Genomic DNA, 144,179 nt, shown 5'->3' with positions numbered 1-144,179 from the left:
TTTATAGTGGTCTTTTGTTTTACTTGTGGAGGAATATAGATTTTGGGGTATTTTACAGAGTGACTTTGGAATTCTTTTTATCAGGGATTTTTCAGTTTTCCAGTATGGAACACCAGAATTCCACCTGGGACCCAGCTGGCTATGGCTGACCTTCTGTCCAAATGGGGCCAGGAGGACATGTTTTGACAGTTCAAAGCAGGCCACCACACCCAGAACATCTTCCAGGTGATAGCTTCCCAGATGGCCAGGCAGGGACCACATGTGACAGTAATGCCGCACAGAGGCCTACTCTGCAGCCACAGCCCACTGGCAGCTGGCCCAGAGGGGCAGATGCCTCTACTGGCTCTGCAGTCCCCATCCGGGTCTGGCAGGTGCACAACAGGTCACAGCCAGGCAGCAGCCCCTACTGCAAGACTGCTGCAGTGGGTAAAGGGTGCAGGGAACAATCAGGGCTGCTTCAGCAGTCCATCTGGCACAAGGGGTAGTGTCCCCAGGAACCAATTGGTTGGGCTCCAGAAGCTTCTGAGAGCTAGTAGCTATGAGCTACTTGCCAGGGTGGCTTTTTATACTGCTGCGGACAGCACAGGTGCTGGCCCTGGGCTCTAGCTCCCCCTGACTGCAGATTTGGGAGTAGCCAGGCAGGGTTATTTTGTCCCAAGTGGCATAATTTGCTCCTCAACAAAGTGCATGTCCAAGCATGTGCACTGACGCAAAAAGCCCTGCCTCAAATTTGCACCACTTCTATTTAAGCTGCTGCAAGCGCACGTTTGCATGTATGGACGCACCCCTGAAATCTTTCCTAGTCTTATTTTACTATGATTTTATGAAGATTATTCATAGAAGCAATAGTTCCATGAGAACGGTATTTACTATGTAATTAAACATATCAGGATTATTAGGAGCCCGATACTCTAGTTGTCATACAACACTAAGCACATTATCAAAGCTTTAAGTAAAAAAAAACAAAAAAAAATCCAAAAAAAGCTAACTCCCCCCCCCAAAAACCAAACAACCCAATTATGCATTTTAAGATTTTAAGAAAATCTTAAAACAGTGACCTAATTAAATTTATTCTGCTTTTGTATTCACTCACATATGTAACCAATGATTGTCATGTATATGCTTTTGATTGAATTCTTTGCATTGTAGGTGGCAATGTCTGTCAGTACTTTCTTCTTGCTAAATACATGCACTTATCGTTGTTAATCATTATTTTTGCATAAATAACTGTATTTGTGACTTGACTAGTAAAACTCTATAAGAGCTGGGCCATCTGGAGACCCATACTAAAATTGGATTCCAGAGTTATTATGCTCCCAGGAGTTCATTCCAGATGGGGTGCATAAAATCAGACTGCTGCAGGGAACACTATAGGGAAGCAGACAACTTGAGACACACAACATTTGGTAGAAATGTCTATATAATTTGCAATTTTTGGAGTACTATATTTTAATTGCATAAAGAGCTATGAGTGGAGATCTGAAGTCTGGGTTCTGCTATTAAAAGCCTGTGATGTACAACAAAAATTAATGTGAAGTGGACTAATTTGGTTTAGTTTAATTATAGGCAGCTTTTAGGAAAGCAATCTGAGTGAAATGATTTTCAGCTCTTCCTTTCTTTTCTTTCTAGATATTTAAAACAGTTGTCATTTTATACATATGGAAATGGACCTGAGTAAGATAAGTTATATACACAGAGCTATAGCAAAAATTCTGTCATTATCTTCCTTCTTTTCCACTATACTTAATATTCATTCTCTGGTCTAAGATGAGGTGCACATGTCTTTACGAAGACACATTTTACATAAGCTAAGTAATGTGTTTAGTTCATGTTCCAAAGTTGATTCCTTGTTCTTGAGTTGAATTTTTAGAGTTAAGGGGAGTTCCAAAGAAACACAGTCAGTGCACTACCCCATAGAACACTTGGATACTGAAAAGAGTACACTAATTTGTTAAAAAAAAAAATAGACTGATTACTAAAGGTACTGGTGAGTGCCTACAAACTCTACTTAAACGAACCTGAGTTTGCGCAACTCAGAAATTGAGTAAAAATAAAGAAAGGAAGACACTTTGAATTCAGCTCTTTTTAAAAGAAGTAGCTAAGCAAACACATCATTTAAAGTTGCATTGAGGTTAACATTTATTACAATAGTTCTTTAAAGGACACATATTTTCCACATCACATATCAAAGAATTTGACAAATATTGTCAAATAAAGACATAAAAAATGATCACTGGTTGCATGAAATGTTCTAAACTTCTCTCAGGGTATTTAACATGCTACCTTAAATATGTGTTAAGGACTCTTAAAAGAGTAGTGTTCACACATTAGTGCAGGAAAACACAAGCTAGGTGTTCTCTTGGGGGGGGGGGGATGGCAGGGGATACGATCTGGGCTGGTGGGGGCTCAGGGGACAGCAGGCATGAACCAAGCTGGTGGGGTAAGGGAGGGATAGTGGCAGGGTGCAGTGGGCTATTAGGAGACAGTGGCAGGGGACAGTGAACCCAATCCAAGTCAGTAGGGGAAGTGGGGATGGTAACAAGGGATAGCACTCTGATGGAGGACAACGGAGGGGGATAGTGGGCCCAATCTGGGCCAATGGAGGGTGAATAAGGCTGCTGGCAGGGGACAATGGACTAGAGAAAGACAGTGGCTGGGGACAGTGGACTCGATCTAGGGCAGCAGGGGGTGCGGGGAGAAGAGGAGCAGATGTCAGGCCCAATTTGGGCTGTTGAGGGAGGACGATCGGGGATGGCAAGCCCAATCCAGGCTGGTGGGGGCAGGCAGCAGGCCCAATCAGGCTAGATTGGGGGGCTGTTTGTTAAATCTGGGCAGTGGAGACCAGTGGGAACCCAACCAGGGCAGGCAGGGCTGGCAGGCCTGATGTAGGGTGGTGAGGTCCCTATCGGGGCCACCTACCCTGTCTTTAAAATCAAGTGAGCTGGGCAGGCACAAAGCCGACTTGGTTCTTAGGCATGTCCGTGCTCACTAGCCCTCTGAGGGCAAGTCAGATCAGTACACATTGCAGAAGCATTGCAAAGTGCAACTGTTCAAATCACGTGCTAACTGTAACACTAACTAACATGCCTTAAAGTTAGCACATGCTAATCAGAAGGTGTTACTATACCCTTGCTATCATATATACCACACCCCCACCCACATACTTTCTTATAACTTCCTAAAGTTATGCTTTTAGTTATAGATGTTGATCTTAAACTTAAGAACAGTTATTTCTCTTATTTAACACAACTTCATCTACTTCTTCAAAGACAAAGTGGCAGAACTGATGCCATTAAGTAATGCAAGTATAAGAGAAAATGGCCATTTAGCTGCGATTCCCTTGGATGGACAGGAGTAAAAGTGAGCAAGTCTATCTGAAAGTTAACAATGGCTATTAATAATTTGAAATATATGGTAAATGACACTGTTGCTTTTAAAACCTGTTTCTTTTATGGATAAAAGGAACATGTCAGGATTATGGTATAGAATATTGAAAGCATATTTTTAAGCAGACAAGCAATCCTAAAATTATTAAATATGCAGCTACAGAAATACTGAAATCTTGTTACTACCCACCCTACCTGATACCCTACAAAACCTGCACTTCGTTGCTGTAGTTTAATTCCTCTGACATGGCCTTTCTACCTTTAAGGCAGGAGAAAGAACAAGGTAAAAATCTAAGTGCTGTTAATGCTCATCTAAACAGAGACTGTCTCATCTAAATCTGAATTATTCTCTTCTATGAAGTCTGGCATTACTAGTAACACAAATAATAAAAGAATAGATTATATTTTGTTTCCTGAGCATGAGCAATGTTTAGACTTTCTTACAGGGCATCCCTATTTCTGCCCTCATACATACCATGTGGCCAGTGTTTCCAGTAACTTCAGTGAAAGTCAGACTGCACTCCCTTAAAACCAGTTGAAGTTAGCAAACTGCCATTACATCAGGAATTTACTTAGCATCCTTGTAAAGGCTCCTAATTCCTGTTCAAAGAGTGGCCCAGTGGTAGAGTCTTTCTACCTTATTGTTCATAAATGTTCATATAATAGCAGAAATAATGGTGACATCTCTAATTCAAACCAATTTCCATAATATATAGTTTTCTATTTCCAGCTCTTTTTGGTTCAGCTAAGTATTAAATTATATGGTACCAGAAGTATTAGAAGATGAAAGTGGCATTTCCAGCTACTTGACTTACTCAAAATGAAAAAAAAGGGTTGTAAGAAGAATGTAGATACTTAGAGGCAATAGTTCAGGAGTACCCACATTATTTCTAATCCATTTAGTATGTCTCCACTTACAGTATATACTTAAGTACATATACCTGTCTCCCTTGAAAAACTGTAGCTGACCTATTAACTGAATCTGAGGTCTATTTAAATGAAACTCAGAAAAAGCATGAATTATATATCACTTAATTCTCAAGTCTGCCTTATAACTGGAGTAGAATAGTTGATTGTGCAAGATTCCTTGACAGCCTTCTCATTAAACTTCTGTATTGTCAAAATAGAGTAAAAGTAGATGTAAAACTACTAATTATACACTCACTGTAACAGAACCATACAACTGACACAGTTGTTATCTGGGATAGGTTGCTGCAATGACAACATCTGCTCCCAACAGGAAAATGCACTGAATGTCAAGGAGAGATAACGACTTACAGAACAGTTAAATATAACTCTCCTTTTTTGTCTTCACAAACTATAATCCACATGAAGGAGTCATAGAAATAAGACTCATCTGCAAGAGTCATTATATATAACTCCTTTATAAGATATACCTAACCATACCACACAAATCCTCTGGCTTCCAGGAACAGCTTACTGAATGGATGAATTGTATATGACTTTCAGAGGCAATTTCTATGATTGCTAGCCTGTAACATAATCATATACCAGAACCACTGGGGCCTGAGACTATTTCCTATCTATTACCTCTGCACTCTAGCAATCCTATATCACAGACTGTCTTAACTGTGTACAGGATGCATGGGATGAGAATGAGAATATGCTTAATCAACCTATTTTCATCTTCTGCACAAAGCATTTAGTCTCAAATAATCACGATAGAACTAACAGACTGGTTTACTAAAGCTTTCTGAAAAGATGAATATTCTCTAGGTCATCACTTTTCTTTCCCATTGCTCTTTCCTGTCTTAGTTTTCTCAGACAACACTTTTTTCTCTTTTGGCTTGGTGGAAAAAAAAACAAAACAGCTCTATTCCTTCTTGAAAGCACTGATAGCCTTAATGGGCTTTGTTTTCAAGGACATGTTTGTCTTTCTCTTTATTTATAAAGCAAAAGTTTTATTATAGCAACCATGTTTGCTGTTAATTACCTGTAAATGTATTTTTTTAAGTGTTTGGATTAAAATAGTGGTGAACAGAGAAAATATTTTTAAATGTAAATAATGTAAAGAATGAAAGAGAAAAAACAGAAGAAACAAATGAAATTAAATATACCATTATAATACATGAGATAATTCTTCAACCAATTACCATATGTTTTTGAATACTGCCCCATTTACAAATAAGATGCATACCTTGGTCTTGAAATGCAGATTAAATAAAAAAAGTTCTGTCTTTGAAAATAATCTAAGTAGTGGTAGCTTCTGCAGCAGGAGCCTCTGCTAAGGGGAATTGAGGTGGGGAAAAGATAAAGTATTAACAGCAAGCAGCTAGGGAGCCCCGCATGCAGTACTGTGCATTTTGCTTTCTGCCAGCAGCCAGAAATTGCTATTACCATGTTTCCTTACCTATAATGTGCACCCCAATGTCTAGCAACTGAATAGGAACAGGAGTATGTTGTATGCAAGAAAATATGTCCCTGATTCAGGACAGCATCCCAATTCACACCAGCACTTACACATATGTCTAACTTTAGACATGTTTTTAAATCTCTGGGGATTGATAGGTCTTAATAATAAAAAGATACTTTATGTGTGTACTTAGGTATTTATATGAATTGGATCCTGTATTTGTAGGTGACATGTGAGAAGATGAAAATACTTAAATCTCACCAAGTTTGGTACCAGCAACTGTGTATGTATGTATGTATGTACGTATATGTATGCATATGTACATATACATACATATACATACATACATACATATACTGTAAGCTCAATCAAATTATATATATATACACATACATATATATAAACACACACATTATATATATATATAATTACAGTTCAGCATAGGAATGTCTGATTTGTGGACATCCATCAGCTGATCCACCAAGTCCAGTATCCAACCTTCTGCAATGGGCAGTACATGATATGTCAGAGGAAGCCAACTACCTCTTCTTACACAATGCATTGCTTATATAAATGTCTGAAGGTCACAGAAATATGGGAATGGGAAGGATCTTTGGGATCATCCACTTCTATTGCCCAGTTTGTAGGCAAACCTATATAATATCTTTCATAAACTTTCAAGCACCTCTCAATATTAGTCTTTTTAGTCCCAGAACTCCTGCTGGTAGGCTCTTCCAAAAATCTCACTCCCCTGATGGTTAGAACCATTTTTTTCTAATGTCCAGCCTAACTGCTGTGACCAATCATGAACAACACTAGGGACAAGAAAACAAAGGCTTGAAAAAAATTGTGGAACCTTCAAAGGAGCAATACTCATTCAGTGCCAAGACAGTATAATAAATACACTTAATAATTGGCTGTTTAATTTTATTAGTAATAAGGAATACTAGAAATAACGTTCAATACTCTCTACCAAAAATATCCTTCTATGGGCACCAGAATTTTAGTACCAGGCATTTCCATTGCTTTTCTTTTTTTTCTTGCTTTTTCTTCGTGGTTGCATTACTTGGCAGATGTTTTACTCATTCATTTGTACTTCTCTTTCCATTGGTACTATTTCTCCTTTACAAAAAGATTTTCTGATGTTACTGTGTCAAGACTAAACAAGGAAAGCATCCTTCAGTCAAATATAGAAAGGAAAACACTGTTCAGAAAGATCTTTTCTACAAGGTAACCCAGGATGTATTGTGTACAGCCAGATCATCAATGCAAAAAGTGATTTAATCAAACACAAATACCCATTGAATTATGTACACAGAACTCAGTACTGAACATATTGCCATACTGTTTGCTTCCTTTTTCTGTCCTTCTTACTGCATTGAGGGTTATACAGATAAAACATACATATTAACAACTTAATATGGATTGTTGCATTGTCTGAAGGGGTCCCTTTTTGGAGGAAATTCTTAAAGGAGTCAAAACTCTTCCATTGGGTTTGATAGATGTTATGGCTTGGATAGCTATATTAGTAAATTGTGCAAAATTACGAGTTTAGGATTTCTCTCTTTCTCCCCAGTCCCTCCAACATGAAAAGAAAAGCTGTCTACAGCACAGCATTCCCAGTTATTGCTTTCCCAGTTTAACCACCTTTCAGTTCAACATTTTAATTTTCGTCTCATCTCCTGATTCCACACCTTTGAAGTTAACTTCTGATACAAAACACAGATAAGTACCTTCCTTTAAAAAAAAAAAATCCAGTCTCTTTATACAATATTTAATGTGCCTGCTATTGCAATAGTATCTTCAAAAAACATCAATGTGTATAAAGTATGATCTCTACTTCTAAAAGCACATATTGGCTGTTGCTCAAGCTGTGTTTTTCCAAGGGTTCCTCAACTGAAGTCTTAAAATGGTTGCTAAGATTTCTTTTATGATTCATGTCAAACTGATTGAGCTATAACCATACCCAGGTGCTTTGGCTGAGTGGATGAACATACTGCATTTCTGCTACAAAAATCTAGCTCGCAGAAACAAAGTCTTCAGTTTGTTTTCGATCAGAGGTCTCTTTTCATGTTACAAATTAACTTTATAAAAACCTGTTATTATTAATTAAAACTTAAATGGTAACACTGTTCAAAAATTTTAAGGATTCATGTTATGAGAAACAAACACTGCCGATCTTTTGTCTTTGGTTAATATTTTGAAGTGATCAATTCATGCTAATATTTAGAAGAGTACTTTCTTATCTTTTCATTATTTTTTTGCTAACTTTGTGAGAGAAATGACTCTTTATAAATGAAATCTAAACTTAAAAATTTTAAATTCCATATGGTAGATCTACTAGAGCTAGGGAATATTAATCAGCTCAGTTAGCACTGTACCAAGAGCAACCTGGGTACTCTTATCAGGAAACTAGTCTCAGAACAAAGTTTCCCTAAAACTAGTAGATCCCATCCACAAACATGCTCCCTTGAAGATGGGAGCTGTCACACTTGCTCCTCTGTATCCCACTTGTCAGCCCCTAGTGCAGGGTGTGAGCATCTCTACAAATGCTTGCTGCTTTTGGGTTCTTTTGGCAAAGAGCAGCCTCTTCCAAATATGATGGATTCCAAGACTGGGGAAATGCTGTGTAAAAAAACAACTAATTTTGTGCCCTTACAACTGTGCAGTCCTTCCCCAGAGCAGATGAGAATCTAGTCCTTTAATTCTAATTTCTGTCTTTTTTATGATGCTGAGAAATTGTGCTTATAAATATATTTTTTTTCTCATTGATCCATGGGAAACTGACAACTTTTGAAAAAAAAAAAAAAAGAATGGTTGATGATTTTGGCTAGCTAGAGCACATCCTGCCAAATCTTGCGGTGGTCCCTGTAGGGAACGAGAAGCATGAAGTTTTATCAGTGAGAGTGTTATGAAAAGCAGGTACTGGCAGAAGTCTATTAAAGATCAATTCAGACTGACAAATGCACTTTAAAGAACAGAAAAGAATAAAGAAAATAGAAAAGAAAAACTATGTATAAGGTGCAGAATCTGCTTAGCTTTGATCATTTCTTGCCCTCAGCTGAATAGCAGCATGAGTACTATACATGAGGATTTAAATATCCTCCTTCTAGTAGCTGGGTTCAAAATTTGTATATATTTTATATGGACTCCTGCTGTTGAAAACTATATGCGCTCAGATCAAAATGTGACCCTGAGAAATGGAAGTATTTCTGCTAGAAAAGAACAGTATGAAATATTTATAGGTCTATTGTAACAACCCATAAAAATTATGATACAAACATGATTACGCTGTATAAATTGGATAAAACCTACCCATTTTGTTTTTTGGAAAAATTCTTAAACTATTTTTTTTCTGAGCTATACATCAAAAGTGTTTCAATAATATTATATTTTCTGACTTTATTGTTAGGGGATACGTGGAAAGCTTTTTCCACTGTTGTAATATTTTCTTTATAAAAGCATTATGTCAAACAAAGTAAGCTTAGCTCATTTAAAGTCCCCACTTGGGACTGATACATTTTGAATGATATTTTGAATGTTTCTGATTACCTGAAGGGATGATATCTCAGTTTATGAGATCCCAATATGGTTTTATTTTTTGGACAACTCAGTTACTTTCTGATCCTCTGACCTTATTATGATACTGCTATTGCTTTTATTCACTTTTGTTGTTCAATAAGAAAACTCCATATACAACAATGATACAAATCTAGTTCATGTACAGTATTTGTAGCCAACTGAACTTCACAAAACATCAAAAACCTGATTTATTTTATTTTTATATCTCAATCACCTTAGAGTTCTTATTTTTGTACAATATTACTTCCAAATATTCATGCACTATAGATTCTCCTATAGTGAACTAAAATAAATTAAAATCCATTATATCAATATCAATGATAGGACAAAATATTACATCCCCTGTTGCGTTTGTATTTTCTTTCATAATGTATCAATTTAAATGCAGATGGCCCAGGACAAAGAAAATTTCTTCTTGCTATGTGGTTCATATATATACGTGTGTGTGTGTGTGTGTGTGTGTGTGTGTGTGTGGTGTAAGGTGATAATGGGATGATTAAGACACTGTAATTTGGGGCTCTTATTGGTCAGGTAAATATGAATGTATTCAGATACGCAATGTGTTTCTTTTCATACTATGCTCACTCTAAAATCAGAAGTTCTAAGGATTTCATATGACTTACAGTATAACAGAGGCCAGGATAACAGCATAGTAAGTTTTCAGATAGCTAGCAGGCAAATGAAACAATATGTGGTGAAAAGAACTGGTTAGATTTGGGTGAGTTACTGCATGATACTACCTAGATTGAGGCTTGGACTGCAGCAACACGTGAAAAAACAAGAAAAAAAGAACAACCTTACACTCTTACATAAGTTTCCTTGATCTTGAGCATAAACAGGTAAGAATAGGTACGTCTATTTGGCAAAGGGAATAAGAATAGTTGGGTGCCTATATACAAGCATGGAAGTTGCTCCAATGTCCTATAATTACAGTGCATCAGAGCAGACTTGATTAATCGATTCTGCTAGTGTGTGGCGATTACTGAGCTCTGGCCAGCCTCCGTGTCTTGTGTATCAGCATGTCCGCACTTCAAAATGGCGGTGGGGGCAATTTATCTAAAGCTCATTGAATAAGCTTCAAATAAAGTACCCCGTCTGCCATTTTGAAATGTGGAAACAATGATACATGAGATGCACTAAGCATTTTAATTGGAGCACTGCTCTAATTAAAGTAACCCCACCCTCAGAGCACATGTATAGAAGACACCCATTAGGTCTATTTGGGGTGAGCAGAAACTTTTCTTCACCTCTTCCCCCTTGCTAACAAGAGCAGTGGATCCAGTGCTAGGTGAGTTTAGGCTAGGAGTAAATTACTACATCCCTGGTGTGAGGAAGTATTCAATAGGGCTGTGCGAAATTTCACCGGCTGTTTCGTTTCGATGCTGTTTTGACTCATTTTGAACTTGAAATAGAGAAATTGAAATGAAGCAAAATGAAGGGCTTCAAACAACCTTGAAACAAAATGATGGCAGTTGAATTGTTTTGAAAGTTTCAAAACATTCCAGGTTTCAAAGCTGAAGCTGGGTTTGCCTGCAGGGAAACAGAAAGTAAGGAGAGGGAGGGGGAAAAGGGGGGAAGGACTGCTCAGACATTGACTGTGTAGCTGGCCAGTGACTGTGATCCTTCCCTGAGATCCCAGTGCTCTGGTGGAGGGATGGAAAAGAGCATAAAAAGCAGCATTGTTTGAAGTGAGCTGCTTTCTGCCTTGGGGTCAGTTACTGAGCTGTGTTCCAGAAGCTCAGCAGTGTTAGACAACAAAAGCTACCATTCATTTCCTACTTACTAGTGTAGCAGGTGGGATTCAGCAATGCCTTTTGCTTTAATTCCTATATCCTACTTATTTTATTATTATATTCATTGATTGATTCCTTTCAATTTATTCAATTTAGTCTATTTTGATTCTTTTCAAATCTGTGCTTTTTCTCACAGTGTGCATTCCATTTGCTGTGCAGGGAAGCATAGCATAATTTTATTGCATATCATAATATAGAATTTATATAAGAAAATGCACACATACATTTATATATTTTTATTTTACTTATTACGTAAATACATTCATACAAACATACATACATTATATAAATACACATACATACGATTATCTTATCTACATATATTAGATAAATCAAATAGATAACATTACAGAAGAAGAGAGATTTTGCAGCACACCAAGGCAAAAACAAGACACTATGAAACACACCATGAAGCATGCTGGAAAGACAGCTGGCAAGCCCTCAGGGAGGGGTGGAAGAGGAGTAGAGGGAGAGCTGTAAGTCCCATCCCTTCCCCCGCCCCTTCCCAAAGTGAGATGCATCCTCTTTTCTACAATAAGCAGCTATGAGGCTTCTACTGGTTGTACAGGCAGCAGGGAGAGGAGATCAGTGTCAGTGCTACTGCCTGTGCCTGCATCCCCTCCAAGAGCACAAGCCATAATCCCCCTCCCCCCCACCACCATGACAAGAAGCAGCAGTACCAGCAAGACAGTCTCCTCCACCCACATTTACCTTCCCATGCTGAGCCTTCCAGTGCCAGAGGAAGAGCTGGAGTTTGAGGTGCAGTTTCCCCCAACCCCCTACACCTATATCCTTGAAAATTGGCAGGCTTTGTGCAAGGGTTAGCATGCCTCCAGTTTTGACCCCGCTGTGGCTTAACATATACACATGACATGAGTTTTGCTTTCAAGAGTTTGGGGTGCAGCTTCCCCCAAATCCCTGCACCTATATCCTTGAAACTTGGCAGGCTTCATGCCCTTAGAAGGGGCTACCGTTCCTACATGTTTCATCCAAATCAAGCCAGAAATGACAAAGTTATAGGCTGTTTTGTCCTTCCCCATTATATCCTATGGGCAAAACATTGAAACAGTTTTGGCATTTTGACCCTGTTTCGATGAAACAAAATGGAACAGCTGTTTCAAATTGAAACAAAATTTGAAATGAAATGCTGTTCCATCAAAATGTCGAAACACTGATTGAAACAAAATGCTACCGTTTCAAACATCCCTGCTAGGAGGTTGATGAAGTGCAGTTCATAGGCTTGTCTGTGAAAAGTGGTTTGTAAATTCCCTTTGAGGATCAGGCCTGAGAGACTGGAGACAGGTGGTGTTCTGTTTTTGTCTTTGATAGATTTTTGGTGTGCGCTTATTCTGGTGTGCAGTTGTTTCTTGGTATCTCCATGTATTTTCCTTCAGAGCACTGCCTTGATGGAGATATGTATTGTATTTTGAAGATATCTTCATACTGGAGATATTGTTGGCAGGTTTTGCGTGTCTTGTCATGGCATGGCCTGGATCCATTCATGTGCTTTGGGCTTTAGGAAGTTGGCTTTTGGTGATGTGCTTAGCGAGGTTCAGTGCTTGTTTCTATTTACAAACCACTGTTCATAGATGAGCCCATTAACTGCACTTCATCAGCTTCCTTATCAGCAGGGCTTGTCTGAGACCTATCAGGGACCTTTCCATGAAGAAAGCCCTCCTGTGATAAATTCCTCTGTCACCTTTTCCTGCTGATACCTGGCATAGCAGAAAAACTAGCCCTTTTTAGGGATGTCTGGAGTATCATATGCTAAAACACTTAATAATATACATTTACTAGGCAAGAGAGCTATTTAAAAATCCTTCATTTACTTCCTTGCATCTCTTGCACGCTAATATATCCTTCAGTTCAAGAGAAATTCCTAACTTTTTTGTCATATACTGAATACATTGATTAAGAAATTGAAAGGACATTTTTTTTAGAGGCATTCAATATTTAGGCTGACAAGTCTCCTATTCTTTGAAAAATAAGCTCTCTTTTGTAATACCAAAACTCAGCATGAAGAAGAGTACAGACAATAATGCTCTGTTGTGTGTCAGAATTTGGAATATAAATTATTTTAAGAATAGTTTAAGAATCTTTCATCTCAGCCTTTCAATTATGGCATAATGTATCTTCAACAGGAGGAACTTGTTCAACAATGTTAGTGGATTGTCAATTTGCAAGATTTATTCATTTAAACTTTTCCAAAGATATCCAGTTAGTGTTATAAAATAAAGATGGTAGACTACAGAGACAGCATGATTTAGGAGTCCACAGGTGAAAAAAAACTGAAAGATTTTGTTGGATAGGTCTTATAGAGCCATGTTTAAAGAAGGAAGCTGGTAAACTATGGAAGCTTAATGTGGAATTCACAAAGGATGGGAAATCTATTGTGTCTGACATCATAGTAAGAGGAGAATATAACACCCTTAGATCCACTGACTGAAGTTAGAATATTATTCATAGCTGAATGAATGAGAGCACCTTGGGTGTAACTTTATTTCCCTTCACGGTTTTGTGATTTGGAACATATGAGAATGAAGTAAGGTTAAAAACAAAATACTCACCTTCTTGGGAATTAAGAGAGTGATATATCTTTAAAGACCATTCTATTTTCCCTGGAAAACAATATGGCTATTTTTAGTGGTATACAGCCAAACTAGGTATTTGTTGCTTGCACAACACCAACTCTAATTTTCTCAATTGCATTCATTAGTTACAATTATGTTACTTCATTTTATTTTCTAGTTTTAGTTAACAATACTCATCATTGCTCAGTATAGTATTATTTTATGTAATTTTATTATTTAAAAGTTTCTTTCAATTGAGTCTAATTTATTATTTTTTCTCCTTTATTTAATACCATTTGATACAAGTCACCAAAAAATGGTAGATTATTGTGCTTCTACAGAAAAGGCTCACCTAGATGATGATGTAGATAAATTAAAATACTGGAAAGTAAGACAATTCAAGAGGTTACATGAATCCTGATGTGTCAGCTATGGCACATATAAAAAATTACATATGGTAAAGACAAGATGAAGTTTTGTTTGGTTGTTTTTTTCCAGCCTTCCATTTTCTATCTTGTTTAGAGAATTAGATTTGTTCAGACAAGAGAAGTAACTTTGGTCTACCCAGGTTTAATCTCATGGGGCGTGTCCACACATGAAAGCATGTGGACTTGTAGCAGCTCAAATAGAAGCGGTGTAAATTTAAGCCAGGGCTTTTTGCCTCAGTGCACGTGCTCAGACATGCACTTTGTTGTAGAGCAAATTGTGCCACTTGGAGCAAAATAACCCTGCCTGGTGTGCGCGTCGGGAGCAGTCCAAGGCCATTTTTTTGCACGGCGGGCTGTGGCCAGCAGCCCAGACACACCGGGTCGGGGAAGGCAGGCGGCACGCTAGAATTAGGCACGGACGCTTAGCGGTTGATTTAAGATTATTTTACTTACACCAAAGATGGTCGCAGAGCAGGCAGGAAAACTTGCTTGAGTTGTGGTTACAAAACAAAACAAAAAACTCGAACCTGCAGAACGTATGGGTACGTCGCAATGGGGTTTCGGTGACGGGAGATGAACAGAAACCTCAGGAGTACGTCGCAATGGGGTTTCGGCGGCGGGAAGAAAAAAAACTGCAGGACTTGAACCCTGGGTAGAGCTCTGGATTCACTCACACAAAGTTTGCTAGGCTCCGTGGAACTTTGCGCGCAGGGAAGGGTACGTTGAGGGATCAGGCAGCAACGGGGAGAGGCAAGAGGCTGATCAGACCCCTATAGCCTTCTTGAAATACACGTTGGGTCCGATAAGCTCCGCAGCGCTTAGAGATCTTCACGAGACATGAAGTCTCCTCCTCCTGGTGTTCGTGGAGTCCTCCAACTTGGGTGGAAACCACTCAAGCCTCTTATATGGCTAGCAAGCCAATCGCTAGCCGCCACGTAGGAATAATTTAGAACTGACCAATAGTGGGGCACGAATTTGAATACGAATGGTGGGAACTCCTTGCAACGTGCATTTCTCTGTTGCAACAAAGAAATGCACCCTGCAAAGAAAGCTCCAAAGGCGGGAAATAATTCAGCAGTACCAAAGCACACACAAACAAAAATCACACCCTTGGGTTGTGACATCCCCCCTTGCTGAAAGCATAGCTGAATTATGCTGCACGCTCGTCACTCGAGTAATCAAGAGGTCTTATCATGGGTCGTCGAACAAAACGGGTAAACACAAAATCCACTAACATAAGAAATTCGTCCTCTAGGGATCAAATCAAATAATAACCAACACAAATACATATACATATAATTAGATTCATAACAAAAAACTGCACGATCAGGGCTTCAGTGGGCATCATGGCCAAGTTGTGCATCAGAACCTCACTTCTTTCGATGGTGTTATCCCTCTTGGGACTTCTCTTTACCACGCACTCTGAATTCCGGATCTGTAAACAGAACTCTCAAAAAATAAGTTAACGTATAACAAAACATTTACAAAATTTCCATGGAACTACATTATCATTTCTAAAACATAACAACTCTCTTTTGTACACCCAACTAGATGAAATCGTCGAGGAGCCGTCGTCTAATTCTTCTAGATAACGGAAACCTAACTCATAGGCCAGTTGCCATTGGCCTGCGTCCCCTAAAATCCGAAGTTGCCGCTTATTGAGTCCAGAACACTGTAGGAGAAATTCAAACATGTATCGCTCCTCTGGTGTTCTCTGTGGCAATGATGGAAGGTCGGATTCGCAGTATCTTGTGCCTTGAATCTCGGTCGGGTGTCGACGTTCCCAATCACCGGATATTCTTGGCTTCATCAGGATACGCAGTCGGGACAACTGAAGAAGGAGGTTACTCACGGGTTGGTTCACCATTGGGTTAAGCAGAATCCAGAGGACGACGATGTTCTTTCACCCATAAACCTCAAGACAACTATCTATGCTGTGAACGATCACTGGAACGGTTCCAGGATCTCGTAGATGACGATGAGGCCATGGTCTTATTCACTGGAGTGATGTCAGTCCCAGCGCACATGCTCTGGGGTTCCAGGCACAGTACGAGACTCCGATGATTACTAGCATGAGATGCTCTGCGCCGGTATGTTCTGGCCGTCCGTCATGCCATGCGTGGGCTTTCTGACCGATCAGTCCTGCAACAAGCGCTGGCAGTGGAATAGGCCAGTGAACATTAACCGCTACCATGTCGATGTCAGTGACATGTCCTCTACTCCACAAAGCTTGTCTGACCAAGAAGCTTGCTTCTTCCTGGTTTAGCAGATCAGATCCAAGTTCCACGACTAAATGTCACAACCACACAGCTAGAGTTTCTTCAGGTTGGATTCTTGATTATCTGCATAAATCCTGTAGTTCAGTTCTGGTGCGAGCATAATAGGCAGTAGCAACTCGGTTAGTTGTTGTTACAGGCTGGACTACTGCTGTGGGAGTCATTGCTGCTGTTATTGCTTCAGGCAGGAGGGGCGGATGCACTCCTCCGCTCGATTCTCCCCTCCGTCGGCATGAAGGCGTGGTCGCCAAAAGTGACGCTGCGTCAGTGGGCGGGGTCGCTGGAAACAACACTGCGTCAGTGGGTGGAGTCGCTGACCGAACTCTCGCGGGTTCCTCTGAAGCTCCACCCTTCTCTTCCGGTTCTTCCACGCGGTCTCCCTCTTGCTCGGTGCCATCTTGTCATGGCGTTTCAGGATTCTCTTTCGCAGCCGCTTCTTTGACCGCTCGAACGGCCATACACAGCTGGGCTTTCAAACTTAAATTCTTTTGCATTAGATCATTTACAGTACGAAAAGTTGCAGTTAACACTCCCCCCTTGTCGTATTGTGGGGCCACCCTCTCATCCGCGGTGCGTTCCTCCATCTCCAGATCTTCATGGAGCTCGGATGGAAGCTCGCGACCCCTTAATCTAGACGCCAGCATAAAGGGGGCGAACCAGTTGATCGGCACCGGTTCTTCACTCTCCTGAGCACATCTTAGGCAATGGGCACACTCACGGGTGAAGGACGGGTTCTCTTTGTCCACCGGGCTGACTCTGGCGAGGGACACAGTGTCGAGGGGCCTAAACAGGACCCGCTCATCACCCGTTATACACCCGAATGCCGCGGGGTGCAAATACACTTCCCTCTCTTTCAGGCCTCCGTCTTCGGAAGCTCCCTCTTCTCCCTTCAGCAAAAGACGTCCGCTGATAAATCTCTCACCCGTTCCGCCCACCTGGTGGTAAGCGATATGCACCTCCAGTTCCATAAGGTTTTCTACTTGGCATTTTCCACTGCACCAAGGGCAGTTCTTAACTAATTCTAGCTCCAGCGTGCTTTCCCCTGATTCGATCCTTGTCGCCATCTGTGGGCCGGGAGCAGTCCGAGGCCTTTTTCGCGTGGCGGGCTGTGGCCAGCAGCCCAGACACACTGGGTCGGGGAAGGCAGGCGGCACGCTAGAATTAGGCACGGACGCTTAGCGGTTGATTTAAGATTATTTTACTTACACCGAAGATGGTTGCGGTGCAGGCAGGAAAACTTGCTTGAGTTGCGGTTACAAAACAAAACAAAAAACTCGAACCTGCAGAACGTATGGGTACGTCGCAATGGGGTTTCGGCGACGGGAGATGAACAGAAACCTCAGGAGTATGTCGCAATGGGGTTTCGGCGGCGGGAAGAAAAAAAACTGCAGGACTCGAACCCCGGGTAGAGCTCTGGATTCACTCACACAAAGTTTGCTAGGCTCCGTGGAACTTTGCGCACAGGGAAGGGTACGTCAAGGGATCAGGCGGCGATGGGGAGAGGCAAGAGGTTGATCAGACCCCTATAGCCTTCTTGAAATGCACGCTGGGTCCGATAGGCTCCGCAGCGCTTAGAGATCTTCATGAGATGTGAAGTCTCCTCCTCCTGGTGTTCGTGGAGTCCTCCAACTTGGGTGGAAACCACTCAAGCCTCTTATACAGCTAGCAAGCCAATCACTAGCCGCCACGTAGGAATAATTTAGAACTGACCAATAGTGGGGCACGAATTTGAATACGAATGGTGGGAACTCCTTGCAACGTGCATTTCTCTGTTGCAACGAAGAAATGCACCCTGCAAAGAAAGCTCCGAGTGTTGGGAAATAATTCAGCAGTGCCAAAGCACACACAAACAAAAATCACACCCTTAGGTTGTGACACCTGGCTCCTTCCGGATCTACAGCCAGGGGAAGCTAGAGCCTGTGGCCAGCAGCTGTGCTGTCCCCAGAAGCTGCCCTGCCCTGGTCCCATCCATAAAAAAAAGCTGCCCTGGCAAGCAGCTCAGGGATACTCACTCTCAGGAGCTTCTGGGGGAGGAGCCTCTGGGAGGAAGTTCACCACACCCTTTTCTGTCCCAGGATGCTGCTGCTGTGGCTGGTTGCTGCAAGCTTGGTCTCAGGAGCTTCTGGGGAGAAGATGGCCAGGCCCTTTCCTGCCTCTGTTTACTATTATCTGCTGGCTTGGTCTCAGAGCTTTTGGAGTAAGTTGGCCACACTCCTTCCTGACTTGGGCTGCTGCTGCCCACCCCAGGAGGGGCCCACTGCACTGCACCATACCTCAGTACCACACCCCAGCTTCTTTACCCCTGCTGCCAAGCCACGGTCAGGGACCAAGGGCAAGGGCAGTGGGAAGGGCTCCTCTTCAGCCTCCTCCAGAGCTGGGAGTGGGAAGGGCAAGGGCCCTGCCCCAAAGTCTAGACCACCAGCGCCTGAGGGGACCAGGTGTACTACAACAGCCAGCACACCCACTCAGCCTGTCCCTGGCCCTAGCTCAGGCCCCACCAACATGGCTCCCCGGGGGGGAAACTGGAGCTATTCACAGGCAGCTGTGGAGAGACCTGAAGCCAGGGGCCTTTGACCCTCCACAGCCGGCCTTTCCAGTTTGGGCAGTGGGGACCCATTTCCAGCATTCACCCACAGGCATGGTGTGAAGTGCCAACTGCCGAAGCGGGAGAACCTGTAAATTGAGACCTGGGTGCAGGCCCTAGCTCTTGTAGTGGGGGCCCCCAAGATCATGGGGCCTCCCACCTTAATGGCAAGGGAGTCTTTTTCTGGGCCTCAGAGGCTGCTGCATAAAAGGTGGTGGAGAGGGGGCTCATGGTGGAGGGTGAGTATGTCCCCCTTGAACATCTAGAAGAGTTGGGGACCAGGGTGGTCCTCAGCTCCATCCCTCCCTATATCCCCAGTTGGGCCCCACTCCCCCAGCTCCAAACCCTGGGGAGAGTTATCTCCCCAGTGGTGGCCCTCTGACTGAGGTGCCGAGACCCTAGCCTCCGCCACATACACTCTTTCCGTCACCAGGTCATGATCCAGCTGGTGGCAGGAGTGCAGCTGGCGGCTGAGGGGTACCTGGTAATTCCTTATGAGGAGGCCCTGGTGAGGATTTTCTATACAGTGGGGGACCTGCGGTGCTTCCAGTGCCATGCCCCGGAGCACTTGTATTATAAGTGCCCCATGGGCAAGCGGGGAGGGCATCTGTGGGTCTCACTGGAAAAAGGAGTGCCCCTACCACTGGTGCCTCACCCCCCTCAGGTCCCCCTGGCACCCCAGCCACAACTACGAGCCCACCCATGAGCTCAAGGGACCCCGCCCCCCAACCAAGTCCAGTGGAGTCCCAGGCTGGGCCCAAGGAACTGGGGGCGGAGGGGGGGGAAGGGAGAGCTGCCCCTAGTCATATTCCTGTTGTGGTTGCCCCCACCCCCAAGCCTCACCCTCTCTTGCTGGAGTCGGTCCACCTGAGGACCACCCCATGGCTGAGTGGGTGCAGGTCCCCTCCAGCCATAAAAGCAAGAGGAAGGCCTGGGCACAGCTGGATCCCTCTAACATGGAGGACTCCTCTCCCCATCTTAAGACCAACACGTGGAGGGAAGGAGCAGCCCAGCCTCCAGGGCCCTTCCCAGATGTGCCTAACACCCCACCCCTGTTAACGATAAAATGGGTGATCCCCATGGATAAGGTTTTGTGGCTGCTGGATAGTCCTGAACAGAAGCCCATGGGGGAAGCCCTTCATTCTACTGACCGAGGCCTACCCCCTGAAACCACGGGTGCCAAGGCTGAGGCCTGCCCAAATGAAGGCCTGGCAGCAGAGCCTCCTCCCTTTGATCTAAGTGACACGTAGGCCCTGGTACTCACCCTGGTAAGTTCTGAGGGAGGAAGTACCCTTTCCCAGGAACATGCCGGAGCCAACCCAGTTCCTGGTGGGTCTCTTCCCTCCCTCTCCCAGGAAAACCTCATCTCCAGCCTGCCCCATAGTCCCGCACCACAGAGTGTCACAGTCGGGTCCCCAAATCAATGGTCCTATCTCACTGGGGACCCTGAACAGAACCCCCAGGGCTCCAGCTCTACTCCACAATCTTGTGAAGGACGCCCACCATTACCCCCACCCTTCTCCCAGGGGGCTGCAGAGCTCTTTCAATCTCAATTAGAGTTCAGGGTCTTAGCAGACTGAGGGGTTCAAATGGTGCTTAAAGAGCCCTCTGACCCCAGGACCAGGATAAGGACACCCAAGTACCAGCAGGCTCCATGGAGCCTACAGAACTCTCGGTCCCAGTGGTCCACAGAGATGAGCTACTTGCATTTCTTGACTGTGACTACACCTGCCAGTCTGCCAGAAAGGTACAGCTAGCCTTGGACTGCTGGAGAGATTTTGACAGTGTCCTCAGCACTGCCAGGGCACTGGTGGGGGAAGGAAAGGGGCCCAAAAGCTGCAATGCCCGTATCTATAAGTGGGCCTGCAGTTTCATAGATGCCTCTATACATATGGGAGGGTGCCACGTAAACTAGCAGGCACCTCAACCGGGTGTTGGGATGCACAAGGCCCCTGCTGAACCATCTACTCCACCCCTCCAGCCATGAGATAATTTAAGATCATGACCCTCAACATCCACAGCTGCAGAAAGGGTCTCTGGAGGTGCCGGGTCCTGTCCTTCCTTCAGGAGGGTGTGTATCCCATGGTATTCTTGCAGGAGACCCTGATAACTCCAGGTGATGAACCAAATTGGCAGCTGGAGTGGGGAGGCAGGGTCTTTTTTAGTTACCTCTCTGCCACTTCATCTGTGGTGGCTACCCTGTTCTCCCCAGGCCTGCAGCTGGAGGTTCTCCAAGATGGTGAGGTGGTTCTGGGCCATCTGCTGCACCTCCAGGTCCAGGTGCAGGGGCTGGTCCTGAACCTTCTGAATATGCATGCCTCTGCTAAGGACCCAGAGTTGGTGGATTTCTTCCACCACAAAGCCACATATATTGGCACCCTCAACCCTCGCAAGTCTCTGGTCCTTTCCAGGGATTTTAACGTCACCCTAGATGTGCAAGACTGGTCAGGCAAGGAGTGGAACCAGGATGCTGTGGGCATCCTTGGGGAGATTCTGATGGACTACTCCCTGGTGGACGTCTGGTGTGCCTGTCACCCTAGTGAACCCCCTGCCTTCACTTATGTGAGGGTGTGGAAAGAACAGACATGCCACTCCCAGTTAGACCTGGTTTATATCTCTTTGCCACACTTTCCCTGGGCATCTGGCCGACCGCTTTCAGCGACCACCACCTTATCAGCGTCCAGGGTCAGCCTACTGGCATTTCAATGCCAGCCTGCTGGAGGATGTGGGCTTCAGGGTGGCATTGCGGGAGTTCTGGCTATTGTGATGGGAGCAACGGACAGCTTTCCCCTTGCCTCAGAGATGGTGGGATGTGGGCAAGGTGTGCATCAGGCATTTTTGCTGTGGCTACACTCAGGGGCACACCCAACAGAGGAAGGCAGTCCAGGAGCAGCTTGAGAGGGAAGTTCTAGAGCTGGAGAAGCACCTGGCCACCGACCAAATTGACCTGTCCTTCTGCAGAGAGTGTTGGAAAGGTGGGAAGAGTTTTGTGCTCTGGACAACCACCGCACCTACGGTGCATTTGTCTGCTCATGCATCCAGCTCCTTCAGGAGATGGACCACGGCTCCCACTTATTCTGTGCCATGGAGAGGATACAGGGGGCCAAGAAGTATATCATCTGTCTTCTGGTGGGTGATGGCATCCCCCTCATGGATCCAAACGAGATACACCAGTGCACATGGGCCTTCTATGAAGAGCTGTTCTCCCTAGACCCGACCAATGCTGATGCCTGTCAGACCCTGAGGGAGGGACTCCTGCAGGTCAGCATGGATAACTAGGACTGGCTGGAAGCTCCTCTCACTCTAGCTGAGTTTTCGACCACCCTCCACCTGACGCCTGGCAACGGGGCTCCGGGCATTGACGGGCTGACCTTGGAGTTCTACCAGGCTTTCTGGGACGTCCTCAGTCTGGACCTTGCTGCAGTCTGGGCTGAGTCCAACGGAAGTGGGGAGCTCCCCCTATCATGCTGGAGTGCCGTGCTGACCCTGCTGCTGAACAAGGGAGATCCCCATGACCTAAGGAATTGGCGTTCCTTTTCCCTCCTCTGCATGGACTACAAGGTGGTAGCAAAGGCCATCTTACTATGCCTGCAGTCTGTGCTGATAGACATGATCCACTCCGACCAGACGTACATGGTGCCCAGATATTCCATTTTCGACAACCTGTACTTGGTTCAGGACCTCCTGGATCTAGCACACTGGGAGGGCCTGTCTTTTGCCCTCCGATCCCTGGACCAGGAGGCGGCGTTTGACAGAGTGGATCATGGGTACCTCACAGGCATGCTGTGGGCCTTTGGCTTTGGGCTCTGCTTTATGCAGGCTCTCCAGGTGCTGTACACTTTTGCAGAATGTTTGGTTAAGCTCAACTGGACCCTGATGGATCCCATCCCATTCAGGAGAGGGGTGCATCAAGGCTGCCCACTATCAGGCCAGCTGTAAGCCTTGGCCCTGGAGACCTTCCTTGTTCTCCTGTAGAAGTGGGTGGCAGGGTTGGTGCTGTGGGAGCCGGTGGTGCAGATGGTCCTATCAGCGTATGCTGACAACATACTCCTCATGGTCCAGGACTCAGGTGACCTGGCAGGGGTGGTGGCCTGCCAGGCATTGTACTTGGCAGCCACCTCAGCCCAGGTCAACTGGGTCAAGAGCTTTGGCCTGGCAGTTGGTGATAGGTGGTAGGTGGGTTCACACCCACCTGTGCTCAATGGGATCCTCTGGGGTGTGGGCTCGCTGCTCTACTTAGGCATCTACCTGTCCCCCACAGACCCCTCCCTGCCAGAGAACTGGCACCAGCTGGACACAAGGGTGGTGGAGCAGATCCGGGCATGGGCAGGGCTCCTGCAACATCTCTCCCTGCATGGGAGAGTGCTGGTGCTAAACCAGTTGGTCCTGTCCATGCTCTGGCAACACTTGAACACCCTTCCTGTGCCCCCTGAGGTCCTAGCGGGACTCCAGAGATGGGCACTGGGTCACTGCAGAGGTCCTGAGCCTCCCCTTGTGGGATGGGATCCAAAGCCTGGTTTGCCTGCACAGCCAGATCTTGGCATTTCACCTTCAGACCCTGCAGTGACTGCTATACCATGTTGGGAGCAACACAGCATGAGGCCACTTGGGGCCCGCTTTCCTCCACCACTTCCAGGGACTCCAATACAACTGACAGCTCCTCAGGTTGCGGGGCTTTTCCCTGAAGGACCTGTGAGGGCTGCAAGATTTCTACCAGGACCTCCTCCAGACCTGGAGTCTGGTCTTCACCTCCAGATCCCCCACAAGAGTCACCCAGAATGCAATCTGCTCATCGAGCCACTCCTGTGGAACCCCCAGCTGGAGGTGCCGATGGCAGAGGTGCCCCGGTTGTGACAGAGGTTTATCCTGGCTGGTGTCACCCTTATTGGAGACCTCCTGGACTATGATAGGCAAGAGTGGGCAGACCCCTCTGTGCTGGCCCAGAGCATGGGTCTACCCACAACACATGCAACCTGCCATCTGGTCCAGGAAGTGAATTCTTCCCTACCTCCCTATGCCCTTGCCTTTGTTGATGAGGCCCTGTGCAGTGGTGGCCCCCACCCCCCTGTCTCCTCCAGCCAACCGGAATTTGTCGTGGGCACCCAGGGTGCCTTGCCCGTCTTCATGGCGCTCCCCACTTCACCACCTGAGCCGGCTGGAGGACACCAGACCGGTCCACTTTTCCACCGTCCATTGCTGTCACCTCTACATGCTCGTGCTCTGCACTGTCCATCATGCCGCCCTCGCATCCTGCCCAGACACCAAGTGGCATGACCTGCTTGGAGAGGGCATGGCTGGGGCACCCCAGTGGCTGAGTCTGTACTCCACCCTCATCCCATGAGCCACTAGGGACCTTAGCTGGTGGCTCTTCCTTGCAGCTGTTGCCCTGGGCGTGTATGTGGTGAGCTTCACAGACACCCCAGTCTTCTGCCTCTTCTGTGGACAGAGTGACACCCTGGCACACCCATGAGTGCACCAGGCTGAAGCCCCTCCACCTCCCTAACCTCCTCTTGAGGTTCTGGTTGAATTTCACCCCCCACCTTTTTGTTATTGGTCATCCCATCTGTGGCACCACCAAGTCCTGGGACCTCGTGGTCAACCTCCTCCTGACCCTGGCCAAGTAGGCCCTGTATTTGACCAGGAAGGAGGTTCTGGCTGGGAAGATACCTGGAGACTGGGAGGCAACTTTATTCTCAATTTTCCATGCACATCTCCAGGCGGAGCACCAGTGGGCAGTGTCCACTGGCTCCTTGGATGCCTTTGAGGACTGGTGGGTGTGGCCCAGGGGGAGTCTGCTCGGTGTCCCTGTCAGGCGCTTATTTTTATGTTTTGACTCTGACCCACACAACACTTCTATCCTGTTTTTTGCCTTTTTTTGTCCCAAGAATTCTGTTGTATCTTTCACCCATTGACCCCACACAGTAGGAGCTATTAGTTAGCCAGGTGAGCCTTACAGCCCACAACACTTGAAGGATACAAATAGACAGGAGCTTCTGGGGCCAAGCCAATTGGCACCTGGGGACACTACCCCTTGTGTCACACATGCCATACACACACACACACACACACGAGAGAGAGAGAGCGCACAATCAGTTGGGTAATGCTTTATTGGTATATTTAAAATGTTAAAGCAATTTGGAAGCCTACCAATGTCTCTATCATCATGAAAAAATACATTCTAAATACCTATATCTGTTGATGTGTGATTTTAGTTTTCTGCACACGATGGGTGTGTGATGGGGTGATTTGCAGGAAGAGGGTAAGAAGGGGTGTAGGGGAAGGCAGGTGTGTGTGTGGGTGCATGTGGAGGAATAAGGGTTGGTCCATGGGTAGGTGTGGAGCAATTGCTGGGGGGACTGTGGTGTGGGGGACCTTGTGGGGAGGCTTCTCAGGAGGGGTGGGTCCCCTGGCCCCCACACTGTGCAGCTCCCCCCCCCCCCCCCACAGCACATGGAATGCTCCCCCTACAGGGCCCCAGCTCCCCCCTGGAAGGCCACAGCCCCTATCCCCCCACAGGGCCACAGCACCCCTGCCCAGGGTCCCAGGCACCCTGGAGGCCACCTCACCAGAGTTCCAGCTCCAACCTGGAGGGCCCCAACCCCCCCCTACCCAGGGTCTCAGCTCACTCCTGGTGTGCCCCAGCCCCCCTTCCCTGGGTCCCAGGCACCCTGTAGGGCCTCACTCTGACCCCAGATGGAACCAGCCCCCCCATCCAGGTCCCATAACTGATCTTTTGCAGCAGCAGTGGGGGTACCATGCGCCAAGCCTAGCCCGGTCCTGCCAGCCCTGGAGCTGCTCCTGCTGCCCAGCTGGGTCAGTCTCGTGGTGGTAGGACCCAGAACAGTACATGGGGACTGTGGGCTGGGCCCAGCCAAGTCCTGCCACCCTTGGGGCTGCTCTGCTGCCCAGTGGGGCTAGGCCCATGGTGGCAGGACCCAGCGCGGCACGTGGGGACCACACGGAGCTGAATTGGGTCCTTCCAGCCCTTGGGCTTCTCATGCCGCCTGGCCAAGCTAGACAGCATGAGGAACCCCAGGGTTGGCAGGACCTGGCTTGGCTCCGCGCAGTCCCTGCCTGCCAGGCTGGATAGCACAAGCAGCCCCAGGGCTGGCAAGACCCAGCTCAGCTCCATGCAGTCCCTGCCACTATAGGAACAGCCCAGCTGGGCAGCAGAGCGACCCCAAGGGTGGTAGGACCCGGCTGGGCCCAGCACTTGGTGACCACATGCTGTGCTGGGTCCTGTCACCATGGGCCAAGCCTGGTCCAGCTGGGCAGCAGACGGGCCCCAGGGCTGGCCACGCACCACATTCCGCCTCTGCCCCGTTGTGCCTGCTGGGGGGTGAGGACCTGGCTCAGCCCCATGTGGCTCTCTAGTCTGTGTTTGCACTGCAGTGGGTCACACGGTTCTGGGAGGCATGGCTCCTGTGCGCACCTCCCAGAGCTGTGCGACCCACTCCAGTGTAAAGCTGGACTAGTGAGCCACACTGATCTGAGCCAGGTCCTCACCCCCCGCAGCCCCGGGGACATCCCCCCTGCCACTCCCCAACCCCCCCCCCCCCACATCTCCCTGCCACCCAGCACCCACCCACACCCATGAACCCCCCACACTTACCTTGGACAGTGCCGGAGGCAGCAGGAGCACCAAAGAGATGCTCTGGGCAAAACCAGAGCATCTCTTCTGGAGGACCAGCTCTCTGCTGGCTCTGGGCATGGTCTGGGAGTGCTCTATTGTGGAGCAGTTTTTTTAGACCCCTGGATATCCAGGGGTCTAATTTTCTCCTCGCACTGCAAACTTTCAGTGTGGGGAATATTTTTTCATTCCACCACGTGCCTCTTGCCCTGCCTCAAAGGGGTTTGAGGCAGGGCAAGAGGCACGTGCATGCTCATTTGGACGTGCCCATGAGGTTCAACAAGGACAAGTGCAGAGTCCTGCATTCAGGGTGGAATAATACCATGTATCAGTACAGGCTGGGGGATGACTAGCTGGGCAGCAGCTCTGCAGAAAAGGACCTGGGTATTACAGTGGACAATAATCTGAATATGAGCCAGCAGCGTGCTCTTGTTGCCAAGAAGGCTAATAGCATACTAGGTTGTATTAGTAGGTGTGTTGCCAGCAGGTCAAGGGAAGTGATTATTCCCCTCTATTCAGCACTGGTAAGGCCACATCTGGAGTACTGTGTTCAGTTTTGGGCCCCACACCACAGAAAGGGTGTGGACCAATTGGAGACGGTCCAGCAGAGAGTAACAAAAATGGTGAGGGGCTGGTAGACATGACTTATGAGGAGAGGCTGAGGGAACTGGGCTTATTTAGTCTGGAGAAGATATTTAGTCTAGAGAAGAGGAGACAGGGAGGATTTAATAACAGCCTTCAACTACCTGAAGGGGAGTGGAAAGAGGATGGAGCTAAACTGTTTTCATCAGTGACAGATGATAGAACAAGGAGCAATGGTTTCAAGTTGCAGCAAAGGAAGTTTAGGTTAGATATTAGGAAACATTTTCTTACTAGGAGGGTAATAAAACACTCAAACAGGTTACTCAGAGAGGTGGTGGAATTTCCGTCCTTGGAATTTTTCAAGACCCAGCTAGACAAAGCTTTGGCTGGGATGATCCTGCTTTGAACAGGGGCTTGGACAAGATGACTTCCTAAGGTCCCTTCCAACCCTAATTTTCTATGATTCTAAGACATTACTGCCCATTTATTTAGTACTTGTATGAGCAAGTACTAAATAAATGCACAGTAACCAGACTTACTGTGTAGTAGTGCCAGCAAATATCCTAATAACACTGTGCAGCAGAGTATTAGCAGAGTCAGTGCTGAGATGCGCTGCTGTGCAGTATTTTTTGGCTACTGCACAGTCAGTGTCTCGTATAGATGCACCCACTGTGTAATTCATGTCATGTAGATGCACCCACAATGAATTTCTGATTCTTGAGATTATAACAGTAGTACACAGGCCTCACATTTATATATAAAAAAAAAGTCTTAATCCAAAGCACTTCAAGAGCTACACTTAGAGGTCAGTCCTTTAGTCATGAAAACAGAGCTACCTCTGTAATAAAACACACATGCTGTAATGTAGTTTGGAATAAAAAGGGAAGATGGCTGTCTTCATCTGACATGGAAGGAAAAGTATTAGGTAGGCAGGATGTATTTAAACTGGTATTGGGCCAGCGTATCAGGGTTAACGTACCTGCTCATATGAGAAGTACCATTGCAATTTTAATGCCAAATTGTCAGAACTTTAGTTTTAGATTTCATCTGAGAAATGGCACCTTGCAATAGTACACATTTCCCTAATGCCAGTCCAGTTCATTGGTTCAAACACCGATTCAGGGGAAAGAGTGACATCTAATGAATCACCACTGCCACTTTCCACAACACCAGGGTTTTCCCGGGAGGTCTGATATGCAACTATTGACCTGACCCAATCTTGCTTATTGTATGAAATCTGACAAGATTATACCCAAGGTAACACGTCTGCCACCCATGCCAGCAAATCTCATTTCAGCTACAATTTTAATGAGGAAAAAAACAGTTCTACCTATAGATATTATTCCTGGTTATATGTAGGGAAAGCATAGTCTCATAATTCTTCATAAAGTATTTTGCCCTCTCTCCCCCATATATGTCATGTATCAAAAACATACATCTTTCAAAGATGTTTTTTCCTTTTTGATTTTATTCTTTGATTTTTCAACATTTTTTCAAATATTTTCCATCTCCAATATGTAGACTCAATTGTGTACTATTCCAGTTACATAGAGTCTAATTCCCCTGTAACACCACAACTTTATATCATGGAATTCATGTAGGCATTCCTGTAATTCAACCAAAGAGAATCAGGGCCACACCTGATTTATGGTTCATTAAATCATCTCTTAACTATCCTACCTGCTGTTTAACTCATCTGTTTCATCCTTTGGCCTCAGAGGCACATCTCTGCCACAGACAACTCTAGTATAGTTTCATATTTATCCCAAATGTAAATAGAAGAAAAAGAAACCCAAGTCTTTCATTACACTGCAGAAACTTTTACTATAGATGGGGAATTAAATCTTGAATTACACTGCTGAAAATTACCCCTAATATATTGAGAAAAGTATAAGCTAACACAAACTGCAGTATATTATATGAATAAATGAATAATATTCCTACTAATTCTTCAGAAACAACTATTTCCTTTCATGAGAAGTTTTATGCTTAAAGTTAGCTTCTCAGAGTGAAAAACAATAAATATGTTAGAGAAAACATGGTGTTTGAAATTCAGTTTCATATAAGGTCATAATATAATTACTTCTATACTGTCTATTAATTGTTTACTTTCTTATCTACTTTCTCACTCCCAGCTTGGCAAACTGTGTTGTTTTGCAAATCCAGAAAGAGAGAGAGATACAGACCAACCAAATCTAATGCTATTCAATCTTGCAATTCTCTCCTTCAAAGAAAAGCTCAAATCATGTAGTTTTTTGGACTCCATAGCTATAAAGATGATAATACCTAATGAAATGTAACCACTGTCAGTTAGCCAAGAATACATTTTCTCATTTTTCCGTCACTTTGTATAGGCAGATATTAAAATCACTAGCTGAATCTCTCAGACAGTGCATAGAATCTCTTACAGAATACTTGTTCCATAGCCCGGACATGGCTAAAGGAGATACTATATTGCAGATAGAAAGTTAACACTATTGAACAGACCAATAAATGAGTAAACCTATAACAGACTCTTCAGGGAGATTTCTTCCCTGCAAACTTTCTCTTGCTGGACCTACTGCAGAGAGAGGTTATCTCATTTAGGCAAATGCTTGCAGAGCAAAGTTTCCATAGAAGGCACATCTATACGTTCATTAATGCACTTTTTCTAATGCACATTAAATTTAGTACCTCTAATGTGAGGTACTAAATAAATGCACATTAGGCTGCCCTACTGCACAGTAGTAAAAGCACATTTTTTTAATGGATGCCTAATGCACAGTAGCCTATTTTTACTGTGCATTAGTATATTAGCATGGTTTTTTTATAAAATGCTCTATGGCACAGTAAAATAGGCTACTGTGCATTAAAGCACACGTGTGGACACACCCAATAGGAACAAGGATGACACAAGGAGGACCTCCATGAGCATCATCACTATTTTCAGCACAGCCATAATCACAAGGAAAAGGATCACTGCTTAGAACAGGGGGGCTCAACCTCTAGCTTACAAGCTGCATCCACGGCATCTGTCGCATGGAGATCCCCATGGGTCAGGAAATTTGGCAGCAGCAGCAGAGCAGTGGCAATTAATACAGTCACCCTCCCCTGCTGCCAAATTCCCAAACCCCAAGCCCCATGAGGCAGGTCAGAACTGGGCTACGCCTCCCTTCCCTCTGTACAACTGGGCAGGAGCCAGGCCTCTTTTCCCCCATAGGACTGGGCCATGACTCCTTCCCCACCACAGGTCATGTTTGGGCCATATAAAGCCCCTTTCTCCCACTGTGGGGGCTGCTGAGTTAAGAATCCTACTCCAATGGGTCTGGGTTGTGGGGTATGTCAACCCCCCTTCTGTCCTTGCAGGGCCAACATGGCCCTTTTCTCCCATGCAGATGGATCAGAGCCAGACCATAATCCCCCGGCTCCCCCCTATGGAGCCGAGTTAGAGCTGACTTGTCTCCCACCTCCATCTGTGTAGCCAGATCGGGCCCTGGTGTGCCTGCCTCAGGTGCTGGATTGGGACTACCAGCCAGATCTAGCCTGCAGGTGGACTAGGCACTGTCCATCCAGCCCCCCAGGCAAAAAGTTTGAGCACCTCTGGCTTAGAAAACACTGAACGATTCACACAATGAAGTTGAGACATGTAATGCACTACATGACCAAGCAAAGACAAAAATGTTCAGCATGGTGAAAACAACAGTTACTGCACTGGGATTAAACGCTTCACAGACGGAATTAGTTTGTGTGTTGACTGTCATCTTAATTCTGACTTTTCAGAGCTTACCGAATGATTGTTATCTGTGAACTGTCTTAATAGCCTCCAGGGATTTGGTAGAATGGCTAGTGCATAAAACTGAAAAATAATTGAAATAAATAAAATGGTACCTGGCACTACCTGTGTTTAGTTTGTGCATCAAATATTAACATTCTGATGACTCGTGCTCATAACACAAAATAAGAAAAAATGTCATAAAAATCAATACCTTCTAACGACAGAGGAAAATGTCACAAATTATTCCATTCTCGTTATAGTTTTGAGACAGTAATTTCACAAGCCTCCAAGGGATTAGAAATGCTGTAGGTTTTTTGCTTTTTTCTCAGATGTCAGTTTTATTGCACATAATCTATGCACTGAGGGCTCTCTGATCATGCTGGAGAAAAACAAGGAATCAGTAATTTGGCTATGAGATTTTTTTTGCCTTATTAGATAACTTTAGACACAAAAAAAATCATATTCAGTGATCCCGCCTGCAAAACTAGCATAGAACACCCAGTCATTCTCTCTTTCTATATACATGTATGCTATATATGTGTATATGCATCCTCCCACACAAACACTTGGACATGCATGTGCACACACAAATATCCTAGAGTATTAATGTCATAGTAATCAGTAGGATTTTTAATGAATAAAGTAAACTATGAATGAGATACAGATAAGTGAATTGAAAAACTGGCACAGAGGATCATCGTTAAGGGGACAAACATATATTCTCATTTGGAATCAGACTGTAGCTAGACGTGCACAGATGAGTAAAGGAAGGGATTTCAATAGGGGTTTGCCATAATCCTAGTAGAGAGTACAGTCTTTCCCAGTGTAGTGCCAAGATAATGGCACTAGAGTGTTATAGTAGGATCAAGTAAATGCAAGCTCATGTTCTTACTCCCTTCACATGGTGTGGAGGGTGAGAAATCATGATGTGACTGCCCCTTCATCCACCAAAGAAAGAATGTCTCTGAACATCTACAATATACCCTTTTTCACACAGACTCTCTCCAAGCAACTTGCAAGGTGCTAGATTACAAATCATGTTCTCTAGCCATTTAGAAAGACTTTGCAAGTTTTAATGGTCTGAACCTCTAGCAGGGTTTGGAAATCCAGTGGGGGTTGGTCCATAGTGTTGTGAAAGTTAATACCCCTATTACTTATATTTTCAGAGTTTGTCTTTTCTTTATTTCTGCTGGAAAATGTCAATATAGTACTAGATTAGGGAATACATGAAGACCACTTTGCTATATTCATAATACAAGTGGCTCTACTTTAACCTATTCCAGTTGTATAGCTCAGTGGAAATGAAAGGCAGTGAAGTACAGACTCAAGTTTGAGATGTCTAATTCTCTGTCTACAAAGAAAGGGTTCATGTTTTTTATAGGAAGTATGGCATTTTCCTTGATTCAGAGAAAATCTTCCAAAAATTCATATGCTTTAAAAATTAGATTTCAGGTAGAAATAGAATGAGGGGTCCATACTGATTAAAAAATTGACTTTGGAACTGTGCTAATTGTTAATGTATTTTTCAGCCCAGTGGGAGATATTTAACATCTCCTCTTCTTCCTGTTGGCGGAAGAGAATGTCCTTCACTGTTTAATCTCTTAAGGAATGATGAAATGTTCAAAGAGAATATTTATCATGAACCTAAATATTATTTCTGATGTCTCACAATTTATTGAAAATCCAAAAAATGCAATGACAGTTGTGGCTAGTGATGGGCTGCTGGTTCCAGTGTAAGTATACACAGGCACTAATCCTTCAATGCACTTATGTACCTAGTTCACATTTAAATCAGTGGCGCTTAGATGCCTACATGCCTTTAAATATCTAGTTCAGTTTTTTTCAGTTTTTCTTAGACTTTCATATTTTCAAAATTTATATCATTGCATTTTCCTGCAAATAGGCAAAGCACCACACAGCAGCATCCTTGGTTCTCATAGGAATCATTCTGATTTTTTTTTATCAGTTATCAAAACAGATATAAAACATTATGAAGGGTAATGTTTTGTCAAAATGCCTAATTACACAATAATAGGTATACAAATAAAATACCCATCTGTGTTTCAAACATTTCCAATGTAATATTCATTCAAAAAAGTGAGAATGGTGAAACAGAAGCCAAATTCAAGAAACCTACATTTAGCACTACTCTAAAACTGACATCTATTCTCTGGTCATTCTTCAATGGTCAAATGGAACTTCAGGAAAGTTCATAGAGAGATGTTATTAATATATATGTTTAATAATAGCCTACTGTATTTAGCATGACATATCACAAAAACCCCTATATAGCTCCAATTCTTATTTCTTTAACCACAATATGAATTAGGAATAGTTTTACTGGTTAAACTGATTTTCATCTCTGTAGTTAGAATTAAAAAAAAAAAAAATCTAAAAACATAAAATAACTAGTTTACATATTGTTTTTGTGCTACATTATTTTTTTCCCTTAAGATTATTAGAGGAAAGGAAAATGATCAAGATAATCATCCTGGAATTAGTCTATAAGCAAATAGGCCCCCTCTGCAGGTGCAGGTAAATGAGCAGTGGAATCTAATGCATGATCCACAGTGTTGTACCTCCTACCATGTCACATGTGCAGGGCAGGAGGCATGATTGTGGGATTACACATGAGATCTCATCACACCTTATTGCCAGTGCAGAGGGAGTCCACAAGACATTTTACATAAAGCATCATAACCAGGGATCCGGGTTTTCCATTTCCCATCCAAAAACGGAAAAAACCATGGATTCCCTGGTTTTCTTGGAGAAAATGTAGATTTCTCTTTTTAGCAGAGAAATCTGTGGATTCTCCGCTTTTGCAGAGAGCTCTTGCAGGCTGGCACAGCTCCAGCCTGCAAGAGCTGATTGCAAAAAGGGTGGGAAATCCCCAGCCCTGGCCAGAGGGGGAGGGAGAGGGGGGGAGGGCGGGGTCTGAGCCTCTGAGGCAGCCAAGGCCGGGCTCAGGCTCAGACTTGCCCTTCGCTCCCAGAGCATGGAGGTAAGTGGGGCTGTGGGACAGGGCTGGGGAAGATGGTTTGGGGGCTGAGGGAGTGGGGGTGCTGCTGGCCCCAGGTGGCACATTGCAGCTGGGAGCAGGGCCAGGGAATGAGGGCAGGGGTGCCCCTCTGTGGGGGCTTTGTGGGAAAGCGATGCCAGGCGCAGTGTGGTGGTACCTGCCATGTGCGGGCACACACATGCCGCTCAGCTGCCTGCCTGGGGGAGGGAGAGGCTGGCATGCGGCCAGAGCACAGCTCCGTGGCCGGCTCTGCAGCCAGGGTGAGGGATGGGGGCACAAGGGTTTGGGGGTGCAGGCTTGCACATAGCACTGCCACTTATCTGGAGACCTGTTATGGTGGTGATGGTCACTGCCTCCAAAACCTTCCACTGCCACTGTGGAGCCATGCTTGGAGCTCTGTGGCAGCAGCAGCGGCACAGCGTAGTGGTGGGGCTGGGAATAGCTGCATGCTGTCTGGCCACCAGCACCCCACACCATGCTGCACTGCTGCTGCCGGCCTCACAGCTCCAAACACAGCTCCGTGGCAGCAGCAGGAGGTTTTGGAGGCAGTGGCAGTCACCGCTGACACAGATGGCCACTGCCGCTTGCCTGTGGGGCTGCCCATGCCAACAGCGATGGCCGCTGTATACAAAACCTCCTTCCACCATGGAGCCATGCTCAGAGCTATGCGGCTGGTGGCAGTGGTGTGGCGCGGGTGGTGTTGGCCAGGTGGCATGCAGCCATTCCCAGCCCCACCACTGCACTGTGCTGTTGTGGCCGGCCACAGAGCTCCAAGCATGGCTCCGCAGCAGCAGCGGGAGGTTTTCTACACAGCAGCCATCACCACTGGTATGTGCAGGCCCACAGGCAAGTGGCAGCAGCTCCCATGCCAGTGGTGACTGCTGCTGCCTCCACAACCTCCTGCTGCCACCATGGAGCCATTCTCGGAGCTGTGCGGCCAGCAGCATGGCATGGGGTGGTGGTGGGGATGGCTGCGTGCCGCCCAGCCACCACCATGCTTCTGCCCAGTGGCCGGCTGCACAGCTCCGGGCAGAACTTCACGGTGGTAGCGGGAGGTTTTGGAGGCAGAGGCAGTCGCCGCCATAATGGGTCTCCAGGTAAGTGGCAGCAGCTACTGCGTGCAAGGCCCTGCCCCCACTCCATGCCCCTATCCCTCACTGTGGCTGCAGAATTGGCCACAGAGTGGTGCTCCAGGCACATGCCAGCCTCCGTCTCCCCCTGCCCTGGGCAGGTGGCCAGGCGGCATGTGTACGGCCCACACATGGCGGGCACCACCACACTGCACCCCGTATCACCTGCCCACAAAACCCCCCACAGAGGGGCACCCCTGCCCTCACCCCCTGGCCCTGCTCCCAGCTGCAATGTGCACCTGGGGCTGGCAGCACCCCCTGCTTCCTCAGCCCTGAACCATCTTCCCCAGCCGTGCCCCACAGCCCCCAAGCCCCACTTACCCTGCTCCTGGGATTGGGCACAGAGGCACACTCCCCTCTTCTTAATCTACCCCCCAGCACCTTTCCTTTCCCCTGCCCCTTTCCCCCACACACACTTACCTGCTGGGGTGGGTGTCAGTGTCTGCATGTCTGTGGTTCTGGGGGGCTGTTATGAGGGGCATTAGAAGTGCTGTTGAGACTATGGGGGACGGTGTGGGGCACCAGCAGCACTGGGAGGGACTGTGGGGGGCCTTTAATTTTTATCATGGATTTTGGGTTTTTAACCAGAGAATTTGCAATTTTTAATCAGAGAAAACCAGGATCCCTGATCATAAGTTAGAGTACCACTGAACCCAACATGGAAGATGCTGATTTTTAGCCAATATGGGAATTATAAGGTTCATTGCTAAATAACAAAGAAAGATTTCTATTCCTCCCTGCCTTTCTGCCATCTGACACCAACAGGGAAGAAATCCTGTCTTAGCTGAACATCAAAGAGCACCTCACACAAAGTAACACTCATGGACCCAGAGGAACAGACATCTGTTTTCAGCTTCCTTTGTGCAAAATGAAGTTTATTTTTCTACCTATGGGGACTTGTACAATCTTTAATTTCCCTAGGCCAGAGGAAGGGCACATGAGCCTGAAAGCTTGGAAAAAAATATTTTTAATTTTTTTTTTGCAATTTTGTAGTTGGCCTAATAAAAGGTATAATCTATGAACCAAGAGTTTTACATTTCTTATTGAACCCAACAGGCATTTGCCTGCTGTAGTGGGGGCGGGGGGTGGGGGGGGGGGAGGCCCAGAGGCAGGGGCAATGCAGCAACCTGCCAGCATTTCTTATTGAACCCTTTCCTCCTGACAAGCATCTTGATGATGGTAGAGGCTGCCACATTGGGAGCTGGGAAGAAGGGGAGTGGGGAGGGAAGTGGAGCCCCCCTGCCTCATGGGTCCTGACTAGCTGCCCCTGCTGGGATCTTGGGGGGAGCCAGGCCAGGATGGGCTCAGAAGACTGGGGGGGGGGGGAAGGGTTTCCCTGCCCCTTCTCAAGACAAAGCAGCTTCTGCCACTGTCAAGATGCTTGTGCAAGGGATTGGGAGGCAGAAGCCCCTATGCCACATGGGACTAGCTTGGCTCCCCGCCAAACCTTAGAACAGGTAGATGGGTGGGGGACATGTACAGTATGGGGGGTTCCCTTCCTCCTCTTCCTCTCCCCGCTGTATAGGGAGGAAACAGAGGTTTTTGGTTTCCCCTTTGTGACAGCCCTGGGGCCAGGGCAGGGCAGGGCTGGTGCTCACCCACATGAGCACCAGGCCAGCCCCACAAAGATGCATGGGATATGGGTAGAATCACCTGAAAATACCCTGTACATAGGTTCCCTTAGGCATTCTGCCCTAGACCACCCCTACCTGATAGTACATCAGATAAGGGTTATATTTTTGTGCAATCCGCCATGTTAAAAGCACCCTGCAGCCATGAACATTTATTGTTTTACAGCTACAACGTGCTTTTGGGGGCCTCATCATGTGAAATAGGTAACTTCTGTACATACCCAAGGAGAGCAAAATTCAGACTTCACTGAAGTTAATGAAAATGTTGCTATTGACTTCAACAAAGCGGTAATTTAATGTAATGCTCTATGCCATAAAAAGGATGGAAAGTTATTTTTAGGTAATAAAGTGACTAGGAGTGTTTAGAAGCGATGCTATAGGGTGACAAAGCTGCAAACCATCTCACACAGAGCACCCCATCATACAGAGAATGCTGCAAATATGTATTACATTTAGATTCAGGATATTTTGAAATGAGGACTGAAAGCTACATAGAAGTACATACTGGAAAATTTGTTTAGAGAAATTGAAGCATGGTCACGTCAACAAAACCAGTTCAGGTGTACCATTTCCTTCAATTATATTTTACACATTCATTATACATTATAGTCTCCACCCTCTACCTCTGATGACTAAATTATTGAGCTGGTTATGATCCATTCACTCTTATACAAGATACTTCAAAGAATCCTTACTGAATATTGCTTAACTGATCCTTAGCAGTAATTAAAATTGATCTCTACTCTGTAAAACTGTAAACAAGGACCAATAGAAAGAAAAGGCTAGTGCAATATCGGGACATACAAGTACAGTTAAAAATAAGGAAAAGTACTTAAAATAGACACAGCTGGTGGGCTACTCTTCTCTCATGTGGGCAATGGATGCATTTTATTTCTGATTTCTTGCAGCTTTCTTTAAAAGTAGACACTTTTGCTGAATATTTTAAAAAAAGACATAATTACTATGCTTCTTGTCAACATGACCAGCACCTGTAGAGCATGTATTGAAGGTTGTACAATTATGTCAACACTGTGCATTGACCTTGAATTGTGGCAGGACCAGCTGCTAACATAGGGGATCTTTAATTTCATTGACTCATTAAATTAAACTCATTTTAACAGAAATAATCATGAGCGAATCACCATATGCTGCTGCATTTTAGGAGATCTTGGAGAATTGTAGATAATTACAGCTTGGAACAGTTCTTTTGAATTAGAATGCTTCTAGTATTCCTGCTTCAGTCATATTTACTGCAAAATTAAACTTCTTTTTTCAAATATTTGCCCAAATGCACTAAAGATATAAATGATGTGGAGGGTTCTCCATGAATGTATTGGCATGTTGGTTGTCAGTGAATATACATGGTAAAGTAATGCAACTTAACCTAATCAGAACTTAATGGCTGAGCCAAATTAAAAGAAATAGAAAGAGAGTATAATAGAAAAGCAACCAAAGGATAAGTTTATTAAAAAAATAAAGTTGTTAGAAGAGTAATTCGAATGACTACATTGTTGCATACCTGTTGAATTGTATGCTCACCAGTTCTCCAGAGGCATAGTTAATTAAATAGTTAATCAAATAATTTAATAATTCAAGGCAGAAAGATGATAAGTAAGAAGATATGCTGACAACACGTAGAAGAGAAATATATATTTAGGTCATCTGCTCTCTCATAGTTATTCCTATATTTCTATCAAATAACAAGAGCTGACCAAAATTGTAGCTACTCTGCTATCGATACAGGAACCTAACCTATGCAGAATACAAGAAGGCATAAAAAGTCTATCAAGGCATAAAACATCTATCATGTCCCATTGCCTAACATTTCTGGGTCTCTTTCTGGTTCTTCTATTCCTCCATTAGAGAGACCTTATTTGTTATTTGAGGCCTGTGATTTTGCCTGTCATCAGAAATGCATCTATTGAGTTAGAAAATGCATTATTTATTTTGTGAAACAAGCCAGAGCCAAAAACTAACATACAACTCCAAAGAAGAGAGTGATCTAACCGAAATCTGAAACCAAACTGCTTTGCTATCCCATTTCAGCTCTTTCTGAGAGATGTTTTGTTTCAGTTATAAGCAATAACATCAAGATCTGTACGTAGCCCAACAAAGATGACCTCATAAAGGCCTTTCTGTAAGGCAAGGCCTCACTAATGATAGATATTTATGGTAATCAGCACCAAATTCTAGAGGAAATTATTAGTTTTGTTTACTATTCACCCCTGGGTTTTGGGAAAGTTCAGTTTCTGAAGACTTGGTTTATACATCCTTTTTTTCCTTTGAGGCAATAAAGCAACAGCCTGTGGGACTGCTCATTTATCTCTTTGTTATGATCACTGTAAAAGTTTTTCAAAGTGCACTGCAATTCACGTTGCTGTCTGATTTTTTCATAAGACAAAACTGCAGTGAGCTTGATGGTGAAACTTAATAAAGAGAATAAGCGATAAAGAGAATTTTATGTTACATTAGATAGTAAGGAGACATGTCAACTTCAAAGATTAAATCAAAATTATTATGCAAGATTCTTTTGTTAAATAAATGATGTTTTGAAGATATGGAAAGAAAGTCAATTTGATACAAAGAGATAACATGAAAATACAATAAACAGCTATGCAAATGTATATTTTTATTTCTTAAAGAAAAACAAGACTAGGTGAGGTTTGAAGGTGAGCCAGAAATAGCACCTATTAGACTGAAATGTCCAGGTGGATAGGTGTTTTTAAGCTTCCTATTCAAGTTCTTTTGATCTACTGCTATTCTGGGTAATAATATCACTACTTTTACATTTCTTGGAAGCTATGGATTTCAGCAAAAAAAAAAATAATTCTACTTGTGCAAATAAATTGCTGAGCTATTGTATAGTAATTGATCTGTAGGTATTTGCCTATGACCCTGTTAATAGTGTGCTACATTAGGTGAGTTTGACAAACTTCCTTGTTTTGGCAGAGTTAGAAAACTAGTAATGTGCTGTGCTGGAGAGACAGAACATAGTTACCCATAGACCTGAAGGTGGCAAGTGGCAGCTACTACAGTAAAGGAAGACATATGAAGCACATTGACTGTACTGAACACAGTACCTGAAACAGCAAAAATAAAGCATCCTTGAAAGTGAGAACCTAAAGTACCTTATGAATGTTTTAGAACTAGAAAGCCTACTTTTTAAAAAGTATGGTTCTATACTAAAAAACTAAAAATGACATCTTTTACTTAACTATTCTGCTCTCTATTTTTTATTCAAAGCCATTTCTCCTGGTGTCACTGGCACAAGTAGTACATTCCCCTCCTGTCAGTCCTGCAGAGCCAACATTAAAAGACTGATCTGGATCTGTTCTTTCTAATGCACCAGCAAAATCACTTATTAAATATCACAGACAGAACCATTCAGTTTTACGTGTGTAAAATTATTAATGGCAATGGTGCTTTCAGAGGTGTCAGAAGGTCATGAATAAAAGGCAAAGGCAGCCATGGACTAAAAGCAACCAGCACTGGCACTCCCTTTTTCTGCCTAGTACCACTGATGGAACAGTGTCAGCGTTTTGGGGTGGGGGAGTGTACCATCGTTACATACTCCTGTCTATTATGCTGTGTCTTGTAGATGTGTTCGGGATCATCTGTTTGCAAAATTTAACCCCCATGACATCTGGATAAAAATAATTCTTCAGAGTGAGTTCAGATTACATGGGAATTAAAAATATTTGATAGTTTAAATGACAGCTTAACAATAAAACTCAGCCAACAGCTGCAAAGTTTATCTAAATATTAATATGAACAATAATTTAGCAAACACAAGGGACCATATCATTGATGCACCTTTTAGCTAGTTTAATATTATATTGGTTATTAAAACCAGAAACCAAACTATTATGACTGTACGTAGCAACATTTTAAGTGTTCCTATTTATCACTTAGTGCAGCTGTGGTATGTTCTCTGATGTTCCTTAGAGCAAAAAATAATCTCTGTCTTCAGCTTGATGGGTGCTTGATTGTTGATGGTATCAGCCTGAGATATTATTAAAATTGTTTCCTTTGTAAGATTAGTCCTGAAAACCTTGAGCATCTAAACTATCACTCCTGTAGTAAGATTTTTTTTTTTTTCTAACAATTGTCTTGGCTCCATTTGAATTGTAGATTTTCTAACCCTAGCTTGCTGTACATGTTCAGAAATGTGGAGGCCTGCTGAAGCAAAGTTTTGTTTGGAAGCCTCTATATAACATTCTTATGTCATTGCCTATGTTTTTATTTTTATTTTTTCCCTGGGTTTAAAATAAAAATACTACTAGCTGCAAAATAATCCAATAGTTTATTTGTATGATCATTTTGAAAGCAACGCTACATTTTATGAAGCCCTCAAAATGTCTGTTCACCTATTGGGTTTGCTTTGTTTATTTGTTTGGTTTTCTATCTTTTTTTTTATCCCAAGTAGTTTCTCTTTTCTATTTCCTAGAGGTTCCTTTTAATGAACTATGCCCTATTGCCTATGTTATAGAAGTCACACACTCTGGAAAACCCAGTTTGCTCAGAATATAGATGCTGTTCTTGCACTAGTCTTACTTTCCAGAATTTCTGGCAAAAAAAAAATATCCCTGGACTAATGTATTAACATAGCAGGTCCTGGGACACACAAGTATATGGGTATCATCTCCAAGTGAACATTCTGACTGTTAGTTGTGCAACACTTATTCAGTGGGTCTCAAAATGATTCACAAATTGACAATTTACATGTAATCATTTTGCCCTCCACTGAAGTACAGCTAATTCTTAGGTAGAATACAGCTGCAACAAAACCTGAAAACAATTTAGAATGGCAAATAAGAAAAACCTCATACAACTGAAATTATGGAGGGAATATTTTAAAGTTTAACTAATGAAACCGAACAGTGTACCTTTACCTATGGAATTCCAATAGTTAATTATATTCCTTCTTCTGGATTGGCAACAGAAGACGAGACAAAGATAAGATGCAGTGAATAAATGCAGAAATTGCTTCTTTTAAAAAAGTGTCAAATTTCCTAACTCATATATATTTATGTACTTTTAGTAAGTAGATTTTTGAAGCAGCGGATTTGAACGTGGATCTATGGCCACTTAAAATAGTTGTGAAATGCTATATTTTGCATAAACCAAAGATTCAAATCAAGTCACTGCACAGAATGGACTCAGTTCATCCAAGTAATTCTCTCAACAAAACCAAAAATTACTAACCGCTAGAAAAGCAGTCTAAATAAACATGCATGGAAAAGAAATAAATAATTTACAGATAACAAGGAAACACCTGATGATACTGATGCTTTGGCTCTCCAGTTAGGCTGAAAAAGTTATTTTGGTGTTCTCAGCTTATACTTGGGTTTTGGAAGCCAGAAACATTTCTAGCCTGTTAGACAAAAGATAAACTTTGTGATGAGCATTATGCAAGCAAATCAGAGCTGTGGGATCCCAAAAACAATGCAGAGCAGATGTACAATTTATTTATCAGGGTACAATAAAATCTCAGCTGCTGGGCCTTGTTTGTAGCCTTTGCCAGCAGCATAAGTGCATTGGGGTGACTAGGACAGCAGCCCCAGGAGTTGCATTTTGCAAAGCAGGTGGGGAGAGCAGGGGGAAAGCACAAAAATTGCTGCTGCTTCAGCTGGTAGCTGTCCACACTACTGCCACTGGAGATTCAGGAATAAGAAGTACTGCATGTGGAGTTACTGCCCTGCTGCGCCTCTGGCCTTTGGGGTTGCATTCTAATAGTCTCCCAGGTTCATTTACTCATCTGTTAGCCTTCCTTCCCTAATTGAATGTCCCAAGCTATCATTCCAGCTGATTGACTGCTTGATACTCTCTGCTAAAACTCCTAGCAACCATTAGTTGTTCCTAGGGCCTCAAATAACTTAGATCAATCAAGGTAAAACATGACCAAATATTACTGATAATTTATTTTGTATATCATGTCAACAATGTGCTAAGCTCCATGAAAGAGTGCATCATGTTAATATTATTTATGTTTACGGTTTTAATGGGCACAGTATAATCTAACATAAAGGCTTATATGGTAACTTCAAAGAGGGATGCAGCGGTCCATTATTTCTTGTACACAATTCACCATCATTTTAAAACTGCCTTACCTGTATTGATTGGTACTTGGATTTGCTTTAAATATTAGGCCCAAATTCTGTCCTTGGAATGCATCAGAAATGTTAATGTTATTTAAAGGAATATCTTGCAGTGTAGGTTATAACCAACTCAGTTGCTTTTGAAAAAAATGCAAAGGACACTAGCTTACAGTCAGATAAGGTTCAACAGAAGAAAGCTTCATCTAAAAATATTACATGTTTACCTTGAGATCACTTACCTATTTCCTTCTTGCCTGCATTCTATTTCTTACTGAACAAAAGAACTCCAATATCTCCTCTAGTCTTGTCAAGAAAAAAAAAAAAAAAAAATCACTCAAATATGAAAGCTACATTTCCATGCCAACATATTGCTGTCTAGTGATACAGTATACCTATCTGTATGACAACAACATTGCTTTTCAGTATTCTGACATTATTAAAAATGTAATAAAAATAACTTGTAAAATATTTTAATTAGAATAATAGACTGCTGCTAAAATTAGGTGCAGCACATCAGAGCACTTGATAATCAGACATCTGTAAAACAGAGCACAACTGTGCACAGGGATGGCACTAGCAACTGAAAAAGGGAATCACCTCGTCTCACCTTTGCGTTAATTAGTTTCTATTTAATGCTATCTAATCCATTGGAGGATTTAGAGTTGGACTGCATGTTATTTGCAGACAGGTACACATAATTACTGGCATAAATTAAGTTGATTTTCTTATTACATTTATGTTGGTATATCTGTGCTTAGATGTATAGGAAAAACCATTAGCAAACATGGAGATTTTTCTTTTGGGCAATAAAAGCAGCTATTTCATATTCCTCAGGACTGGATTTCTCTTCCATTCAATTGTATTTAACCAAGGCCAAGGACACAGCTTCACTGTAAGTCACTGGAAATGCATTTTTTTTTTTATATAGCTATAAAAAAAAAATGCAGTTTTCAATTAAAGCAAGGGGGAACTTAGAAAATGAAGGAATGTGGATGTAAATCCTCAACTGCTATATCACCCATTATAGCTTCCATTCAGGAATGCTTGAAGGAGCAAATATATAAAATCACTTTAATCAAGTAAGGTACATACTATGCAACAAAGGCAACAAAACCCTGAATCAAACTTTTATTCAGATGCCTCAGGGACTTAATGCAAAATTAGAGCAGAGCAAATAATTTGTAACGGGTAATTTAGTCAACACATTTCTTTCAGTTTGGGAAATATCCATAGAGATCATGATTGTCTGAAATATATTCATCATTAGTCAAAATTATTTGACAAAACTGTCTGCAAATTCTCTTTAGTGTGTGCTTAGATTTTCAAAATGCAGGCTGTGTTGCTCACCTACAAATTGTTACATAATACCAATGCTCAGTTCCTGGCTCCTCCACAGGCTCACGGTGTAATGTTGGGAAAGTCAAATCTACAAAGAAACTTAATGTAGCCACTTGAAATGGGATTTAGGTCAATTTTAGGACCCGAAGTTTACAACCACAATCCTCAAAGCCCAATTAATTGTCACTTAACTCCCATGTGTCAAAAGTTTCATCTGTAAAACTCTAGGCCCCTTATTTTGTAGGACATGCACTTAGAACTTCAAGGAGCATGTAAGTAGATTAGAAAAGGTCCAGCAGATCTTGTGGCTGCCTACAAATTCATTGGGGAGGAGGGCAGGGGGCAACAAGGAAGAGGAGATTCTCTGCTTACCAGGGCACCCCTTGTAGTAACTAGGAACAATGGCCACAAATTGACAGAAAGCAGATTTAGTTTAGACATCAGGAAGAATTTCTTTATGGTAAGGGCTTCCAAGGGAGGTGGTGCTCTCCCCTACCTTAGGGGTCTTCAAGAGGAGTCTAGACATGCACCTGACTGGAGTCTTCTGACCCCAGCACACTTTCCTGCACAAGGCAGGGGGTCAGACTCGATGATCTGCTGAGGTCCCTTCTGACCTAAACATCTATGAATCTATGAAAGAAACAAAGGTCTGGGAAACATGGCTTTTAAGGAAAGTCTGAAAGAAATAGGATTCTTCATTCTGGAGAAAGAGAAAATTGAGAGGAGGGATTTGTTAACAGCCTTCAGATATCTGAAGGGCAACTCTAAGGAGCCTAAGGAGGCTGGAAGTAGCCTTTTCTCTCTGACTGTAAGGAAGCAGGAGTAGGAGCATGACCTCAAACTGTTGGGATGACTCGAGCAGGGGGATGAACTAAATGACCTTGTGAGGTCCCTTCCATCTGTACTTACTTATGATTCAGCTTGGGAAAAATCCAAAAGCCCCAGTCCCTCTGCAACTGGACCTTAAAATATTTCCAAGCCAGTCCCCACACCCCCCTGTCAGCATTGTCCCAATTCCTTCTGAGTTTCAGAATCCTCCAGATCCTCCAGTCTCTACCTGGGACATCTGGCACTTCTGTGGATGAAGAGACATTTCTCTCCCATGCCTTTGCTAGAGAGGTGTTGATTTTCTCATTATAGGCTGATAATGCTTTAAGAACCCAATCCAATAACGTGTCTGGGAGTGGCAATTCCTCTTGTCCTAGTGACAATAGCAGGAGATATTTAACAGTTCTTCCCACTCCACTTTCCTTATATATGCATCCCTTAGTTCCTTGGCTAAACTATGTCCAAAATCATAAAATATTTACAGATGGCATAACATCCAGTAATTCCACAACATAACACCAGCATAAATAGATACAGTAAGTGTGGTCTTGTTGAAAAGTCAATGTATGCTGGACTTTTCAACAAGACCACACATGCAGTGAAATAAACACAAGAAACCTTTCATGACATGCCACCAACCCCAGTATCATAGTGGGGTTCATGACTGTCTCATGAGGGTGGGGGTGGGAAGAAATAAAGAGATACTTGCTAGGAATAAAATTGAAACATTGGAAGTGTTGATAAGGGTGTTAGACAAGATTGAAGCAGAATGAGAGAACAGATACCAGGCTTTACTGAGGGAAAAAAAGTGAAAGGCAAAGATACTTAAGTTGTGAGCAAATAAATCTGGCACCCCATGTAACTTTTGAGATATATGAAGACTAAAATGCAACTTCATAATTTCCTCCACAGGAGAGAGGAAACAGAGTAATTTCTGTGGGCTTTATCTAGCACTGTAACAGACTGAGGACACTGCATACCTAACAGACAGGCTGAAACAGACCACACCCCATAACATCCACAAGACTACTAAGATCTAGGGCACCTTTAGCCATGGTAGAGTCACTGGAAAAGAAACTGGCAAGCCTGCAAAGAGTCATAATTTTACTTGTTAAAACTATTCCACCATAGATCACCAGCCTGAGAGTGGGGCAGAAAATCCTCAAGTAAAGTGAGAAATGGCACTGGTCCAAAACTAACGTATAAAACATTGACAAGAAATCAGTATTTGTTACCACTGACTGAGGACATACTACATAAGCAATTCAGACTTTGTAATGTCTATAATGGGATGTGGTAGAGCCTATGTTTCCTCAAAGTAGCAGCTCATGGTTGGTCTATCCCTACCTGAGTTTCAAAAGGCACATAATTTTCTCCCTGCTACTACCTCATCTAAGGCAGCAATAAACTAAAGTCCATGCTTACCTTCCAGTGCAAGACACTACATCTCATACCCATTCAGTATGTTTGTATGTGGGTGCATAGAGATAGAAATTGCAAATCCCTCTAGTAAAAAATGCTTTAGCATAAAATAGAGTTTTCTTTTCCTATATAGTTTTTGCTAACATAGATGGGCACTCAAATCTGATTTTTTGCTATCATATTATTCTAGAAAATAATAGCGTTCTTATTTTATTTTTATGAGTTTGTATACATTGTAATTAAATAAGAACTAGTTTCTTTGTATATTCAATTTATTTAAAACAAAACGGCATACCCTGAGCCTTATGAGGGCCTTGGTGCAGAATCATCCTACATGTATTTATTTATTTATTAACCTAACTGAACCCAAGTGTTGTGATTTTCTCCATAAAGTTATTGTTGCACAAGGAGATATTTTACAGTTTTATTGTCTTTGTATTTCTGCAGGAGTTAGAAAATAGCTGTCTAATATGATAAAAGGATTTCAGTGTTTTGTGAAAACTGGTTTTGTTAGACACGATCTACAAAAGGATTAGCTTATCAAATCTAGTTACTAATTCAAAATAAAGTCCCCCCTCCCCCCCTGCTCAAACAAGGAAAACAACCTTAGGCCTTCTAGAAGCATTACACATAGGTTATTTTGATATGTTTGTTATTCCTATCTCAGTTATACTAACAAAGTGAACATAATGAACTATAATGTGTTTGAACTAATATTAGCTAACAAGGACATAAGAAAATACAGTTTATAAAACTAAACGAATAGATAGCTAACATCAATAATTCAGCAACTTTAGCTTCCAGTAGGAACAATCTTGCTTTCTTATGGATTGCTATAAATGTAAAATAATGGCTTTCTGTAAAGGACTACAATCCTTGTATCTGAGGTACAGGCTTGGAAAATGGTAAATCTGATATAATGTTCCACTATTTAAAGAGATACTTGGTAGCCAAGCACAATTTTTTGTCATTCCATATCCCTTTAAAACTAGCATAGAAGATCATCCTAGGAAATTAAATGCCCATTTTCCCATACTATTTTAATAAGCTGTTCTGAATGAATAAAATGGTTATTTATAATTGATGGTATTAAGTTATGATCAATACTCATGCAAGATTTAGCATCCGATTAAAAACAGACTGCTACAGTGCTGAAAAGTAAATAATACATGAAGCAGCCTCTCTTCCATGAATAATATTTCATACCTGTGTAGAGGCAAAGTACGTCCATTTAAAATCTGCAGAGCACCTGAGGGTACATACAGACATTACATTTAGATCAACCTAACTATGGTCGATTACATTTAGATCAGCCAGCTATGCTTAGGCTGACCTAAATGCCCATTTGTATAAGTGTTCAGGGAGGTTAAGTTGGGCAAAAAATGGACCCAGTCTAAGTTAGTTCACCTCCTCAAGTGAACTAACACAGATTGGGAAAGGTTTAACTCAATCTATTGAATGCCTGTATGCATTTGGAGTGCAGCCCTGGGGCTGGGAAAGCCCAGCTGCTCACCCCAGCCCCAAAGTTGTGCTTTTCCTACCCCCCCACCCCCGACCCTGACTGGGTTAATTTCGGTCCACAACCATCCCACCCTCTGATGGATACCCCTCCCTGCAGATCCAACCCTATGGCCCCATTAGCCCTGCTGATCTTGGCTGCCCTTTCCCCCACCCTGAGTTACTTTCATGGGGTTCACCGCATAGCTCCTGGCACCAGCAAACACCACATGTAGCCTTTTTTAATTAGCAGAAATATCCCTCATACTCTTTTTTAATGACTTTGTGTTTTCAAAAGCAGTTGTGTGGACAGAAAATGCATTTCACTTTAAGGGTTTGATCCTATTAATACAATTTTTCACAGTCATTGCAGGATTGAGACCCATGTTGACTGAGCTACAGATCATGGACCAAAGCCTGACCTTACTGGTTTCACAGAAAATATGGCTGAGCTTGAAATAGTGCAAACTACAACATTAAACTAAAATATCAGATACTAGAATCAGGTCCACTTTGAATTTCTGAATATTATTAGGGATGACACTATACAGAGAAGGTTCAGGTTTCACTAGTCATTTACAGATTATTCCATGGAAAATCTAAAATCTTTAAAACATGTTAATTATGCTATTAACATGTTTGTAGAGCAATTTTGGAAAGAAGAAAGATTTCATACTCCCCTTTCCTCTTCCTCCCCAGCCCCCCCAAAAACCCGACAATAAAGTGAAGGACAGAATAGAAATCCATTATTTCTTGAATTACAGATAAATGAGACTTTAAAACCAGTGGTTCTCAACAGAGGTGCCAGGATACAGGTGTTGCTGTACTGTCAGCAGTGGCTAGGTAAAACTGCCCTGTGTGCATTCCTGATGCATTAGGGCTGTAATCAGCCTAAACTACGTAGAAGCTGGCTTGGCTGTAGTCCTTCCTAGTCCAGCCCCTTCCATGCTCCTTCCGGAAATAGAGGTGTTCAGGACAGTTCCATCTGTGTTCCTCCATTTCTGGGAGGATCATAGGAGTGACCAGGTGGGGGGAGCTACACAGCATGAGGCAGCTGGTGCCTGCTTTAGGCCGATTACAGCTCTAATGCAGGTGGAGCATATTTTTATCTGGATACAAGAGAACCTGAAGGTAAGCTGAAGCAGCATCACTGCATTCAAAAAAGTGGTGGAGGGGTACCATGACTGAAAAGATTGAGTACCACTGCTTTAAACAAACTTTCACTCTGCTAAGCTATATGATATAAGCCTGGTTCATGTTATCATATAGATGCAATGCAGTTTGCAAAACTTCAAATTTTCCCCACATTTCTTCACTTTTAAGAGTTATTATATAAACATAATTTATTTCAGGGTATAGAGGAAATCAAATTGAGAAAAGGAAACAAAAAGAGTAGTAGAAGTAAGTTATATACTGTACTTCAGATATCTGGTCAAGCCAATGAAGGCAATTATGCTTCTGTAAATATATCCTGCAAGTGGTTCTTAGATTAGGCAGAGTAAGTCTATTTTATCCTTACTATATAAAGTTATTTTCCCACTATAATGATAGCTGTGGCAATTTCTGTCTTCCATTCTGTTATTGAAGAAGGATTAAGATACTTCTAATGTCATAAAAGTACTCTCTGGAAAAGTGATGGTTATTATGAAAAGTGCCCAAAGTAAGATGATACAAAGGTTTTAGAAGCCAGGCCTAACAGACAAGTTTAGCAGGTGGTTATGATCAGGGCATACAGGACTTTTCAAACTGGTGTTAGGAGGAAATCACACCCCCATAGGAAAAACATTTCAAAGGCATAGCGAGCTCATGGGAGAGAAAAAGGGAGATATGCTGACCACTGTAGACATGGGGAAGAGGAAGAGGTATGGGTGAGGGAAGGGAAAACTTAACCCTCCTGAGCTATTGCTACCACTGCTGCTGTCATATATAACATCACCTGTGCTCAGCAGCAACAACCTTGTGGCCAGTTTCCCTGGAAGTCAACCCTGGCCCTGATTTGCTCCCTTTCCTGTCTCCTCCCATACATATATATAGAGTGCAGAGCAATGCCTGCTGTGGCAAAGGCTCCAGAAGGGGGAAGTACAGTCTTGCTCAGTCCACTCCCTTTCAGCCTCCAGATGCACTGCTTGATGTAATGCTGCTGTACCTGGGTTCTGTGGTTGGGCAGGACAGCACAAGGCTGCCTCTGCCATGACAAAAATTCCTGGGGGTCAGTTCTGGTGCCCCCTCATAGTGAATGCCAGGGCACTTGCCCTGCTCTAGTTATGCTACTGATTACACACACATCACCCTCTTTAGCAATCTGTCAAATATGACAAGGCATCTAAATATCTTTATTTGATATCTTAAAGCCCTTTTGCATCCCACATTATGTACTAGTAAGTAGATAGTAAGAGATGAGGAACTTAATTTGCTAAAGCATGCTATATTAAGTTTTATAATTCTGCTGCACTTGGATGGTGTGGGGGGAGATGATGTTGCAAGACTAGAGTACATCCAGTGAAAACACTGGCCAGTAATGTCTGGTTGTCACCTCCCACCCCCCTAACTTGAAAACACCATCTCTTGGCATAGAAGTACTACAAAGTGTTTTAGTCTGGGTAGGTTTGGGAGAGTACTTGATTCATAGCTAAAAGGAGGCCTCAGAATCTATAATGACCAATTTTTTTAAACTAATTTTATGAAGTTCCATTAACTTGGAATCACAACCCATTTTACCTATTGATGGAATACTGAGTGCTAGTTAAACCTGCTCTCAGAGTTTTATTTTAGTGCTTTGGTAAAAGGGAGGGATTAAAGACATTTTAAAATAAGGGATCCCTCCCCACCCCCAAAATGTACAAGAATATCTTACCCACAAGTATACTGTGGATATTCTTACCTGTACTCTGCTGGGTGAAGACAACATCAAGAGGCCCATGTTCCTAATTGTCTCATATCTAATCAGGGGAGGATTACTTGCTGTATTTATTATTGATGATGTCTGCAGACATTTGTACACACCACAAGATTTCCTGTTTATGCCACAACAACTGTATTTGTGTTCACACAAGCAGGATTTTCTACCACTTTAAAAGTATTTTCAGCACATTCAAGTAAAATTGCTCGGACATGTTTTATTTTGCGGCACAATCCCTTACACCACCCTATCTATGTATTTATGGTGTGCAAACACTAAGCCACTCAAAGACCTGTAATTGCTTTCCTTCACCACCAGGTGGCACTATGCTATTTCTGTAGTGGCCAGTAGGTGTGCTAGTTTTTTCTTTTCTTTTCTTTTCTTCCCATCCCTCCCTCCCTCCCCCTGCTCCCACAGCTGACCGCCGGCAGCCAGGGCATGGTGTGGGGGCACAGAATAATTAATACATAATTAATTAATGGAGGAGCAACCCATATTGCAGTTTTGTGACTGTTTGCTACCCCCTAGCAGTTTTGCCCCTACCTCCACCAGGGGTAGTGTATATGCTTCCCCCTACCCACCTGCCCATTTTCCCCCACACCCACTGTGCCCTGTGCGCTGCTGAGCAGAGTGGCATCACCAGAATGGTAAGTTTGCAACTATGGTTGGAGTGTGATACCCCTTAACACTTCATTATTTCAAACCTTCCTATTTCTTATAATTGACATTCCCATTCCAGAACCAGGACGAGAAGTCCAGGTGGACGTGGCCTGCCAGACCCACCCTGCAGGATATGCAGCATCCCTGGCTCTATAAGGTAATATCAGAAATGTCCTACTGACTTGGGGGGGGCGGGATCTGTGGGTGGTGTTTCAATTTTTCTGGTTCAAAACCCCATTCTTCTTTGGAGATCCAAAATTGAAACTTTTCAGCATTAAGGAAAGCATGAATCAACACCCACCCATTATAAGCAACTTGTTTTCATTAAATTGGACTTTGTTTATGCACCTTTTTATCTTTTTGTTTTAAGAATTTTTAAAATTTCTTTATAATTTTTTTAATGATGCTTTTTTTGATAAAAAAAAATATTGTAATTGCACCTCATTTTTAAAATAAAGATTTGAAATTGTGTCTGTTGTGTGGCATGCTTTCTTTCACAGGCAAGTTGGCAGTCCATGCGGTTTGACAGTGTGGGGTGGGTTGGGAGAGTTGGTGACTGCGCCTGCCTGTCTCAGCATGGGGATCCTTTGCTTGGGTGGATTTATCCATGTGATGGCATTACTGGAAAGAGTAACAAGGTGAACTGTTATGGGAGGTTGAATGCTTGTCCAAAATGCTTATTTTATCCCCAATCCCAATGTACAGTAATCCTGGCAAGCTGAGGGTTCAGCACCTTCTTTTGAGAAAGACTTTGCCCACCCTCATCTCCACACAGAGCGCCCCATCCCAAGCCCGACAAGCAAGCTTCAGTACTGGGGCAGGCATGGGAAAGCCTTCCTTAACATCTGAAAGACCCTAATGCTTGAGCACAGTGGGTCAACTGAGTGCACATATACAAGATAGTTTCGCAAAAGAGAGGTGTCACATGAATCATTCTCTTTTAACAGTCCTATAATTATTTTTATCTACCCTTTTTTTTTTTCTTTTCAATACTGAAACTATGAGTGAGTTACATTTGTATGAAGCCAAGCATTCACTGAGAAACCACCCACCCGCCTATGCAGGGCAGAGACAAAAAATAACTTTCACAAGTCTATATGTAAAGTCTACTATAAGTATAATACATATTAAAATATATAATAGTATAGTAGTTGAGAGAATGATGAAGGAAGTGGTGTCAGGCTCTTCCTCTTCCTCTCTGCCTGTTGTCACCACCACTGGGAGCAGTGTGCAGTTAGCAATGGGAGCTAAAAATCGGAGGGAGGGAGCATAAAAAGGGCGTAGGAATTTTTATTGGAAAACCAAAATACAGTGCTTCTTTTGCACCTTGTGTACTTTCCTTCACAGCAAAAAAATCCCACTAACCTGATTTACAAGAAATTTGAAGTAAACAATGAATACCTACACCCTCAGAGCACAGAAAACTGTCAGGTGTCATTTACCAACAGTGGTGATATGTAGGGGGTGCACATGCACCCGTTGAGAGCCCTGATGCACCCTCTGACAGCCAGAATTCCTGGGAAAGGGGTCAGGTGAAAACACTGGTACCCTCACTGAAAGCACTGGCCAGGGAGTGTGGGCGCCAGGAGAAGTGTTCCCCCCACGGCTGATCGCACACGTCCGGAAGTGCCAGCAGCACACCTGGAAGTGCCAGCAGCATGTCTGAAAGTGCCAGTGGCTTGCTGCTGCCACTTGTGGGGTGGCAAGATTGGCTGGTCTGCAGGACTGGCCACAGGGGACCCCCTGGTCACTGTCCACTGGGGAGGCAAGTGCCCCCCCCAACTCAGGGCACCAGGTGCCCATGCTTACCAAAGCATAAAGATGCTACTTGTGGAGCATATCACAATGTCCTCTTTCAAGGCTTACATTGCAAAACTGTGCTCATCCAGTACTTGAAGATTCACTGCACCCCACTTAAACAGCTTGCAGTCTTCTCAGATACTGGATTCACATTACAGTGCCCCCCAGGGGCAACTCTCCCCATGGGCTGAGTCCTTCTGCCTCTGGTGTGCTGCAGTCTCTCATATGCCTCAAACCTATCTCATCAATACAGTGAATGTACACCCTGACCACTGCTCCCCCAATTTATAGGCCTTGAGCAGGGTAGAACACACTACCATCCTCATTTTCGGGTTAAAAAAAAAAAAATGAGACAGTCTGGCACCCAACTGGAAAAGAGTGCAAAAAGAATATGGGAAAAGTGCCCTTGCAAAGTTTCTGGCTTTGCAAAATGCTTGTGTGCAAGCTAGGCTTGTGAGGGGTGTCCCAGCCAGCACCCCGCCCCCCCTTAAGCAGAAAAGACTGGACAGGTATGAGCCCCTGTGGGCACCTTTGCAAAGTGTGTCTGGCTTGGGAGGGGTGCCACATCACTTGCATTTGATGGGAAAGTTAAGATGCTTCCCTTCTCCAAACTGAGGGAAATCAGATCAGAAACAACCTGGCCTCCAAAGTGACTTTGCAGAGTGGCTGCTGCCTTGGCAAACTGCTGGTGTGCAGGCCAGCCAGACTTGAGAGAGACAACCCACCCAGGCAGCTCCCCTGTGTACCTATGCACAAAAGATTGTCTACCCCTCCCCTCCGCGCCCCATGTAGCAAGCACCCAGGAAAAGCGGCAGGCAGAAAAAACAAAAAAAGAAATGAAACCAAAAAATAAATGAAATCCCCCCTCCCCACCCACCACTATGAGGGGGGATTTTGCCAGCCATTCAAAGATATGGAGCTAGATGAAAAAGCCAGGATAACATGAGGTTTTATTGTAAGGAACAACATAGTATTGTAAGCAGTCAGTTACTTGGACTTCTTTGCCCTGACCTCGCCATTACCCTGAACAAGTCCTGGCTTCCTGAGCTGCAGTGGTGGCCACCTGGTCCTGCTGGCAGTCATAAACCCCTCCCCTGACTCCACTGTGTTTGGGTAAACAGGCCCAGCTGTAATGCTCCTGGCTACCTCCTGGACAGAGGCAAGCAGGGTGGAGCTAGTTTTCCCTTTCTGGGTTGGTACCTGCTTTTTAAAGAAGTGTTTCAGCAATTTCTGCAGGACATTATTTATCAAGTCCTGTGACCTCTGGTAATCAACATGGGACTCCGTGGCCATGTCTACCAGCTGCCCTTGTGGAAGGCACGTGTGTTGTCCACAAGTAAGTTGTCCCAGACCACATCAGAATGCATAGACTCCCAGAGGTCATCCTCCTAGGCTTCTGCACCTGACACTCTGGCTCATGATGACTCTGTAAGGAGTGACCTAGAAACTACTATGCAAAGACCAAGCAAAAGGGAATGTTATGTGACAAATGTCCATCTGCAATGATAAGGAGGAGACAGTCTTAGATAAAGGAGACTTGAAAACAAAAGCAGAATCAGAGTACTGGGTCAAAGAGCTCATTAAAATACTAAAAATCACGCCCCTAGGTGGGGAAAAAGTATGCTAATGAAACATACATGTATGTAAATGAGATACATGGCTAAAACACAGGTATAGAGACACGCTCAGTAAAGAACTCCTTGCGTCACTCCTTTATAACCAATTAGCAAACAAGGATGCTTATGAAGGTTCAAAACCCCTGTATAAAAGATGCTTAGAATTAGTGATCTGTGTGCTTGTTATGTGAAATTATTCCGCTTGCACCTTTTATTGCTAGCAATAAATCTTCCTTATACTTTCACCCCTGGTATCTTTATTGGCCTTTGCATACTGGGCACGATCCCAGATTGAGCTGGGGCTCAACAACTCCACCAAAGTCTCCATTGAGCTCTCAGGACCATCACTGCCTGCAGCACATATCCCTTGAGTGCTCAGCTGGGGTCCAAGGTTCAGAGGCACGTTCCCGGCCGCCATCAGGAATGGTAGGTGGTAAACAAATGAGAAAGCTCTTTCTGGTTTCATTACATTTCCTTTCCCCAAGAGAAGGAAACTCCACCCCCCCACCCTGCCATGGAGAAAATGCCTGAAGACACAGAAACAAACTTTGCAAGAGTGGGACACCATTCATACTGGCCAAACTTTACAAATGTATGGTTTGGAACCATGTCCATGGCTGCCACTGCCCGTGCCAGCTGCAAACAATTAGAGGGGAAAAAAAAAGTTTGGCATCCATTACATTACAAGCTATCCAACCCCAAAAGAGAATGGCATATACCCTTTATCCACCACCACCACAAGAGCATAGCAACCCACCTCCAGTGACACATGAATTTGTCCCCCTCTTCCCCCCAGCATCCCAAACCCAGCCAGCATGAACCCAAACAGTGCCTGCTAGTGGCAAGAGGCATACTACAAGATATTTACAAGTCACCAGTCATGCTTCTTCTTGGGTCTCAGGAACAGAAAATGATGACTGAGTTTTGTTGGGAAGAGAAAATGCATCAGTTTCTTCCTGTCCCTCCTCCTCCAACTCATCATCTGTGCTAGTCTGTGGAATTAGGTGGGAGAACTGGGAAAAAGTTCAAGGTGTACTGCTGTTCTTGTTGGCAGTCCCCTCACCTGAAAGCATGGAGCAGTCTCCATACCCCTGTGACATGCTTCACCCTCAGGAGGAACTGCTTCTGTTGGGTTTGCTCTCCTCCTCCACAACCCCAGTCCTGAAAGACTGCATACCAGGATTGTCACCCTCATCATTGGAGAGAAAGACAGACAGCTGGTTGTAGAAAGGAGCAATTGTGTGCCCTGCCCCAGAACTAGAGTTCACGTCTTTGGCACGGTAAAATGCACATCCCAGGGCCTTGACCTTGCACTGAACCTAGATCCAGTCATGATTGTGCCCTCATGCCTGCATCGCTTTTCAAATGGCTACATAAACAGGCTTATTCCTCCTACTTGCCAGCTGGTCTATAATTGTTTGCTCTGACCAAATGTTGACTAAATTCTGCAGTTCTTCCTGGGTCCAGTTGGGTCCATGGGCATTGAAGGTATCACCCCCCTGCTCTGTCGCCTCTATACTGATGTCCTCTGCTTTCTGGGACATGGCAAAGCAGTTCATGATCAATAGCAAGTGATTCATGAAAGGTCGCTGGTGAAATTTGGAGGTTGGCTTTATACACATGCCGTCCTTGCATGAGGATTTTGGAAAATTCCAAAGATTGTGAAGTCATCACCTGTATCTCACAACACTCAAAGATGATGAAGCACCCTGTTTACCAACAAAGACATGGTGATGGGCTTGAGCATGGGCTAAATAAGACCATTGTTCATTGGGATGGCTGCTTAATGCCCCAGAATGGTGCAAAAAACAGTCACACCTGCCTAAATTGTGTTTTTGCCTGTCTTCCCCTAGTCCCACAATCAAAGCTATTTTTTTATTGCTGCAACTGCAGAATCACAGTGTTTTAATTGACTTTGTAAAAGTATTCAGCTGTTACTGGCCCAGTTTGGCTAGTCCTACATTAAAAGGAGAGGGCTATGGCAAAATCTTATCTGTTCCACTGCAGAATTAAATGTTTGCAAGCTGGATTACAGTTGTCTTGAACTAAGACTTGATGCATCAGAACATTGAAGTTGCTTCTTATCTCAGGACCAAACAAAGGCTGCACAAACACCCAGTGCCGCAGGGTTGTTTGTTGAAAACTCAGTGGAGGGCACTTAACTGCCGGCTCAAGCTGAAGCCAGAAAATACCACAGCCTTTATAGTGGCAGCTTGCATGCTCCACAACATCTGTGAGTCCCACAGAGAGGTTTTCAGTGAGTCATGGGATGAAGAAGCACAACAGGCAGCACCCAGACAGAGACATGGCCGGGCAGAAGCACAGGGACCAAGAAAATATCCATAAGGAGAAGCTAGTTGGGCAGCTGTTCTGTGGGATTGCCTGGCAGCACATATTATGGATATGGACGCTGACAACAACTAGCAGTGGTTGTTCTTTTGATTACAATACATTATTTTACTATTTTCATCATGAACATCTGTATCTGTTTTCAGGGGTGTGCAGGGGAAGGTAGCAGATGGCCATGGGCTGGGGAGGTAGACTGGGGTAGTGGGCTGTTGTTTGGAGGCTGGCAGTGGTCTGGGGTGGTAGGGAGAGAGGTTCATTACACACACTGATACCTAGCCAGCCTGAATCATGTCCTGTAGAAGGGTTAATTATACCTCTCATTGGCCAGCTGGGGGGGGGGGGGGCGGGCAGGGGGTATATTCCACCCCAAGCCCACCAACAACCCAGCAGTTCAACAACATTTCACAAGTCATATGCTGCACCAAACAAATTAACTGTGGAACATGGGCAGTGAAGGGGTGTGGGGGAAGCAGCTGCATTGATGCATCCCCATGGAAACTGGTTTCAAGCCCTGGCAGATTGGGAATGCTGGGAAATGTAGTTCTAAAAAGCCAGAAAACTAAGAGCTGTTGGATTTGCCACCACCCCTCCGCCCCCACACACCCCATACTATACTATTAGTACACTTATGTTAATTTTCACTAATAAGCTTCCATGGCACACATTTGCCTCAGCAACACAACACAAAACAAGATCCACCTCACCACCACCATCAGCCACAATCACCAACCACTTAGGGTGGCACCACGCTCTCACTACTCTCAACACCGTGCATTTCTGATATCACATTAGTTATATCTTAAAACCCCAGAATGTTCATATATAAAAATTCTCATTATTTTGTAACATGGTGGCAGGGGAAAGGGAGGAAAGGGATGATTTGCATGGCTTGTCATTGGGATCACCATGGGGTCACCTACTGGGAGACTGGCCAGAGCCTAGATGGCTACACATGGTAGGGTTTTGAGGTGATCATGCTCTGGGGGGGGGGGGGGGGACTTAGCGTGAGATTCCCGGTGGCGGGTAGTGGGTGGGGACTGTTCAGGGATGCTGGTTTACCGCCATACAGGTGACTCCTGCTGTATCTCATTAGAAAAGATATTACTAGAAATAGATTGGTATTTGGCTTCACCTGCTGGAATCTGCAGGGAATTATACATAGGACTTGTCACTCGAAAGTTTGTAGTGTGCAAACAGAAATACAATGTACCAAAATAACACAGGTTAAAATTTTTAAGGCGCAGTAAATTAATGAGGATCAAATGCCATGGCATGTACACATACCCTACAAGACTACCTCATCATCATCTGCTTGCAAACCCCAGGAGTGTGCTAGGATGGAAGTAGGAATAGGAGGGACATGCTAATAAAGCAGTTGCAGCATGAAGCACTACAGATTCTAAGTAATTCTAAGCAGCATAAAGCTGTTTAAATTACACTGATGACTCCTCCTTCCTGCATTATACTCACAGCCAAGAAGGACACAAAAGTGATTCAGAGGAACTTTACTCCTCATTTTCTCTGTATGCTCTCTGAGAAAGACAACACAATCTCATCACAGACGTTGCTTTGGCAGGGCTAGAAACAAAGGGCAGAAAAGAGCAGGTAATAAGAAACTGAAAAAAACAAGTAATTTGCTAGACAACTATGAACTATCTACCATTGTATTTTCTCAGAACATAATGAAAAGTAGTAATACATTTGGTTAGGAAGAGGTTATCCATGTCCTCAGGATATGTTCCATATAGCAGGCTAATCTTTAGAGTTTGTATTTTTCTAAAATTTAAGTTGCAAGTTTATTTTTTTACTGAAAACATCATGCCACGATGCCTGGATGTAAGTTTCTGTGTCTTTGATATTTTAGTACACATTTTCCTGACTCAGAACACATTATTTCCAATAATAGTGAACTGTCTTCCTTAAGTCTCAGATCCCATTTCCTATTTCCCCAATTCATCCATCAACTGTGTTGTCAGCAGCAGTAAACTAGTATTTTGGATCTGTTCTTTAGGCCTGTGCAAAGCGGCTAGTATTCACTTCAGACTCAGATTTGACTGATTCGGGGGACAGTGATTTGATTAGGTAATTCTAATCACTGTCCCAAATCAATTTGGCCAAATCTGATTTAGAGATTCATCTGGTGCTGAATCAGCCGAATATCTGAATCACACAGGCCCCATCCCCTGCCCACTCTCAATGGCTGCCTCATCTGCCTCAGCTCCCAGCTCTTTAAAACAAACAAACAAAAAAGCCCCCACTCACCAGGTACTGCAAGGTGTGGGGGGTGATTCCTGCTGCCCCCCACCACATAGTGGGCTATGCCATAAGCCCCATGGCTCCTACCTGCTCTCCCAGCCCCCGCATGGCTGCCCTGCCCGCCCCAGGTCTGGCCCTTAAAAAAAAACATAAAACCAAAAAAAGCCCCAGCTCACTAGCTCCTGAGTGGTGGGGAGGTGATTCCCACTGCTCCCCCCCCCCCCCACTGTCTGGGGGGTCTACACAAGCCCCCAGAAGCCCTGAGGCCACTGCAGCACCTGGTGAGACCAGGTTTTTTTTTTTTTTTTTTCTTAAAGGCTTAGGAGCTGGGGCAGGTGGGGCAGCCATAGGAGGGGGGGCTGGGACAGCGGGTGGGGGCTCATGACAGAGCCCCTCCATGTGGCATGGGGCAGTGGGGAGCAGTAGGGATTACTCCCTGGTGGGCAGCAGCCAGTGAGTATGCGCTTTTTTTCAAAGGGCAGGGAGCTGGGGTGGGCGGGACAGCCATAGGGGGAGGTGAGAGAGTGGGTGAGGGTCGGGGGGTGCTTGGGGGGGCCGGGGCACAGGCAGGGGATGGGGCCTGGTAGGGGTCCCCCCATAGTCTCTTCCCCTGTCCTCCAGCCTCCCCTCCCCTGTCCCCTACTTACCAGCTCAGAGTAATTTAAACAGCTTTATGGATGAGAAAATGAGGGGTAAAGTTCCTCTGAATCACTTTTGTGTCCTTCTTGGCTGTGAGTATAATGCAGGAAGGAGGAGTCACCAATGTAGTTTGGGTCCAACTCCCTACTGCAGTGGGTGAGGATTGCCCGAATCACCGAAGCTCTCTGAATCTTTTCTGAATCAATTCGGAGTGCTTCAAGTCAATTCAGACCTTAATGTTCTGTAATCAACGTCCATATCCAAAATTTCAGCTCATTCTATGAAAGGTAGTGTTTGTCTTTCCTGTTTTCACATCTGCATCAGTTTGTTAAAAACTGAATGTGTCAAAGTGAAGGTGTTAAAGTTTCTTGAAAAATGGAATATAATTACTAAGACCCAAAAGTTAAGTTGCTTGGTTACTTCAAATGCCAAGTATTGTAGTGCTAGAATGAATGTTGAGGCAAGTTTAAAGGGACCAGACTTTCAGATTTTTTCATAATGTAACTCATTGCTTGGAAAACCGCTGGAAGATGCAATTGCCTGTTGAATCCTGGGAACTGCGACTTGTAAAGATGAGAATGACAAAGTTGTTGCCAACACAGAAATGAAAACACAATCAGAAGAAACTACTTCAAGTAAATGCAGAATGTAAAGTTTATTGTCATTACCAAGTTTCTAAAGCTGAATAAAGGGAAAGATCAGAGTATTCTTATCTTTCCAAGCTGAAAGTCAATAGGAAAAAGTGTTGTGTGGGAACTGTTTAGTTTGGTGTATTAATAGAGAGCACTATAGATATTATCAGGTGTTACTTTACTTTTCATAAAGCCAAATGAATTGTTAGGATGAATGAAGGGAGAATTTCACAGTCGCTGAAAGACAGTGTGGATGTTAAATGTTTATATTCCTGGGTTTGATCTAAAAATCTCCAGTCAGGAAGAATTCTCATTGACCTCAATATCCTGAATATGGATACTGTCAAAGGCCTCATATACAGAAAGGTAAAAAGCTGGTACCCTGTCCCAAAGAAACCCTTTTAATTTCTCCAGAATTTTCAAAATTATGGCTCCATATCTCTGTCTATAATTAAGATAATTTGAATTCCATGTTAATAATTAAAATATGTAACTATAGTTAGAGAAAACTGACAGTTTAAAAATATTAATGGAACTTTCCATTTCAAACACTGAATCATGGCATCTCATGTATGCAAGCTTCAAAAAATACCAAAATTCTATTATCTTTTTGTATAAACATGACCACGTACTTATTTGGTATATTGCTTCTCTCTCAGAAAGTTTATCTGAATTTCAGATTGATATGATTTCCTAGCATTAGTCGTAATGAGTTTAGAAGTTTTTATTTTTTTAAAGATAGTATCCTCATCTTTTTCTAGATGCAGCTATCATTGGATTTCTGAATAGGTAGAATAATATCACTGATTATAGACAAGAGAAATAATTTAAACGTCAGAAACAAAGCAAAATCATGTGTAGAGACCATTGGGTACATAGAGGCCTTGTAGCTGCCTGACTAACTCACAGACTGAGAGGAAAAATGGTGGATCACAGGGTCATCCTAAACCTTAACACTTAGAAGCACTAAACAGCATGAAAAATAATAATGGCCATAAAATCACTGTCTCTGAAGAGCCATTGCTCTCTTGTTGTCGAGGGAGTTTGAAAAGGCATGCCAAATGCACCTCAGGTCAAAACACAACATAAGGGATGCTGTACTTCACATACCAATGATGATTTCAATACTGGAAGAACTGTGGGATCAAACCTGGAAATCTGCATGCAATTAACACCAGTGTGACTACTCAGATGAGAAACATCCTCATCCCGTCCTCAGGTTTCACGGGGAAATGTTTCTTTCTGATTAGCTTTATAGAAAATAGTTTGTCTGAGAGAGAGAGAGAGAGGGAGAGAGAGAGAGAGAGAGAGAATGGCAGTTAAGATTACAATTCTCTAAAAGTATTAACTGTTAAAATACCAGGTATCATACAAGCATGCAGAACATATCTCAGCACTTCCCAGGAGTGATACCCAGAAATTAGAAGGGATAATTTTGACTCTAAAAATAGCATACACATAGTAAATGGAACTTCTATTTAGGGGGAAAAAAGGGGAGACAGGCGGTTCTTCCCCAGCCTGGCCTGGGAGAAACTGCAGCAGCTCCTGGCCAGACCAGGGCAGGACTGGAGGGACCAGAGCCAAAGCAGAAGGTAAGGGAGGGCAGCTATGGGTGGGCATAGGTTTCAGGGAGGAGTCCAGGGTGGGAGAAGCAAAAAATGAGGGGCAGGCACAAGCATGGGGGAGCAGGCTTCAGGTTTCCCTCTCCTTCTGCCATCTCCCCTATACTTGCCCAGTGCTCCCTCCCCAACCAATTGATCCTAGGGACAAAGCTAGAGGCAAAACACTGCTTGCCCTGGGCTGGTACTCTAATCCAAAATGAGGTTTCCTCCCCCCATTTTGACTGGGGAAAGAACCTTATCTTGGATTTGAGTAAATACAATAGATATGCTGTGAAATATTTTGAAATATATTCAAACATTACTAATATTACTAAAATTTGAAACTTTCTCTCTCTCCCTTCACTATTCTAGCTTTGTTTTCCTTCCCTCTCCCCTACAGTCACAAATACATTCTTTTCAACAAAGCAGCTCTCTGACCTCATCTTTGGATCTGCTCCCTTGCTTTGCTTTCTTTTGGATACAATTGTCTCTATGGCTCATGTGCCCCAGTCTGGATATGCTATTTCCCACTCTTTATTCCTTCCATTTTTTTCCCATTTCACTTCTTCACCTCATCCACTGCAAAAGCTTGATCAGTTTTTTAAATGGATTATCTGATGTGGTTGCTTGTATTGAGAGGTGAGTGAACTCAGTGACCCAGAAGGTTCTTTCAAAGCCTATGTTTCTATATTCTTATCCCTCTCTGCCTTAAAAGAATACGCCCTGGCATTCTATAATGTACTATACCTAGACAGTGGTGAGAGGGTAGGGGGGCACAAGATTTGTATTATATTACAGAAGGATCTTTGATAGAAGTCAGTGAAAAAGCAGTATGACTGCAGTTAGAAGTACTGCTGCTGAATCTTTTTTTTTTTTTTTTTTTTTTTTTTTTTTTTTTACAAAGCATGATACTATACCAATCATTATGATGGCATTATACATATATGTCTTTATAAAAATGATTGGGATTTGATGGTAAAATATGAAGCCATTTCCAGCAGGTTACCTGACAAAGTCTGAAGGAGCATCACCTACAGTTATGCTGGCTGTTAACATTTAAATGATAGTTTTAAATTCCTTTCCCTTGCTGCTTGCATTCACAGTGATTTATCATTCTTTTCTACATGGCTAACTTGTTTGTCATCTTTATAAACAATGTCCCCAGATGTTGCAACTAATGTCTTAGCTGTATATTAACAAACTTGACATATATACAAGCATGGGACTCAGACCATAAAGTGGTGGTGGTGGGAGGGAGAGGATGGAGGAGCTAGTTCCAGAAATAAAAAGTGATTACCAAAATAACCTCCTATTTATTTTCACCAAACAGATTTCATACGCATATGGTACTTGTAGTAGTTTGCTATTTGCTAAGTTTAGGGATCTTCATGGAAAAGTGAAGGTGGTACTTGACCTATTTTGGCACTGGATTTGTGACCCAGATACCTTTTTCTGGGCAGAACCAAACCTTCAGCTCAACCATGACTTCTTCCATTCAATAACAGCAACATTATCAGTGGGGTGGGTAGGATGGTGGTGGTGTGCCCTCTATCGCTGGTGGCCTTAGGTTAACCCTTCAAGGACCCTGCGCTGCTCCGAAATCCCTCCTTTTGTATTGTTTCCCTCCTCTGATGACTCTTCATCTCCAGGTAATATTTGATTGGTTTCCCTGTGGTTGTCATACTCTCCATGTTCTGTCCTTTCAGTATACTCCTTTGCTCCAACTAACCCACCACATGCACACATCTTGATTTGGTCATTTGCTGGTGTCTTAATTTGGGCATACCCCAGCCTCATAATTTGGTCCATCCACCAAAACCAGAAATCCCAAGGCTCTGCAGCTGGTCACTGTGACCTAGCCAATATGGCAAGCCTATCTCAGGTTATGGATTTTCAGGGAATGGTGTGGTATGTATCTTCAATTTCCCAGCCTGTGTATACCCATTGGCCTCAGGCATGGTGTCTGCCTTGCAGGTTGAAACTTTGCCACAAACAGGCTTTTAGAAACCAATTATGTCTTGCCATTCCCCTGCACTATTGTTCTAATGCAATATCTATCTACTTTACCTATAAGCCAATTCCTAAAAGGAAATCTCTAAATGTCACTTTCTAGCCATCAATGTAGGTATGCTCAACAGCAAATAAGTAGAGCTCTTTTCTCCCCAGCACCACCTGGGGTGACAAGGAACAATAATAATAACAGTAATAAGCTGATGGAGAATAGGTTTAGGTTAGAGATCAGAAGTCAATATTTTACAGTTAGGGTGGCCAAAATCTGGAACCAACTTCCCAGGGAAGTGGCCCTCGCCCCTACCTTGGGCAAATTCAAGAGGATGTTGGATGATCACCTGTCTGGGGTCTTGTGAACCCAGCATTCATTCCTGCCTGTGGCAGGGGGTCAGGCTACATGATCTATTAGGTCCCTCCTGAACCTAACTACTATGAAACTATAGGTACTACCCAGACCATTTAGAGCATTATAAGCCAAGGCCAGCATTTTGAATTGTACCCAGACAGATACTGGAAGCCAGTATGAATTCTAGACTCTGAAGTCATGTGCTCCTGGTAAGCCAGCTTCATCAGAATATTGGCCACTATGTTCTGTATGACTTGCAACTTCCAGAGTTCTCAATGGCATCCCCCAAGAGAGTGCATTGCCATAGTTTGACCTCAAGGTTACAAAATCATTGATGCTGGTGACTAGATGCAAATCTGAAAGAAAGAGCCTTATTATCACCAGAGTGAGTGAATCTGGTGAAAATAACTCCTAGGTACCACTGCATTATGAAAATCCAGGTGCAGCAAGGGATGCCAGAACACCAGACTACTGAAAACCTAAGTGACAAGGAGGAGTTAAACCCTGCTGTTGTTAAGCATGCCTTTCTTTCAAGCCTAAACTCCCTATCTCCAAAATCATGAAGTGTACTTATTGCCAGCACTTTAATTTGTTTAGATTCAGCTTCAGTTGTTTCACCCACACCTAAATCCCCAGCTGTAGCCAGGCACTGGGTAAAGACCAAGACCTGGTTTAGATGAAAGAGAGATAAGGTTCAGTGTCATCAGCATACTGACAACTCACTCCAAATCTCTTGACATTCTCACTCAGTAACCTGAGATACACACTGAACAGGAGGTGAGACAAGATCAAATCCTGGAGGACTCTACAGGAAAGGTTGCATGGGCATGACAAGCACTGACTCATCACCACTCTCTGAGACTTCCCTGCTAGGAAAGAACTAAACCAATTAAAATTCATGAATATAAAGCACCACCCCTCATATATTTATGTTTATATTTGTGCAATTGCTTACAACAAAACTAGCCATATGTAAGAAAGGAAGATCCAAATACCAGGAATGAAATAACCAATATCCACCCATATTCAGCAGTGGTGCAGTTTCCACCTGTATCACTACCGCACCATAGAACATACTAAGGGAATAACTGATCCAAGATCCATTATACTCTGGACTGGGCCACCTATTTTTTGGCCCTAAACTAAAGCTATGGCAAGCTGCAGTCTCTGATATGCAGAGCTCCTGTGCATTATCATGAATGCCTTTGTTCTTTGTAACTTACGGTGTGCCAGTGTCTTCCAGATCAATCAGAGCAGTCTCTCTGCAGTGGGACAGAACCTAGGGTGAATAAGAGAGCATTTATCCAAAACAAAAATTCTTAAAATAGTCTTCTGATCTAGTAAGTCTTTGGGCTGCTGCCCAAGGCAAATTTAATTTTTATCCTAAACCAGCTTATCCTTTCCTAAATAATGATCTTTTATTTACATCTAAAACAAAGCTCACTGCTTTGTATCTAGTTTTAATTGTTCCCTTTTACTAGTTTTTAGAGTGTAGTGCTTTACAACTTGAACAACTCTCAAACTAGCTGTACCAGTACACAAATATCTGACAAATGCACGTGTGAATATTGGGAAGATGACATTTCAGACACAGATCTCTCTTTACCTAATCACTTTTTTCACCAGCCTCTACACCTGTGACTTGTTCTTAATATGTTTGGCTATAATGTGGAAAACTGAGGTTCAATAATATCCGTCTTCTCCCATATGGCATTTTTACTGAACTTTATTGAAGAAACATGTTTGTTTTTAGCTCCATTTCTTGTAATTTTTAGATAGAAAAGCCGCTTCAATTTGTAAATATAATGCAATAGCTAATAAACAAACACATACACAAGTAAACACACATATATTATACAGGTGGGTGTGTGTATACTGTCCACACACACACACACACACACAGTAGAAGTCTGTCAGTATTTTTGCTACAACCCAGTGAACTGATCCAAAACAACTAAACAGAAAGAGGTGAGACTAAAGGCGATTTAGCTCAGGAAACCTTCTGAAGGTCTGAGAAACTTTGAAGCCCCTGTGCTACTTACCCTGATCCATCATTGATACACTAGTATGCACAAACTGTCCAGTAATCCTCCCTGGGAATTAGGGGGTTCAAATAGCTGTACAAGGAGACAAGGTGTTTAGTCATGGAGGGGAAAAAATGACATTCCATTCTCCATGAACAATCCTCTTTCTGCATGAAAAGAGAAATGGACTTCAGCAGATAAGAGGGGCTTGTATTTTCATCCAAGGGCTAACACGTTTATTTGGTTTTGAAGGTGAGCCTGACCAGTCAAAGAAAAAAAAAAAAATCTAAGACTAAGTAAAAGAAAGGTGTCTGAGGACAAAGGCTATTCTATAGGAATAGTAGTATCCCTTCATCCAAAAAAAAAAAAGCCCATAAAAGAATCTGCCATCTTTGGTGATTAAAGTTATGAAAAGAATTAAGCATGATAAAGTCAAAAACAAACAAACCAACCAAACCCCCCGCCTTCAGTTTTACATAATTATTCAATCATTTCTACATTTTTTCCAAAAGGAACATGCACTCATAAACTTGGGAGGTTCACTCCTTTCTTGTAAATAGTCCTATGAAATCTTAAAATAAAAACTGATTGTTTAACCCAAATGGAAATAACACTGTCAACTTACATGTCACCCCCCCATGCTCAATAGGAAACACGCATTTGTTTCCCTGTAATATCAGGAAAATTAATGACAATGGATGTATTTACACTAAATGTTACATAGATCACTTTTACACTAATATGGGGGTGTGTATTTTATTAAGTCCTGTGTGAAATATCAAACAGAATTACTTGAAAGGATAAACCAAAGGTTTATTACTGTTTCAGGGCAACACAATTAAAATTAGTTGGCCTTACCATATTTACCTGAATCAAAAACTAATTTATTTTAAGACAACCCCTCTAGGTATTAGATTTTAGATATGGAAAATTATAACTTTGTTTTAATTTTTCATATCTAGAATTTAGTTATCTGAGGGTCTTCTTAAATTCATACCCTGCCAACCACTACTGCAGGGGAAGTAGTGGCAGGGAAAGCCGCATCTAGAGGGAAAGGAGCCTGCTCCATGCCCCTTGCCTCTGCCCCTAGCCACATGCCTCTTCCCATGCCTGTCCTCCTGCCACCCGTATTCCCCACACAGTGCCTTTCCCTGCTGGTGGCTGCCTGCCCCCACCATCTTTGTGGCTTCTCTGGCTATACCTACTCCAAGAACACAGAGCACCTGCCTTGGTCAGGCAAGAGCAGCAGCTCTAGCTCCAGCCATAGCCTGGGTCAGGGCCAAAGCCACAGCAGCTCCCTCCCCATGCTCACCTTGGCTCCACACTACCCCTGCCCACTGTATGCATCCCTTTCCCTGTGCTCTCCTTGCACAGCATGCCCCTTCCTCCATACTCCCCCTACACCATGCAACCAACCCTTGCCCCATGCTCCCTGTGTTCCCACTTCCCATGTATCCCGCTTCTGCCATACTCCTCCTCTACCTGGCTACATGAGCCACACTGTTCAGATCTGCAGCAACAGCTGCTTTCTTGGCTTGTATCCAAATTAGAATGACGGTTTCTTTTCCCTGTGCTGAATGGCGGGAAAATATTCATCTTATATTCAAGTAAATATGATAATTTTACTCAACGTATATTTTCAATATAACATAACATAGCTTTATTTATAATCCACATAATTCTTTAAATGAACTTCTACTAAATTGCGTGCTTCATTACTGTTTTCTTTATGGGGGAAATATACCACTGCATTCCCCCTTCATATACTTCTTAAAATATTCAGTGTAATTTTCCTTCTCCTGTTTATTTTCTTTCCTTTATTATAGACATTTCCTCTCTCTGTCTCACACACACACACAGACATGCACAGGCATACACTTCTAACATTATTGCTTGTGAAGAGGGACAGCAGAGGGCACATAATCCACTAACATTCCATTTAAGGTGCCTACACCTTCTTCAAGCAGCAGGATTGCAATCTTGATGTGGTAAAGAGGCTCGTGTGCTACCAATGATTTAAAGAGCAATGTCATCTGGGGTTTTGTATTCCTGATGTGTCAACTATGGTGGCAAAGAAGTTTCCAGGCTAATAACTAATAGTGACATAAAAATAAAAAGTTCTCAATGGTGGGGCAGGCTGATGAAGAAACAATACTTCTTAATAACTGCAAAGGCGGACAAAGGCTGTAGTGAAATAGAAACCTCTGGTCATGTAGGTTTTTCTTGCCATCAGATTAAGGTTTTCTTCCCAGGAAGCACTGTGTGGTTGCTAACTCCCGGCAGCATCTTCATTATAGAAGATGATACATGCAGGCATCTTTCTTTGTTTTTATATGACTTTACTGACCTAATGCTTTTGATTCAATCAACAGAGAAGTCCCACAGAAGATATGACTGGGATTTGGATGCCTGCTAAAATGTATTACCATTATCATACTTCTTCATGATGACATGACAGCAACAATCCTAAGCAATGGCTCAGAAAGGAACCCCTTCACTATTAGAACTGGAGTTATGCAAGAATGGATGATTGTACCAACAATGTTTTCCATCTATATTGTAGCTATTCTGCATCTCATTGTGTATAGACTTGCATCTGGAGTCAGCATTCACATGGATGGGAATCTCTTAACATTAACTGGGTATGTTCCAAAGCCAAGATAATCAACACCCCGTTAGTTATCTTCAATACACTGACAATTGTGCTGTGTGTACCCACTCAATTGAAGAGCTCCAAATTGCCCTTGATTTCTTTTGTGAAGCTTATGAAATGCTTGGAGTCATTAGATATATCTACATAAGACCTTATGGTACCGCTGTTACTGCACCGTCATTTAGGACTTCCTATGGCAACATAGCTAAAGTGTCATGGTTTGTGCCTGCCAACACTATGTCACCATAAAGTGTTGCTATGGTGATGTAGCATCTCATGTAGACGAGCCCATTATCAACACAAAAACCAAGATCCTGTACCAACCCACCCCAAACAACTAGCCGTTTCTTTGGAAAATGTTAAACCTACCTGGGTAGCCACCTTTCCCAAAACGTAAACATAGACAACAATATTCAACACCAGATAAACTATGCCAGTGTTGCCTTTAGACATCTCTGAAATCATGTCTTATGATCATGACATCAGGACCCAAACCAAACTTCCCATCTAGCAGGATGCTGTCAACCCTACCCTACTGCATGGGTTTTAAGCTTGAATGACATAGTGGAAACACCTGAAAGCTTTGGAATGCTAACATCAGTGATGCCTTTGGAAAAATCCTCTATCAGTTGGAATGACAGAAGAACCAGTGCCAGTGTTCCAGCTCAAACAACCACCACCAGCATTGAATCCATGTTTACATGGTATTATCTCTGTTGGACATGCCATAAGGATACCCGTCAACTGGCTCCCTAAACAATCCGACCTTTTCAACTCACCAAAAGTTGCTGCACTGGAAGTGGTCAAAAGAAGAGGTTCAAGGACATCTTGAAAGCCAACTGAAAAAATGCACTATTAATGTCAATACCTAGGAGACTCAAGCACTAAATCACCCTCAGGGGCATCATGATGTAAAACAAGGCATTGATCATTTTGAGCAAAGTCGTCTCACTATGGAAGCAGATAAATAAGAGTGACAAAGGGAAAGAGCTGTGATCTGGCAGCATCAGAATCTACTCTCTCCTCCCAGAGGTATTTGCCATGTGTGCAGTCAAGCATGTGATAGATCTATACATGTGCCTGATGCATTCTGATTAGATTGCATGGCAGCACAGACCCAATTAATTGACTAATTAGAATGCTCTAGCATGCTGCAGTGTCTTGTGTATTCAGTGCCCCACATTTCAAAATGGCAGCAGCGGTGCTTTAACTAACACTCATTGAATTAGCATTAGTTAAAGTGTCCTTCACGCCATCTTGAAACGTGGAACACTGAATTCAAGATGCTGTGGTGTTTTAATTAGAGCAGATCCCAAGAGCTGGTCTAATTAAAATGCCCCCCTACTGCACCCTGGAGCATGTGCATAGGCACCCATGGATTTGTGGGTCAGCCTCCTTGATCATCTACAGACTCACCAGTGACATTCCTATTTACCAGAAGGCTATCATGCTTGTATGAGGAACTGCTCATAATAACATCTACTCCTTCTACTGTACCCTAGTATGGATTTCACTTCCTATTTTCAAGTTTTCTCTTGTTCTTTTCTTTCCAAGTCTTTCTTTCAACTCAACTCTCTTTCATTTTGATACCCTTTATTATTTTAATTGCCCCACTGTCCCAGTCGAAATCTTTCCAGACTGCTAAATACTTCCCAAGGCAGATAGGTGCCTAGATGCCTAGTACACTTACCTCAACACATGCTCCTTAAAATTCACACTTCCTTCCATCAGATTCACCCCACCAAACCCATTTGTCCAAAGTTGAGGCAAAACAGTGGACTCTTAAGGCACATCCTCATGAGCAGGAACATGCATTTCCCTGGGAACAAATAGCAGTGGCACATATTTGTGCCACTACTATTTGTCTCCAGGTATGCCCCTGCATGCATGCTCTGGTGCATGGCATTTGCCCCAAGTTGGGTAGGGGACACTGGGGCCAGCACCTGGTCTGGTCCCAGCAGCCTTACATGGAGACCTGGGGGCCTCCCAGGGCTGCAGCCGTGATCTGGGCACAGAGGACCTGGCTGGCACCCAGAGTGTCTCTGGCTGGCCAGGCTCCAGTTTCGGAGGGTGCATGCTGCAGCCATGTACATCAAGTTGCTTCCCCCGCCCACACAGGTTTTTTTAGATACTGGGATTTCATAGTATCTAATTTTGCTGCCATGCTGCAAATATGCAGTGCAACAAATGGATCCACATGCACCACACACATTTTGTGGCACCTCGAAAACTTTGAGACACCACAAACTACACATTGCTGCTCATGTAGACATGGCCTCAGGGTATAAATGAAGACTGCATATCTCCCAGGAGAAAACCTTTTGCTCCATGCTACAGACCTTCCAGTCCATTGTTCCACTTTAAGTACCTGGGACAATGTTGTGCTTCTGCATAAGCTTATAGCAGTTCATTCAAATTTCAGGGACAGACCCATTAGGCTTTGTGCTCTCCCCAGCCACTGAGCAGCAATGGAAAGGCTACTTGTGTAAAGGATTGCGCCACTCCTCTTTCAGCAGAGTCAAAACCCAGGACAAATCAGGGCTGCCTCAAATAAGCTGTCTATTTATAGCCCTATTAACATTTTAAATTTTAGTCTCTTTCTCCAAGTGACTTAGATATACCTCAGCCAAAAGTCCCCCTAAGTGCTTTTCCTGCCTCCTAGCTGAAATGACACCTAATATTTTGTGCCCTAATGTAACATATAGCACCATGTGGGAGACCTTTGGAGCATGTAAAGTTATTGTGAAATGTTAAATGAGCAAGAAAAAAACAAACAAACACAAAACCAAAAAACAACCAATCAGAAAATAAAACATAACTTTTAATAAAGAACTGTTTTCTGAAGTCAGTTAGTGTTTGATCTGAACAATTCTGCCACAATGAAGTAATGATTACTTGCAAATCAAGTATTTTGCTACATAAGACAGGTATAAAAACGAACTGGAGGTTTTTGGCACATTTCTATCTATAATGTATGATGAACTGTACTCCCTACATCTAATGCAGATTACATTTTTAAGGTAAGTCTCTGGAGTGTTAACTGTATTCTAGCTTTTAATGCATCAGTTTAATCTCTATGTAACCCCTTTTCCCACTAAACAGTAATAAACAGTGTTCAGGAGGGGATGGGGTTTTTAAAATGAGCTTGGCAGAGATTTCAAGGCACAGGTTGTTTAATATCAATGATAATTAATCTGAACAATTTATAGTGTTTTTACAAGGTTACTTCAGCTCTCACAAGAATGCCAATGGGTATCACTTATTCAAGGAGGCCTCCAACAAACAAGAGAGATCAGAAAGGAATAAGGGATTCATTAATAAATCTGTGTGTGTGTGTGTGTGTGTGTGTGTGTGTGTGTGTGTGTGTGTATATTACACACACTAGTATATAATTAGTAAAATAAGAAATCCTAGCACAAGGCACTGGGAACAAAATTTAGAACAAAAGAAAGGACAGGAATACTTTTTAGAACATGAAGAGTGTTGATCATTTTACCAAGCCAACAACAGGACAAAAATGTAAGCACCTTGTGTCCCCCCGTTTGGCCATTCACTCAGATCCCTGAAACCTAAGAATAGCTGCAAGTTGTTTACAAACACACTGTCCATAAAACTGTTTATCAGAGTGCTTTACAAGTAACATGCCATTGCATAATCTGCAGGGATCCTAGGTATAGATGCCCCCCCACCCATTACCTCTGCCACTCTTGGGCTGATTGGGACTGCAGGGCAGTGATCCAGGTGTAAAAGGAATAATGGGAGGTAGGGGTGGCAATTGGAGTGCCAGTGGAGTGACGCCCAAAGTAGCATAACTTTATAACACCTAGAGGGCACTCAACACTTGTTTAATGAGCATTAATGCGTGACTATTCAAGTTAAGTGATTTTAACATAATTAACTGCAATGTGTAATCTAACCGATACATCATCCCTTTATTTTAGCTCATGTTTCCAGTAGGAATTCTTACTGGAGACAAGTTCTTTTTTTAACCTGTTTCTGAGCTCTTCTAAAAACAGAAACACAAGTAATAAGGTAAATTAAAAATGCTGGGCCCCATTTTACTGCCCTTTCTCAGACTTCTACACTTCAGTGAGCCACTGATACAAATAAGGGCTGTCGGATTCTAACATTTATAAAACAAAGGAAAATATATTAAGAAAAAAAACCCCCCCAAGAACAAATAAAAGAAAAAAGAAGAAAATAAAACAGGATTTTTTTATTAAAAAAAAAAAACCACCTAGATTATAACCAGACCTGTGAAAATATATAATGCTAACCCTTAGCCCATTTATTAATTGAATAAATGTTTCATGCATCTTCAGGTTCAACTTAACACCAAATAATAATCCCAATAGTTTAACAGAATGTATTACATACTAAAGACAGTATTACAAAGGGAAAACAATCATTCAGTATCCTGCTTTTATTTTTTATTTGTATATCAGAACAATGCAATGGAATAGAATGGAATATGTTCAGAGCAGAAAGAACAGCAAGTATAAAAAAAAAATTCTGAATATGAGAAAAGGCCATTCAACCTAAAGAGAATTGGCCTTCATAATACATAGGATCCCTCAGGACAGCATCTAATTGCTTCCTGAATGACTGCAATGTCTTGTTCCAACATCTTTGCCCAATAGGCCATTCTAACCATATATTATAGTCTGAGTGAAAAGGGCTTGTCTTGTGTGTTCTGAAATTGTTTTTCTTTAACTTCAGTTTATGCCCTCAGCTTTATCATTGTCATTGAGCTTACAGTGTTAACTGGCATTGATTTTATAGATACCATTTAAGATTTAATAAACCTCAATCTGATTACTTTCCTACCATCTTTTTTTTTTTTTTTTTTTGCTACCCTGCCAGCTAACAGTTTGTGTTTTTTATTTTTCTCTAATCTCACCTAATACTTTGAATAACAACATAGATTGCTATAGTGTTGGGTCCTTCTGCCTTAAGTACTACAACGGCACTGTTGGAATAATACAGTGATATGAATATTTGGTTAGAAACTGATATAGATGTCAATTGTAGGACCTTAAGGCATTTGTGTTAAATCTCACAGCAGTGTGCATGCAGTTGTTCTTTCAAGATAAGATTTATACTTTGAATCTAACCTTATGCATGAATAAGTATGGTGAGAAAAAAAAAAATCAAAAACATCTGTGCACCTGAGGGACTGTCATTATTTGGCCAAACAGTAGACCTATATGATCACACCAGCCACAAACCATGCACTATTTAACAAAGAGTAACTAATGCACAAAGTTGTGTTGTGGGTGCAGATCACTGAGGCAGGATCAATTTTGACAAAGAGGGTTCTTTATTCTTCCTAGGAGAACACACACAGCCATCAGCCTCTTTCTCCCCGAGTTCTGTCCAACTCTGCCTCTCTCAAAGATATACAATCCTCATATGTCCCCTTCTAAGTAAAAGCACAACCCATTTTAACCAATAACAATATATACACAATAACTCGATTATTTTAATGAACTAACATTTTTCAATCAGTCTTTTTGGTACCCTTTTCAGTCTTACAGATCTGTGAGGCATTACATTAGCATCCACATTGTCTCATTTTGTCTGGGCTTGAATGTCCTCCATGTCTTTTTCCAGTTCAGACCATGTTTGTTCCTTGTCTTTGTGATATATGGAATGTACCTTTAAGGGACCTTAGGTGAAATGGTCTAGTTTTCCCCTGGATGCCCTGTGAGTGGGGTCTGTTGGTGGGTGGTTCTCCTTGCAAACTGAGTATGTGTTGCTGAATCCTGTTTTTCTAATAAAGATGAAGCTGTTTATCATCCCACAGGTCTCTGCTGAATACTGACTTGAGGACAGAACCCCAGGGGCATGGAGGTCTGAGTGAATACCCCATCCCTGGAATCCAAGGGCCTAGGGAAAACACCATATGGTGTCAGAAGAGACCTGTCTCTTGATAGAGTCACCAGCAGCCTTATTAAGGGGGTTACAGCTTTCACTTGGAACTAAAAAATAAATAAATAAAAAAAGTATAATTTCAAACCTCCAACAGCATTGTCCTTTACTGGAAATCTTGGGGAGAGTTGGAGGAGATGGGAACAGAAGTTTCGATTATACCTTGCAGTCAAAGACTGAGGATGAGGCAGAGGATTATAAAATTCCATTATGCTTCACTACATTGGGCCAAAGCCCTAGAAATTTACAACAACATGCAAGGGCTGTTTGCAGACCCTAATAACAAAACCCTTACAGAGGTGCTAGCAGCGTTTAAGAACTACTGTGAAAAAAAACCCTCTTTTTGAAAGGTATCAGTCTGGCAACTTAGATACAACAAGGCTGCAGGCATAGATGATTTTGTTACAGAGCTCAGAAACAGAGCACAGCATTGTGAATTTGGACCTACTGAGCATGTTATGTTGAGGGACAAAATTATCTTCAGCATAACTGATAACAAGCTCAAGAAAAGGCTTCTGGAAAACCACTCCCTCACCTTAGCACAGGCTGTGGATATCTGCAGGGGAAAGGTTTTCAGAAGAGCCCAGGCTCATGTTATGTCTGCAGAAGCAAACCTAGGTAGAGTTAAGCAAAAGTGAAACTGCCATAGCACTTTGCAAAAGGAAAACAAAACCCCAATGAAGTTTTCTCCACAAGAGGGACATCAAGCTGAAAAAGGCAAAGTTTGCAAAAGGTGTGGAAGCACACACAAGCCTAGACCCTGCCCAGCTTTCGGGAGAACTTGTTACAAATGCTCTGGAGTAAACCACTTTGCAAAAATGTGCAAATCAAAGGGAGAGGCTCCAAAGTCTGAAAAAGGAGTCAGCAACCTATATATGGGCACAATGTCAGCAAAGCAGCACTCACAGACCAGTTACATACTGGAGTGGAAGCAAACACTATTTCAGTAGATGTAACAAAGGCCATTCAAGGCAAAGTATGCAAGAGTCAAGCTCATGTTATATTGGTTGTTTTTGGCGGTGCACACATCAAACCAAAAGGTACAATCATTGCACATGACAAATCTGGTGCTAATAAATCTGATTTAAGTTTTTATATAACAGAAAATAGTGAACCACCAATACTTGGTAGGGTGTCATGCACTACCTTAGACCTTATCAAACGAGTCTATGGAATGACCCTGACAGTACCTACAACCAAGGCAGAACTTCTCAAACTATACCTGTACATTTTCAAAGGTTTGGGTCACTTTCCTGGTACCCACCACATGTATGTCAACCCAGTGGTACCACCAGTACCCTGAAATTTTGCACCTGACAAACAAGACAGCTGGCATGGTGGTAGCCAAAATGAAATCTGTGTTTGCTTGCTATGGCATACCCAAATAAATTGTTTGTGATCATGTGCCATTTGCAAGTCACACAATAAAACAATTTGCAATTGACAGGGGTATAACCATCACCCACTGTAGTCAGGGTTCTTGAGAATCCAATGGTCAGGCTAAACGCACAGTTCAGACCGCCAAATCAATGTTTAAGAAGATGTTGCAGGACGACTCAGATCTACACCTGGCTTTACTCAATCTCCATAACAAGCCCATTATGGGTCTTGAGTATGCTCCAGAGCACCTTCTGATGGGGAAACTTTTGTGCAGTACTCTCCGTGCTACAACAGCGGTGCTAACTCCTAGACTACCGTTGAATGTCTCAAACAAGTTTGCGTAACCTTCAAAGGTGCCAAAAGAAGCACTATGGCTGCATTCTTACCACCTCTACAAAAGGGGGAGAAGGGAAGGATACAAACAAGTACAGGTTGGATACCAGCATCCATTATGGCAAAAAGGGATGAACTGCATTTCTACATGGTAACCCCCCCCCCCCCCGTGGTAATATCTACAGAAGACACTTAAGAAAGGATTACTCATTAGTACCAGTAAAACATGTTGATGCACCTCAAGAGACAGCAGCAGAGCAAACGTCAGAAGTAAAACCAGACCACCAAGAGCAAGAGTTTCATTACATTTCAGAGAATCCTCCAGTACCCACAGAGACACCTGGTGACACCACACAAACTAGGAGTGGCTGTGTGGTGAAGTTACCTGTGAAGTACAAGGACTACATAATGGGAGAGCAGTAAAGGCTAGACCCCATCTGTAAGCCAAGTGCTAACAACCTCTGGCTCCTTGATCCTGAAGTGTTAAGTTAAAGTAGCTACTGATGAACATTTAACTATTTAAGAGGAAACTCCTCGAGTAAAGAAGGGACATGTGGTATACAGAATGTACCTTTAAGGGGCCTGTAGTAGAACAGTCCAGTTTTCCTCTAGATGCCCAGTGGGTGGGGTTTGGAGGTCTGAGTGAGTACTTCATCCCTGAAACCCAAGGGCCTAGGGTAAACACTATAGTGTTGTCCTTCCTTGATGAGCTGCAAGTGTTTCTATGTTGGTTATAGACATTTCCTTTACATGTCTCTGTAAGAGCTAGGAGCTACCTCCTAAGAGACAACTGTCTCCTGCATCTGTGTTTTACCATTGTGCACTCATACCTTATCTTGGGTTGACAAAGATTCTAGTTCTTCTGACCCTGTCATAATAAAGCTTTTGTTTGTATTTATTGTGGATCTTGTAAGCATATATGTCATTTACTTGATTTTTATTAGTGTTTACCAGATCAGGTAGTCTCGTTCTAAGTTGCCTGTTAAATAAGAGCCAACCTGATGAAAAATCTTGTTTCAAAGGAGATGCTCTATAATTTAGTAATGCCAGATAAAGATCTGTGCGAGACTGATCTGCTTTGTTTAGCAACCTTTTGGGGAGCAGACAGAAGTGAACAAGTTAAGAGGCTGTGATGTGGATGACTACACAGTCTGGTGGGTGGCGAATTGGCTAGAGGGTTACACCCAAAGAGTCGTGGTGGATGGGTCAGTCTCGACCTGGAAGGGTGTGGGCAGTGGGGTCCCGCAGGGCTCGGTCCTTGGACCGATAGTCTTTAATGTCTTCATCAGTGACTTGGACGAGGGAGTCAAATGTACTCTGTCCAAGTTTGCAGATGACACAAAGCTATGGGGAGAAGTGGACACGCCAGAGGGCAGGGAACAGCTGCAGGCAGACCTGGATAGGTTGGACAAGTGGGCAGAAAACAACAGGATGCAGTTCAACAAGGAGAAATGCAAAGTGCTGCACCTAGGGAGGAAAAATGTCCAGCACACCTACAGCCTAGGGAATGACCTGCTGGGTGGCATGGAAGTGGAAAGGGATCTTGGAGTCCTAGTGGACTCCAAGATGAACATGAGCCGGCAGTGTGACGAAGCCATCAGAAAAACCAATGGCACTTTATCGTGCATCAGCAGATGCATGACGAATAGGTCCAGAGAGGTGATACCTCCCCTCTATCGGGCGCTGGTCAGACCGCAGTTGGAGTACTGCGTGCAATTCTGGGCACCACACTTCAAGAAGGATGCGGATAAACTGGAGAGGGTCCAGAGAAGGGCCACTCATATGATCAAGGGCCTGCAGACCAAGCCCTACGAGGAGAGACTAGAGAAACTGGACCTTTTCAGCCTCCGCAAGAGAAGGTTGAGAGGCGACCTTGTGGCTGCCTTTAAGTTCATCACGGGGGCACAGAAGGGAATTGGTGAGTATTTATTCACCAAGGCGCCCCCGGGGGTTACAAGAAACAATGGCCACAAGCTAGCAGAGAGCAGATTTAGATTGGACATTAGGAAGAACTTCTTCACAGTTGGAGTGGCCAAGGTCTGGAACGGGCTCCCAAGGGAGGTGGTGCTCTCCCCTACCCTGGGGGTCTTCAAGAGGAGGTTAGATGAGTATCTAGCTGGGGTCATCTAGACCCAGCACTCTTTCCTGCTTATGCAGGGGGTCGGACTCGATGATCTATTGAGGTCCCTTCCGACCCTAACATCTATGAAACTATGTGACATTGATTGTACTTCTCCAATGACTTGCAGTATCTCAAGTATGTTGTCTACATCTCAGCTCTGGGCAGTAAAGTGGGGATTACATCTGCTCAGTACATCATGAGATGGGTTTTGGTTTCCAAAACCCAAGTTATTCTCATGGTCAATCACATAACTGCAATTGAAAGAATAGTCACTGTAATCTCAGAAGTGTACCAGCAAGCATTCTTTCTGGTTTTACCACAAGTGGCTTGTGATCTGTTTCAGGCTCCCAGTAATACCATTCTTCCATACAGAAAGAGATAGAACTTTTTACATCCATGCAGAGCTTTTTTTACATCCATGCAGTGTGTTGAACATGTACAAATGCCTATTTTTCTCTAAGGGAACCTACCAAAACCCAGCTGATGCATCTAATTTGGAGAAATATGTTACTGGTGCCATCTCTCCAAAGACTTCTTCCCTGGTGAGAATGGGAAAATGTTGCTTTTTCACAAACTTTTTAAGTACTTTGGGTTTAGGTAAAGGTGAAGGGTCCCATCTCCCCCCCCCCCCCCCCCCCTCACTGTTACTAGTCTGAATCCATTTGGTCAGTTCCTCTGCTTTCTAAATAACATCCTGAGTAACCAGTTTCTCCAATTCTGCTTTCAGGCTCTGTCTTAGGAAATATTGTTCTGGGAGCATAGATTTTAGGAGTGTAGGGTTCAGACAGCTCTATCTGATTTTTTTTTCAGCTTCCCAAGCACCTCAATTATATCCTGAAACTCATCTTCAATTTTGCTCCCCCCTCTACAGTACATATTCTCAGAATAAGACCTAGTGCCTGACAGGTCTTTAGCCCTAGTAAAAGTATACAATTTTCTAGCACAACCACAGACTGAATTTTTTCCCCATTATTTATTTATTTATTTTGTTAACCTTTAACTCCAGCTCACCTATTTCAACAATAGGAATCAGGTCCCCACTGAAAGCTCAGAGCCTTATCTGCTTACAGTGAATACTCATTTTATTTTGCAACCCCTGAAACAGACATTTAAAAAGCCCGAGGCAGAATTGATGTACATTATGCATTTTTTCTGTAAACAGCATAATTTAGTTTTGTAGCAAACAGAACATATATTTGCTGTTTGGTGGGTGGAGGTGGTGGTAGGGGCAAATCTCAGACTGGGTTCCACCATTTTTAAACCAGTCTGCATGTGCTAAACTTCTGTTCTGTTTGGGTATAGACCAGTTTCTGATCACGTATACTGGTAAAAATGTAATGTCTGTACCTGGCCTTCGTGACTGCTATAGTCTGAAATAGCCTGGTATAACATTGGCTTGTGTACCAGTGTCCAATTTAAAAGTCACAGGAGTTCCAATAATTTTCAGGATGATATTCCAGTCTTCTGATGAAGTTCTATCTTGCATTCTTAGACACATCTGTGTGCAATGTTGCAATTCAGCTCACTGTGCAGGGCTTGCAAGCTCTGTTCCATTCTATGCCTGCAGTCTTCTGCATACTCTAGAAATATGGTTCAGCATTTTGTACTGGCTGCAGCATTGTTCAAAAGCAAAACATTGTTGTGGTCTATGTTTGTTACCACAAACTTCCCGATTATTACCACAAGCTCTCCCTAATTACATTTTTCAGGCCTCCCCTTCCAATGTCTGTTTTGTATCTGTTCTTTTTCTGGGAGGGCATATTAGTTTTTCAGTCATTTCAGCACCTGGCTTTCCTTCCAATGACTTCATTTTGGTTTGGGAAATCTCTGCTGCTTTGCACATGCCAATTGCTTTTTCTAGCTTGAGATCAGGTTGTTCCAGCAGCCTTTTCCTGAACTGTATGTCTCTTATCCCTATTACTATCTTGTCACTAATCACTGAGTCTGTAAGTTCGCCTAAACTGCAGGATTGACTGGGCAGTCTGAGATCCTTCTCAAATTTCCCAAAGGGTTCTCCCTGTAACCTCATGTGGAATTGTTGTATTTCACAAGTCTATTTCTTTTTTGGCATGTAGTATTCTTTAAACTTGGAGCACTGCCTTGTAATGAGCCTGCTCTGCTTGTTTCAGTTGGAGACTGTTATATAGTATGTGCTGAGGCACGGGATATATGTTCAGAAAAAAGTGACCTTTTGGTCACATGGCCAGAGTTTCAGGTCTGCTGGAGCCCAAAGGTGCTTTATTTCTCTCTCTCTTCTTAAAACTCACTCTGTGCAATGCTTCCAGTTGTTTCCAACCACTCCTGGCACCATATTGTGCTATGGGTCCAGTTCACAGAGACAGGAGCCACTTTTATGGAGAGGACTTTTTATTCTTGCTAGCAGCACACCCATGCAGCCATCAGACTCTGTCTTCCCAGCTCTTTTATGTCCAACACTACCTCTCAAAGATATACAGTCCTCACACACTCTACAATGTAGTGCAGAGATACCTCACTCAGGTACTGGACGCAGTCTAGCTATGGCAACATACAGTTCTGTATAGGTCAGTTTATCCTGTCTTTCAGCATTCAGCCTGACATGCGATGTGGATGTATTCTCAAAGTCTTTGAAGTATTTAACTTCACAGTACACCTTTGTAGGTGTTGTTACCGTCATTTACAGAGTAAAGCGAGGCAGAGCACAGACACACTATGAAACATGTTCAAGATCACATAGGAAGTTTGAGAGTTCAAGAAATTGAGACTAATACAGACTTGATTTTTTGATTATTCATATATTATCTTCTCTAAGAAGAATCACCACTTGTCAATTAGTCTCATAACTTTAAGATATAAATACTGACAAAATTGCTACTAGATATGAAAATAGACACATGCTAGTTAAGAATGCATTTTTCCAGCTATGTTCTAAAGTATGACCCTTTTCTTTGGATGTGGTCCTAGTTACTTTACTAACTTAGGACTTAAATACACTAATATGCTTCATACAGCCTTATGTAGCACTTAGAAATTAAAGCTGGAACAGAACCTGGAAGCTAAATTACTGCAAATCATAACACAAACATGTTACACTGATGTTCCAGCAGAAAAATTAAACATAGACTTCTAGGTACTTTTTACTTCTCAAAATAGCTTACAATCAAGTTTCCTAAGATACTACCTCCATCCCAATGCCTTTGTTGAAATCAGTGGTATAAACAGGATGTGGTAGGGGCAGTCTATCCCTCCTGAAGGTTCCTCTTCTTTAGGTGCTGCTTCCCCACACCCCCACCCCAGGCAACTGCAGTTTTGCAGGAAACAAACAAACAAATCTCTGTTCCTTCCTTCAGCTGCACTCATAGCATACCTATGTTCTTCAGGACTAGGGCGCACATATGTCCTCGTATAGCCGGAAGCCACCAGAATTCTGTGGCCAGTTCCTGGCTGGTTGGTCAAAAGTCCTGGGCTGGAGTCTGGTGGGGAAGTGGAGTGCTATGGTGTGCCAGGCAGGTAGCCAGGCAGACACCACTGCTCCTGTGTGGAAGCAAGGATGTGCCATGTGCAGAGCAGGCAGTACATGCTCCAGTCCACTTGCCTTGCTCCTGCACAGGAGCAGCAGTGACTATATGGCAGACCATGCTGCTCTGCCTCCCTGCTGGACTCTGGCCCAGGACCTTTGACCAACTGGCTGGGCCTGGGCTATGGAATCCTGCCATGTCTCAGCCAAACTGGGATGTATGGTCGTCCTATTCAGGCCCCAAGTACAGTTTCTGTCTGAAAATGTCCATCTGTTGCTGGAAACTATCCACATGTAGTCTGTAAGCCTAGAAGCTCCTACCACTTTAGCTGCCTGATCTACATCATCTCCCCTCCCCTGGCTCACAGACTTTAGAATTCCAGTGGGAAAAGCACAAACTTCTCTAACTTAAAGAAACATCAACCAGGGCTTCCCTCAGTGTTCATATCTTTCAATCCTTGACAGGTTCAAATAGGTGACAAGTTATATAATAATTTCACATTTTTTATATTTTCTACATTACACTTACATGTATAGAAAATTCAGCTTCAGAATAGTGGAGGAATCATGCAAACTATACAAGAGAAAACAAAATCAGATGCACTCATCTCTGGGACTAAGAATTTTTCATAACATGTCAAGGAATGTTATCTATAAAGGTCAATAAAAGTAGACCTTAGACTATGTGAGGAAATGTTGCAACACATTTCAATACACCTGTGTATTTAAAATTCAGTTAGGTTTGTTACAGGAGTAGAAGAATGCTGTCTAATTTACTTAATGAGAACTATTCTATAACACCTATCTTCACCAGCTATCTGATCATTAAAAATTTCCATGGCAATTTTCAGAAGAGTAAGTGCAGTATTCTCAGTGCCCAGGTTCAATTCTAAATAGAACATTTTGCTTAGATTGTCCTTGTTTCTTTGAGATGCCATACACCACTTACTTTGAGTACGTTCTGCTTCCACTGACGAGATCCAACCACCCTACCTATAGGTGGGTGCATTATTTCTATATTTACAAGGAAATAGATTGTGTCCAAATCATTTTCCAGAGCTCTGCCACTGCAACTCTAGACAAATTACATCGTTGTTTTGTACCTTAAAACCCAGGAAAAATAAATCCTAATAAAAATGTAGACTAAAAAAAGTACTGAATTTAAGCCTAGCAGGGTTTCTGTGGGTTCTAAAATTGTGAAAGAACACTTAGCAACGTAATTAAATCCAAATTATCCAATTTCATGCCTATTAATACTACAAAGTTGAATTGTTTTTTAATCTCCTTTGAAGGGCTAGTTTGATATTCAAATTGTCAATATGGAAAAAATGTGGGTGTTTGGTTAGATATCAACTGGACTTCTGCCAAACAAGCAGACTTTACAGTCATCTAGTTATGATGAAGCTAGGGCTCTTAATACTCATCATTTTGTAAACAGCTTGCAAATGTGGAAGCATTCTTCATTTAATGGTACCTGATTTTTAAGGAACCCACATTAAAAATATTTATGATATTCATTCTTACAACTTTTCACTGGTTGTACAAAAAATTACCACAGGAACAAATTAGGCGGACTAAAAGGAACACACACTTTCTTTGCTCACAGAAACCATAAATTAAACCTATCAGTGTATATGTGGGGTATAGATGCTTTGAACTTTAGTTTAGTATATTGCGTAGGCAACCAGTTACCAGTCCAAAATCATTTCTACCTGTTCTGTAATCAGGAACTAGTGGAGTTCTTCTGTCTACAGAGAAGATAAATCTCCAGAGAACACCCTATCTGGTAATTGTCAAATCCTGCATTTTTTCAAAATGTGTAACATTAATCTGTGTTAGAAGTGTCAATTACAGATGAAAATGCTCCAAGTGCAAAATCCATCATCTAGGTAAACAAAATGTTATACATGATGGAGATTAACTTCTGTGCCTGTTTGACAAGACTTGCAGCTAAAGATGAAAGCAAAATGCCTTGTCAGAATACAGGACACAACTTTATTAAAGAATCTGACCAACTCAGCAAAAAAATCCCCCAAACCACTAAGATACTTCTAGCTGTGATAGGTTTTAAAAAAGCAAACACCTTTGCTTGAATGACTTGGCTTTGTACTCTTCATACTCAAGCACAAAAGTCTACTTCAAAATACATTATAAAAGTCCAGTGACTTCATATAGTAGTAGTAATAATAATTTCTCTTGTTGTTCATTTCCCTCTAATACAAAAAAAAGGTAAAGGTAATGTTTGGATAGGTCTATCTAAGGGATGAAAGGACAGTACAGACAGGAAAGACTAATGCCATGCCAAAGTGCTCAGATAAAAGGTGCTGAAGTTATAGGGCTACACAGAATAGAATGAGGCTCAATGAGATCAATTTGACACAAATAAACATTTTCACAGAAAATTCCAGTATGTTGAAACCAAGAGGCTTGGACATGCAGCTCAATTCTTTAAGTGTTTGTATTTCACTTCCAAGTCCATGGTTCAAATTCAGCAGTTCATTTATAACAAATATGGAGTACTTTACCAAGGACAAAAAGCTATTCATAGTTTGTATTTGTATGAAAAACTGGTTGGTTCCAAAGTAGTACTCCATGTGTAATGCAAAGGAATCTGGAAGCTAACACAACTAATCACAGAAATATTGTCCCAATGATGGAAGAAGCAGAATTCTTGACTTGACTTTGCATGGTGCTTGTGCTTGATGATTGCTCATAAGCTCAGCTGCTCAGTAGCAGAGTACTCCTGACTAGTCTTGTCTAAAAGAAAGTCAGTTATAATTACCATTTTCCCTTCCCCAAATAACTGTTTGTGACCATAGTGCCATATTTTTATTTTCTTGGGAGGAGGAACTTGAGCAGGCTTCTTCTATACGCCCTGATGTTTGGTTTTAGGAGTACAGCAGTCAATCCATTATTCAACCTGAGTTATAACCTTGCCCATGAAACTTTCAACATGTTGCATCACCCCACACACCCCAGGGTACAGTGAACAAAGTGACCAAACGTGGCTTTGAACTGTTTCCTCATAAAGCCTACTACTCTCTCTCTGTGTCCCTACTTTTGTGGAAAAGGCTAATGAGGTGATTGCAACAATTTTATACTTTTGGGGCAAGCAAGATAAGGACTTCTAGAATGGGCAAAGTCAAGCAGCAGCTGCATTGGATCCAAGTGCACTGGTATCAAGGTCAACTATCTTGAAAAACTAAACAAATAAAACATTTAATGCAAGTGGTGTTTGTATTCTTTATTGGGCTAGAAACTTCCTGTATGACTGGGCAGATATTTGTCTACTTCTTTAGGCTCTTAAATACAGTCTGGTCTCGAGCCAATAGGTTTTAACAATATCCACACATTAATCTACACATACTCTTACTTCAAAAGTTAAACAGATAAATAAGCTTTGAAGTGAAAAAAGAAAACGAACCCCCATCAGACCTTGAGTGAATGTGAATACAATGTACATGCTTTATACGCAAGTCCTAAGTGAAAATGTGAGGGTGAAGGTTGTACAATGCCATGAATCTTTCCAGTAAAGCATTAATATAGAAGCACCTAGCCTGATTCATTCTGAGAGCAGAGTGTTCAGCATTCTCCACATTGCATCTTTCTTACCTGCACTGGAGGGTTTAATGGTTTTACATGACCTATGTCTCAACAAAGCAGCAGCTTTGGAGAACATAAACAAGTGAAGATCTGCAGCATATTGTCTTGTACAAGATAGATTTCACAGAGTTTAACAAAATTACAGCACTGCAGAGACCAAGAGAATGCATTCAAATGTATTAAAGCTTGTGGTATATAAGCTGGATTTAAAATTCTCCTGTGATGAAACTGTGGCTATTTAGTGGATAACAGCTGCTCTAAATTAATCTGTATTGATTAGATTTCAGCTTCTATCACAAAAAAATTGCTTTTAATTTAGATCATCACCATAACATCTCAATTGAATCAACTGCAAGATGAAGATATCCACATGATGTCAACAAACATTACTGTTTTCCTAAAGCAAAGTGAAATGAGTAGGTCTCACAAAAGCTAATAAGTCATCTCTCTATCAACTTCTTTCTAACAGCTCTCAATATTTATTGGTCTATAGTTTCACATAAATGGTTCCTGTGTTCAGTTCCTGCATCTAATGGTATGTATCACTCGCTCCCCCTTGAACCTTTTCACCAACTGGAATATTCTTCCCCTCTTCAGTTTACGGTTTAATGTTAAAATCTGGGAAATTTGCATATGACCCAAGAAACCCAAAGCAAATACCAAGTGGAATACTTCCTTATAGGGGGTCCACAAAGGCTACCAAACCTCAAGGCAACATCAACCTTTGAAAATGGTGGATTCCCACTTTTCTGGAAGGAGCAGTTGCTCCTGCTGTGGTGACTGAAAATAAGAACTGCTTGCAGAAACGATCTACTACATGCAGACAGAGCAAAGCTCACAAGGGGTTCTTAAGTCTGCCTCTCTTTGCTATAGAATAATTTTAACCATTCCTATGGATCACATGAATTTTGGTTGGTTCCTCTGCTACTTCCTGCCATTCAAAGTTTGTCTAAGTGTTGAAAACTACCATATGTTCAAGTGCTTGCTACTATTCCTCCTCATGCTGTCATAACTACAAGCAATAACTTGTCAGATACTTCCTTTAACAACACATTTTAGTGATATTGTTCAGTCTGGATCTTGACTCTATGCAAGAGCTCTTGAATAAAGCACCCAATAAAAACTACACTTGAAGCAGATAAGTTTTATTTTTAAAGAATTAAACAAAGCCTGCTTTGTGATCCTTTTTGTAAAGATAAAGATCACGCTGTAAGGTAAAACAAAGTTGATTTTAGAATGACAAAAAAACACTAACGTTGCTTTTTGTATTCAAATATAGCTTATTTTCTCCCATAGGTGCATTAAAGAGACTTGGGTCATTTCCTATCAACCTCACTTCTATGTAATCCAATCAATTTAAATACAGCTGCTTGTGTTAATAAAAAGTGAACAGAATTTGCCTATTTATTTCATGAACACTTTATCTGGTTCAAGAGCAGGATGACTTTCCACTGCTGAACTCTTAAGATATTTTCTTGATGGACTATACTGTCCTATTTTTATAGTCTAATTCATATGCTTTTGTTTATACATAATATAACATTTTGAAATTAAAAATGTTGTTTATGCCTTTTTTGCATTTGGGTTTTCCTAATATTTTACTTTGCCTTCATTGTGAAGTGTGTTCCTGATGTGTAGTCTACATCCTAAAGTGCTCTTTCCATTTCGTATAAAATGAACAAAATAAATAAAATCATTGGAATTGCAGAACTCTCTCTTTATTGCTTTCTTCCTTGGTATTTTGTTATGTATAATTCTGTATATCTGACACCAAGCTGTAGTATATGGCTCTTTGAGGCTTTATTAATTGTCAGCTTCATTTCTCTTTTGCTTCTGTACCAAGCTTTTAAGTGAATTCTTATATTTCCTTCTTGATGAATCTAAAATTGTTTTCCAGGGGCATAACATCATGTCAGGCCCTTTTTTTTTTTTTCTTTTTTTTGAACTGTGTACAAGAATATAAATTCAACATGTCATTTTCCTACCATCTACAGCAATATACCTCTATCTACCTAAGAATGTGAGAGAACATGTAAATGACAATGTGTTAACTAAAAAACAAAATCTTTCAGTGTTTTATTGTGATAATGCATTATATTTTACCATTCAAATTTACCTGGAAGTCAAACACTCTATGTATGCTTTGTATAAATCTTTATAGTGCAGGACTGACTTAAAATATGTGGTTGAAATCTATCCCTCTACTAAAACAAACAGTTCAATGAGGCTAACTTCTGGCAGTCAAAAAGCCTAAGGCTGAATCAATTCAATCTTTGCAGGTTAGTCTAAGCTGCATAGATTGAACCAATAAGCAAGTGGACAGACATTCACTTTTGATTCTGGAAATGCAGCCACATGTCTGCAGTGGCCCAGATGTGCAAGAACATGCCTCCCTGCTTGGCTTGAGCAGACATCATGGGCCAAGGCTAGCCTGCCCACCATGTGAGGGGGGCTTGCAGGGGAGGTGCAAAGCATCCTGGGATGCTGGGGGACTGAGTTAACTTGAATCTGGAGGGCATCTGGGACAGAAGTTCAGTAAATCAATTTAACCTAAATCAGTTCAGTCTAATACTACAACCATCCAGGTTTATCTGAAACCAGTTTGGCCATTTTGAAAGCATTTTATGTGCACTGAACTTCTGTTGTGGTACAGATGCGTAACTAGTTTCTGATCACTTATACCAGTTTAAGTGTAATTTATGTCCCTAGCCTGGGCTACCTGTATAAGGCAAGATGACTTGGAATGAAATTCTGGCTCCTTGAAGTTAAATAGCAATTTACTTTCATGGAGCCAAGATTTCTCCTCCAAAATCTGATGCACATAGATTAAAGAAAGGTATGAAAATGCTACACAAAACTTTTATTAAATGACTGGTATTTAAAGAACAGGCTGGTAGAAAATTCCACATATGAAAGTTTTAGTATGCACACAAATGGATGGAAAATTCAAATTACTTAATGTTAGGTGCTGGGTGCATTTTTCTGCCAGTATAACTGTCTGCCTAAATGCAGGGGCTAACAGACTCATTCAGTTTAGTCTCCCACAGTTCTTCTAACCATTGGAGTATTAGTGAAAAGCACCTGACATAACAGATTACTTGGATTTCTTTCTTTTCCTTTTTTTTCTCATCATTTGTAACTTCTAAACCTAAGATTCCCCAGCTCACCACAACATTTCATTTTAAGAGAAAGTCCAGTTCCAGCCAGGGAACACAGCAAAGTACGTTTTAAAAATAATGCAATTTTTTAGATGGAAAAGGAATATAATATTAGTCGAGAAAATGATTAGGATATTTAGCTTCTGTCTCTTTCTGCAGTCATATTAGAATCATAGAAAATTGGGGCCAGAAGAGACCTTGGGAGGTCATCTAGGCCAACCCCCTGTTCAAAGCAGGATCATCCCCATCTATATTATCCCAGTCAAGGTTTCTTCCAGCCTGGTCTTAAAAGCCTCATGTTGTTGATATGGCTCCTTTTGTGAGTTCCATTAGTTCTTTTTCTTACAGGCAGGTTGTACTTTTTCATCCTTTCAGTCAAGTCTTGTTCTGTCCCCAGTCCTCTTCTTTTTTTTTAAATCTATTTTTGTAAAAATGTTCCTCCTTTAAAACCTGATTTTTAGTTCCAATTAAAGATTTATTTTACACCATAAGATATGGAAACCTTTTGACAGAAAGAAAAGATAGAATCCCTGAATCTTAAATTAAGTTGTTAAGATTCCAATCCTGAAATATTTAAGCTTGTAAGTAGTCTCTCAGTATGGTCTGTATATATTATACTTGTATGTGTGCTCCTCTCATGTTCCTCAAGACACATTAATATGTAAAGTAATGTGAAATAAGGACCAGATACAGAAATGGGGTTTAGGTGCGCGAGTTCTCACTGAAGCCAAAGAGAGTTTATGTGCCTAAATAGAAATGAAGAAACATTTTTGGCTCTGCTCCTCAAGCAGTAAATAGAATAATCTCAGGCCTAATCCTAATCTAGTTTTACATCATAGGCACACATAGGGGCTACTTTTCAAAATATTAAAATTAGGCTTTTACCTAATAGAGAACAATAACCCCTGTATGTATTCAATGCATCCAATAATTATTATTAGTTATATTATAAGGGAAACCATAAGGATATTTTATGATCCTTCTTAGCTTTTTTTTTTTTTTTGTAATATTATTTCTTCTTTTCTTTTCAGATGAGCCCTCTTTCCAACATTTATGATATGTTAAAAATACACTAACATAAAAAGATAGGCTACTTTCAATAATGAGGTAAGATCATTTCAACATAAATAACTACCTTAAGCAAATATATCTACTTTTAATTGCCCAATTTTAAGGGTCTATGTATCAGTTAATGGATGGACATACCTTACAGAATCACCTGTCGTTTTTCTGTTAGCAGCATTTTGCCAAGTTAACAACCTGGAAGCACAGAGATAGCATACCCATTAGCAATTGTACATGAAATGTTTTTATAGTATGCACAGTACCAGTTTGCATCTCCAGGGCTATTGTATTTTGTCTTCTGATTCAATTTGTCCACTTGATCTTTTATAGACTTAAACATACACAGATAATTTGCCTGTTACATCAACTACTGTTACTGGTACTTCTGAATTGAAAGATGATCCTGCAAACACTTAAACATGATTTGTCCCCCTCAGTCTTATCTCTAATGTATTATGTCTGCATTAAATTTGTCTCTCCTTCCTATTGTGATGCTAGGTTTATTTGCAATGTTTCAATTACTCAATCAAGTGTGCAAACAATAATTATAGATTATGATCTGCTTTTTATCACCTTTATTTCATGGTAATTTTATTAACCTCAATGGAGTTAGTTTTCTGAAAGCAAAATCAGGACTTGGTTATTTAATTCATGTCAGTAGTATTGCCTATGTTTTCAGGATATTCAGCTGTTACTCCTTTGCACAGCCACATTGTTGAAATATTCTCTTATCAAAAAAAAATATAAGAGTATTGCAGTTGCTTGCAGTTGAATATAATTGTTAAGCTTTTAGAATGGTAAAAAATGAGTTTTTGAAGAGCCATTGATTTTTTTCGCCATTAGCTTCAATGGAGCTAAGACTTATTTTGAGTTTGAAAAATCAAATGATGTAATCAATAAATCTTTTATCAACTTGATTAAAGGAGCTAGGATTTCACCCAGATCTTCAGAACAGTTTTCATTCAGTTTTTTTTCCTCAGGAGCATTTCTCTTTTACCTCCAGGCCTGAACTAGTTTTACTACACACTCTCCCATCAGGCAGAGGGTGGCAAAATATTAAAGGGACAGTTATACTGCAAGAACATAATTTTATCATTCCTTCTCTTATTTTTCCCCTTGTTGTGTCCCCACTTGCCATTTGCTGCTGCTTCATGAGTCCCCCTTTAAGAAATTCTGGCACATTGTTGTCTTTTCCCTGATATGTTCTCTGTTTGTCTGTTTCCTAGGTTTCTCTTTATTACTTTATAAAGAGAGTTCTATTGGCCTCCAAAGAGCATGAAGGAATATTTTGTGCAGAATTCACATTCTTCCTACATAAATTCTTAAGCAGGTCTTCTTAATTATTCATGGCTAGGGATTTACTTAAAGTGCACAGAAGGCAAGTAAAAATCATGGACCATTTGCAGTGCCTGATGTCATTTTCAGTCTTTTAAAGGCGAACCCCCCCACCACTGATTGGCTGAGGGGCCCCAGTGGCCCCACCCCTCACCACAGATTGGCTGAGAGGGCTTGCTTTCACATGGACCCACCCCTCACTGCTGATTGGAAGAGAGAGGCAGGACTGCACAAAAGGCAGCCCTCTTGGCCAATCAGTGCTGGAGGGAAAAGGGACAGCTTCCACCTTGGCTGCTCCACCCCTCTCTGGTGGGCTGTGAAGTCAGGTTGCAGTGGCCATTAGCTCCCACTGAGAAGGCAGCATTTTCTTTTTAGTAATATTTTCTTTCCCAGGGATTCCATGCAGAATCACAGGGAAGGCCAGTTTTTGCGGTAATCACAGAAGCCACCAGTTTTGGCTATTTCCACAAAAAAAGCATGAAATGATAAATTGAGTAGTTCCCTACTCATGGGGAATTAATTTTCCTATAAGTAGTTAGGGTGCCCTCAGTTGGTGCTGTGAGTATCTCCCTGCTTCCTGGGACAGGCCCTGACTCTCCTGCCATGACTTGATGGAACTATAACTGAAAGGAAGGGTTCAGTGGTATTCTTGCCCCTGGCCCATATACAGTAATACTCATTGGCTCATTGCAGTTGATCCTGGGGCTCTACCTCTCCTACACCCTGTCCAATGACCAACTGTGAGGGCCATCATGTCACTGCACCAACTCCTGGCTCCAACCATTCATAGCCTTGTACTGGGTCTCAGGCTCATCGGCCTCTGCTTGAAGTGCAGGATTGTGGTTGCAGCCTGCCCCTCACTCCTAATCCTTGGCCCCACTCCATCCCTATGCTGGGCCTGTATCTGTGGTGTCCCCCACTGGCTTGGGAATGGCTATGCCTAGCATAGGCCTTAGGGGTGAGGACTGATCCTAAGCCACTTCCCATGGAGCTTGGGGTCAAGGAGCCTTGTTAGGCTCCCTAGGACTACCCTTGCTTACCCCTGGTGGGACAGCATCATGGTGGGGGGGGTGGGCTACTCTGCTGGGTTGCACCCCAGCAAGCTTTGCATCTTGTCTTCTACCTTCCCCCCTGCACCCAACTTATGCCAGGATTTTTAAATCTCCCATGGTGGTGGCCACAGCTGATGTTATCAACTGGCCGCCATCTAGCTTGATTGACAGCCACTTGAAAAGCTGGTGTAGTGCTGGCTTATGAGGCTCCCTACCAGTCTCCCTCCTGGGTAAGTTTCCTGCATTGCCAGGATCCCTGGGCCTTCCTCCAGGAGCATCAGCGTCTGTCCCTGGTGCTTCCGACCCTGATGGTGGCCCCAGCCCCCACAGTAGTACTTGATGTGTATGAGTATTTTGATTATTCTTTTTACTTGAGCTGTACTAAGAATGTTATCAGTCCAAAGCATGACTCCTAATTAAGCTTAATTCATAGTATTTCTTTCTGAAAAATGCAATGTCTAATTCCACATTCCTGATAAGTACCCAACACAGCCTCCCTTCCTACTTCCATATGCCAGCACTCTCTCTCTTTCAGCCACTCTGCTTTTTCACAGGGGCTGTATTGACTCCACACAAATGGACAGGTGGGTGGGGTACCAGTTGACTGGCCTGGTTTTGCTACAAACAGGAGTCAGAAATTCCAGGTACATGTTTGCCATTCAAGCTTTATATTCAGTCACCCCTTAAATAATTTCTTGGCTCCACTGATCTTACTGGTTAACTACAAGCTAAAGGCCATTCAGTCTCTCCTCCTGCTGATCCAAGGTTTTTGCAGGTGTAGAAACGTGTCTCTTGCAGACTTTTGTTGCCAGTTTCAAATTCTCTGCTCCTCTGTGAGGCACAAAATGCATTTAAATGAACCTGATTTTTGACTGCAGCAGGGAGTACTCTGTTCTTCTCATCATCCTCCCTCCATATTCTGGGATCCAAAGAAGATATTTGTCTATGGTTTAACCATAAAATTGAAAAGAATGGGTACCCCAAACAAGCATCATACAGCTTGTATTTCAAGTCACAGATCCAGGCCTGAAACAGATACCTTTTTTTGTTTTTGGCTGAATAGCTATTTTGACCTCAGGATCTCACAAGTAAGACAGGGTAGCTTAAGCTCAGGCTGAGCCATTACAGTCAGCCCTTAGTTACATGGTTTTTTGTCATCCCTGTCTTTTCTTTCATTTGGTTACTTAATTGAATTTCACTCTAAATGACCTCTAGTTTAAAGATACTTTTTCAAAAGATCATTTCACCTTGCTAGTTCAACTCAACTGCTTCCCTGTAGCTCCTCCACATAAATTCATGGATGGCTGTGTTCAGTGGAACTTCTGAAGACAGATACCTGGGCTTCCTTGGCTTTCTTGACATATCACAACCTGACTTCTAGTTAGTCTGTGCCATTAGTTGCTACATTGGGCTTAATAAGCCTGCCAACTGAGAAAGGGGGAAAGCTATTACCACCATTGAACTGACTGGTAGAAGAGTAAAAGACAAGTTATTTGCTTTCCCAGACATCAATATATTTTGTAAAGCTACAAAACTGAGAGTATTACATAGTCATTTTTTTTAAAGAAACCCCTTTCTAACAAGCTCAACTCATTACATTGAACGAGAAAATCCAAGTGTGCTTACTGAAAATGTGTATTTGTTTTAGGGTCACCTAATAATTCATTGTCACAATTATAGACTTTTTGTTAGCATAAAAAACTTTATTTATCGACATGAATATCTTATTGGTATAGCTTCTGTCAATTCCTAAGTTATATTTCACATTGTAAACAGCTACTAAGAAATTGTCAAATTCTTTATTATTCTATAGTAATTTACTATTTCATAGTAAATTATTTTTAGTCCTGGGTTTTAAGTTATAAATGTTCAATGGCTATTTCAAGTTTAATAATTTATACATAAAATCCTTGTGATTTAAAGGTCCCAGTCTGGGGATGTAACTTAAAATCATCATGAACATGTGTGACATTAAGTCTGTGTCAGCTACCTGAGAGACTATGTAAGTCTAAATGATTCAGAACTGGAAAATACCCAGTTGGTTCCCCCAGCAAGTGATGACCAGTAGTTATAAAATCCCTAGCTAATTGCTCTTGCCAAAGATATAAGAACTGTTATACTGTTGAGGAAAAAAGCAAAACCTAGTTAAAAGTGATAGTCAAACACTGGTACTGTGATTACTCATCACAAGGTTCTCTTTCACTGAAAAACTCAAGTTTTTAATAGTAGAAAAATATTAAGAGTAAATTCTGAAAACAGGCTGAACTATTAATTATATAGTCATTCTTTATCAGAACATGCATTTAATCCAAAAAATTGGGGGAAAAGCAATAACTTTCAGACAAATAACTCATAAATGACACTAATGAGCAGTGGGAGATGGAGCGGAAAGGCTTTAAATGTGTCCCATTATTTAGTAGGATAATTAAGAACACAGCTCTAGCATGGCATTTTATTACAGAAATAGATAAGATCTGATCTTATTGCAAGCAGGTGTTGCAATGAAGCAAAGCAAGGTAGTTTTTATGAGGTTCTTCTGGTCCAGAGAAGATTGCAAATTTATCTTATTCCACCTGAAGCAACTTAAAACTACATGTACAGACTTTGTGATTTAAGGGGTCAGTAATGCACAATTTATAGCACCACTCATATTTAGGTTGATTTAAGTGATTCAGAAGGCATGAAGAAACAAGAAGAAAATACTCCCTTTACCACACCCAACTTGGAGCTCTAGAACATTTGATTTAAGATGCTTCCCCCATCAAGTGAAGCTTATAGTACACAAATGACATTATTGCTAAATGAAAATGTAAACTTTGAGCTAAATTATGCTTTATAAATTAGGCCTTTAGTTGCTTTGAAGGTTTAATCCTCCATAAACAGTAGTAGTACACTTTAGAACAAAATTGTCATAGTTTTATACTTTAGTTGAGTTGTTTAACCTTTTTTCTCCTCTAAATTTGTTTTGAATGGAGGTGCAGACCCCTTTGAATTGTAGGTGTGGGTGCTCACGTACTTTTGATTGCAGAACCTCTTGTCCACGGACCCCAGGCTGAAAATCACTGTGTTAGTCATTAGCATTTAACAGCAGCTGTTGTGAATGATAGATCAGGCTGTACAATGGTAAATGAAAGATCCTACATTAACCGGAATCACTCTATACTTGTATTTGTGCAACTAAAAGCGAATCCTGGCCAAAAAATTGCTAGTTATAGATTGCAAGATATGTAAAGGTAACAATATAGATAAGATAAATATAATGCTTGATAATTATACAGTAACCTAGTGTTCTTTTTTCCAGCAAAGAAATGTTAGAATCTGTGGGAGGGGGTGAGTGGAGGGCAAATAATTGCAATTGAGTTTGTTTATTACAGTTTTCAATAAAAAGGATTAGCAGATTTTCAGGTGAAAATAAAAGTACCACTTAAAGCAGAACTATATAAATCCACAGACAGAAAACATGTTGCTGCTTTAAAAAAAAAAAAAAAGTAATAATTCCTTTCTTTCATATACATGATGCATAAGATAAAGTTATCCATGGAAATCAGTCACTGAATATGTTGGCTCAGTACTAACAAGTATATACACATAGTGAGACTGTAAAGGCTTAAGGCATAACAGACCATTTGAGATTGTGACAGCTAGTGGGATGCTAACTGCAACACTACAGACTTTAAAAAAGTGGCTAATACAATAAAACAAATCTATTTAAAGAAAAAAATGGGGGAAAGCAATTTAAGTTTATTCCTACATGAATGAGAATCATTTAAGTAAAAGAAATATGATAAATCCTTAAAAAGCAAGTTAGAGATGTACATAGAGGGCTAAACTAGTAGGTGGCCATAAGGACGATCAGGAAAACTAGTAGGTAACATAAGGACCATCAGGAAAACAACCGTAATCAGAAAACAGATGAAACTCTGTAAGGAAGATCCAGGTAATCAGCACTGATCAGTTAGGAAGATGAAGTTCTACATGACCCAGGCTGCCTACAAGCACTCAAATCAACCCACTGAAGTTCAACTGGTTAAATATAAGCTGTTTGAAATTCAACCAGCTGAAACCTGTATAAGTGCAAATTGCTCTTTGCAATCTTTACAACAGCCTACAATTCAAAAACCACAGCCAAGAGGACTCAGAGCATGCAACCCAGTGTGCTGTGCTGGGTCCTCTGTCTGATCAGTGACAGTAGCCAAGGGAACAGGTCAGAGCTGATTGGCTGGTGTCCCAAGGAACAATGCCCACCTCTCCATAACACCCCCTTGGTGCAGGAAGGAGTTTCTCCCCCTTGAGACATTTAAAAGCCCGTGCCCACAAGCCCATGCATGTGCCCCATAGGGGATATGCTTCACCCAACTCAGGACTCTAAATCATGATTTTCAGATCAAAGGTGCAGTAACACCTATAAAAGTGCTATTTCACCAATGTTTCAACCTTAAAGGATAGGGACAGAAATTACACATAAACCAGTTTAAGTGATCAGAAACTGGTTTAAACCTTTAACAGAACAGACTTTCAGTGTACACAAACCAGTTTCAAAATGGCCAAAACCAGCTTGGGATAAATCTGGTTGAATGTTTTATGAGACTTAACTGATTTAGCTCAAACTGGTTTATATAATGTCTGTCCCAGACCTCTTTCTGGTTTAAGATAAACCAGCTTCCCTCAAAATCCTGGCATGCTCTCTGGGATGGATGGGGCTCTCTGCTTCAGACACACCCTTCTGCTTTCTAGCTGGAGCAGCCCTAGCAGAGACACTGGCCAGCATGGTTCTGTTAAGGCAAAGTGGGCAGGGAGGGGGTTGATTCTTCCTTCCTTCCCCTCTTCCCCCACCACAGTGGGGTCAGCATGCCTGCCAGGGAGTAGAGGGGAGGGGGATGCAGCAGTGGTCCATGGAGCTGGCAGACCCTGGCTGAAGGGAAGAGATAGAGGGAGGAATTAACCCTTCTCCCTGCCCCTTCACCTTAATGGGGTCATGTGAGGTTGGCTGTCCCACAAGGTTGGGAGAGGGGCTCTGTTCCATACTTGGGGGGACTCTTCCCCCTCCTCCTCTCAGGTGGGGAGGGAGAATCTGAGGTACTGGATGGGGACTCTTTCTCCTCCTCCCCTTCCTCCCTGCAGGGCTAGGAGGTGAGTAGGGGGGTCATGCAATGCTGCTTGGCCCCAGAGCATGGCTGGGGGGTGGGGGTCTCTATCTCTGTTCCATGTTGTGGGAAATTCTTCCCCCTCTTCCTCCTCCACCAAGAGGGGCAGTGGAAGCACGGAGCTCAGCTGAGCAGGGTGTGGGTGTGTGGGGTGTGAGGGAGGGTGGGGGTGTAGAGGCCCTCACACACTCCCCCCATGGTGTGAAGCCCCTGCTGCCTGGTAGCAGCAGCAGGGAGGGACATCAGGGTGCTCATGCCTGGAGCAGATTTGGCTATGGCCAGTGCTCTGCAGGGGGAGGGAGCGGAGCCTGCCTTATTCCTGCACCTCTGCTCCCTGATCCTGCAGCTGCAGCCCTGGCATCTGGGGAACCCCACACTGGAGTCTACTGCTTCACCTGCTCCCCACTGCGCAGGTCTAGCACTCTGCTGGGAGTGGAGGGAGCCATGCCCTCTGCTTTGCCACAGAGTCCAGCATCGGGCTTCCCCACTCTGATTGTAGAGCTTCAGGAACAGAACAGAGCTGTGATAGAGGCAGCCAGTGCTGTGCTGGGAGTGAGGAGCACAGCCCCATACAGTGTGCCCAGCCACTTCTATCCCTGGGGCTCCACCCCGCATGCCCGCATTTGCACACTTGCAGCAGGGAAGCCCTGCACTGGCTTGAAAAAATCCCTAAATGAGGCACTAATTGGTAGGCCTGTGCAAAGCAGCTAGTATTTGCTTTGGATTTTGATTCGGCTGATACGGAGGACTGTAATTCGATTAGGTGATTTGAATCACTGTCCCAAATCAATTTGGCTGAATCTGATTCAGAGATTTGGCAGCAGCCAAATCTCCAAAGATTTGAAGAGTTCCAAATCTATTCAGACCTTTTTATTGGTCCCCTGATTCAAGTCGGCTTTGGAGATTCAGCCACTGAATTGATCCAAATCTCCTCCAAATTGAATAACCACCCAAAGCTTTGCACAGTACTACTAACTGGCCTAACCTCATACTACATTGAAAATCAATTATGCACCAACCCAGCGAAATCATAAGTATGTACCTTCCATCTGAAAAACCATGAGGCCAACTACCAGTTCAACATTACATGGTCTAGGACTCTGCTATCTCACTGCCTAAATCCAGTTTACCTTGGAGTCACCCTCAATTGATCCCTCTCATACAAAGAACACATCATGAAGACAAAAAGCAAAGGTGAGTACTTGTAACATTTTATATAATCTCACCAACTCAAAATGGGGAGCTAGCTCCTAAGCCATCTGAACCATTTCTCTGGTTCTCAGCTTCTCCTCTGCCAAGCGTGCATGTCCTGTATGGGGAAAGATCCATACATGCTAAATGCCTTGACTCCATTCTTAACAATAACTGCTGATGCATCACAGGATGTCAAGCCTACTGGCCTCAACTTTGTGTACCTGCTGGCTGAAAGAATGGATAGAATGATTGAGGCAAAGATGTGAGACACCTGCTATATGACCATTCCACAACACACAAACATCCAATATCACACAGGAACTTCCTCACCAGTACCCAACCTTTCAATGCCATACCTAAGGAGACATTAACTACAGATGTGGAATGAGAGGCTGAAGAAAATACCTGACAGTAAAATACCGGACAGGCCATTCCAGTGGCCTAGTCTTTGCCACCAGGGGCTGATGAACCAGTGCAAAGGCGGTGATATCTCGACCACCTAAGTACCAGAGTTAGATACTCCAAGGAACTAATGAAGTGGGGTAATGCCATTGATTCAACCACCTGTGATTGTGGCAGAGCCTCAGACTATGCAACACCTGCCCACTGCTTGGAGGCACATGCACAATGAAAGATCTTGCAAAGTAAATAAATGAGCCCAAGCAGGCATAAAAAAAAAGGTCAAATGTAGCATAGAGACATGAGCAGAAGAGGCATCACCTTCAGCCTCCATGCCTGAGGCTGCACAATTAGAACTCTGAAGTAGCACCTATGGGGGAAGCCTCTCCATACAGAGGATATAAATGCTGGTGTCCACAGTCCACTGGAAGTGGAGGTAATAGGGGGAAAAGCTCCCAGACTGTTCCCCAGACTAGCCAGTCCTCAGTTTAGGGAAGATGCAAAAAGCATTATGTCCTGCTCCCTTCCCAGACGACTGCTCAGGGGAGAATGGAGTAGCTGGGAAAAAGCCTCTATCTACTCCTCATACCAGGGACTCTGATCTGGGGAGTGGGTGGGAACAACTTCCCCACTGGGCAGCATTTAAAGCCCAGGGACCATTGGGTGGGGGTAAGGGGAGGGTTGTGGAGAGGGACTGGGCTTTCAATCCCCTAAGGTTGACAGGGTTTGTCCTGCAACTCAGGCTGCTCCATAGGGCAACCTGAGCAACACAGCATTTCCTGGGGGGAAGGCAGGGGGGCAGGGTATACTGGCTTTCTGGGTATCACAGGAGGTATCACAGCTATTGCAATTGATTGGGGTTGTGTACATGTGCTCACTCAAATGTTTGAACCCCAGTCAATTAACACTTCAAACTTGTCCAACTTGGTGGAGGTTTCTACCAGTGCCAGCTGTTTTTTAAGTAGTTGAAGTCTTATGAGCACTCTCACACACAACATTTCAACCAGTGGAACTGTGATTCCACCAATGAAATATAACTTGTATACATATTCCCATAGGATGCCAGGAGAGAGAAAGAGAACAAATGTAGTATCCAAAGCATCTACTGGAGCACCAGGCAGGTGTCCTTAAAACCAGCTCACCAGCTCAGACGCTCTAATGGCAAGAACTGTATCTGGAAGCAGAGTTTTCAGGTAGCAAACAAACTGGAAACAAATACAAAATTCGGGAGAGCTGGCTGAGAGAACAATCGTAACTCGGAGAATAAATGAGTGATCAAGAAAGTGAGGTGAAAATAGGGGAAAACCTGGAATGCCAACTCCACTGAGAACACAGAATAATACATTGGTGACATATCTGCAGTATTAATGAAAGTTAAGAAAAAGTGTCCAAATGTTTCGAGACATGGCTGTTGAGCTTCCTTCAATTAAGTACACATAAAAACATTCATCAGCCAATTATATAACCCTGAAGAGTATTTTTAGACCCCACTGGAAATGTCTGTGTGTAAGGTTGTATGACTAATTTTTCAAAGGTATAGTTAGCCAACATTTTCAAGATTAGGTCACAACCAACAACAAAAACTTCAATTACAGGGTTATTTTAGTGGTGAACCCGACTCTCCTGCCACGTCTTGATACAAAAGGATTTCTATTGAGAGGGTTGAATTTTAAACACCACTAGATAACCGGACCTGTGTTAATTTCTCTTGCGGCACTGAACTCTTGAAACACAATTCCGTGATGCTGAAAATTCTGCAATTCTTGTTGTTAGAACTCACAATGATCACTTTTTTATTAATTATCTTTGATTGATTACATTTTTCCCCCCTTTTTGGAAAATTGTAAAAAATCAGGATCTATTAAAGAAGTATTCCTGGGAAAGTGTATACAAGCCTGTGGAAAATGGTGTCTGGTGGCAGACCATGCTAAGAGGTGGGAGGTAGGAATCCCCCCTCCGACCTGGCAGTAGGGCTTGAAAGCACTCTGTCCAGAGCTCAGAGAACCCAACCTCTGCTGAAGTATGGGGATCCCCCCACATGAGCTGATAACCCTTTCTGGAGAGATTGTTCCCCCTTCCCCCCCCACATGGGGGCACAGCAGGGAGTAAGGGGGGCATGTTCTGGGCAGCCACTCAGGGATAGACTCCCTATTCAGCAGCATTTGTGTGCCCTTGGCTGTGGCTGGCAGGCTGGAAGGCATTCTCTAATGCCCCAGCTTCTGGGGGCATGGGCCACTGCAGGCTTCTGGCTGGCTTTCCAGATTAAAAAAATGAATGTCAGTTCACTTTATTATTGTTTCAATCTATTCAGTTTAGAGAAACCTGTGAAGATATAGCAGATTCAGACTGAGGTTTCTGACTGTCTGTGCTTATCCACAATGGCAGAGTGGAAGCTGAGAGGGAGAGTAAACAGGTTTTGACCAAGTTTTTTCCACTATTCCTCTGCCACTTGCAGCCTTCAGCATTTAGGGTCTAGGAAGTTCTGATTCAGAGGCTGTACCCTTAATTTCTATACTCAATAACTACTGATGCACCTTTCCTCCAAGAATTGTCCAATCCCTTTTGGAATCTGGCTAAAAACTGTCAACTTCCACCACATTTTGTGGCAAGGAACTTCAAACTTTAATTACATGCTTTGTACAAAAGAACTTCCTTTTGTTTGTCTTGAACTTGCTACCTACTAGCTTCATTTTATGAACCTAGTTCTTGTATTGTGAGACTGGAATTTATTATTTACTATTTACTTTCTCTTCACTACTCTCTCTTGGCTCACTATTTAGTATTTTGTAAACCCTTATCATGTCCCTCCTCAAGTGCCTCTTTTCTAAGCTGAATAGGCTTAGCCTCTTTAGTCTCTCTTCATATGAAAGAGAGCCTCCATACTAATCATCCTTGCTGCTCTAATGTCAGTGAACAAATATGCAAATATAAACTTATCCTTAGAACTTTATATATGAAAATCTGAACTAACTACTACTACTACTAACACACTGCACCTTGGTTGAAAGGATTGGGTGTTCCTTAGTTTGCTATACAAAAGCATATAGACCACAAAGTGCTCATTAAATTTTGCAGATATATTAGCAGATGGCTATTACAACAGTCAATGCCTGGCATAAAAAGTGTCAAAGCTCATCTTTTCTAATTAGCACAGCCATCCATTCCCAGAGACTCAGGGTTCAAGGTCACTCTTAGTTAATTCAGAGAAAGAATTCTGTCCTTGTACACAGATGCTAATCATAATGTAATGCTCATCCATAACAAGTGTAATTTTGCTGGAATCATATAAAATTCAAGTTTGAGAGTGTGATAACATCATAAACTGAAAAATCACAATAAACACATTCATTTATACTATTATCAATTTATAATCCTCATTACAGAATTTCATAATTTTTTAAAATGGCACTGTTACCACTGAGTTATTTAAGCATACACAGTACCAGTGGACAGCATCAGTCACCTGTTATGAACATGGGCTTACATCATGGAGAAGTCAGGAGAATGTAATGGAGCCTGTGAGGCTGAGATTCAGAGGCATGCTCATGACAGTTCCCTCCCTTGCCAGTTTCTTTTTTTCGCTAGAGTTTGAGATTGGTTACACCAAAAGCCCATGTAAATTATGTGGGGAGATGAAAAAGAAGTGAGGTAGAGAATGAAAAAGGCATGAAAACTGAAATTTAAAGCATGCCTAATATCATTTGAGTTATTTTGCAGGAAAACAAACTATCTCAAGAGAAAGGTAAAATTCTGCAACCTCTAAGGATTAGTTTCTCAAGCTACTATCATAGTCTGTGCTTCTCTGCCTTAAGGAGAATACTGAAGTCAGAAAGCATAGTAACCTGCAAGTTCTTTTCCCAATTTGTTTAAAGCAAACTCATTGCAATCCAAAAAATCACCAGTATCCAGGCAAACCAATGTATCCATCCTCAAAATAAATTATGCAAAGACACCTTGCGCTCCAGCAGTGCTCCTTTGCAGTCCTCCTCCAAACTCCTATCCCATGGACTTGCACTTGCCCAATATGATTTAGTTTTTATTATAGGTAGGTAGGAAATGAGTTTGTGATTGCACACATGTGACACTTCAAAAGTCTTCCTGTTCTGAAGTGGGATGAAAAGCTGCAAGCTCAAACAGCAAATCAGAACTTATTTTCAAAATCATGTGGAAAATATTTTACTTAAAATGCTCCATTTCATTGATTTAAACCTCAAAGACTTTTCAGTTTGAAAATTTAATTTTTGTTTTGTTTATAAACATGAAAAAATGTTTCAAAATACATCATACCAGCAAAATGGGAAACCTGTCAAACCTGCCATGACCCGTGAACACTCCCAGTTTGATGAACCTGGACTTTTTAAAGAAAAGAAGAAATTCATCCTCCCATGTCCTAGACTCCTTTCAACCCCTCACAGTGCAGGCTAAATTCTGTGTCTCATAAGACTGGAACAGATCCCTTCCAAGTTCATAGAGCCATTCATTAAACAATGTTACTCTTTAAATAAAACGATAATTTCTGTATTTATACAATAAGATTCCTTTATAGGTTATTTCTGCTGCCTAAACAGCTGTTTAGGGAATAGAGCCCAAAAATGATTGTAGGACTAACCCGAATATTTGGTTAGCTATAACGAAACCTCACACCTTTAACTATTACGATGGTATAAATTTAGGAAGATGTGCCATTTAGAAGCCTGAAACTATTAACACTGAAGAGGAATTCTGCTATTTATTTGCAGTTAATGTTTTGCTTCACACTTTATTGCACACTAACTGTCTTTCCTCTGTATCCATTAAACCTGTTGTGAGCCATAGAGAAAATACCAATTTTTGTCAGTGGGGAATAACATAATCTGAAATTTTACATTTATTAGATTGCTTCATATCCTGTGTGGTCATTCATTCTTAATAGAGCTTCTTATAGTACCAACTAACAATAATGACTTTATACTAATAAAGTTTCTAATGGCATTCTGAATTAGGACAGTATCCAAATTATCAAGCTCCGCTAATGCTATATATTCGCTGGAATGCTTTAGCCATTTAAATCTTCAACAAGCAGGATACAGAATTGAATGGTGACTGCTGCAATTCTCTTCTTTCATACATATTTTGTATTATTATAAATATTGTGAATTTTCCAGCATATCTGTAGGGAGCATGGAACATTAGGGTTCTAATTTAGTCATGTTGTTGCAAATTATGGAACATGATTTGTTACACAAATTGCACATAATTTGGTTAATTGCTAAACTATTTAACCCTCATTTTCTTATTGATATTTTTTATTCTTTGCTCATTATTTTTGTATGATGACATTAAAATAAAACAATACAAAAACTAAACAGGAGGGTAGTTATTCAAAGCACTGACCCTGGTGGCATTTGTCATTAGAAATATCAGTACATGCAGGACACAAAGCTATGGACAAGGATTCTTCTATACTATAGTACATATTATAGGAAAGAAAATCAAGTAGATCTGTGGAAAAATAACTCAAGGTAGCAAAATTTTTGTTATTTTTGTAATACAAAATATGCACCCAAAATCAATCTTCCAAGAAAACCATGTGGCCAATGCCAATGGTTGGCTGCTGTTCAGCTTTATATTATAACCCCATCTTTTATGAGTTCTCTCTCAGCTATGGCCCATCTCTCCCCCACCCCGATATCATCTACATTATTCCATCTGATTTATAAACTAATGAGACATGCTCTATCAGTTTAGATTAATTCAATAATTCCTAGATTCTATTATGGCAGGTTCCATATCAATGCCAGGGGTGACAAAAAACTAAACTTCTGACCTTGACCATCTATTCAATTCTGCAGCCAGAACTGAATGAATGTACATAGCCTTAAACCAAACCCTAAAGCTCCAGCTGCAGGATTACCATGATGAGATCATAATTTTAAAACTGATCAAGGAAGAGAGACAGACAGACTGACAAAGATGGAACAGAGAGAATTTCTAGACTTCATGAACATAAAGAAAAGCTAGAAATGAGACCGTATCTGTCTGAATATGCAAACATCACAACACAACACAATAGATCCAATAATTATAAAGTACCCATTAATTCTGAAATACTATTGTGGTGAGGCCAGGGCATGGAGACATAATGATACAAGTGTGTGGCAAATCTCAGGGCACCACATACTTTCTTACTGGGATTCCAGATTGAGATACTTTGATTCTGTTGAAGTCTAAGGTTAGGATACTGCTGTTCTGACAGGGCATAAATTCTAGATGAAAACCCTGTTTGGATGATCAACCCAGGTAGGTTAAAGGAAACTTTTGATCCTAGTCTGATAAGGATCAAAAGGGTCAAAGCCTTATATGACAGTGAAGAACAAAATCACTTTTGAAACACATCTCCTAGAATCATCTTGAACATTTTCCAACTATTTACTACCCTTTGACCACTCAGCATACAGTGACTCATATGAAGCAAAGACTTAATACAGAACATATGGAAATTAGAAATTATAAACTTTCTAGAAACTTTATTCAATATTGTACCTTCAATCACTTAGATCCCTGTATAACGTTTCCTCATTGAAAACAACAAATATGAAAAACAATAAATATAAACAACCTATTTGGAGCACTTTAATGATTAAACCTTTTTCTGAACAACCTTTTAAGATGTTTCAGCAATCTTCCCAACTTGCTATAATCTCAGTAGTTCCTTAAAACAGATCTTGTTAGGTTGTCCAATCTCATGTTCAACAAACAAAATCAGTTGATAAAATATTATCAAGGTCTATGTCTTCCCTTATTTCATTCACCTCTACAAAATCCTGCAAACTCTTAAAAAGTTATAATGGTTCCTATATACACTTCCTTCATCTACAGTCATTGAGTATGAACAAGTGGACTCTCCTTTTATCAGAATACAAAACCAAAACATCCAGATTTGATGTGGCTCCATATTGGTAAAGTAGTCCTTTAGTATTCCTTATTTTTATTTCCCAGGCTCAAATGGTCAACAGCACTGACCATTCAGAGCAGTTCATACAATGTAAATATTTTTCTCTTTTGTGAATCTCCAAACTTCTGGCACATTTCACATTGGCTGACTTTTGCTTCAACATCAACTATTCATCTGTGGCTAGACTACATCTTTGCTGAGCTTTTGAATTCCCTTCTTTCTTTAGATCATGCCATTGCCGAAATCTACAATCTGATCTTTCTTCCAGGGCTGAATCAACTTAATCTTCACAGGTTAGTCTAAGATCCAGAGAGCTAACCAATAAGCAAGGAAGCAGACATTCACTTTTTATTCTGGAAATGCAGCCACATGGCTGCAGTGGACCAGACCAGAAGCTTAGGGGTGCTAGAGCCTGCCTTGCTAGAGCAGAAATCTTGAATCTTGACTTTATCTCAAGGCCTTTTAGTCATGTATTTGTTTTCCTGCTTGGCACACGCAAATCAAGTCAAGTCAGTTCTAAGGCCTCACTGACTACTGGGCACCTTTGATGTAACCATAACTTTCCCACATTGTTCCTGTTCTTTTGCAATCCTTGCACAATCAATCAGTTTTAAGCCCATCCAGTCTTTAACATTGGAGGTCCAACTTGTCCTAGGTCTTCCTTCCCTTTGTCCATCCACAGCACCCTGCAGGATGGTGTTGGTAAGGGTGCTGGACCTTCTTGTTACATATCTAAACCACTGCACCTTTTGTCTTATGATTTCAGTAATGGTTTGTATTTGCTGACTTGTACAATTTAATCTTTCACAGATTAATTTGTTCTGTGTGCAGTGCAGGGTATACAAAGAAGTGCACTGAAGCATCGCATTCAAAGGTCTCGATTCACTTTTCCAATGCCTTAGTGAGTGTCCAGGTTTCTCAACCATAGATAGTTGTTGAAATAACAAAAGCATATAGTAGGTGAAGAATAGTTTTCATTGTGATGTTGCTGCTAGTCCAATTTTCTTGATACCTTCTCCCACCTAGACACTGAACAATTGAGAACTGCTTGTTTTCTCATTTAGCATAATGATCCAACCAGTTGTGGGTCCACCTTACAATGCTTTAGTCTGTGTTTCCATAGGTTGTTAATGAGAATGTCGAGAGACACCTGGCCTTTTGTTTGTTCCATGACTAACGTTATGAAACTGTACACCTACCAAGTAGGGCAGCATTTTGAAAGCACTCAGAACTGGCTCTTTGTTGCCAGATATTTAAAAGTGTTTCTGTGTTAACCTGTGTGGCCATAATGGTATAGGATAACACCTAGGAGGTTCCATTCTTTCTGGGCAATGCAACTATAGGTTGCAGTCACTGTAAATACTGTAACTTAGGGGTACTCAAGCCCTACCATGTGGGCCAGATCTGACTCATGGCACTGTATCATGTGGCCCACAGGGCTTCCCATGGGGCCAGAAGCAGGAGATCAGGGACACCACTCTCTTACTTCCACATTTCCAGAGCTGTGGGGAGCCATGTGCTGGATCATATGCCCATTTCCAGCATACAGGGTGGGGTAAAGTGCTGCTGAATCAAAGCATAGCAGCTCAGAAGGCGGTGGTGTCGGGCCTCCAGCATCTAGTTCCAGCACTCAGGGGCAAGAGATGGCAGCACCAGGCCTCCAGGGTCCAAGCTTGGCATGTGTGAGTAGGGAAGGGGTGAGGCTAGGCCCCAGGACTCAATCCTAGCTTGCAGGGTTTGATCCAGACTGTAGACTGGCCCCACACCACTCATCTGGCCTGCAGGGCCAAAAGGTGGAGCAATACTGCTTGAGCTGGAACACCCTCCCTGCTCTGAGAGCATTTTTCATGATTGACTCCATAATCTGGAATGTGTGGCCCACATAGTTGTTACAGAGTCAAATTTTATTTCAGCCAAGCCATGAAGCTCAATACTTTCTAGTTCATCAGGGATTGGGCCAAGTATTACAGATATCGATTCATGTATAATGAATTAGTATTATGCACCATGACTAGTTACAATTTTAAGAAAAATGTAGGGCAATTTAATTATAAAATAGCTGTTTAAGGTGTGTATATTTGGAAGCGTTTCCAAAAGTCTTATATTATGAGTATGTATTGATTGTAGCTTTATACAGTATAAGTAAAATATATATATCATGCTTGACCTTTCTTGTGTAGGGGACAAGAGATCTTAAGAAAATAGCTTTTCAGTGACACTATGAAATGCCTGAAGTACTAATCACTTATCCCACTTCAAGCAGAATGGTAGGTGCTAACATCTGGTCAGACTATATTCTTTTAGTATGTGTTAAAGAAAGAAATTGTGAATGTGCCTGAAGCATAAAATACACACTTAAAAAAAAAAGTTAAAAAAGTGAGGAGTAAAGTGTGGAGCAGCTGAACTAGTAAGCACCATAAGATTCTTGATGGGATTTTATTTAATGTTTTCTCACCTTCTTTCTTCCCCAAATGAATTGCTCTTTATAACCACTACACATTTGATTTTTCTTACATAGATGCACTGTCTTACTAAACTATCATTTTCTGTCATCCAATCAGTCACCTCTCTTCCAATCCACTCAATGTTATGACTGCTGCACAGCATTTGATCACCTCCTGCTCTCCATTTATAATTTCTCCAAATGTAACCTACCATAAATCTAGTTGTTTACATACACAGTACGGTCTGTCAGCTAGCCTCACTTCTGATAGCTCCTAATAGGCCTGTGGACCTTGCAAGTTCCCATATTTAATTTTGTGGCAGACTCTAACCTAACTCATCTTTTAGTCTACATTAAGTCATGACATCAGAAGTCAGAGTTTTTTAGGACATCTCATTACCAGCTTAAAAGCAGAAAGCTTAACATTAAAGCATATAATTAATTTTCACACATAGTACTGCACAATTCTATTTATAGATTTCGTTCTGTGTGGGAAAAGCAGCAGCTTGGCAGCAGACAGGTAACCCTTCCCTGCAGGCAGTCAGCACAGACAGCGACAAAAAGGTGGGGGTGGGGCAGGGGTGTCAAACCAATATTGATTTGTTTGTTTTGTATCTGATTTATTTTAATATTTAGTTTCAAGTAAGCTTTAGTATCATGCAATGCAAAGCTAAAACTCTATATTAAAAAATCAATAATGCTTAGCATAAATATAGCAGTCATTATATTTTATGTTTAATGTAATAATTTTAAGCCTTTATATTTGGATGTATGAATGAATGAATGTAGAGTGATTGGTAAAGGCAGAAGTAAGCTACATGTAAGCAAACAAGTTGCCAAATGGTGAATCATGCTGAAGAAGCCAGTCTGTACCAGGCAAAAAAGAAGATAAGCAGGAGAGGCAAGTTTTCAAACTATCCCAAGGGTAGAGACTCTCTTTTATAATGAACACAGCCTACAGCAGTGACAAAAAAGGAATATCATAAACAGGGTGATTGAAGAGGAATGCTTTGGACAATGATGCATGAGCCTAAACATATGCTAGGATGGAAAAGTACCACAAATTTAAACAAAGACTTGGTGACCACTATAAAGGGGAGAGACTTAACATCAAGAAATTGGGTAATACTCTGCAAGCTTCACTGGAATATAGATGCATCTGTATGCCCCACTCTTTATTTCATACTCCTAGGCTGGCCATGTAGTGCAGCACTGAGCAATGGGACTTGCCTAACTAACATCTGCAGAGAGACTGGGAGTGAGAGGGAGTGACTGGGCCAGTGTATAAGCACTCTTTTAATATTCAAAGTCAATAAACACAGCATTTTGCCTTATCCCCCTCACAAGGTCTCGCTCATCTTTTGAGCAAATTGGTAATTTGTACAACATGGTGGTGTAGCAAAACCCATTTTTCTTCTTTTTATTTATTTTTTTTAAATGCATTCCCTCCCCTTCCCCAACCATTTCTGACTTCTTCTCTCCCCCTCTATTCCCTATAGATAAGTATAAGTAAGCTCAGACTTAGGATAAGCTTTAACATTTTTATTTTGGTAGCAAGTTTTTGGTTTTGGATATCTACTGTTTTATATTGTATTATTATTAGATTTGTATTGATTTTTACTGTTGTATATTATATTATCATCATTTTTGTATTGCTTTTGATTGTTTCATATGGCTATAGTATGGTTTAAGCCTGTGTTTCTAAGTGAACCAAAGTCACTTAGTCAAGTTTCCATTTTATATGTTAAGCCTCCATCTTCTGTCCTCTGCCTGCACATCCCGTGTTGCAACTGTATGATTCATTGTACCCTTCCCATGTAAATTGGTTTCCCGGATGAAAGAGAGTAATTGGGAGTGATTGAAATACAATGGTAGCAGGCCTCTACTGAATGGCCTGTAATGACCAGGCCATCACTTCACATTGATTCATCCTGGAACCACAGACAAAAACCCAGCATTTGAAAAGACAAAAGACCCTGCAGAACCAGCAACTCTACCATTGTACCCCACCATTACAGACACCCGAAACTGCACATCCCTGCATGGAGCACACATGCCCGGTACACCAGGGGCTGACCCTTACCTGGGCATGCCTCCTGTCACTAGGGACACACAAGGTCTGCCCCTATAAAAAAGGGGCAGTGAAGACAGACCGAGTGGGAATACCATTTCCATCCGGACCACACCAGCTTCACATCACCTATCCACCCCAGAGGCCCCCACTGGACAACACTGAACTGAAGGAGACCCCAACTGGCCATCAAGGATCAACTTCCAGCCTGGGATAGGTAGATATTACCTGCACAACTCCTCCTACAATTTGGACTCTCTCTCTCCTCCTGGACTTCAGTGGATTTTAGCCCTTGCACCAAGCCTCTCTAATCCCTGCTGCCATTGTGTTTGTGTGTGTGGGGGGGGGGGGGAGGGTGCAAGGGAACCAATAAGACATTGTGTCACCATCTCCCCTGTTCAATACAACCATTGTCATTTGCAACCTCCAAGTTGGGTTATGTTTTACTGAATCCCAGTCCCTTCCTTATTTTAAATTCCAGCCTTATTCTCTCTCAGCTCCAGCCCCCCCCCCGCACTAGTTTCCCAATCTCCTCCCAATTCCATCTCCCCTTTTCTGCCACCTCTCAGCCTCCCCTTGCTTTCCTGCTGCCTTTCAGCCTCCCATGCCAACTACTGCCTTTTCCCTGTGAGTTTCTGGTGCCTCTCCCTGCTTTCCCACTGCCCCTGCCACCTTTCAGTCTCTCCTGCTGCTTTTCTTGTGATTTTCTGCTGTCTGTCTCTGTTTTCAGGCTTCCCCCACACCTTCTGTAGTCCTCACCCCACCCCTGCAGCTTCCCAGCTTCTTGTGGATGTCCTGCAGTTTTCTCCAGCTCCCAGCACCTACTGCCACTCCCTGCAGCTTCTCTAGCTGCCCTAGAGCCATCCTCTGGCTCCTCACACTCAAAGCCCCTCTTTAAACACCCACACTTTCCCCTTAGTCCCATTTTCCCTCTCCCCACCTACCTTTTCAGCTCCCCCGTAGCTCTGGCTCCAGTCCCAGCCTCTGTGCCAGCATTGCTCCCCTGTTCTTCAGGCTTTGGGCATTTCCTCTTAATCAATTAAGATCAATTAACCTAAAGTTACCCCCAAGCCTCAGTTCTTATGCCCAGGCCCCTCTAGTCTACTAGATCTAATCCCGGTCCCAGTAACTTTCACTCCCTACACTTCTACTTTCTTACCTTAATCTTTCCCCAGGTATCCCAAGCACGTGCATACATACACATCACAACACCCAACATAGGAACTCACCTGTGTGTATGTGTAGGTGTGTGGTATGTGTGTGAATTAGTGAATACACATATATACTATATAGATATCATTGTGTGTGTGGTATATGAATTAGTAATCCACGTATGTGTATTGGATGTGCAGGTGTTGGTAACTGATTCTGTCAAAATTTGGTGTGTGCAGTGTGTTTGGGCTTAAACTGGTGATAGATGTTCATGAACCTAGACTTGTTATTTTGAATGTGTGTGTATCTGATTTGCTAGTGTGAGTGTGTATGACTAGTAGGGGTGTATACTGAGTATGTGTGTGTATGTGCAATTGTATACTATGCCCTCCTGCCTAACAGTGCAATATTGAGACCCTGAGTATTGGCCTGACCCCTCAGGGCAACAGTGGTGAGGAAGAAGTTGGAGGAAGGACGGTTCTTACCTTTCAGTCCTCCAGCCCTAACTGGTCTGAATGTACAACTACTCCAAACTAGAGCTAGAAATAACACTGCTCAACAACATTTGTGCAGCTTACAATATAACATTTAACAAGGCATTCTGCGGGCACCATTATGACAAAACATTGCCAAATTCAAACTATACATCTTTTCCTAATCTATTGTGGTCTCTCAGAAACAGATGCAGGATTGGATCACAGAGCTGTTCAAGGCATTGCATCTCTGATGGGAATGGTTCTTCCCAGTTTAGGAGGTTATATTTTACCTTTCTTTGCTTGTTGAGTTAATGGCCTGTAGATGAAAATACACAGCCTCTTTCCCCATACTTTTTTTCAATTAGATAGTCATAGCTTTTTCACTCAGGATGACCCTTTTTCTGCTATTGTCCATGGCTCCTGGTCTTAAGGAGGAACAGTTTGTATAGCCTCCCCTTACTTTCAGACATACCCAGGAAAGTCTTTTTTAAGGGCAAATTGGAATTTGCATGGGGGGGGGGGGAAATGGGCTTCTTGAACAGCAGTTTCACACCCTACATTTAAGTTTAAAATCAAGGTCTATCCAAGTGCTGCAAAACATTTCATTCAAATTCTCTCTGGCTTTAGTGGTACTTACATGCCTGTTGAGTTCACATTGATAGCTAGGTTTTATTACTGTGGACGCACTTGGAAAGTGACCTTGAAATATGCATGCTCTAATGCTTGCAAAAAGCAAATTCCAGATTCATAAACCCTGGAATTGTTGTCTTAGTATAAATCTTGTCATTGTGTCCAAGAAACAGATATGGGAAATTATATTATTTAAACCACTATATGTAATAAAGAGATCTAAAACCATGGAGCTACCAACTGAGACAAAAAAAACCATATGGCAAGCCAGACCCACATGGAATGTAGAGTCCCAGCAAAAAGGAAACTGTTTTCCCATGCAGTGAAACAATATAGAACTTCATAATTTTGTTTTGTTTGTTTTTGTTTGGGGGGAGGGGTTAATTTCAGTATCAAAACAGCTTGAAATTTTGATTTTTGCTACTCTCATCCTTCATACCCTGTTCAAAAAACAACCAAAAAAAAAAAGCCAATGCAGGACTTTTGTTCAAAATAGTTTAATCATTTTGAAATATTACTTTGGTATGAAATGATTCTTCATTCAGTACAGTAGAACCTGGATACTTTACCGATCCTAACTCTGTGCAGAGCTGAGGGTTTGTGAAGTAGTCAGAAGCAAGCAGCTACACGGGACCATGAAAGTGCTCTGGCAGCTTTTATTTCTCAAACACTACCTCTTCTCCATAACAGCTTACTGCAATGCGTATCTTTAGGCAGCTGGCCCCTGAAGTGGAATGCAGGACCCCAGAATTAGGCATGAAAGCCTCCATTACAGCATCCAGGAAGTAATCTCAGGATTCCAGTGATCTTCCCAGCTTGAGGGGCTTCAAACCCACAACTCCTATCCTCCAGGAGAGTGACCTAGCTTACAGTTACAGGATGGGTTGTATGGGAGCCCTACCCATCTATTCTGTTGAAACCTGATCACTGTGCAGTAGAGAATGAAAATTCATGAAGCTGGTAAGAAGATAAAAAGAGGTCTGGTCCCGGAACCCAAACTTTTATATACATATATAAAAGTTACTGCTTGTAGGCAAGAGGCATAAACAGCAACAAAAGCACACACTATAACCCATGACAATCACAGAGAAGTGTTCCTTGTGCTTTGTGTGGCCCCCAATGCATCTTTGATTACTTTTTGCCTAGTGACACAGTCTGCATGATAAATCTAGGGAGTTGTCTTTATTCATCCTAGGGCTCTCTCCCAGGAATTGGGAGATACACATTTAAATCACCTTAGGCTGAGAAGTGAATTGAATCAAGTTCTCCCATTTCCTAGAAGACAGTTTGACACAGTAACTGCAAAGTCATTATAAAAGGCAGGTACCAAATCCTCTGCCCTTACAAAAAAGTGCAAGAGAAAGAGCATGCAGCAAGTTTATTTAGCTATCTACACCATCCTGTTGGACTGTGCTATTTTTGCCAGTTTGCAGAACTACAGCCGTAAGCCTCCAAGGAACTTTTAGGCTTAATTAAGAGCTAGCTACTGCAGTTTAGATACTTCTAGGGATAGTTACTAAATGGGTTTGGATTATGAATTTGAACCTGGGAACCCGAAGTTTGCCTTCATCTTGTTAGGTACACAACTCCTTGCTTGTAACTCCCGTTGGGCCTCTTTTAAGGCCAGATGCCACTTGCCCCTAGCAGATGGTAGATATTAGGTTTTGAATTAGCCAATTGACCATCAAGAATGACTGGGGGGAGGAGGGGGAGAGAGAGGATGACAGACAGACTTAGGCTTTTATAGTATAAGAAAAACAAAATGTGTTTCAGAGAAAGAGGGAGGGTTGCAAGGACTTTGCCCAATTTTCCTGCCCCATTACTTTAAATCCAGAGATAGCTCCCTACTACAGCACTACTATGGAATACATTAAGAGTGTGGACAGAAGTGCAGCTCCCAACTTTAACTGAAAATGCTTTGCGGGAAGTGTTCCGAGTTACAAGGATCCCCTGGACCAAACAGAAATTCACTGCTGGTTTCAGGGGAGAAGGTAATCTAATTGCTTGCTGGAAGCCTGCAGCTAGTTTCCCCTAGCAAGAGTCAAGGGACTCTCTCTCCCAGCCTGTCCATTTCAGAATGGGTGGGTGGGGGGAGGGGGAGGAGAAAAAGAGAGCAGAGAGAGCTCATTCTAGGGGTCCCCCAGTAGGTTTGGGGGGTGGATGGGCATATTAGAGCCCCCCAATGCCCCACCCGCCTTCCAGCAGGGGCTGAAAATCCCTCAGACTGAACTTCCTTCATTCTCTTCCCCCTCTCCCATTCTGAAAAACACCTTGAGACTGGTATGCAGCCCAGACAGAACTTACAGTAGACACTCAATTTTCAAATGTTTTCATTTGACTCCTCATGCAATAAGGGTTCAGATTTTCACCTGATTACTTCAAAAAAAAAAAAAAATGGCCAATCTGCCGCTGTGCACTTGTGTTTGGCCACAGCTATAGAATGCTTTCTATGACCAGATCATGCAAAATTTATCACTTCTATCTGTGCTCTAATGGCTTAGCTAATACTGCTTTCTACTGCATTTTCAGAACATTACTCACCAATTTACAAACTCTAAACATGTCAATGCTCTCATTCTTTTTGGGGAAGGGTGGTGGGAGAAAGTACAGTACATTCTACTGCAATTTACTTATGTGAGGACAGTTTTAGTACAACATCAGCATAACTGGGATAATGCACAGCAAGCAAAAGGAAGGCCAAATAATCTGCCCTGCAAGTCTACACTATCAAGGAATATGGCCCTTTGCTCCCATGATAATATTTTATTATTACACTAATTGCATGTTTTTCCTGATCATTAGCATCAAATACTGTCCAGTATACCAAGCGTATTGGGATATTCAGATACAGGATCATTGTATTGTATGAATTTGGGGATTGAAACAGAACCAGCACTGAAGTAGTTAAAGTCTGATATGATACAATGTAAAGAAGTAAAAATACTAACATACAATATGCTCAATCGTGTTTAAAAGCTACACATTCCTAAATACACAGCAGCATTATTATTAGACTAGTAAACCAGGAGAATGATACTTCCTACATAAATTATTTTAATGACAAAAACAACGAAGGAGAGTCCACAATTAAATTATAGCTGTACACTGTTAATCTTGGGAAAGTTGATCTCAAACAATCAGAGCCTCCTACATAAATAACTGGGTACATGTTTTCACAGAGCATACCGATACACCTACATACCAAGGTAAATTGGTCTCTGGACAAGCACATTAAGGGCAAAATATCAAAATCTTATCTTTGAACAAGATCACTCTGATAAAAGTGGTCCAATCTCATCTCCTGTTACAATTAACATCAAACACAAATCTCATTGCTTTCAGTGAGAGATTCAGTCCATCTTGTGTACAGAATGGGTGGAACATTTATGGAGGTATGAGCCAAAGTTTCTGCAATGAAAATTTTTCTATAATGTGTATTTTGGTAGCTCAACTTTACAATGAAGGAATGCATTACAAAACGTGATCAGCTACAACTTTATACATTTATTATTTCAAAGAAGGACTTTAAATGAGGAGTGAAGAACACTAAGTGATATTGGGATATTATTGTTATTAATTATCAAATAACAAAATAATCTCACATACCAGAAGTCTGCTGCCATTACAGTACAGAAGATGGCAAGATTTTGTTATACCTTTTAATTTCTGGAGGTCAACAACTTGATCTCAACTCTGTTGAATTGAAATCCATTAGTACTCAGTTTCTCCAATGTAAGCACAGTAGCTAAAATAAATATACCACTTTATATGAATGCATGTATGTTAAAATATAAATAAACACGTTTATGTACAAATAGTAAATTAATGGTTTTAGTTAGCATTCAAGTCACAGCAGTTTGCACTTTTCTTATTACATTCAGCCAGCATTATTCTGCCCTTTTTCCAATTTCACAAAAAACTCCAACTATTATACTTCAGAAACACAATGTTTAGTCCATCAATACTATATCTGCACATTGTTAAAATCTGTCAAAAGTTAAACTGAATTAATTTGCTTGGTTTCCAAACAAAATATAGTTAAAATGAGTATTTGGCCCTGGGCTTTGAAACTGGAAAGCTGCCAAAGACACTGAAGCATAAGGGTTGTAGAATTTTCTATTTCATTTCCTTACCTTTAAAGCAGTGTGTGAGACCAACTTCAAAATAAGGGATGAGGTTTTGAGGGAATGTAATTTCTTTTCTTTTTAATTAAGTTAAATCAAGGGCACAGCTAATATTTAGGACTTTCAGATACTCTGTAGGGTCATTAAAGAGCTTAATTACAAGACAGGTTTGCTGAGGCCATGGATGAATGAATAAGGCTTCTAGAATAAGGTTGTAACTTTATGAAACATTCAAGTTCAAACACACTAAGTACAATAGCAGAACTAAACCCACAAGGAAGTCCGCTCTTGGAGCTTAGCTGCTAGCTAGCCTCCAGTTAAGTGGATTCTGCAGTCCTTCTAAACCCCCCCAAGTTCCATTCATTTTAGCATGCCCTAAGTTCAAGACTTGGTATTTTAGTATCAGCTCTAAGGCCTCCCGATTTCAGTGAAAAACAAAAACAAAACAAAATACCCAAACTTCCCATTGGATCAGATATCTAATGCTCAAAGCTTAGTATAGAAAAGTATAATTTGTCCTAGTTAGGCTGCCTCTTCTTTGTGGGAAACATTCATCTAACTTTAAGTAATCTGGTCTTCTGATATTCATAAATTAAGCACTATCCTACATCTCAAATATATACCTTAATTAAATTGAGTCTGCTATAGCATGCCAATTACCACATCCAGCAGCCTCCATATTAAGTGTATTCAGTGTCCACACATTTCAAATATGGTGGTGAGGGTGCTTTAATAGTTGAACAAATTTTACTTAGAGCACCCTCACCACCATTTTGAAGTATGGGATGCTGAATACTAGGGCTCTGCAAAATTTCGCCTCCAGTTTTGTTTTGACACTGTTTCAACGCTGAAACAGCAAAATCAAAAAATAGAAAAGATATAGTTGAAACAGCCTCAAAACAAAATGAGGCAAGTTGAAATGTTTCACCCATAGGATATAATGGGGAAGTACAAAACAGCCTATAACTTTGTCATTTCTAGCCCGATTTAAATGAAGCTTGCAGGAATAGTAGCCCCTGCTGAGGGCATGAAGCCTGCCAAGCTTCAAGGAAGTAGGTGCAGGGGGTTTGGGGAAACTGTACCTCAAGCTGTGGAAAAGCAAAACTCAATGACATGGGTGACACTGTCTGTGTTAAGGTGCAGCAGGCTGAAAGCTGCAGGCTTGCTAGCCCCTGCTGAGGCCATGAAGCCTGCCAGCTTTCAGGGAGATGGGTGCAGGGCTTCTGGGTTCTGGGGCCCTGCACCTCCAGCTGCTGACAGGAAGAAAACTTGTGTCATGGGTACTTGTGCAACTGACTGTCTCTGTCTTGGGTCAGAAGCAATTCCCAGACCTGTATTGATTTTTTCCTCTCCTTATTCTGTGGTTTTGTAAGTGTTAATCTTTTCTCATTAAATTACTGTGTATTGAGCTGGTACCTGAGTAAATCATGATTGATTGTGTAACAGAGTAGCTAGCTAGGATAACAAGTTAATGAGCAAGGATTAACACCTACAAGACTACAGACTAAGGATAGGAAAGAATCAATACAGACCAGGAAACTGCTTCTGCCCCAAGACAGAGACAGTCAGTTGCACAGGCACCCATGAAACACGCTTTGCCTGTCAGCAGCTATAAGTGCAGGGCCCCAGAAGCCCCTGTACCCATCTCCATAACAAATGACAAAGTTATAGGCTGTTTTATCCTTCCCCATTATATCCTATGGGCAAAACATCGAAACAGTTTCACTGTTTCTGTGGAACAAAATGGAATGCTGTTTTGAATAGAAACAAAATTCAAAACAAAACGCTGTTCCATCAAAATGGCGAAACACTGGTTGAAACAGAACACTGCCATTTCACACAGCCCTACCGAGTACACATGATGCTGCAGGCATTTTAATTAGAGTGGCTCTCAGAGCTGCTCAATTAAAGCATCTGCCCCCTCCCCCACCTTGAAGTATATGTATAGATGCCCATGTGCTTGCACCCAGAAAGAACTTTGAAGTCTAGAGGTGCCAGTACAGACCAATTAACAAGAATTCATAAAAATTAAATACTAAATAAGAGGACAAATAATATATACCATTATAAGTGCTACTTATGTTTGTAGTTAGGCTCATTTTGTAAAATCTATTTCTGTATTTTTGCATACAAATATGCACCGACTCATTTTATACAGCATTCCTGATGACATATCCAAGAACAGGATTAAACCAAAAAGTGATAATGAACTGGAGGAAGATGAGGAGGGAGGGGGGATGAAGGGGGAGAAGAAAAGGGTTGGAAAGAGAGAAGAATCTTGTAGTTACTTTGATTAGGATCACTTCTGTCCCTAGCAACAATGACTAACAACCTCATTATGCAGGAATTAGATAATACAAGTTGTCAAGTACATTTTCAGGTCGGTCTGACTCTTTACTATGAGGAAATATTCCTCTTTAAAACACAATGCTGAAGTCAAAGCCTGTGACAGTGTGGAGATTTTTTTTTTTTGTTGTGATTATTATTTTGAAGCCCATGTTTACTTATAGGAAGAGAGCGAAGAACGGCTTCTTGGCAATTGTTACCTTAATTCTTATCTGTCAGGAAAACTATATTCTTTCCTTTCTCTCTCTCTCTCTCTCTCTCTCACTTTCAATGAAAAATGACAGAGGAAGGTAAGGGAAATTTGTCTTCATTTTGTGCGACCTGTACACTGCTGGCTTCTGGATGCTGTATAGACATCATACAATAGCAGCAAACTTGCTACAAACTCCAGTGGGCTTTGCAGACTCTTCTAATTTTAAGATTCTTGTTTATGTACAAAATACATACAGCTTACAGGGGTAGCTCTGATGGATACCATTGTGAAATGTGAGACTAATGCAAAAGAAAATATATGGCTCACCCCCGAGGCCTATTGCAAGAAATACTACTGGTGACAAAGACAGTATATTAGCCATGGAAGACAAATCATGTGGAGGTGCAGAACTATTCTAGGACACAAAAAGGCTGTAGTTTGATACGTGAACCTGTTGACTCAGGAGCTTGGAATAATATGAGGCATGGCTATGCATCCATCCCAAGCCAGTGCATTGGCAAGTTACCTATCTAGGCACAAGCAAGAAGTTTTTACATATGGAGATACTCACCAATCACATGCCTAGCTCCTAACTATTAAACATTAGCCTCCTTACTCTCTGGACTATCTTCCTTCTGTGTAGATGCAAGGACATCTCATGAACAGATGCAAATAGTCAAACTAAAGGTGAAACTGAAAAGGAAGAATCATCTTCCCCTGCCCTTGTCATCATGAATGTACTGCCACTAGTTACTTGTCTTCAGGGAATGTTTTCTTTCATCTTCAATCCCATACACAGAAACTGGAGTTCTACATGGGCAACATCTTCAAGGTAAATAATACCTCTTTTCTACCCTCTGCCCCGATTAGTGTTGCCATTGGGGAATTCCATCTATAGTTTACCTACAGATCTTTGAATAAATATTTATTGTCATCCAACTGTTTCTTTCTGAGTGGGTAATTACTTGCCCCATGTTAATTATTCAAGGGACCATTTTTGAGACACCTAATTATCTTAAGAGCCAGAATGCAAAAGAGGTGGTTAAACCAAGGAAAGCCTTCACTAATTAAGCATGTGGAAACCAATTTCAGCAAAATAGGTTGAGTAGGAAATAAGAAAAAGGGGTCTCTACCATACAGAACTTTCACAAATAAAAAAACTCCAAAAAGTTTTTCTGATACAATTGTTGGTGTACGTGGTTGATCAGGAAGGCAGTTAACTTAGGAGACTGGTAGTGTCATTAAGAGGAGAGATAAAGAATAATTTTAAATTGTGAAATATACTTTAAGTTCACTTTTTGCCAGACTACAGCTATTTCTAGAATTTTCAGATGAATAGAAATGCATTTGGTAAGGGTCATGCTGTTCAGATGTCATTCAGGCACAAAAGAGTACGTAAGCTTTTAAAAATATGTTTAATTCAAAAGTCTACATTCTAAAAACTATCTACACCATTTCATGGCTGTAATACCCTGTACAGGAGGGATCGAGGGGACAAAAAGGGCCAAGGTTTAGCTCTCCATGTCAAGGAGAGCTCCGTGTCCCTACAAGGTGATATCGGCACCCAGGGTGAGCAACTAGAGACCCTCTGGGTTAAAATCCATGGGGAACACAGCAAAGGAGATACCATGGTGGGAGTCTACTACAGATCTCCCTCCAAGAATCAAGAGATTGATCAGGAGTTTGCCAGGGAATTGGCCAAGGCTGCACACTCTTGGTCCATGGTTGTCATGGGGGACTTCAACTGCCCGGACATCTCATGGGAGGAGTGCTCGGCCAAATCTGAATGGTCGCAAAGCTTCCTTTCACGTGTGGATGAGCTCTCTGACTCAAGAAGTCTACAGGCCAACAAGAGGCAAAGCACTGCTTGACCTGGTACTGGCAACTGGGGACAACCTAATCAGTGACCTAACAATCAAAGGGAAGCTGGGTGACGGTGACCATGAGCTGATAACCTTCATCATCCACCAAAAATCTGTCAAGTTAGTCGAGGACTTCTGTACTGTTGACTTCAGGAGGGCTGACTTTGACAAGCTCAGGAGACTTGTCGGCGAGGCCCTAAGGGACCACAACCCCAAAGGGAGGGGCATCCAGGAAGAGTGGCTGCTCTTCAAAAGGAGTGATCCTAGATGCACAGACTAAGGCTATTCTGTCTCAGAGGAAAGACAGCAAGAAGGCACAGCAGCCCCCTTGGCTCTCCAGGGAACTAGTGGTCCTCCTGTGTCTAAAAAGACAGACCTACAAAGGATGGAGGATGGGATCCACCTCCAAGGAGAAATACTCTGCACTGGTCCAGACCTGCAAGAAGCAAACCAGGAAACCCAAGGTAGCCATAGAACTCCAACTGGCTACAAGTATCAAGGACAATTAAAAGTCCTTTTTTAGATATGTGGGAAGCCAGAGGAAAAGCAAGGGAAAAAACCCCTGCTAAACCAAAAGGGAGAACTGATGACCAATGCCAAGGAAAAAGCCAACTTGCTAAATGGGTACTTTGCGTCAGTCTTTCACAAGTCCCATGGGACACCCCTGCCCATTACAGAACATGAATGCCTAAGTGAGGGTGGTTCCTTGCCCTCCATCAATGCTGATCTCATGAAGTCCAGCCTCTCAAGGTGTTCCACCTTTAAGTCAGCTGGCCCTGACAACTTACACCTAAGAGTACTCAAGGAGCTGGCTAGCACCTTAGCTCAGCCCCTGGCATGGATCTTTGACAGCTCCTGGAGTTCTGGTGAAGTGCCCAATGACTGGAAGAAGGCCATAGTGGTCTCGACTTTAAAAAAGCCTTTGATCTGGTATCCCATGATCGTCTTTTGGCAAAACTGGCCAACTGTGGCCTTGGGTCCACCATAATCTATTGGCTGGGGAATTGACTCTGTGGTCAGACCCAGAGGGTGGTGGCTGATGGAAGTCAATTGTCATGGTGCCCTGTGACCAGTGGGGTCCCTCAAGGCTCTGTCTTTGGACGTATATTGTTCAACATCTTCATTAATGATGTGGACATTGGAGTCAGAAGTGGACTAACCAAGTTTGCCGATGATACCAAATTTTGGGGTAAAGCATCCACACCCGAGGACAGGGGGGTAATCCAAGCTAACCTTGACAGGCTCAAGAAATGGGTGGACGAGAACCCGATGGTGTTTACCACCAAAAAATGCAAGGTTCTCCACCTTGAGAGGAAAAACCTGTAGCATGTCTATAGGCTTGGCAGTGCTATGCTGACTAGCACTATGGACAAGAGGGACTTAGGGGTCAGGATTGACCACAAGATGAACATGCAATGTAATGCTGCAGCCAGTAAAGCAAGCAAAATGCTGGCTTGCATCTATAGATGCTTCTTAAGCAAATCCCAGGATGTCATTCTCCCATTGTAGTTGGCCTTGGTGAGGCCACAGCTGGAGTACTGCATCCAGTTTTGGGCTCCACAATTCAAAAAGGATGTGGAGAAGTTTGAGAGAGTCCAGAGGACAGCCACGTGCATGATCAGAGGGCAGGAAAACAGACCTCAAGATGACAGGCTGAAAGGCATGGGACTCTTCAGCCTGGAAAAACGTAGGCTCAGGGGTGACCTGTTGGCCACCTATAAGTTTGTAAGGGGTGTTTACCAGGACCTGGGGGACGTTTGTTCACCAGAGTGCCCCAAGGGATTACAAGGTCGAACGGTTATAAACTCTTGCAAGACCATTTCAGGCTAAACATAAGGAAGAGCTTCTTTACTGTCTGAGCCCCCAAGGTCTGGAATGCCCCCCTGTCAAGGAGATAGGGGTTCTGGGGCCCTGCACCTCTAACAGCACACAGACAAAACTTGTGACATGGGTGCTTGTGCAACTGACTGTGTTTGTCTTAGAATCAATACAGACAATCAACTGCCCTTTCTCCTTAGTCTGTGGTTTTGTAGGTGTCAATTGTTGCTAGTTAACTGGTTACATTAGCTAACAATTGTATATTTAGCTGGTCCCTGAGTGAATCATGATTGACTGGTAACTGGTAACACAGTAGCTTAGCAGTTAGGCCTGCAGTAGTTCCCTCTACCCCAAGACAGACAGTTTCACAAGCACCCATGTCATGAGTTTTGCCTATCAGCAGCCAGAGGTGCAAGGCCCCAGAACCCAGAAGCCCTACACCCCTCTCCTTGACAGCTGGCAGGCTTTGTGGCCTCAGCAGGAGCTACCATCCCTGCAGCTTTCACTCTGATGCTCCTGAACACACAGTGTCACCCATGTCACAAGTTTTGCTTGTCCTCAGCTTGAGGTGCAGTTCCCCCAAACTCCTACACTGATCTTCTTGAAACTTGGCAGGCTTCATGGCCTCAGCAGGGGCCACCACTCCTGCAGTTTTCACCCTCATGTGTTGTGACACATAGATGTGACATGAGTTTACTTTCAAGAATTTGGAATGTAGTTCCCCCTGAACCACTGCACATATCTTCCTGAAACACGATAGGCTTCATGTTCTCAGCAGAGGCTACCATCCCTGAAAATTTCATTCAAATAAGACAAAAAACAACAGAGTTATAGTTATTTCTTTGATTCCCCATTATACCCTATGGCCGGATCTCCCAGCTGGCTCCGAAGCACTTTGGAAGCTCCAAACCACTTCAGAAAGCCTAAAAAGCCAGTGCTTCAGTCTGGACATGCTGCTTTGGACATGGAAGTGTCTGAAACATGGTCCGAAGCCTCACACAGCCCTAATGTGCACTATCTCAACACTTCCTACTTGCTTCCTTGTTAAGCAAGGCTATGTATAGGCTTTCAAAATAGGCCTTCTATGAAAGCAAGATGTCAGTGAGATAACTGAAAGGTTTAGAGAGGATTTAGAAAGGTTCACTGCACTACAAGTATGGATGGAATTTTCTAGCTGTATAAAGGGAAGTTTCCTATTTTACCTTTAAAAAGACAAGATATTAAAAAAAAAATCCATTTTCACCTTTTTATGCACAGGCCTAAGCAATATAAGTGCAACTGCAAAGAAACAGCAAAAAGGCAAAAATTTACTAGGACAAAAATATAATGGTTCTAAAAGAAAATGCATGTTGACCCTAAACAACTTTTCACAGTTCTCATTGATTGCATAATCAGATCTCACAAATCCTTTTACAAAGCAAAATATCCATTTAGTAATCAAACTGTCACTACTTGTACAAGCAGGAAATGAAACTTGAAGTCAGCTTGCCCCTTTGGGAATCATAAGCCCAGCAATTTTAAAGCAATAAGTGTACCAGTTCTGCTGCAAAACAATGAATTATAATATCCATTATTAACTCTCAGTTACGCATGTATGGACCTTGTTTTGTTTATGGATACAGGTAAAAGCTTACTGTTTGCCTTTCTTGTGTATAGGCTTACTATGTGGCCTAATAAGCATTAGACAAGCATTACAAATACAAAGCTAATTTATTTTAGAGAGGAAAAAAATATTCTTTATATTTATTTTCCCTTCCAACCTTGATTTTTGACCATTTTAAGAACTATATCTTTAATTCCCCTCCCAAACAAAATCAAAAGCGTATTATAGTTGCTTATCTAACTGGAGATTTGGATGCAAATACTAACATAGAGAGAAAGACGTACTCGAGTCTTTAAGATGGGTTAAAAGTCAATATTTTTATGTAAATCACTAATTCCACTTAGCTGCAGACTAGCTTGAGCCAATTTATAGAAGGCCTTCTTAATGCTGACAGTTTGTCTAAAGTTCTGCTTCTCCTCCTATAGGTACTTTGGAGCACCACACATGCAGTGACACAGAAGCCATTCCGATATGCTTCCTGCACGTAAAAGTCATGCTCTTATACTGAAAATTATATATGTACACAGGACTTGCATAAATTTCATACTTTTAGTCCAATTTTATTTTGAGGTTTCTACTCTGTCATTGTACAGATGCTATAGGAACAGCAGGATTGCTCATTTCCTTCCACTCTTCTTAGTACACATCCTTTGAAAATGGGTGAAGGAGTTCTACAAGATCATTTTTTGTTCTGTTCCAATCTTGAAATCAATGGGAACATCCAGACAAGCCTCTTTCCCAATCTCAAATCCCTTTGAGACGAATCAAGAGGAATGTATGGAAATGAAATAAATGTTCTTTGTGCTGCAAATTTTCAGTGCGGGGGAGAAGTTAGACCCCTGGATATCCTACCCCCTAATCCCTGCCCTGCTGGCCCCATTCCCCCCCCCCCCCAGCCCCCAATCCCTGCCCCCCACCCCAGCATCCCCACAGTAAAAAAATAAAACAAAAAAAATCCTCCCCAGCACTTACTGGCAGTCCAGCTGCCCTTTGGGGTACTGGGGCCCTGCCCACACAGCATGGAGCAGAAGAACAGCCCCCACAGCCCCTGATTCTAAGGTAAGTAGAGGATTCCCCCCTCTTTTTTTTTTTTTTTTTTTTTTGGTAAAAAAGTGACAGTGCCTGGGGTTGGCGGGGCAGCAGCAGCCAGCAGGGGATGGGGCATGTGGACCTTGCAGGGGGGGCTGGTAACCCCTGTGGGGGCCATTTGGCCCCTGTTTAGGGGCTGTAGCCCCTGTGTGGGAAGGCAGCAAAATATATATTCATGTATTCATGAAATATGCATTAAAAAATGTTCACTTTATTATGATAGACACTGGTAGTTTCATAGTTGGTAGGGTCAGAAGGGACCCGAGCAGATCATCAAGTCCAACCCCCTCCATGGCAGGAAAGAATGCTGGGATCAAACAACCCCAGCAGTGTGATTATCTACCCTCTGTTTGAAGACCCCCAGGGTAGGAGCATGTAGACTGCCACATTGGTTTAACACTGTAGATATATCAATAAAACGTTGCTCAACTGATCACAGTCTCGGTCTCACTCTTTTTATAGTGGTCTTTTGTTTTAATTGTGGAGGAACATGGATTGTTGGGTATTTTACAGAGTGACTTCGGGATTTTTTAAAAATCAGGGTTTTTTTTCAGTTTTCCAATAGGGATCTCCAGAATTCCTGCTTGCCTGCTCAGAGCTGGCACCTTGGATCCAGCTGGCTGTGGCTGACCTCCTGGCCAAATGGGGCCAGGAGGACATGCTTTGACAGTTCAAAGCAGACCACCACACTGGGAACATCTTCTGGGTCATAGCTGCCGAGATGGCTGGGCAGGGGCCACACATGGCAGTAATGCTGAGCAGAGGCCAACTCTACAGCCACAGCCCACTGGTAGCTGGCCCAGAGGGTCTGGTGAGCATGCAGCAGGTCACAGCTAGGCAACAGCCCCCACTGCCAGACTGCTGCAGTGGATAAAGGGTGCAGGGAACAATCAGGGCTGCTTCATCAGTCCAGCTGCCACAAGGGGTAGTGTCCCCAGGTACCAATTGGCTGGGCCCCAGAAGCTCCTGAGAGCAAGTAGCCCTGAGGTACTTGCCAGGGCAGCTTGGGTTTTGACTTCCATTTACTAACATTTCCCCTCTTTCTTCATCTTCCTATCAGAGGCCTATCAGTTTTTAAGATTTAAGATTCCCCTTGATCCTAAACTTAGCTTTAATAAAGACATTTCAACCTGGCTGGTTCTTGATGGGATGCATTCCCCTATAATTAGCTCTTGCTATTGTTTCCTCGGAGTTTTCTTTTAATAAGTTTGGTAGTTATAGCTCCTCAGTGTTAGGCAGGGTATTATCAACTGGAAAAGCTAAGGGGCATGAAATATTTATCAAAAAAGAATGCAACTTCCTAGTTCCCAACAAGTTAAATCAACTGCCTTCCAGAATTTAAACAAGGTATTTTATAGAAATAAGTCTATAAGTGTGTTTGAAGCTTATAGGCATATATTGTGGTCCTCTAAAGCATATGCTGGTAGTCTGTCCCTCTTCACTAGAGGAATTAAAAAATATATATCACTTTCTACTTCTCCCATTGAAAGTGTAGGCAACTGATCTTTAAAGAGATCAATGTAATGAAGTCCTTGCTTAGAAGCATCATATCTCCAAACGCAGTAGAGAGTAAAAGATAAAAGCAAAGAGTGTAGAAAGGATGGTGCAAATCATTAAAAGACATCTGTTCAGATATTACCCGAAGTGATAAAGGATGATTTTAGTAGCCAGGATCATGCAGTGTCAGCCCAAACACATCAAAACCATCTTCACAAAGTTTCATAGCAGATGAAAGAATTTGATACAATCCTTGCATATTTTCTAGTAAAAATGCTGAATCATCAGAATTCAGCAACAGTAATGACACTAGAGGGGAGCCAAGGCAAATCACGGTAACAAAATTCATTTAATAAAGGATACCAGCACTTTTGTTTTGCATGAAATAAGAACTGTGCCAGTTAAGGTGCATGAGAAAAGGGTGAAAGGGGGAAAAATGTAAGTGCACCAGCTGAGGCAGAAGGTACAGAGAACCAAAAATTATTTCATCATTGCAGATAATAACTAACTTAACACCAAGGGTGATGGTGTTAAATAATAGTTATTGTCCACATGACCTATTAGTTCATTTTACCTCTCTACAAGTGTCAGGGTCTCTCTGTAGTCAGACAGGCCCTGTGCTGGGCAGGGAAAAAATAAAGAGAGACAGCAGGATGTGCCCAAGAACAAAACCACACCCCTTTTTCAGAACTCACGCTCCAGTAGACAGCTGCTCAAAAGAAAATTTTCCTCAAAAGGATGTGGGTTGCACAGAGAGACAGACACAGAAAAGCATGAACGTGAATAGACAAGGTCAAGGAAGGAGGATTAGTAAGAATGGGATTAATAGGACCTGGGTCAGAAAACATGGCAATAAAAGAAACAGATAAAATAATAAAAGGAATAATAAACTGGAGGGGAAAAAAAAATATAGAAAAGAATGGGGAAAGGCAGGAAGACAGAGCTATATTATTTAAACTTGCATGTTTATTTCTTTCTGCTTTATGATTCTGGTAGGAATGAAGGGAGAAATGAAAGGAACAGAATTCAGGGAGTAGCATTACTGGAGTCCTTTTATTTGAAATGATACTGAGCACTAACAATTGACAGTCATTTAGTACAAACTTAACACCTTTTTAGTCATCAGCATAAGAGCTACAGTTTTATAAAAGAAAAAGGGATAATGCTTAGTAGAGCAAGGCCACAAACTAGGAATGGATGCATTGTGTTGGTAAGGGCTGAATAATGTAGAAGAAAGGAGACACAAGAGTATAAAAGTCACTCAGAGATATTGATTTCTAGCTTCCACTCTTCTGTTTAAGTTGCCTTTCTTTATAAGTTGCTAATAGCCTGAATGTACACCTTCAGCAGTCTCTCTGAAATCTATTGAGTGACAGCAATCAACACTGCAAGAAAGCCAAAGGGGATGATGATCTAAGGATTTAAATCAAAACCAGATTACAAATGCGTATGCTACTCCTTAGTCTGAAAGGAGAGGGTTTGGGGTTTTTTTCTGGAAGTCAGCACATTCGATTTTGAGAAAGAAAGAAGATTTTCCCTTTTGTTTCTTATTTTCTTTATTTTATCATGAGAACTTATTTTTAAAGAAATAATTTCAAATGGTGCTTTAGTTCTTTAAGAGGCATAAAAAAAATATGGGGCAATATTTGGACAAAGTGATCAATATCTTACCAATCCACATTGTTTACTTTTGTAGTACTCTCATGTACGATATGTGCCAGTTTCCAAAAATCCAGGTGCTGGAAACTGGGGTGCATATTATAAGCAAGGATTTACAGTAATATCAGTTCCTGACTCAACCAGTGGAAAGTGAAAGTAACAAAGGTGATGCACAAGGAGCTGCGTAGCAGCAGGCCCTCTCCCAAAACAGGACCCTGCTGCAGAAGTGAAGGAAAAATCTTTTTTTTCTTCATTCCACTTTTCAAAAACAAAGTGTGTGTCTTTTTCACAGGTGTATTTCATGCAAGACAAATAGGGTACTCAGGTTTCTCAGGATACAATGTCGATACAGTGTCAAAACAGCTCATCAGGGGTGGGGCACTGCTAATGAAATTATGCATGGCATGTGCATGTAATTAGCCTCATATAGTCATATCTTCAACAATAAAACAAGATTAATCAAATACTGATACCTGCTTAAGCATGTGCTCAGATTAGTAAATATGGAGAGTGCTTATTAGCCTGAGGATTCCCTGATAAGGATAGAGGACTAGCTGAATATTTGTAAAAAAAGGAGGCTTAAAGGATGTCTATATAGATTATTGGACTTTAGTCTATCAGTGTGTTAGTAAAAACAAACCACATATAACTCCTTTTACTTTCCCTCATCCACTCCCTTACATCCACCATCCTTTTGGTCTACACATACGTTGAGCTGCTACGTTTAAGTATCTGATCAACTTCAAAAGATGAAAGTGTTAAAGAAATAAAACACAAGATCCAAGTTAGATTTTCTTGCTTTGGCACACATGTGGGTTTGTACAAATTCCACTGGTCTTTTAAATTCAAGATTACCCAAAAAGTTCAAGACCTAGGAATCCATAGCCTGTTTAAGTTTAATTGGAGATGGACACTTGCTTTCCTTTGAAAGTCCCAGCCTTAATATATGGCTCTATGCTGAAGTAGAACTAGAGAAACAGTACATAAGATACCATGCAACGTATTTCAGATTGTGTGTACATAGAATACATACACTGAAGGGTATTTGATAACTCTGGATACATTAGCTCCCAAACCAGAAACAAAATATCCATGATACACCAGTACAGCACATAAATGCAGCCAAGGTTCCCTCTAAGGTGCTTGCGTGTACGGCTGCGCACAACTAAAAGTGTGGCTGCGCTCAGCCTTTTCAAGTCTGCGCACCAGGAGAGGAGCTGAAGGTCAGCTCTTAGGTGAGGTGGGAGTAGGAGCCTGGTGCGGAGCTCCACTGGCTCTGGGAAAGTGCTCCAATCCTCTGAATCAGGGCTGGGAGTGGAGCACTTCCCCAGAGCTGGCAGAGCTCCACACCAGCCTCCATCCCTGCCTTGCCTCCCCTCGGGGCGAAGCCACTGACTGTCCCAGTAAGGCTCTGCTGGCTCTGGGACACTGCTCTGCTCCCCTGCATCACCTCAAAGAGTGAGAAGGCACATGGCATCAGGGCTGGGGAGTGGAGCAGTGTCCCGGATCTGGCAGACCCTCATTGGGGCAGGCAGTGGCTCCTCCCTGAGGTGAGGCAAGGTAGGGATGGAGGCTGCCATGGGCTCCGCGGAACTGCTCTACTCCCTTTGTTCCCTGATGCGAGGGAACAAAGCACTTCCCGGAGCCAGCGGAGCCTGTGCCAGCCCTCGGCTCCAGCCTCAGCTCCAGGCCCCAGCCTCTTGGCTTCAGCCTTCGGCCCCTGGCCCCTCGGCTTCGGCCCCAGCCTCTAGCCCCCAGCTCCTGGCCCCACCTCTGGCCCCCAGCCTCTCAGCTCCAACCCCCAGTTCCAGCCTCTGGTGCCCAGCTCCAACTCTGGCCCCCGGCTTCTGGCCCTCAGCCCCCTTCGGTAAGTGTCCCATGCCGGACTGAGGCAGCGCTCACGGACCAAGGCAGTGTGCTCATGGACTGAGGTGGCATGCTTATGGACTGCTACTCCTTAGAGGGAACATTGAATGCAGTCCTGCACAGTTAGGTGGGCTACTTTCATAAAAGGGTGCTTTTTCCAGCTCAGGCCTCATTGTACCTGAACATAGCTCTGCAAGTCCCTCTCTCTCTCAATCCCCAGACTCCTTCAAGACAAAGCTGTTGAAAACAGAACTCCCTATGTTAGAATCTTTACTGACAACACTGTCAAAGAGCTTTCTGACATCCTCACAACTGTTGGAGCAAACCCTAAATCTAGCTCTACTAAAATGGCCACTCAGTAGAATTATTTGCCATAATCCAGGCTTCCTATCTATGCCTTGCTACTCCCACACTATCAGCAAGTAAGAGCAGGTCATACAGAAATCTTACTTCATTCTCCTTCAAGAAATAAATCATAATATTTCTTACCTGGAGTCCTCCAGCATCCACAACTCCTTTTCAGTCCCTGAGCTTTTTGCAGTCATATTCCTTAGCAAATCCCTATCAGTTTGCTTTGAGTAAGCTTTCCACACACTGTGTAGCAGCTACCCCTTCCACTTTGCTACAGCCTCTCCCCCCAGCTACAACTTATCAGTCAGTTAGGTACAGCTGAGAGGAGGAGATATTTTCTCCTTTAACCACTTAGCAGCTATTGCAGGATGTGTGATGCACCAAACTTCTTACACCGGTGATTTCCATTGTAAATGTTCTCAATTTACAGGTAAGAATGTAATCATCTGAATTAACACTATCAATTCTTCCTAAAATGTGAAGGTTGTATTTGGTTCTTTTTAGATTATGCACTACCAATTTGGGTATAATAGCAGTGAAGGGCAAAACCCCTGCCTAATTTAAAATGGAATATCTGGTGTGATGGCCTGTAAAAGAAGGGAATTGGATTTGATGATTCAGGAGTTCCCTTCTCATCTTATATTGATGATGTAGGAAATTATGGATTTCTTTCATAGCTGGGTTTGCTGTTTTAAGGGAAAAGCTGGGGGGGGGAGCTTATTTTTGTCAATATACTAGGCAGATCAAACTCTGAATAAATGAAAGCACACTTTTTTTTACTTTTTTGTGACTTATTTATTGTCATATCTCTGACAATAATTGCATTCAGAAATGGAATAGCACAGGTTTGGCTTTAAGTTAAATATTTGTAAAAATTGCATAAGAATATATTAACATTTTGTCTAAACAATCATTATTTATGCACGTCAATTAAATTATCCACCAGACAAATGTAAAGTGCAGACTTCCTGATTTTCTTTGCCTGAAAATATACTATGACATAGTCAAACCCAGAACCAGTCTGCACACAGTGAACATTTGATGACTATATCTTTATTTTGTATTAAGCAGTTATCTGAAAAACATGCTTTGATTTTTATTAATCTATTTCTTCTTCAATGACATTTATTAAATCTGGTGCTTGCCTGAATGACTCAAACAACTTTCAAGATGGCCAGGTGACCATTCTTTGTGAAGATATAGTTGCTTAAATATTGCAAACACTTCATTTTTCTGCTGAACATATTTATAAATAAATCCATTAATATTTTTAGTAAGTGAGTAAAAGGAAACTCCTTTAGAAGTAATATATGTTTTTTATCAGCACAGATGTTTGCAAGTGTTTTTTGTAATATTTATTTATGAAAAATAATTTAAAACAAATGGAAGGTGACCCGTCTATGCTGTTATCCCTTTTTCTTCCTTTTTATTTTTTTATGATGCCAAAAATGGTAGCTATGATAACCATAGAAGAGAATGGTAGCCAAGATTTTTCTATGGAATGGAATAAATACATTTGGTGCTCACTCAGCATTTGGGAACACTGATTATCACATATGTTGTTAATAAATAGTGATTATTTATATTTCATTACAACTGTTATATGATACATTTTATTCTTCTTTTGAAACCCTACAAAACTCTGTGTCAGAATTTTTGCCCTTCCTTCTATAATCATCAAGAACACCAAGTATATGTAGCACTTTCATGTATACATTGAGAATAGCATGAACTCCATCCTTAGAAATGTGTCCTATCCAAACACAGGATTTTTCACAGCTGCCTTCCTTTAGATCTGAATTCTAATTCAGATTATTACATTTTGGTTTACCAGTCACATTGCTTCAGTTAAATTAGATACCATGTAAAAAGAACCAGGACTCAAAATGTTAGTACTCTCCTTTTCTCTATGCGACAACCCCTAGAATGCGTTCTTTTGTAATGAATATCTAGATTACAGAGAACACTCTAATCTATTAGGTACGTGATACCCGGGTTCAAGAACTGAGCTAAAAACATTCCACTGGCAAGTCAAAAACCACATATCTTTATCATTCCAAGTAAATGTTCCCTTTAGCCAACAGTGCATCCTTTGACCTTCATGCAATTAGACAGTTTTGCCAAAAGGCAGTGTCACAGTCTCATAGATACCTGCAATGATGCCATTATGATCTATCTCCTATTAACATGCAGGATCCTCACTCATAGACCTAATGTGGCAGATCAGTAGAGGGCACTCCAGTGCTGAGTCACCCACCTCACTGAGCCTGACCACCTACCAAGCTCCAAGTGCCTCCCCTGGGATGCCTCATGTCTGGCCGACCCCCTTCCTGGGGCACACCCACAAGCCTGGGGTAACTGCTGGCACCACCCAGGGGTCTGGACTGTTTCCAGGCCCTGTGCCCCTGGGGTACACAGGACTTGTGGTCCTTGAGGGTGCTTGACCCACTGCAAGAACTTGGAGTGCTTCCTTTGGCCTGAAGCATAAAAAGTATCCTCCCTTGGTCAGCTGAGCATGGGGAGCTTAAAGGCATGCCCCAATCCACTCTCCCAACAAGTCCACCATGCTTGGTACAGTAGAGAGCTTTATTGGTTGTAGAGAGCAACTTTGGGGAATGGTATAGAAATATCAAAGAATAACCCTAGAGTAAACAGTGTCAGCTTAATAACTGGTTGATAGTAAGCTATATATCATAGGTTTCAAGTAGTTTACTCACTTCTGCATCCTGAGGGAAAAGGAGTTGCAGAAGTTCCAGGTGCTGTATGTAAATCCACACGGCTGCTGACCAAATGGCTCTTTCCCCTTCGTCATGGGGACTCTCTTATACCCTTGTCTTGACCTTATCACTATGTTCCCACCAGAAGCAACCCCATTGGCTGATGCCTGGTGCTTTCAAATGACATCGTCTTCCCAAGTGAGAGGACCAGCCACCTGACTGGCAGGAGTGCAGGAAACGTGAGACAAAGGGAGCAGGTTCCCTCTCCCTCAGGAATTTTACTTGCCTAGGTCACCTGAATGACCAGCCGGTACCATGAAGAAACTCAGAAAATACAGGGGTCACCTGGTTTGTCCCAAGTTGGAGGTAGAGAGAGGGGGATTCCTCCATACCTAAGGACAATACATTAAACAATGAACCCTTACTTTTTATTAGCTTTTCCCTAACTCTGCCACAAAACAGCTGTAGTACGGAAAACATGCCCTTTACAGTATTCAATATATATGGATGAGTGAGAATTCTGAGGTCATTTCTTAGATCTTCCAAGTGTACTAACAAAGTGCATTTCTAGAACAGTAAATGAACCACCTCACCCTTCAGTTTAAGAAATGCTTTTTTAAATGGAAATATATGCCTTATGTTTAATAAAAATACAGAACAAATAATTTATTATCTGTCACTTCAATATAGGTAGTTCTCAAAAAAGTTAAACTTAAGATACTCCACAGAAGGAGTCTTCCAGTCTCAAATAACCTCATTTTATGAGACTTAAATGATACATCCCAAGGAATTCAGTGCTGAATACTTGGTGCACTTGGATCAAAGTCAATAGTATGACAGAACTCAAATTCAATGATTAACAAAAAATGAAAAAAGAAAAAAAATCAGCCTGTCAATACCTTTCAATACTGATTTACATCAACCACTTGATACTCCTTTCATAATTCCTAAAGCAGCATAGCATGAATCAGATCAAAATGCATCACTAGTCAAATCTCCTTTTTCACATGACAGTTGGTGTGTGTCTATTAGATAAATTTCAAACTTTACAAAAAACGTCATACAAGTGTGAGTCCAAGGAGTTTAAAACATTAGTGAGGCCCGAAAACTACTTCTGGATCACTATTATGAATACATTAATACTGAAGAGTCTTCTCCATATTCAGGGATTCATGGATTATCTATGACAGAAACAAACAGGAAGGAAGACAAGTAACTTCAGAAGGTAGAAAACAGGATCAGAAATAGACTCAATCAAAAATAGATGTCTACAAACCTATGCCACTGCTCAGAGATAATCTAATTTACATCTCTTCTATCATACAGTCAAGCACGTTGTGACCCAGGGAACTTTTTTAGACTAGAATTGCATTATAAACATTTGTCATCATCAACCCTAAAACTTACCTCCCCTGTAAGAGATTATTTTGTGGGCAAAGTTACCTGGAACTGGATGGTCTGACTGGCCACCAAAAGCAACCGAGAGATGGTCCACGCACACAATATGTGGTTGAGTAATACATTTCTTTGTTATATTTCCACTTGTGGAGTTTGCATTGTTCCATCTTGTCCGTATGCTGATCAATATGTTATACAGATGTAGGAAGACTGGAGAGGAGATGGTATATTTATATCTCCAAATAGCTTGCTTCAGCCAAAGCAGTTCATAGCTTTAGCAGTATTTAGATTACCTGGGGAAATGGTTGAGCCTTAGTTGTCTATGAAAATAAAGATAAAATAAAGATAATTTCAGTTAGTTGAGGGAAACAAAATAAAGGGATAGTAGAGCTAACATAATTCAACTTCCTGAGGCTGTTTGATTTTTCTTTTATAAGATAGCAAAACAATCTTGGAGACTGGCTGAATTCACATCAGCCATGACCAGTTAGGCATTTCTCAAATACTTAGGTTTTCAAGCACAGACTTTCACACTATCATCTATGCTTCTGCCACCCAGTGGTTAGACTATTTGGGTGCATCCACACATGCAGGCACATGCACTTGCAGCAGCTCATATAAGACCAACACAAATTTGCACTGGGAATTTTTGCCTCAGTGCATGTACCTGGACTTGCACTTTGGTGTGGGGCAAGTTGTGCCATTTGGGGCAAAATAACCCAGCCCAGATCCTCCTGGATCTGCAGCCAGGGGGAGCTAGCACCTGGGATCAGCACCTGTGCTGGTCCTGGCAGTATAAAAACCTGCCCTGGTGAGCAGCTCAGGGGTATTTGCCCTAAGGAGCTTCTGAGACCCAGCCACTTGGTATCTGGGGACACTACCCCTTGTTTCAGCTGGACTGTTGAAGCAGCCCTAACCTGGAGTGGCCCCTGCCCCCTCTATGCACTGGAGCAGTCTGGCAGTGGGACTGCTGCCTAGCTGTGACCAGCTGCCACCTGCGACAGCATGTGGCCCCAAGGCTGCGCTCCTGCCAGACCTGGATGGTGACTGCACAGCTGCAGCAGAGGCATCTGCACCTCTGCCAGTGGGCTGTGGCTGCATAGCTGGCCCCTGTGTGGCACCGCTGCCATGTGTGCCACCGCCCTGCCATCTAAGCAGCTATCTCCCGGAAGATGTTCTTATTGTGTTGGCCTTCATTGAACTGGCAAAGCATGGCCTCCTAGCCCCAAGTAGCCAAGAGGTCAGCGACCTCCAGCTGGGTACGGGGCACCAGCCCTGAGCAGGGTCCTCTGCCTGGGCAGCAGGAATTCTTGTGGTCCCTATTTAAAAACTGCAAAATCTCTGATTAAAAAAACCTAATTCACTCTTTAAAATCCCCCCAAATCCATGTTCTTCCACAGTTAAAACAAAAGAGCACTATATGTGTATCTATATATATATATAGATATATATATAGAGAGAGAGAGAGAGGGAGAGAGAGATCGGTTGTGCAATGTTTTCTTCATATATTTACAATGTTAAAGCATTTTGAAAGCCTACTAGTGTTTTTATCATTATAATAAAATACATTTAAAATATCTATATGTTTTGATGTGTGCTTTTGTTTTTCTTATCATAGAACAGTTTGAGCTCCCCCTGACCCTTTCACTAACTAGGATGTGGGGACAACTGCCCCTGAAGCCACAATTTCTATCAGCAGGTCGCATCCTGTCTAGCAGCTGGGCACAATAGGTGTGTGATGGGTGGATGTGCGGTTTGCAGGAGACGGGGGTATGTAGGGTTTGCAGGAGGGGGCTGTGGGGGGATGTGGGTGGGTGTGGATGGATATGGGTAGGTGTGGGGGGACTGTGTGGGTGGGGCTGCTCAGGAGGTGTGGGTCCCCTGTCCCCCACAGGATGCAGTACATGGATACACCCCTGCAGGGGCCCAACTCCCCCCCACTGGAGCTGAACCCCCCCATGGTTCCCCCCACTGGGGCCAATCTCCCCACTGGGGCTACAGCCCCCCTGCATGCTACCTCTTGCTAGGGCTACATACCTTTCACTGGCCCACTTCCCTCCTGCATGGCTTACCCTCCCCCACTGGGGACTACAGCCCCACCTGCATGACCCGCCCCCCTGCAGAACCCACAAATCACCTTCCCCACAGCAGCAGCCATGGGGTGCTGCAGGCCACATAGGCACCACCCAGCTGGCCAGCCACGGGTCTGGCAGGGTAACTCACATGAAGCAGTCACTGCTACCACCCACCACCCCACACTGCTGCTGCTCCACATCCAGCCGTACACCCCCCCTCCCGCTCCACATCTAGCCGTGTGCCAACACCCCCCACTTCATTTCTAACTGTGCGCCCCACCCCCGGCCCCAGCTCCGCATCTGGCTGCTGAAGGTATGCTTATTAAAAAAAGGTTGAAAACCCCTGAGTTAAGGGAAAGAATATCTGGAGTAAATTGCTCAGGGTGCTTACACACGAGCAGGGAGGCTTCTCAGACATGTAATTCCAGCACTGTAATTAATTAGTTTGCTGGAGTGTGACAATTACTGCATTCCACCAGCTTCCCACATCCCCATACTTCAAAATGGTGACAGGGGCACTTTATCTAAAGCTAGTTTGATGAGCTTTAGATAAAGCACCCCACTATCATTTCTTAGGTGGTACATGGGATATGTTCTGCTTTTTCTGGAACATATGAATAAAGGAAAAGAATGGGTGTATGTGAAAAATACCCTCCCTGTATATGACAGCAATCATTTCCCTTACATTGAATGGTGGGACTGACTTACAGGAGAGATGTCATAAATGTTAGTAGTAAAATTCCAGATGTGAAAGGCATCTCTTGATTGGAAGCTTCAGGTGTTTAGCAACTGCATATCCCATTAGTTTTTCAAGAATGTTTATTCCACAATACATGAACTAATTATAACGGGAATTTTTTTAAAGCAGTAACTTCTAGATGCATGATGAACGGTATGCTTGAACATAGTCTGCTGTGTGTATGAGGCTGGACTGGCTGTCTAGTTCTATAGTATAATTAAATGATTGGATGATGTCACCGAGAACTAGAAATTGTTGGTAAGTACTTCTTGATTTTTCCCACCTGAAAGATATCACAATACCAGAAAGAAACAAGTAATAAGGGAACATGTGATCAAGAAATGAGGATGTTAACATAAGCAAGGAAGGATTCTTCTTTCCTTTCTAATCACCGATACAATTGTTTATCCTGAAAGGGCCTCTCTCTCTGTAGACATCTTTAAATAGGAAGATTATAAAACACGAAGCAACATATCCTTTAGAACAGAAGGCAACCTTAGATATTAAACGGTATGTCTCAATGGGATAGCTTCATCTTTAATATAGGATATTTATTGCCCTGAAAAAAATTATACTACCAGGAACAGAATGAAGGTTTATGCTTTTCCCTAAACTTTACATTTTGAAATAAGGTCTAGCAGAGCACTTGGAGGCAGAAATGCTGCTATTTCTTATGGTATGAAAATGGGAGAAGGGAAACAAGTTGTTGATTCAAAGCTTTTTCAGTGTTTTACGCATGCAACCTCAACATCCTAAAAAAAACAGTATTTGTTGTGCCATAACTATACATTATATTCTGACTTTTTTTTTCTAGGTTTCAGCTTAAAAAAACCTCTTAATTTCAGAACCCATCTTTGCCTGTGGCATTTTCAAATGAATCAGTAGTGTGTTTATATTTCTCTTCTAATTTATATTAGTGATATTATCTCTACTGGAACCTAAAAGATCATTTTGATTTCCATTTAACAAAAACTATTCTCATCTTAATGCAGGATTCAGTTTGACAAGTGAGGATACCTTATTCTGCATGCATATCTGTGCTGAGAAGCTGGAAATGCATTGGTTCTGGGAGATAAATTACCAGCTTTCATACATGACAGCTACTTTAATGCATAGTAAAACAACTACTGTGACTATTCATTTTGTTGCTAAGTGTAACAGTGAAAATTCTCTATGACAGAAACATAGCAGAAAAATATGCCATTGTACTGATAGATGTCCAAAATGCATTTAAAAAAAATCTCTGCATACTCTCGCTCAGATTTAAGAAAACAACTGTATTCACACGGTTTATTGTAATTCATTTGATTGTTATCATGTTTTATTCTATTAATGCTCATGTAATAACTGTTACTTATTTATTCTTTTTCATGATTTAAGAGTCCATTTAACTTTTGAATGAAAGGAAAGGCACTTAGAGGAGCAGTCGCTGATGACAGAATATTGTTAAAAAGCATATCTTCAGACCCATCTGGTGCTATCTTGGGAGCAATGTGTTACAAGCTAATAAAATTACTGCTGGAATAGGAAAACCATCAAAAAAGAGACTTTAAAAAAATCTTTCTTCATTTGTTTTATAGAGAGTATAATTCAATGGTCTTCTGTCATTCAAAACAGATTTTTTTATACATTTCCTTGCAAAATGATCTTCATTTCAAAATGTTTCACTGTCACCCAGTTTCCTATTAGTCAAAAATTATTTCACATCTCCATGAATTATACTAAACCAGAGAATGGCACAGTACTCAGATATTTCAAAATAAACTTTCTCATTTCTCAGATTTAATTTAGGCCTTGTATTAAAAAAATGAAAGCAATATTGTGTTAGTCATATTATTAGGAAGATGAATACTTAACATCTTCTGCCCAATTCTTTTTTCTAATATGTCTCTGTCCTGCCATTATACGTTAGCTACTACAGTCTCTGGATATTTCTACATATACCCTTGTCTTCAGCAGGAAAGGGGGAAAAATACCCTCTATCGGAGTAATAATTTTAATTAATTTCCTCTGCCACTGACTGATGTGAATATAAATCCGAACAGTTATCATAAATAATTGAGGAAATATTCTAGCTTTTCATTTTATCAACCATAAATGCTTATTTCTTTGGTTAGGATTAGTAATCATTGGCAGAGCAGACAGTAAAATTCCAACTGGGTCACATTGTTGGTTTTTTTTTCATTGTATATATTTGTGTAGTTTATATTTAACTGATGAACCTCAGAGCATGTGTATGAATGACTTCTGGATCCCTGGTGTCTCAATCAGTGCAGTACAGGCATACACACTGCATGTGGGCTTCTTCATGCTGTTATGCTGATGTATCTTTGCTCTTAATCTCAAATGACCACCTGAGCTAAGGATGATAGGCATTTTATCTGGAGTTTATTCAGTCATTGGCCTTTTCCTGGCTGTTTTCAACACATCTGTTAAATTACTTCAACAAAAATCAAGAATTTAGAATGTATACTTTATGCCTGTCTAATTACACATTTCCCCCTTTGTCCTAATTAAATTAAGATTCAAACCAGATACACACTAGGGAATAAAAAAAAAAAAATCTTTTGAGCACCAAACACACAACCTAGCAGTCATGGCTAATAAACTATAAGAAATATATTAAATATTGTGTGTACAACTTTGCTCTTTTAAAAAATGATATTATTACCAAGCACAATACACCTTTCCCATGTTCTCTTTCAAAGCCATTATTGCTGAGAAAGGAGATTCATTAATATACACATTAACATTAATGGGCAGGAGATGCAATCATTAGTGTCATGGCTCAGGTGTTTTGAGAATGCAGCTGTAGGATCAAATCATATCACACTAATGTAGATTGTAATGAAGCTCTCTACAGTAGATTTTCCTATTATTTGGGTGTTAAAGTAGTTTTGTCACAGATCTTTGAAGGACATAGATAATTGTAAACTACTCTTTTTCTTAATCAATAATCATGTTGTCATTGTCAGTTTATTCTCTGTAACTTTCTCCAGTTTGGGGTAGAACAGCTAGGTATCATCATGTAGCCTGGGGTCTAGGATAAATGCATTTGACATAGTAGGATTTTCCTGATAGGCCCACAGAGGATGCTTTAACAGTGGGTTTGAAAACAAGAATGAAAATGATAAATCCTTATTAGACTACAGATAAAGTAGTTGTAAATAAAATGAAGTTACAATTTTCAGTTGACAGATTCTTAATAAAACTTCCGGTAACTCTATATTTGACACTGATGTGCAATATCAGATATTTTCCCTAGACAGGGTTATGAAGCATATTAAAAAAAACAACCCTCAGGCTTTAGTATAATTTGTCTTTTCTTCAGTTCTATACATGCTTTATATTTTCTGTTTTGTCTGCACAGGAACTCTGATTGATGTATCACAGGAACTCTGACTGGAGCCACTGATTTATGCAAACAGAGAATCTAGGCCTTCATGTTTCATCTGCAACAAAGAAATAAGAAACAACCAACATACAAATAGATCTAATTCTTTATGGCCTGTGGTATCTACCCATAACCTAATTTGAATTTTATACTGGTATTTCTATTGCTAGGGTCTCTTTTCAAACAAATAATGAGGATTAAGGCATAGATAAATATTTTGAACATTTAAAACTACAGACCTTGGTTCCCCCACTACCTAACCTGGGAACTTTTAACATGCTCCCTAAAATCCACACACAAGGGAACCCTGGCAGACCTATCATATCCAACCATGGGACCCTAACTGAGGAAATATCAGGTTTCATTGAATCAATCCTAAAACCGCTCGTTACCCACAGAGCAAGTTTTGTACAAGACATTACAGACTTTATATGGAAACTTAAAAACATAGACCATCTTCCCAGCAACACACTCCTAACCACCATAGATGTTACCAGCCTATATACCAACATCCCACACCAGGATGGCATCCAAGCCTGCCTTACATATCTACAGGAACAAGATTACAACTCAGAATACAGACCCAAAGATATTACTGATCTTATACACTTCATCCTCATACACAACAATTTCACTTTTAATAATCAACACTTCCTCCAGATGATGGGAACAGCTATGGGCACTAAAATGGCCCCACAGTATGCCAACTTTTTTATAAGCCACCTGGAGGAAGACTTCCTCAAGAACTGCACCATCAATCCCTTGCTATACTTAAGATAGATCGATGACATCTTCATCATTTGGACTGAAAACCTACAATCTCTGATTGAGTTCCATCAGAAATTCAACAATCACCATCCCTCCATCCAACTTTCTTTAGAATATTCCAGCACCAACATCTCCTTTTTAGACACGATGATCAGTACCCAGAATGATAAAATACAGACCACAGTATACAAGAAACCCACAGACCAACTTACGTATCTGCACAGAACCAGCAATCACCCTAAACACACCAAAAAAGCTGTGATATAGAGCCAAGCCCTCAGATACCACTGCATTTGTATTGAAGAGAACACCCGGGATTGCCACCTCACCAATCTTAAAAAGGCTTTCACCCAACAAGGACACTCCTCCAGAGAGATAGATCGCATGTTTGAAAGAGCCACCCGGATACCATGTGAAGAACTGCTGCAGTACAGAACCCCCCCTCCCCCCCACAAATCGCACACCGCTGGTTATGACATATCACCCCTCCCTTGAACCTGTATGGAAAATCCTCAAACAATTGCAACCCATACTAGAAAGAGACCCTATTCTTAAAAAGATCTTCCTAGAGCCACCCATCCTAGCCTTCAAACAAGCACCAAACCTCACTAACCACATCACCAGAAGCAAACTTCCTCCAGCCCAGAACACACCAAAAGGATCCAGACTGTGCCAGGACAAGAAATGCAAAACCTGCCAACACATCTCCACCACCCCCACTATTACTACACCCCACAACAGAGCCATCAGCATCCCAGGATCTTACAGCTGCACCTCCAGAAATGTGATATACCTCATCCAATGCACCAAATGCCCTGATGGAAGATATGTAGGAGAGACCAAACAACAACTGCGCACCAGAATGAACGCACACCAGAAATCCATCAAAGACAGAAATACCCAATTACCAGTGGGGGCACATTTCTCACAAGAAAACCACTCTCTCTCCAATCTCTCAGTCCTGATCCTCAAGGAAAACTTACACAACACTTCCCAGAGACAAGCCTATGAACTCCACTTCATCAACCTCCTGGATACTAAAAATCATGGACTAAATATAGACATTGGATTTTTGACACATTATAATCTGCCTGACAACTGACTCCCCAGCCCAGCCTCTGGCTTCTTTACTTTTCATTCCATCCAGGAAGAGCACACACCAACTGCTGAAACTTCCTTAGCCTGATGAAGGGTTTTTGAACCCGAAAGCTTGCTTAATAACTATTCTCCAACTATTTGGGCTGGTCTAATTAAAGATATCAGATTCACCCAAGGAACCTTGTCTGCCTATTGAACATTTAGGTACATTTACAAAAAATGGGGAAAATAATAAAAATGGTCATCTGATATTAGAT

At 42.1% G+C, this 144,179-nt stretch overlaps 1 long non-coding RNA gene across 1 annotated transcript; it reads right to left on the bottom strand.

The window, feature by feature from the left end:
• Positions 1–60,807: 60,807 nt before the first annotated feature.
• LOC132252223 (uncharacterized) lies at positions 60,808–132,048 on the bottom strand. Its single transcript, XR_009464121.1, has 4 exons — positions 131,872–132,048; positions 90,637–90,690; positions 65,954–66,009; positions 60,808–62,043 (listed from the first exon to the last, which is right to left on the bottom strand). It is a non-coding gene; the product is annotated as an uncharacterized LOC132252223 (long non-coding RNA).
• Between the last annotated feature and the right edge of the window lie 12,131 nt (positions 132,049–144,179).

This window comes from Alligator mississippiensis, chromosome 8 (assembly GCF_030867095.1).
Source record: "Alligator mississippiensis isolate rAllMis1 chromosome 8, rAllMis1, whole genome shotgun sequence".
Classification (NCBI taxonomy): domain Eukaryota; kingdom Metazoa; phylum Chordata; order Crocodylia; family Alligatoridae; genus Alligator; species Alligator mississippiensis.
Note: the sequence above shows the minus strand (reverse complement) of the source record. Positions and strands in the feature narration are given on the sequence as shown.